Here is a 144,179-nt window from a genome sequence, read left to right on the forward strand (position 1 = left end):
CTGCAAAAATGCCCCATTACAAGTAGGTGCACGAACATATAACTTAACCTTAGCTGATATTGAGAGTTTTTTATTTAGTCTAAGAAGCATGATGAAAAGGATGTTGCTGTGCCTGTAGTGTGCAGCATAGTTTAATGTCCTGAGCTTCCTGTTAAATATTAATTTATCCCCAGGTTCCGAATCTATACCCCAGGTACCAACTTGTCCATTTGAAATCACAGCTTTAACTGGCACTAGTTGCAAGTCACTCAGAAGTGGTGGATTTTTCTCTTTCCTCAGTTTACTTTCCTGCAAGAAAAATAGTGAAGCTCTGGCTAGTGTTAAAGATGGGGGATGTCTTTACGTGATTCTAAAAGTCCTCTCCAGGCTCTCCAAAGCAGCTCCTTGGGAAAGAGCCCTTGTTACCGGTGATGACAAGATTATATTACATACTTGGTAATGTATGTAATACAAACGTGTGTAACGTATGTCTGCTTCTCTTGCTGCAGAAAGGAAGGCTTGGGAGGAGGGGCAGAGAGCTGGGAGCAGTGGGTTTGGGTTCCAGGTGCACATGGACCTGGGACATATCCAAGGTGCACTTCTGGAGCTGAGGAAGAGGGATGTGTTGCTGGTTTGCAGAAGAGATGTCACTGCTCAGACCTTTTAGTCTTCATTTCTTTTACCTTTTCAACCTTTTGCTGCCTTGGACTCTCCTGCTGGTAGCAACTTTCCTGGTAGCCTCCCATGGTCCTGTCTTTCCACACACACTCAGGGCCATTTGGCTCCTGTGCCTAGATCCTGCCAGCCACTATTGCTTGCACAACTTTAAAGTGAAAGTCTAGGAAAATATCAAAGTAGTAAATGTTAAGTTTCCTCTACAAAATCCTCATTCTTTTGTTTTGAATTATAATGCCAATGTAACTCCTAAATGTTTTCAGGCTGAGTTTTTCCAGCTTTCCTGTTGTTCCAGGAGAGGATTGTGACATACAGTACTCAAACCTGATTCGAGGGCTGGGGTATAATTTAGGAATGCTGGTATCTCTCAGTTCACTGATATTAATGAGACACTTTCAGAGAGCTTCCTGGCAGCACCCAGTTTTTACCCAGCAGCAAGACTTGTGGATGTATATTTAAGACATTCCCTTCTGGGACTTATGTCACTGCCTTTTATTTTTGCTGCTTCTCCAGCTTCTTTTCTATTTTCCTCTCCTGTTTCTCTTCTGCTCTTCATTTTTTTTTTTTAATTTTCCTTTTTAGAGAGGAAATCCTCTGACCACTCACACTCCTCTTCCCCACCATATTCAACCCTCAGATTGCTGGTGTTGGCACTACAATGTTATAACTAAATCTGATTGTGATAAAACCAAATAAGCCAAATGAAATGCACTTTAGTTCACCATTTCAGGCTGCTTGTAAACTGTGGCAAAGTGAGCTTCCACTCACTTTCAAGATTTTCTTTAGGAGATCTTAGCCTCCACCGTGAAGTTGCATGTGCTGTAAGCCCAGGAGCAGAAGAACTCCAAAGAATCAAATAATTTCTGTGATATCTGTGGCAGGGGGAGCCCTACAGTTTCTAGCTGAGCCTTACAAGTCACAAAGCCAAAATTGAAGCTTTTGTGGACAGGTGATAGCCAAAACACAATGTCAGGAAAATAATAATGTTGTTAAAGATTCAATTGAAAAAATACTAACAGAAAATACTGTATCTTTTTGGGAGCTATGCTAATGCAAAAATGGTAAACAAGTTTTCAGTGTTCTCCATTTCTGTGGGGGTTTTATTTAGATCTACTTTGAAAACACAAAGTTTTCGATATGTGAAAACATGATACATGATCAAGTTTTGAGATTTTTATGTAGTGCACTACAGATTTTATGCAAGTATGTTTTGAATAGACATACCTGTGTACTTTGTGGAATACTCTCCAAAAGAGATGCAGAAGGCTCAGTATAGAAAGTATGACATTTTCTATTGTGTGAATAATTCAAAAAGTTATGTACTGAACACTACATAAATGTTAATTTTAGTGATTTGCATCTGATTAGGGAAGGTTTAAATGTCCTGCAGAGGAGCGGTGGGTTTTTCATCATCATTTTTAAAGTGAGTGTTTGTATTTTTTTTCTTTTCTGTCAGGAAAGGCAAATTCAGTGGTAACTAATGAAAATACAATTGCTATAGGCATGATTCATCCTTGCAAAAAGGATATGAAGAAGGGAAGGAATGTTTGGATCCCTGGAGAACCGAGTAGATGTATGTACTTCATATTACCTACCAAGTCTGTGACTCCGCCTTTCATATAATGTGTGTTGCATACTTTGCTGGAGCACCACCTTGTTCCTGGGAAACAAGGATAAACTGGGAATATGGCTTTCCAGAGCTCTGAATTTTCTACAGTTTTTGTGACTGCAGTGATAGCAGAAGAGAAAATGTTTCTTACAGTCATTTTTGCTTTTTTTTTTTCTTCTTCTTCTTCCTTTTATTTTATTTTATTTTATTTTATTTTATTTATTTATTTTTTTTTACCCTTTGGCATCTCTGAGGTTTTGTTTTACTTATTTAGGTACAAATGAAAGCACAACAAATTTTGTGGAAGCCCTTGGGAGCAACCTTCATCTCATCTTGGTCTGCTGTTCGAGATCTGATTAACCATGAAGAGTTACTGCAGGAGTCACCTCTAGTTTGTGAAAAAAACAATCTCTGTTGGAATGTTTCTTTGCATCAGTTTTTAAATTAAAGATCTGAACAGGGGTGGAGAATATCTAGAGGCAGCACCTGCTTTAATTCACCTTTTTAATTCAGTCATGCCCCTGGTGCCCCCAGCACGCTGTCAGACAGGGGTGGCACAGCCCTATTTATCCATTTCTAATGGTGAAGTTCAGCTCTAAAAGGGAACAGGGTGAAATCCTGTGTGAAAGCATAACACTTTCACTGAGTTCGAATAGCCTGGTATTTATTCTCTCCTGAGCATCAAAATTTATAAAGAAACAATGACTTCCCCCCCCCCCCAAATTGTGTCTTGCAGATTCGTTTCCATATCCTGTAGCTGAGATGCAAATGCTGTGAGATAGATACACAGAGTTGACAAATATGAGCACATTATACAGCCATAATGAAATCTGAAGTAGTTGGTCAGGTATACTTTGTTTGTCTATTCTTTAAAAAAATTATTTATTAGGTTTTTTTTTTTTTTTTTTCTATAATCAGTGTGCTCCACTATTATTCTCAATTAACTCTAGGTAGAGCTTCTGTCTTTTTTCCCTTGAAATGGGTGCTCAGTCATTCATGTAATTGGATATGTCCTGTGAAGCCTCTTGCTCATACCATAACCAAAGAGAATAGGAGAAAACAATCTGCAAGACAGAAATATATAGAAGGTAGAAACAGAAAAGTTCACATAGATTAAGCTTATGTGAGGAAAATGTTTGTTCTCAGAAAAGTGATCAAGATGAAGATGAACCTGTGCTGTGTTATTTCAGTTCTTTTCCAGAAGATGTACTTAACAACTCATATCGAGGGCTGGATTGCTGTCCTGGTCCAGTTTCAATGCATTTCTATAAATGCTGGACAAACTGCAGGTTGTGTGGGGACAGAGGGATGCTGATACCTCAGTCTGGACCCAGAAATAGTTATGAGTTGTTGTGAACACAGAGAAATGCAGATTTACCCTATGTAATATTTTTGCAACGGTCCAAAGCTGTGATACAGAAGTCAATGGATTTGATGGTCCTAATGAGAAAAATGATTCACAGATTCACAGATTCACAGATTTCTCTAGGTTGGAAGAGACCTCAAGATCATCGAGTCCAACCTCCGACCTAACACTAAGTACTCCACTAAACCATATCCCTAAGCTCTACATCTAAACGTCTTTTAAAGACCTCCAGGGATGGTGACTCCACCACCTCCCTGGGCAGCCCGTTCCAATGCTTAATAACCCTTTCGGTAAAGAAGTACTTCCTAACATCCAACCTAAAACTCCCCTGTCGCAACTTTAGCCCATTCCCCCTCGTCCTGTCACTAGGCACGTGGGAGAATAGACCAACCCCCACCTCTCTACAGCCTCCTTTCAGGTAACTGTAGAGAGCGATGAGGTCGCCCCTGAGCCTCCTCTTCTCCAGGCTGAACAACCCCAGCTCCCTCAGCCGCTCCTCGTAAGACTTGTTCTCCAGACCCCTCACAAGCTTGGTCGCCCTTCTCTGGACTCGCTCGAGCACGTCCATGTCCTTCCTGTAGCGAGGGGCCCAAAACTGAACACAGTACTCGAGGTGCGGCCTCACCAGAGCCGAGTACAGGGGCACAATCACTTCCCTCGACCTGCTGGCCACACTGCTTCTTATACAGGCCAGGATGCTGTTGGCCTTCTTGGCCACCTGAGCACACTGCTGGCTCATATTCAGCCGACTATCCACCAATACTCCCAGGTCCTTCTCGGCCAGGCAGCTTTCCAGCCACTCATCTCCCAGCCTGTAGCTCTGCTTGGGGTTGTTGCAGCCCAGGTGCAGGACCCGGCACTTGGCCTTGTTGAACTTCATGCAGTTGACCTCAGCCCATCGCTCCAGCCTATCCAGATCCTCCTGCAGAGCCTTCCTGCCCTCGAGCAGATCGACACACGCACTTAGCTTGGTGTCATCTGCAAACTTACTGAGGGTGCACTGGACTCCCTCATCCAGATCATCAATAAAGATATTAAAGAGGACCGGCCCCAGTACCGAGCCCTGGGGGACTCCACTAGTGACCGGCCTCCAACCAGATTTGACTCCATTCACCACAACTCTCTGGGCCCGGCCATCCAGCCAGTTTCTAACCCAGCGAAGCGTACGCCAGTCCAAGCCCCGAGCAGCCAGTTTCTTGAGGAGAATGTTGTGGGGAACGGTGTCAAAAGCCTTACTGAGGTCAAGGTAGACCACGTCCACAGCCTTTCCCTCATCCACCAAGCGCGTCACTTGGTCATAGAAGGAGATCAGGTTCGTCAAGCAGGACCTGCCCTTCATAAACCCATGCTGACTGGGCCTGATCGCCTGCTTGCCCTGCAAGTGCCGCGTGATGACCCTCAAGATAATCTGCTCCATGAGCTTCCCCGGCACTGAGGTCAAACTGACAGGCCTATAGTTCCCCGGGTCTGCCCTCCGGCCCTTCTTATAGATGGGCGTCACATTGGCTAGCCGCCAGTCAACCGGGACCTCCCCCGATAGCCAGGACTGCCGATAAATGATGGAAAGCGGCTCGGCCAGCTCCTCCGCCAGTTCTCTCAGTACCCTTGGGTGGATCCCATCCGGCCCCATCGACTTGCGCACATCCAAGCTCCGTAGTAGGTCGCCAACCATTTCCTCATGGATAGCGAAGGCCACATCCTGCTCCCCATCCCCTTCCACCAGCTCAGGGCACTGGGTGTCCGGAGAACAACCGGTATTGCCGCTAAAGACTGAGGCAAAGGCGGCATTAAGCACCTCAGCCTTTTCCTCATCCTTAGTAACTAGGTTTCCCCTCGCATCCAGTAAAGGATGGAGATTCTCCCTAGTCCTCCGTTTCACGTTGATGTATTTGTAAAAGGATTTTTTGTTGTCTTTAACGGCAGTAGCCAGATTGAGCTCCAGATGAGCTTTGGCCTTTCTAATTTTCTCCCTGCACAGCCTCGCTACATCCTTGTAGTCCTCCTCAGTGGCCCGCCCTTTTTTCCAAAGATTATAAACCCTCTTTTTTCTGCTAAGCTCCAGCCGCAACTCTCTGTTGAGCCAGGCCGGTCTTCTTCCACGCCGGCTCATCTTTGGGCACGTGGGGACGGACCGCTCCTGTGCCATCACGATTTCCTTCTTGAGGAGCGCCCAGCCTTCCTGGACTCCTCTGCCCTTCAGAACCGCCTCCCAAGGGACTCGGCCAACCAGCGTCCTGAGCAGCTCAAAGTCAGCCCTCCGGAAGTCCAAGACAGCAGTTTTACTGGTCCCCTTCCTGGCCTCGCCAAGAATAGAGAACTCTACCATTTCGTGGTCACTCTGCCCCAGACAGCTTCCGACCACCACATCTCCCACCAGTCCTTCTCTGTTTGTGAAGAGAAGGTCTAGCGGGGCACCACCCCTGGTAGGTTCACTGACCAGCTGCGTCAGGAAGCTATCTCCCACGCTCTCCAGAAACCTCCTAGACTGCTTTCTCTGTGCCGTGTTGTGTTTCCAGGATATGTCCGGGAAGTTGAAGTCCCCCACGAGGACAAGCGCCGACGATTTTGCAACTTCTGTAAGTTGCCTATAAAACTCCTCATCCGTCTCCTCATCCTGGTTCGGCGGTCTATAACAGACCCCCACCAGGATGCTAGCCTTGCCGGCCTGCCCGCGGATCCTAACCCACAGGGATTCAACCTTATCATTCCCAGCCTGGAGTTCCACAACATCAAAAGATTCTCTAATGTAGAGAGCCACGCCACCACCCCTTCTGTGCTGCCTGTCCCTCCTGAAGAGCCGATAGCCAGGCATTGCAGCACTCCAGTCGTGGGAGCGGTCCCACCACGTCTCCGTGATGGCAACCAAGTCGTAGCCTGCCTGCTGCACAATGGCTTCCAGCTCCTCCTGTTTGTTACCCATGCTGCGTGCATTAGTGTAGATGCACTTCAGCTGGGCCATCGCCTTCTTCCCCGGCCTAGCCATTGTTTCCCCCGGCACAGCTCCAACAAGCCTTGTTTGAGCCCCGTCCCCCTTCTTACCTAGTTTAAAGCTCTCTCTATGAGCCCCGCCAGCTCCTGGCCTAGGATCCGTTTTCCCCTTGGAGATAGAGACCCATCTGGGGCCATCAGGCCGGGTGCCGAGTAAAGCTCCCCATGGTGAAAAAACCCAAAATTTCTATGCTGGCACCAGCCTCTGAGCCACCTATTAACCACGCGAGCTTTCCATGTCCTCTCCGTGCCTCTCCCTTCCCCCGTAGGGATAGACGAAAACACCACCTGCACTCCCGCTCCCTCCACCAATCGTCCCAGCCCCCTATAGTCCTGTTTGATGGCCCTGAGGCTTCTCTTTTCAACATCATCGCTGCCAGCCTGGACTATCAAAAGCGGGTAATAGAAGATAATAGAAGATAATAGAAGATGAAGATTATTGATTTTAATGAGTTCTTACAGGAGACGTTGGCTTGGTTTCCACTGTTTGTTCACATATTTTAGAGAACAGGGGAAACCCAGGAAAAAGATCTCGTTTTACTGCCCCTGTGAAATGCAGCAGAGCGGTGAGGCACGTGTCCTTACCGGCCCATCACTCTGCATGGCGCCTTCAGGAGCACTTGCCTGCCTGGCTTTTGGGGGCTCTTGATTTGTTTAAAAAAGGCAGAGAGGTCACCCTGGTGCTCCTGGTAATCACTATTTCTCCACAAGCTTTGCTGAGACTTGGGGATGTCCTCAGCTGGGCTCTGAGAGCAGCTTAGATATCTGAACCATCCCATGGGGTTTCACTTTTCATGTGACTCCAAAGGCAGAACTCCAGCCCTGGGAGGGCATCAGGGCTCTTTCTGTTGGTGACAGTGAGAGCTGAACCAGGCCTGGGAGCTGTATTGATCTATTTTTTTTTTTCCTATTATATGCAAATTGTTCTAGCAGCTGAAAATGAAGTGTTGGCTTTTCTGAAACACACAGCTGATGTAATGATCCAGCTCTGGCAGGAGACCTGGGGTATGGTAATATTGATTATCAACTGCTTTATTAGTTGTCAGGCCATTTTGTGGTTTGAGGGAGAAATGCATGGATTGCTTTTTCTCAGAAGCACCTCAGGTTTGAACACCTGTTTCTCCTTGACTGAAACAGGTTAACTGCTTGCAACTCAGTCATGGGATACGTCCCCACTTTTTAAGTTTGTGCTTTCAGCAAGCTCAGGTACGGCTGGCAAGGTGCATGCCAGCAAGGAGCTCAGCACAGACTGCAAATCAGGGCAGGTATTTATGCAAGCTCTCAGAGTCCCAGCAACTCTCCTGTTAGTGTTATCCAGGTTAACTGGCTTAAAACTGAGCTGCCTGGATGTTTTGCTGCTCTGAAATCTTCCATTGCCATCAAAGGGGGGCAAGATCAGCCTGCCAGGTGGTGGTGGTGCCTATTAAGTGGTGGGGTTTGGGTCTGCACCACTTACTGGAAGGGTATAAAAGGAGATAATTTCCTTACGTCTTTTTGAATTTAGCACTGGGGATACACCATCTTCTGGAGTGGTGACCTCCTCTACATCTCATTTCTAGGGCCTGGCTTGGGGAAAAACATTTTGACCCAGACCATAAATGCTCCTGTTCAGCTGGGGCAAGTACAATGTGCTCTCCTTACTCTTTCTTTCAAAGGACTATCCAGAAAAAAACAAGGCGCTGTTGACTATGGTTTTCTTATTTGAAGAAGGCTTTTTTTTTTTTTTTTTTTTGTCCTAAAAGTCCTTGCTGCTGCTGAATCTGCTTGCCTGGACCCTTTCCTAGAGTCTTGTTGTCTATTCTGTTGTAACTAGCTGTCAGCACGAGCTGTTGACGTAGTATTTACAATAACAGTGCTTAATGGGTTTGACAGCTAACTGGAACTGCGACACGAACAACTCTTGCAGGTTAGATAAGCCTGCGAGACTAATTGTTATCCTGCATTCCATTAGCGGAGTTTAGCTTGGATGCTCTTTAGTCACCTTCTGGTACAAGACTCTGAAGCCAGTGTCAACAATTTAAAGTATATTCAATTCGTGACTCGTCAGGTATAAGAATAGCCCCATTATGCTTGACCAAAGGCCCAGCGAGCTCAGTATCCTGTCTCTGACAGTAGCTGGTAATTAGGGAAAGGGTGTAACGGCAAGGAAAATACTGAGTGACATTTCCCCAGTATGCTTTCCCACCCCACAGCAGTTTATGGCTTAAAGATTTCCTGATTTTTGTGTTTGATAACTCTTTGTGGACTTTTCTTCTGTTAATTTGTCAAATTCTACTTAGGCTTTCAGCATCTGCAGCTTTCCGTGGTAATGAGTTTGGCAATTTGATGATTCACGCTGTCAGGAAGTCCTCCCTTTTGTCTGTTTTAAAGCTCTGGCTGGAGATTTTATATGATGTCCCCTCGTTCTTGTATTTTGAGGTACAAAACTCCTTATTCATCCCTTTCATTCCACTCAGGACTTTACAGAACTCTAATGAGAACCTGAGCTGAATGAGTTTCAGCGTACGATTTGAGGCTCTGTATTATGGTTTGTGCTTTTATATTGGCTGTTTATATTCCACTTGCTTTTTCTTTATGTTTATTTCATCTTTATTTTGCTAATTTAATCAGTTTGAGAAGATTATTTGGTCTAATTAAGGTAGAATTAATCCAGGGACAGCGATAATTTGAGAGCCAGGATTTCAAGGTAGTTTATTTAATCTATGTGTCTTCAAATCCTTTGGATTCAATTTGCCCAGCTTTCATACTGATGGATGCTGTATTAAATTATTTAAATAGATGAATTAAATTTGGAGCAAACAGAGGCTAATGCATTTCACCCTCAAATAACATGCTGCTGTAGCCAGAGAGCTTTTCTAGAAGAGCTGAGGAGACCTTTGGGAGCTGGAAGCTCTGCGTGCAAAACAGGGGGCAAGGGCCACACGAAAACCCCTTTGATTTCTCCTCTCGAACTAATTTGCTGGTTCCTTGTGGCCAGATTAGCAAAGCCAAGAAAGAAACCTCAGAGATATCGACCACACAGGATGGAATAATAAGAGAACGCTTGCATTAGCCTTGCAGAAACCTTGCAATTAGCGATGCCCTGGCTGAGAACTTGCCCAGTGATGGGCAGTGGAAATTTTCGGTCTCTCCTTGAGTGAGCAGCAAAATTCACCAGCTTCCTTCCCGCTAAGAATCGGGGTGGCTGGGAGGACTGGAAGAGATGGAAAATTGCACAATATGCTCTTTAGCACGCAGGGACGCTAGATGGGGGTATTTGCTCGCTTTGCAACTCCTTGTACCCCGTGCAGCTTCGGTGTGGTGGCGGTGTTACTGGGACGTGAAGGAGAGGAGCACACGGGGAGGCGGTGTGAGCTGCGGCTGGCAGCCCTCCCGAGGAGGGACGGCGGCATCCCAAGGAAGAGTTGGTCAGAGAGGGTCGGGGCTCACTGCGAGCAGGGGACTCACAGGGCTGCCTAGGGCTTTTGTTGCTATTTCTTGCTCTCTGGTCTCTGTCTGAGACAAGCCTGCCTCAGGACAGGCTTGTGCAGCTCAGGGCACGCTGAGGTCTCTCCTGTGGCCGTGAGACACAGCTCAGCATCATGGGGGAGAGGATGACCATTGCTCTCCTCTGCAGCTGGAGGAAGAAGGGAAGAATTTTGCCTGTGGAAGAGGGGGAGCCAAGACCATGGCACATTCCCTTTGTGTACCTGGCGGAAGCCTTTCTGCTGCAGGTGTCATTGCTGTATTTTGGGGGGCAGGGAAGGGACCTGAAGCAATTCTATGTACTCCTTTCCTTTCCACGTGTTTGACTTGCCAAGGGGACATTGTTCAAAGGAGCAGGCTCCTTCCCTGCCTCTGAGGTCTTGGCTGCCCATGACCCAGTGTGAAGCCGAGCTGCTGAGAAAGCTGGCTCGCAGGGACAGCCCTTGTAGGGATGCTGGGTTAGGGTAGGGCTTGGGATATCCCAGGGGAGAGCACAGGCACCAGCACAGGGGACCCACAAGTCAGTGGTACCTAGGGCAGGTTTCAAAGGTGACCATGGGTTGCATGATAGATCTGACAAGTTCTGGCTCTGCGGGCTGCCAGCGACAGCATTAGTTAGTGCTGCCGTGCATGCGTTGGGCACGGGGTCAGGCTGTGAGAGGGCTTCTAGAGAGAATAAGAAAGCTGTGATTTCTCTTGTTAGCTTGATAAGCAGAAAATGAGCAAAAAAAGGTATGTTACTGGTAACCTTCACAATCCAGAGATGACACGCCATGGGACAGGTGTAGTAGAAATAACATTTAGTGAATTAGAAAGCTCTTTTTTTTTTTTTTTTTTTTTTTTTTTGTGTGTGTTTTCTTGTTTTAATACCTGCTTTATGTAATATAGTGGAAATCCCAGAGGATTAAGTCCATGGGACTAGTCCAGGGAACCTTAATACCTTATGACTTTCCACAGACTTCGGGAGGCTTGTATGAGAAATTAAGTTAGCACAAAAGTTATCTGCTCATATACAAAACTGAGAGTTTCTTCAAGTTCATTTTGTATTCTAGAGGTTGTAGAAAATTTAAACTTTGGTGTAGTAAAACGTATAGCAGCTTTTCAAAAGCAAGAGAAATTCTTTTTTTTTTTCCCTCCAGGTAAGAGTATGAGCTTCGTTCTACTTCTCTTAAAGTTTACTTTCTGTACCTTTTGTACACTGCCTAACAGCTCAGCATTTGAATCCCTTTTGTGTAAAATCAACAGCTGATATGAAGCCCTTGGCTGAGCTAGTGGAGATTTTGGCATTCCTCTTCTCTCAGGATGAGAAGGCTGCTTGAGCTAGATTATTTTCTTGGTTTAGTTTCTGACTCTCTGATTGTTTGCTCGTCTGTTTTGGCTTTGAGAGCACATGTGTAGATGAAAAAAGGGCGATGGAGGTTTGAGTGGCTCTTTTGATGAGGGTTAGTGATGTGAGACATTAATTGAAATGTATGTGTGCAGAGTTAAGCAACTACTATTATTAAAATAGGATCTATATCCTTTTTGGGTAAGGGCTTATATTTCTGAAATGGATGGATTTCTGAAGCTTATTTGGTTTGGATTTTTTTTTTAAGTGGAAATAGAGTTTTCTCTTCAGCAAACTGCAGCCTCCAATCCCTGACTTTGGGCTTGCCTGCGTTTGGAAATGTACCAAAATAGCTATTCCAGAATAAGCTCCCAGGAGGATATTTTAGAACTAGATTAAATTAAATTGGAAACAGGAACTCTCATTTTGGAGTAAGAGGTCCCGCTTTGGGATTTATATTGAAATAAACCATCTCGGAATAACTGTAGCTATTCTGGTAAATTTCCAAGTGCAGACAAGAGCTTAGCAATGTTCTGAAATAATTATATTAAAATCTCACTGATGTGATAGCTAATGGGGAAAATGTCAATACTGAGTTAGAACAAATTGGAATGAGTGTGTTTGATGGTGTCATACACTTGTTCTGTGCATTTTTTTCTTGGTTAAAAAGAAGGTCCCACCCTTTAGGCTATGCATATAGTTTGTTATTGCTGTTGTAGGAGCAATCCCACTGGGCTAGGCACAGTCCTTCAGACACAGGTCCACCTCTGAAGAACCTGGCAATTTAGGAAGAATCCAATTACTTTGTAATGCTGTAGATGTCAGCAAGTCTGTTTTGGAGATAAAATATAGCTTCTTGACTCCTTGTTTATAACACCCCTTACTCGGTCAAAACTACTGCTTATGATTTTTCGCTTGAAGGAGAGCAGAACAGGATAGTTACAAGAAGACAGAAATTATAAAAACCACGCATTTTTTCTGTATTTGTAGCTATTGTGCCTCCCCTCTCTGCTTAGTTTAATATAGATAGGACATGAGTCATTATTTACAATAGAAAATGTAATGTGCTTCAGCACAGCCTGTGGCAAGGAACTAGTACAGATGTGAAATGGATATGTCACCAATATTTACATATACATAATATGTATAGAGAACTGGCTTAAAATAACCATTTCTAATTTGATAAGGAGTGTTCACTGCTGAGAAAGTTTTGCTATCTCTCTGAGTACGCTTTTTCTCTCCTCCCTCTAGGCACTTTCATTTGTGCCTTGACTCCCAATGAACAGAGGTGACAGGGGCTTTTTCTGCCCAAAGAAAAGGTCACGCTCTTTATTTACCAGCATTGTTTCTCACTTTAATCTTCCGCATACTTTCAACACTATTTTGGTCCCATCTTGGAGATCTAAAAAAAGAAGTAGGAATTCAGTGGCACAATTTCAAGGTTATCCCACAGGCCAGCAAATCCATAATGTAATTTTTTTTTCCTTTATGGTACATCATAATAAAAGAAGTTGATATCATATGAAAGGGAAAAGCAAGTTCTGCTTATCAAATTATCATATCTAGCATCCAGCTTGTGTTTGAAGGTAGTGTTGGCTAATCCTTTGTAGAAGTAAATATCTATTACCTTTATCACATTGAATTTGTTTCCTCTTCACTTAATCCAATTACCTTTTCTACAGCTGGGAAATATTTCAGAGTGGTGTCAACACATTTTTTTATAGATGTTACTTCACTATTCTCTTCCTGATCTTTTGTCATGATGTGTTTTAATTAAAGTGTTCATGTAATTTGTCCAGGTTTATTCTTCAGTACCAGATAATTGTTACATTTGCTCTTTAAAGTGGAATACAGCAGTCCCAAGAGCTGGGCTGGAATTGAAATTCTGTGGGCATGAAAACTTCTGCATGGGTTGCTATAATGGTACAGTTTAGGATGCTACAGTCAGCATTTCAATTATAGATGTCTTTATCTAGAAGTTTGCTGCTTGGCTATTAAAATTTGCATAGAAGAGACGGATATAAATAGCCCCAAGCAGATAATCTTTTTAAATTAATAAGGAATGTGTTTACAGAGTATAAAAATGCACTTGGTGCTGTTCACCAGATAGGTAGCTACCACTCAGTAGCTCCACATATGTGAGTGACACCATACCAGCTTCCTGGAGAAAACAGATTTTCCCAATGTTTTTTTTTATTTGCAGCGCTGGAGCTGTAGGTTCCCCACATGATGGAGTCTCAGGGGTTCCCCTTTCCAAAGGGAGCACCTTCGTGTGTGGGGCTGGTCCTGCTTCTTATCAACTATATTTTATGGTTCTTGCCATTTGTTGTCCCCAAACAAGTGCAAACTATGACATTATAGTAAGATGTGTTGGTTGTTTAAATACGTTGTTCGTACCCACTATGTGCATTTTCAGATGGGGTGATGTGGATCCAGACGATGGATGAAGACAGAATGAACTGAATGGTTCAGAAATTTGCGGTCAGTAGAGTTAAATGGAGGAGATTTTATTGAATTCTGCCACCTCAGCTGCCTTCCTCCAAACTATTCACCAAGCCTAGAGGTAAAAAATAAGGTAAAAATTTTGGTGATAGAACTTGTAAATATTTTGAAGACTTCCCCATGCTAAATATGGACAAAGAGAGGGCTGCTGGACAGAGCTATCTGAACTACTTGGCTGTTCCTCCACCACATGTAGATGAAGATGTACCAAAGCACATTAGAGTAAGGAAAGAAAGGACTGGGGGGCTCTTTTAGCCAAGGAATCCTGAAAGAAATATCTATAGGATCTTGCTCTTCCTTAGCAGAATGTGAGGAGATGTCAGAATGTCCAACTGTCAAACGATTTTCAGCCACCAATAGAAAATTTCTCTCTTCCTTAGGACTAGTCTGAGAAAGCAAGAAAAGGAACATAGGAAAAAGGGCTAATTTGTTTGAACCTCCTTATTGACTCCTTCCTGTTGTATTTCCTTTGAAGGAGTTGATACAGGAGAACAATTACTGAGGTTAATGTCCTGAAATACTTCCTTGCTCAAGTCTGTTGTGTGTGGTTGAGGAGACATTTAATATCTGCAATCAGTCAGCAATGCATAGGGGAAGATCCAGACCTGTTGAAGGCTATGGGACTTTAGTCCCTCACTTCAGCAGGGTCAGGATTTGCCTTGAAATCCTTGTTTTTTATCTTAACCGTCACGGAAATCTCTAAGTCTGTCTCAGAGGGGTTGATCACAACAAAACGTTTGCAATATGAATGCAGAAGAACATAAGCCTTGAATAGAAAAGGATGCCTCTCTGCATTCAGTCTGATGTTTGTTTAGAAATGTTGTGGTTTTAGGCAGGTACTGGCAGCTCCCTTCAGTGGGGAGGGCTCCAGGTGGCTCCTGCTCCACACGGGGCTCATTGAGGGCCCCAGGCCGCAGAGCAGCTCTGCTGGGGAAGGACAACCACCTCCGACACGCTCACAGCTCACCAGCAAGAGGGAAGACCTGGCACATACCCAAAATGTCTATTCTCTTCTGCTCTCCCCATGCTCTGCTGATCATGTCTATCGTGATCCCCACTGTGGGGAAAAATATTCGGAGTGCTCCAGATTCCTCCCACCCTGGCCGAGCAGTTTGTTACTGGACCGAAAAGCCCTTCCAGAGATACCAGCTCCTTGGCTTGGCAGCACCCACCTGGGACAACACAGGCCCACTATGGACAGTCTGTGAAACTGCAGTTTATGCTGATACATTTTACCCAGGAAGATAAGTGTGGATATGTTAGTCTGCGTTATCCTGGTCACATCGGTTAGAGAGAAGGGCAAAAAGCAACCACAATAATCTCATTTCAATATATGCAGGTACCCAGACCTTCTCTGGCTGCGGGGTGGCTGTGTGCTTTGCAGCTGTGAAAACCAGGCTCCGTGAGAGCAGGTGGGACTCCTGCGGCTCCAGTCACACACGGCTGCCACGAGCTGTTGCTCAAACAAGAAACAAGACCTGCATTCTTGATACTAAAAGCCAGAAAAAAACAAACAGCCTGGCCTCCCAGCTTTTGAGGCGTTCTTTTATACACCAAGAAGTAGCAAGAAAAGGGTACAAACATCCTTTTTTCTATTTTTTTTTAAATTTTTTTTCTCCTTCACAGGCCATGTTTAACCATTTTGAGGCACTTAGAGGCACCAGTAGAGGAAAAGTGCCTAAAGCAGTCGAGAGCAAGCTAGGGCAATTCAATCTGCACCTTGTCTTCTTAAGCTTTCTTACCTCTAGAACATCACACCTCTGCAACCTGAAGTGTCTGAGCCGAATATGTGACTATTTCAGCTTCAGCATCCTTCACCTTAAAGCCACTGAACTGAACATCTTCACAGTATCACAGTATCACAGTATCACAGATTTCTAGGTTGGAAGAGACCTCAAGATCATCGAGTCCAACCTCCGACCTAACACTAAGTACTCCACTAAACCATATTGCTAAGCTCTACATCTAAACGTCTTTTAAAGACCTCCAGGGATGGTGACTCCACCACCTCCCTGGGCAGCCCCTTCCAATGCTTAATAACCCTTTCGGTAAAGAAGTACTTCCTAACATCCAACCTAAAACTCCCCTGTCGCAACTTTATCCCATTCCCCCTCGTCCTGTCACCAGGCACGTAGGAGAACAGACCAACCCCCACCTCTTTACAGCCTCCTTTAAGGTACCTGTAGAGAGCGATGAGGTCTCCCCTGAGCCTCCTCTTCTCCAGGCTGAACAACCCCAGCTCCCTCAGCCGCTCCTCGTAAGACTTGTTCTCCAGACCCCTCACCAGCTTGGTCGCCCTTCTCTGGACTCTCTCGAGCACGTCCATGTCCTTCCTGTAGCGAGGGGCCCAAAACTGAACACAGTACTCGAGGTGCGGCCTCACCAGAGCCGAGTACAGGGGCACAATCACTTCCCTAGACCTGCTGGCCACACTGCTTCTTATGCAGGCCAGGATGCTGTTGGCCTTCTTGGCCACCTGGGCACACTTCAAATGGGAAACTAATTTTCTTCCTTGGAGAGACCTATACCACAAACTTACTTTGATGTTAGGACACTCGACCATTTTTTTTCTGTTACATAAATGGAAGATTTTACTTGGAATATACGGGAAATAGCATTTTCATCTTTTCATATTTTTCATAAAAATAATATTAGATAAGCTACCGCTTGTCTGAGGCCAAATGTAGATCATTAATCATTTTGAAACATTTCAAATATCAGAAATGTGTAAAATGAAAATTGTGTTCAAAGCTTGTTTCCACCCTTTTACCCCCCAAAAGGCCTGAGCAAGGGAATAAGCATAGCTTCAAACAGGAACTCTAGAATTCAATTTTAAATTCAGCACTCAGTAATGTTATTATATCCTTTCTGTGGTAAAGCTGAAATATCTGGTGGTCTCCCCATGATTCCCTGGCTGTAGGCAGAATCACCATGTGCTTTTCCAGAGATTAGAGACATGGGCTTCCATGATACTGACCTGGTACATCTTCCTTGACGGCAAAAAACAGATTATCTTGTTCTGAGGACATCTGACAGTGACTACTCCGTGTCTGGCAGTCACTACAATCTAATTCCGCTGGACTTAATTACCATAATTTATTCCCTGTAGGTGGTTTCCAAAAATAGAAATAGGTATGATCCTTGGTCTACAAGGCTCACACAAAAGACAGAGAATTAAAAAGACTGGCAGATAGGGGAGAAAAAGTAAAAGGAGCAATAGCTATGGAAAGCACAGAGAGAGACACGTAAATTAAATCCAAATTACTCCTTTGGTGTGATAGCAAGACTTAATAAGCAAGTTTATTAAAGGGGAAAAAAATTATTCAACTAACAGATAGAGATGCATGAACAGTCCTCAGACTAACAGGCAGAATGGCAGCATCCTAATGGTATAAACCCTTACACACAATTGAAAAGGCTTTCTTTGCCGTTCAAATCACTTTTCTCTGGCGTCATCCCATCTGTGCGACGCAGCAAGTAACTCTGTCCTTCCTTAGTCGCCCTGCCTCTTTCCTACCACTTCCCAGTGCATCGTCTCATTCCCTGGCCACAGCCCAGGTCATGTTTGGACACCGTCCTGCCCTCCACGAACCATGATAAGCCCCGAGCGTGTGCCCTGGAGCCCAGACCCCCTCAGCAGTCCTCGTGGGACCTGCCCACCAGAGCCACACTTCACCCACCAGCCTTGATGCCGGCGATGTTTGAGGTTTTCCCCGTAGTAAGGTAGCCCTCGTGCAAGGCAGGGATGCAAACCACAAACCCTCCGATTCTTTCAAGCTTTTAATATCACCGAGTACCTGCTGCTTCAGACTCATCTCTGTTCCTGTGTATTTGTCTTCATCTCACGTCTGTGATGTGAGGCCCTGCTGCTGTCTTTCTCTGACAGATGACTGAAAACCTTGCTTGAGGTTTTCAGAGGAAACCTGTAATGGAGCAGGCCACTACGGGGTCAGTGGCTCCACGAACCAGCCTTTAACTCAGCATGAATTGCCTGGAGAGGCTCTGCTGATGAAGACTCACTCACCAGGCTGTACACAACCAGCCCTCTTCCACAACAGCCCCGTGTGTGAGGGGGTGGCGAGATGGAGCCGGTTGCTGCTGCTGCCATCCTGAGACCGTCTCTGCCCCAAAGAGCTTTTCTTTCCAGGGGTGAACAGGCCCCGCTTGGGGAGGGTGCTGCGTTAGGAAGGAGGTGTTATCAAATCAGAGACTGTATCACCTCACGGTGACCAGGCTGGAGAGGAGATGGTGCCAGGCTGACGCAGCCAGGTGGATGGAAGGGGGCAGCACAGGTGGGCGTGCGCTCCCATGCCGCCTGTCAGAGGTGGGGGCCATCCCCTGGGCTTTGCTGGTCGCTCGTGTTGTGCATCTCTACATCCCAGGAGCTTTCTGCTGTTGAGGGGACTTCAAGTTTTACTCATCTTGCTGTTTTCTGTGGCTCTGTGGGTGGTGGTGGTGGCCTGCCCATGTCACACACAGCACTTTCCACCCGCTGGGAAGCCTGGTGTCATCAGCACAGGGAGTCTTGCAGCCTTTCTTTGGCCTCTGGAACAGGCTGATTTTGGGGGAAAAGTCCAAACTGTAAGCAAGTCCCCATGGATGGGGAAAAGATACCAGTAAAAGAATTTATTGCTCCAGTTCTGAAATCCCCTGCATCCTTTGCCCTAATATATCACTCTGCTTGCAAGTATGTCTGTGTTTGTCTCATCCCATAAAGCCCTGGACTCTGCACGTGGGAATTTCTCAATAATTTGGGGACAGGAAAAGGGCCAGGACTGGTTTTGCTCTTGCATTGAATCACTTGATTTATTTAGTGCTGTCTCTCGCGTACCAATTTCAGGAAGTCTCCAGGCCTCCACATTAAAATGCTGCTCCCAGTGTTTTTGTATTTTGTAGCTTAGTGTCTTCCAGGCCGGTGAAAGATATGGCCCAAAGGTATGAGCTGCTACTCAGCAGCGAGCATACAAATGAGGGACAGATGGAAACGTGCCACCTTGTAGTTTTCCCCGCGTCCCCCCTGCGTGCTGAGGGATGCCACGTGCATTGCAGCCGCAGCACCTTTCCCGGCCCGGAGCAGGGGGACGCGAGGCCCTGCGCTCGTCTTCCCATGGAAAAGGGAGCTGAGGGCACCGCGTCCCGCGTGCGGCTGCCTCGCCGGCGCCAGGCAACCAAAAATCATGCATTCAGCAAATGCGTGCCTTCCCCGGCAGCTGACTTAGCATGTGTGTGGGTGTATATCCTGTAGGTGTCTCGGGCTTGTTAATGAAGCTGAGGATGTGAATAATACTTAGCTGCTATCGCATGGTGCTTCTGCCAGCGCGGTGCATTTGCGCGAGGAGTTAGGTGAGGGAGGGGATGCTGGGGATGCGCAAAGCCTTCATCCTCCCTCCTTACCTTTTACTTCCCTCCCGCTGGGAGTCAATTATAGTGTTTCAAGCAGAGGATATTTGTACTAATGTCTTCCTCAAGAAACTAAGTGAAACTGTGATTAAGTAGACACAATTACGAAATTGAAATATAAAATGGCTTTTTTGGGTAAGTTCCATTGATGACAGTGCTGTTCATTATTCATTTCAATATTATGTCTTTCTTAATGTCACACATACTTTCTTACAGCTTTTATATGCAGGAAGAATGTACTTTTATTTATCTTTTAGATACATATTTATCTTCTCGATAAATAAAGGAAGATACTATTTACATTTGTAATTTCTCATTGTATGTTTGCCACAGTAGAAGACTATAAAATAGCTGTCTGGAGAGAGGAAGAGGGTGACCAAAAAATAGCTTTCGAGAAAAATTAAATAGCCAGGGAAAAGGATGCAGTGAGCTAAGACTGCACCAAAAAAAATCACCAGAGAGACCGCCCTGGCTAGGAGTGGAAGGCACAGAGAGCAGCCTGATTAATCAACTAGTCTGCTTCTTAGGTTTATTAAACATGACAAGAAATTTAATAGAGAAGAAAATCAAGATATTTGTAAAACAGTAACGGTGAAACCGTTTACCTGTTATAACGCAAAATTTGTATGCTGGATTTCATAAAGGCTGCCTGTGCCCACAGCAGAACCCAAAAAGCACAGAATAAATACGAAATGGTGCATTGTGATCACAATCCGAGGCTGTTTATACGTATGCTTCAAATTAAGGGTTTGGTGTCATGGAAACAGCTTCTTCATTTGGAAAGCTCTGCAGCGTGGTGGGAAGTAAAAGAGTGGTGAGAGGGTGAGGGAGAGAGGCAGCGTGCGAGCGCGCCGCGGTCCCTGCTAGCACCCTTGCTGCCCTTGCACCAGCGAGCCCAGGGCCTCACGGGGGGCAGTGCTCCTCCCCTGCTCATCTTGCCTCCCTCTCTGCCCCTCCTCAGCTGCCCCTGAGGAGGAGGCTTGTTTTGTAACTAACTTCAAGCACTGTTCTCAATAATTTTTATGGGTGTTTGCTCCGCTGAAGGAATGTATACATGGGTACGTCGTGTGTTTTTGTGTACGGTCTTTCCCTAAAAACCACAGTGTTTATCCAGCATCTGTATCTTGTTGTGCTTGTGTACCTGCAGAGTACGCTCTGTACAATTTTAGTGCTAAAAAGACATTTCCTGGTGTTCTGCATCCAAGGAAAGCAGCCATTAGTGTAAAGAACTTTTAAAATTTACCGGGAGGGCAATCCCTCAGACGAATACTGGATTACAATACATGGCTGGGAATTAACAACACCAGTTGCATTGTCCTAACTTTGATGCCAATTTATGCTCATTTTGTGGGCACAGTTTAGATTACTCAGTAATATATTACATTAAGCACTAACACAAGAGCTTTACAGAGACTAAATAAAGGGCATGTACTATATTTCTGCTGTGGTGCTGTCACGCATGTCACTAAGTAGCAGAAACAGACCAGTTTGCCATTTTCTAAAATGGAAAATTTTTAAAAGCACAGAAAAGCTGGATCTAAGATCCAGCAGCAAACAGAGGATCATTCAGCAGCTCACCACCAGAAAATATTGACCGAAGATGTTTTGGCCGCAAGCAGAGGATGCGGGGAGCTTCAGGATACTCAGGGCCGTGGGGTCCAGCACCCCCTAGGATGCAAAGCCCAGGCTGCAGGGAAAAACTGTGGTGGAGGAAGCCCAAGTGAAGAGGGGTGCCTGGGATCCTGCTGCCAGGAGCCGGGAGCACCAGTGAGAGACCAGAGCCAAAGGCTGAAGTTGTGACCGAACGACCCGGGAAAAAGCAGAAGTTTTGTTGTGCTTGTTCCCACCCATGCACTCACCCAGCAGCTGGCAGAAAGAAAGAAAAGAAAACAAATTTACTTGCTTGAAACAGGATTGCTTTGATTGAAAGCTGTCAGAAATGCTGCTGCTGTGAGTATTGGGATGGGGAAAAGAAAAGTAGTCATTTATGTATTTAGCCATTTATTTAAAAATTCCCAGCTTCAGAAAGGTGCACAAGGAAGGACTGGAAACCCCTGCTCTCACAACCAACCCAGCGGACGCAGAGACTGCAGTTCTGCCCACCTTGCTGTGGTTCTTGCCCTAGGGCAGGGCTCCCTCCTGCTCTTGTCTGCACAGCTGCAGGAAGGATGCCTCGGGAGCATTAATTCTGTTGCATCAAAATCAATGCATGACTTTGGCACTGAGGGTCTGAGAAGGAGAGTTTGGTATTGCTGTGAAAGGTGCTTACCTCTGCAGCTGCGGCAGCTACTAGAGGTCTGCTGCTGAGCAAAAAGCAGCTCATTTTCCTCTGCTGTGCAGAAATAGGTGGTAAGGAAACTAGAAGAGGAATGGTTATCTCCAGAAAACTGCTGAATTCTCAGAGACAAATAAAATGAAAAATATCTCATTAATGCAGGGGGGAAGTTAAATAAACCTTTGAAATTATACAAAATTTTACAACTCAATAGGCAAAGTAGAAAAGCTTGGAATTTCTTTCCTCACAACAAGGCAGCGGAGTGTGGTTTAGCTGAATAGCTCTGCCTCAGACTTTCCCTCTCTTTATTATCAAAGCAACATGAAAAGTGTACGAGCTTGGTCAAAAGAGAAATGACTGTGCAGCCTTTCTTCTCCTTGAGTTGTGCCTTTGTGCATGACTTATTTCAGTGTTCTCAACGGTATTGAGGAACAGGATGCTAGACAGGATGAAAAAGTGCATTTCAGTAGTGGTTTTGTTCAGATCAGGAATGCATCTTGAAGCATTTTCTTCCAGCTGTCTGTGCTGACATGGTCGGTTTGCATTGCAGAGTGGTCTCAGAGTTAATGAACGCAGCTCTTGGAAGAAATGAGAGGAGTGCTCCCACTGCCAATGGGCATTCAGGCCGTCAGACAAGGCTGGAGTAAATCTCCCCCAGTTTCTGAATAATGTGGGCATTAGGTCCTCAGCACCAACTGTTTCTCTCCATATGTATCTTCTAATTGCAGTGCAGACGCAGCTCTAGGCTATGGAAATGTCTTCAGTTGCCATCCCACAGCTCCCTGCCTGCCTCTTTGGAAGATCTGTAACCTTCCCTCATTGTGAGGATTGATAGTAGGTGCCTGTTAAGTTCTTTGCAGAAGAAAACAGCTGCTTAAAAAGCAATTATTATTGGTAAGTGCACATGGTACAACCTATTGCTGTCTTTCTCCTGAATAAGTGATGCACAGAAATCCCCTGAGAGGCAGAGTCATTAAGGAGCTATCTAGATACATATGCTTTTGCAAGTCTTTCATCTAGCTCAGAGGTGGGAATGCAAATTCTGAAACTTGGGGACATCCTGTGGCTCTGTAACACTCCCTGCGAGAGACGTGCTCACCAACAGATGAATAGATCCCGCTCATTCATATTCCTCATTTACTCATGTAACATTTATGATATGGATAATGTTCCCCCATCAATAAGTAATTAATAATAGCTCAGCGTGAGGTGCAGCTAGAACTCACAATTATCCTTGCTTGTACTTAACCCTTTCAGTGCAACTGGGCCTTGCAAATGGGGCAAGGGGCAGAGGGAGGCAGCCCTGGGCGCTGTGTGTCTTTTGTCACGCACACCGCGGTCACACCGGCCCCTGCTCTCACCCTCTCCACAAGCTCTGTCTTGCTCTGGGAGCAGAAACTCTGTAAGGTCAGGAGCCTTGAAAGTCCATGCTTTCAAGGAAGGACTCATGCTCTGCCCTGTTTCTCTCTCAAAGGTCTGTGCCACCATCCACCGCCGCCCTGAAGACGTCAATACCAATAACACTGGTCCTAGTTAATTTTATGCAGTCCTTGGAGCTTCTTCTTTGTTGGGATGTGAACTCTGCTTCAAGGCGGTGTTTTCCACATTATATTTTTTTCTTCTCATTATTTCTTTTTACCAGGTTGATTTGTCTCAATGTGTTTTTTTCTCTGTCTGATCATCACATTTTGGGGGAAGATCATATCTGCTTCCTGGAATTGAAGCCTGTGTAAAGATTTCCTAGCAAGTCTTTTTTAGATATAACAATTTTAATAAGCACTTTTCAGATCCATTTTGAGACTCCTGCTTGCTTCAATAGCTCTGCTACAAAGACTCGTGGAAGATTTATCTGAATAGATGCAGTCATAAAAATAGTTTTTTAAACTGTAGAATGAGTTTTCTTAAATTACAGTGTGATGTCAGGAATGAAAATGGTTGCTGCTGGTGCCAGAGACAGGGAGGGAAGGGGGAGAGAAAAGAAAGAAAGCACCAGTGATGAAGCCCAGCGGGTTTGGTGCAGAAGTATCACACCTTGCAGCAGCTTGTGCCAGTCGTCTCTAGGAAAACCCACACTGGGCACATAAAAAGGATCTGCAAAAAAAAAAAAAAAAATCCTGCCTTGTTCTTCTGAAAACAAAAGGGAAAGGTCTGGATGGCTTCATTGTCAGGCCAGTAAATATGAGGATGGAAGTGTGGAGAGCACTTTGAGTGATGGCCTGGGGTGAGGGAGGAGCGAGGATCTTGGGACAGGAGTGGAGCAGTGCTGTGGCTTGGGGAAGGGGCTTTGCACGCACCAGCACGCTGCATTACAAGGATGCACATGGGGTGTGCTTCTGAGGGGACTGATTGCAGCACTGGGACCCCTGGCCCTGGCCTTTGCTGTAGCAGAAGTACAGGAGCCTTCTCTATTCTGACCCCAGCCCTTAGAGAAATGAGACCAGTCTTTCTTTCCACATACTTGGAAAAGAGTTAGGTTGGACCCTAAAAATGTTAAATGGCATTGTGCTGAAGTTGAGCACAAGCTTGGTCAAAATTAAAACATTTAACTCAGAAAGAGAAAAGGGAGCATGGGTGTGGGTATATATGACAACTGGGAAAAATGCCTGTCAACAAGTTATTATGCTCATTTTCCCTAGCAGTCTTCATTTACTCATCACCTCGTACCTAGGAGAGATCAGTTTGCTGTTGGGAGCTGCAGGCATCACCTCACACCAAAGACAAATAATTAGGAAATGCAAAAGTCCTCTAGTGTGTGGGTTTAAGATCTTGCTGTAGCCACAGTGTTCATATTTCTGAAAGTGACTTGGATAATGGCACTGCTGTCAAGGTCTCAAGGTCTGTAGACTACAGTAAATAAAGAGAAGGATGATGCAGGCAACTGTAGACATTCAGATGATCTACATTTTACCAACTTATCTCAAAAAACATTCAAGGAAGATGTTTCAGCAAAACAACAACAACAACACAATGCAACAAAATACATCTTTCAAAGAACACAACTCAATATTTCAGAAGATGAGATGTTTTCTAGGCTAAACAGGCAGTGATTAGCCTGCACTACAGTGAAATTGCCAGGCCCAGTCTCAGTTAGTAAGGATAACTCACATTGCTCCCCCCAGATTATAAAACCGTATTTGGAAAGTGTAAAGAACTGTTGATCTAATAATATTAAATATTTTGCTCAATTCCAATTTCAGTTGCTCCAATTCAAATGCAAAAAGCAATTTAAGTCAATATATGCATATGAAAAGAGAAGGAAGTAGTTTAGAGTAATTATGTTGGAGAAACTCAGATTTGGCTTGATTATAGATGTTAAAAAAGAGTAGTCCTACTGTAAGTTGAATGAATAGGAAACTTACTGAGAGAAGGACTTAACATGATGTCCATATTTCAGATTAAATTGAACAGATGAGAAAGCAATGAAATAATTTTACTCTACTATGGTAGATTTTTCTAAAAATTGACATTACTTGCTTTTTAAAAATTAATCTATTGTTTTAATTTTGGGGATGCTCTGTTGGACTGAGAGTGTGCATGCAAATAACAGAAAGAAGGAACTTGCAGATCTTAGATTCAGCAAGTTTAAGTTCAGTTTCTTAAAAATATGAGTGCTGATGGCAACGGTAGCAGCTCTTTTTCTGTGTACTCCTTCTGACGTGATTCATTTATTTGTGATTAAAAATTTAAAAAGCCACTCCAGGCATCCTGGGAGGATTTTCTGCAGGTCCCAGTGTTTGTGTCAATGGGCCCATATGCCCATTTAGCTCATAAAAGACCTTTGTAAATCTGCCTTCTGGCACAGAGGACATTAAAGAAAGAGAAGGTCATGTCCAAACTTTGTTCCTCCATCACTGCTGCTGTAAATGTGAGACTAACTTGTACTTTCAAAGCAGAATTTGGCCTTTAATTAGTGTTGGCTCATCCTGTTTGATTATGAAACATTTGAATAACACATGGTTTTTCATTGTAATTCCTTTGCAATGCACATGCCTTCATGCTTTTTTTTTTTCTTCCTTACTTGTAGACTTCTGCTTACCAACTCTGTCCAAAGGAATATGCCACTTTTTCTATAATTATATCTCTTTCTCTAGTCTGATTAGTGGATGCATCAAGATATACTAGCTCATGTTTATCTCGTCTGAAGGTTATTTGCTGAAACAGGAGAAGTACTTTTGCTAAAACCAGCCCCCCTCTCCATGTTGTTTGTTGGCTCTCACTCCATAGGAATCTGAGATTTTTTATGAATTATAAAGGTTTTCATTAAATCTTTTCCTTATAACACTTCTAATCCAAAGCTGAATTGCACTTCTCAGCCATTTATGCTTGTGGCATTGCTCCTATCTTTTGAAGGATGTGGAGATCTGAAAACGTGGCCTTAGTCAGCTTCTTTTCTGTGGGACTCTGCAGAGGTTTTTTTTGGTTGGTATTTCAGACTTCCGAGAGAGTTAAAAACGAGCCGGTGTATTTGCAGTATGAAGGAAAATTAATTGATCTTTTAGGGAGGCTGAAGGAAAGGCTGAGAAGTCAGAGGGGATAAGCAGATGGTTTGATAGAAAATTCTGTCTGCCTCTCGTCTGTGGTTATGTGGTCTCTTATATTTAATTTCTCATCCAAGTCTGGTTTTGGACTCTGAGATGAAAAGGCAGTTCTCGAGTGAAAGTGTTTAAGAATGGATTCCTCTCATTTTTTATTTTGTTCATTGCACTGGGATGGGTGTGTGTGTTAATTTAGGACGAAGATTGTGCTAGCATGACTATGCTGAATTTTCTCAAGGGTAAGCTGCTGCATATCCTCCACCTGAAGCAACACTAAAAATCAACGTGGAAATCAAAGTCAGGACAAGGCAATTTGCTTTATGAGCAGGGTGATTCACCAGGAGAAAATGAAAGATCTGGGGGAATCAGTCTGATGCCAGCAGAACATTAGTAACACATGAGGATTTCTCATAAAAATCCAGTTCTGACTAAATATTTTTGTTGTAAACAACTGCTGCTGAAATGATCCATGAGAAGAAATACCCTACTTCATAGCAATGTTTGGAGTCTTTCTCTTTTCACAGTATAAAGGCACCATTTTTTCTTTGGCTTTTATAGCTCTAGCAGATAAAACATAGAGGGTAGCTTGAAGGATCATCTAGTTTAACCTCTATTAGCACATGAATGTACAAAACAATATTAAAGAGAAAATAGAAACACCTCAGCATCATATCAAGTGCTCAGTTTGTATTTACAGGTCGGATTGTAATTTGTGAAGATGCTCAATGACAGGTCTTTGTTTCCCTGACTGCTAAATAAAAGAGGCAGAGATTCTGGTGGTAATAAAGTCAAAAAATCCTTTATTTCATTATTATGTTTTCTTTTATATATATATATATATTTCTTTTTAATAATTGTATGTAACTGTTTCTCTCTCTTCTTGGATAAAAATTTGTAAATTCTGAATGCGTCATTTGGCTTTTATGATGTTTTCCTCAGTGGCAGAATTTGAAAATGCCGATTTGTTTTTATCCATCGACATGATAAATATGAAGCTATGGAGTGTGAACTATTTTCTAGAGAACATGTTGAATTTAAACCATTCTCTAGTTTTCCTTAAAATGGGAAGTTTAATTAGACGCAAGATGAACATGCAACAAATCTGCATATTGTTTCGTTCATATCTTGTGTATTTTTGGGCTTTTGAAATCAACCTGTTGGGTTGTGTACATGCCCTTTACACTGAGAATTTAGCTGGTGCAAGCAGTTTCTATAGCGAGGACGTTCACATGAACAAAGTCCAGCCATTTTGTGAAATGCCCAGTTAGGCTCTGTCCTTCCCCTCACAACTCTCGAAGACAGACGTACAGTGGTAGAAAACGCTCCCCTGTCAGACAAAGATTACCAGTCTGTAACTCATGCATAATGGAGAGGTGCTAAACAGAAGATCCCTGCCTTAGACACCAGGAAGTCATTTTCCATGGGACGTTAGGAGGCATTTTCCCTTTCAACCCGAATCCCATTTGCTGCAACAAATTTAGCCCTCAGCACTTCATAATTGTGCATAAAAAATGAAAGTAATGTCTATAAATAAACTTTACTGGAAGCTACAAGCAGGGTGGCCAAAGATAACTTTGCAGAGGCAATAGCTGTGGGTGAGTTCCCACACCAAACCAGGTTCAATCACTTTTAATAACAGGTCATATAGTGAATCTATATTCTTTTGTAATTTAATATCCACATATCTTTAGTTCTATTGAAGTGGGTACATTCATCACCCCAGCTTTTTTTCCTTGTGTTTGAGCTTCCCAGAAAGGTTGCATGTGGAAGGATGCATTTTGCTGGGTCTGCTTTCTGGAGGTGGGCACTGGGGTGAAGCGAAGGGGATGGCGGCAGCCAGCGCTTGGGTAGATATTGTGACCCATGGGACTTTGCCCTCCATAAGCCGAGTTCTCCATCCTCTTGAGACTGCTCAGATGAAAAATGATTTAGTGGGAACTTGACCTTTTCTTCCCTGGTCATCAGGAATCAGAGAAAAACACTACTCCTTTATCAAAATAGTTATTTTCTCAGAAAAAGGTCACTATTGTTTAAAAAAGGTGTTTTTTTTTTTCTTGTTTTCAATGGCTAGTTTTATTTTTTGTTATTTATTTATTTATTTATTTATTTATTTATTCCCAGGGTGGGAGTGCAGAGTACCTCACATTTTCAAGGCAGGGTTTGAGGAGCTATAAATCAAGGGGATATCCGTGGGTGGGCTGGATACCCTGCAGGATGTGTGAGCTTTGATAAATGAACAGACTTCTTGGCTTCCATAAAGCCAGTTGTTGTTAGTCAGTTCAGGACTTCCACCTTGGAAGAGGGGCTCCATCTGCAACAAACCAGCAGTGAATGTCCAGAAAATATTTTATGATATCATAAAAGGGCTGAGCAAAGGTTATTTTTGTCTCCTTGGCTTTGGAGGCAGAGAGCCTCAGTGAAGGTCTTGTGAGCAAGTCTCATTGTATTTCTCTCTTGACCTGGTTTATTTGGTTTCTTGCATTGTGTTGAAGAATGGGTGAAACTGGGAAATTTTATTTTCTGTTGGCTGACTACTGAACATCTGAATTTTGAAGGCTAACATCAGTGAACAAAATAAACACAGAACCTCCCAGAAGCCACCAGACATTGACTACTTGCATGTTTTCTGTTCCTCTGTTTTGTTGTCAACGTAGAAGGGCTTCAAAGATTCACAAGGCTCCAAACATGGGCTTTTTTTGGAGTAATTTTTAATTACTTAGTGCTTTGAGCCTAAATTACTGTTTTTCTTGAAATGCTTCATAAATGTCAAGTTTTAAAAAGAGTATATGCTAAACATTTGAGGGTGAAACTGCATTTTGCATGTTAAACAACATCATAAAACATGATGCAGCTTAACTATGAAGTGGCAACAGGTCTTCTGTAATTAACTGCGCCAGTTACAAATGAGTCTCACTGATGTATTTCAAAATAGGCTGGAGCTTGAGTGTTTCTAAACCAAAGCCCAGAGACAAGAAGGACCTTTACATGAATAATAAATAGGCAGGAAAAAATATGGGATGATAGGAGTGATTTTTTAAACATTTTTTAAACCTTTTTCACAATATATCTTCTCTCAAATCGTCTCTTAACAAACATGAGGCTACTTAGATGAGCATTTGGTCCAATCAAAGGAATCTTTACCAACACAAATGCCAGTTTGCAAGCAGTACCAAATAGCTCAAGAACACTGCCATTATTCAAACATTTATAAAAATGTCCTGGTTTTATTTGTGAATAGAGTGAAGCCTGTAGATGAAGAATGAATTAGAGAATGACTAAGCAAATTCAAAGTCAGATGGATCCTTTCAGTGCAGAGCCATCTGATATTACTCACGGCTCTTATTTAGATGAACTCTTCTCTGCTTATGGACTAATGCTCTGTGGTGGAAGGGCTGCAATAATAATAGTACTTCCATGGGGATGAGTAGCACCATCAGACCAAAACCTTTAATGCCATCAGTGCTATAAGTTAAAATGTGGATTTTATTGACAGGAAATGGCTAATTTGTCTCAAGGCATCTGGCTCTCAATTTTATTAACCTGCAGGATGCCTAAACAAATAATTCTATATATACAGTTATGTCAAGAACATAATTATTTCCAGAAAGACATCACTTCCATATGAAACATTCTAGTGTTTCCTAATGTTTCATACAACAAGCAGTGGAATAATTGTACCTAATCAGAAAGTAACTATATCAGAAGGGGATAAAAGCAGTTGATTTTTCATTGGCTTCCTGAGGAAAAATATTATATGTATATGTTTATGTAATACGTGTACGCACTTCAACTTCCCTTAAGTGCTGTTGGTGCATTTGATGATAACATTCCCTATTCTGTCAACTTTCACCCAAGCGGTTAACAGTCATTAATTGGGAACTGTGGACTCACACCCTCTGCTTGGATGAGGGTTGTGGAATGGCAACGGGAGGCATGGGCGACCCTGGTGGGCAACATGCCGCCGCTGCTGCTGCTGCCAGCCCTTCCCAAAGCTTTCCTTATGCTGCTGGACATTGCCTGAAGCTGCAGGTGCACGTGGTCCATCTTGAGAGCCACCTCCGGTGCTGGTGGGTGCTGCCGCAGCCATCTCCACCCATTAGTTTGGCTGTTGCAGCTGAGGGGTAACCTCAGGAGCCTTGCCAGGCTTGCTTCTGCTCCCAGACCTCAGGCTTGGATAAAACAGTTATGTGGACTTGCTGCAGAAAGCTGGGTCTGCCTGCGTGTGGGGGGTGATACTGCAGCCTGGTCAGCCTGGTGGGCTGGAACTGTGACCAGGCAGCGTGGCTACCCAGCAGTTTGTACCCAGCTGCAGCAGTGAAGTCTCTTGGAATTGGTGTCAAATCTTTTCCTTGTTTGACAGATTTGACTAAAATTCTTCTAAAAATACATGGAGCACACCCACACGATCCTCCTCCTCTCCCCACAGCTATCTGTGATCTCCGTAGCACCCGTGATATCAGTACCTACGGCAGCAGGTACCAGGTATCCTACAGTCGCCCTCTACTTTTAAATACACCTAAATCTGCAGTTGGGCTAGCAGGTTCTTAATAAAAATTGTTTGCCTTTCAGCCCTTAATGGCTTTTAGGTGTGGATAGCATGTATGAGGTTTGCAGAGCAGGTGCTGGCTGTGCTGATGGATGCAGTCCTGAAGTCCCTGTGCGGTGCAGATGGGCACCACGGTCTGATCCAGGTGGGGCGAGGGCAGTGTAATTCAGTGGTGGGGAAGAGGAGAAGATTTTGAAGATGGCACTACCTGCAAGGCGAAAGGGTAAATAGGAGGTGCTGGTGAAAAGCTTTTGGATACAGAGAAGGAAAGTAACCCTGCAGTCTCAGGGCCTGCCTGAGGACATGACACTAAACACTGCATTCATCCAGCTACTGCCGGCTGAGGTTATCCGGTTATCCACAGCCCACATGCACGTTCTGTCTGTTTGTAAAAGCTTTGCTAAAGTAATGTAGCCTGGTAATCCATCCATTCTCCAGGACAGAGCAATATTCATATAAATGTTTTTCTGTTTTATAACTTTGCTGAAATGTGTTTATATTTAAACTTTCAGTCAAAATGTGTACATATATATATATATATTTCTCTAAAACAATGTGTCTGTTTGCAAGAAAGAGATGACTGCCTTGTTTGAGTGCAAATGCTCCAAACATTTTAGCACAGGAAGAGCTTTGGAGCTGGACTGGAAAGCTGGGTGAAGAGCTGAGCTGATGTCAGGGTCTGTGTCCTGCTCTCCCTGTGAGATTACCTCTGTGAGACTGCAGTTTCTGCTTGCTTCATTCTGCATGCAGAGGGCTAGGGTAAAGGACGGAGCAGAAGGAAAGCAGACAGCAGAAGGCAAACTTGAAAATGGTTCAGAAGATGACTGCTACATGGGCCAGGGGTATGTGTCAAGGCTATGGGGAAAAAATGTCTGTTGCCTCTAGGACTTCCTTGCATTTCTTGCTGCAGAAACTGGGAAAGTGTACAATGAATAAGATGCAGCAAGGTCAGACTCCTGGGATGGGCTGTTAAATACTATGCTGGAGAACTTGATTTTTTTTTCCCTGACACTGTTTGAATCCCACAGGGATTTAAATCACATCACTTTGCTGACATTTTTCACAGGTGATGCCTGTGTGCTCTTCAATTTCTGGTTTTCTTATCTGAGGCCATTGGTCTAACTTGAAATGAAATGAAAAACACTTGGAGTTTCCAATGGAGACCAGGAGAGCTCTGCTTTGCTCCAGAGAAATGTGGTATGATAAAATGCCATGTACCCTAAAAAAGTCCTACTCTAAATGTTTCAAATGAGCTGACCTTGCTGACAGTTATATATTCATGTCTCAACCCTCTATTTGTAAAATGGATGTAAGGAAGTCTCACCTCACAGGACATTCAGGAGAACAAAGTCATTGTTTTGGGGAAAATGGTCATATGTCAAGGGTCGCACAGTGAAGTAGGTAATTCTGTCGTACAGCAGAATTCGAATGGCATGTGGTATGGGAGGCACTGGTGAAGCACTGAACAAAGATGGAAAGCAATACAAGGAAATGACCCCAACAGTGCTGGCTAGCCTCTTGCCACTCTGGCAGGAGGCATATCACTGCCCAGATGTGTCCCACTGGCTCCCTGAGCGGACAGCAGGGACAGGATTGAGGAGGAGATGACAGCACATGGCCAGGCATGCAGAGGGTAATGCACGATGCACACGAGGGGGCTGAGCTACCTTTGCAGAGGCAGCCTTGCCTCAGGAGCATTGCGCTTGTCACTGCTGGCTGCAGCCGAGGTTGTGGGGTGCTGCCGAGTTGCAGGCAAGGAAGGAGGCTGATGAAATGCTGTGTAGCAGTGCTAAGTTGCTCCTGCAGAGCAATGCCCAGCATCCTTGCCCATGGGTGCTTGGTGCTGAAACGCACCTGCCAAAGGTGCTGGCACACCGTGGAGAGCTTGGGGTACCGGTAGGTATGCATGTATGCGGCAGGGCTGAGTCTGAGAATTGATTTGCAATTCAAATGTAGTTACTGAGGTAGATAAATTTAATTATTTAGAGACATTCAAGCCAGGTTTCTGAGTGCAACACTCATGTGTATTTGTCAAAAACGATCATTTGCTTCATTTACTCTGCAATGATTTTCATATTTTGAATTGTCACCTCAGCTCTTAATGTTGTGATGTATGGCTGGCACCGAAATATCTGAGGAACTCCAGACAACGAATGAATACTCGGGAACGCAGCCGGTGTGCTCCTGATCCAGTATGACGACAAGCAGGTATTATTGCTTAGTGCTCATCCTCAGAGCTGACACACACTGCTGTCTGGCAGGTGTGCACAAAGAGAAAGCAGCACATCAGAAAGCCAGGTTATCATCACGGCTAGGGGTGTGACCATGTGGAGAAGGCCAGGAGCAGAAGCTGTATGTTTCAGAGAATGAAGCCTCAGCAGATTAATTCCTCATGAAGTAATGGGGAAATCTGGCTCACCTTGTTGACCTCAGTAATTTCACTGAGGGGAACTTGCACGAGAAAATGCATGTAGCTCTGGCGAGTGATGCTGGAGGAACATGTTGAAGATAGAGGTCAACATTACAAGGGGTCGGTAGGGCAGAAATGGAAAGAAATTGAGAGTAGACAAGCAGCAATTCTTCCAAGAGTTCACTGTCATACAACTAACTTCACTCTTTTCAGATGCAACATGATGAATAGTACCTGATTTTCAGCCTAAGTAAATCTGGCAATAGTGTATTTTAGAGGTCTCTTATGTGGAGTGCCACCCTACAACTCCAGGCTTACTGTGGTTCCTCATGATTAACACGTTCTGCTTTCCATGGTGAGAGCAGGAATACCAGCAAGATGCACAGGCACATATGGACATGTAAATGAGAAAAATTCAGAAAGGCTTTTCTCCCAGCCCCAGTGACTGAAAAATCCAGAGAATTTTTTTTATTCATTTCACCTGACCTTGTAGCTTTGGTGAACTGTGTACCTTTCTAAATAAGAAACCTGCTCATTCTGCTTCTTGATGGATGGCGCTGCTTTACTGCCCAGCATTTTACAACTCGTGCAGTATTTCTGGAAAGGCTCATATACTGCAAATCAAATATATGATTTTGCATCCTAACAAAAAATATTGTGGGACAGCGTCTTTAAAAATAATCCTTATTCACTATTTTTACTCTATCAAATTTGTCTTCTTTCCCTTCCCACTGTACATCATTGTGACACCTTTTGCTAAAAGACTTCTAAAGAGAAATAGTAAGTTTTCTTTCTTTCAATATTTTGTGTTTGGAGACCTTGATTTTGTAAAGGGAGACAAATCCTACTCCTGTGTTAGGGCCTAGATATAGATATGTTTTATTGCATAGGCAACTCAGGAATATATCTGAGTTTGTCCCCTTGCTTAACTGTGGTCAGAATTCAAAGCACACAGTACAGGAGACTGTAAGTCACTCTCTCTGGCTAATTAACATGATTGTATATTATCTGTCTTCCCATCCCCAATGAGACATATTGAGAAGCCTACAAGCCTGATGGTTCCCTGTGGATTTTCATGGCTCCAGTATCTGGACTATGTTAAAATGAAGAGTCATTAGGCTTTTGCAATGACAAAATAGGCTTGAAGACCCAGGCCTACTGCATTTTAGCGTGTGCTTTCAAATATCAGAGTATCCTACTCATGCTGATGCATGGGGTGTGATGAGCTGATCTCCTCGTGTGCCACCACACACGCAGGCGAGGCACTTGGGCTGCCCACCTGTAGAAGTGCCTGTGGTGCCCCTGCCCATCCCCTGCTCGGCATGGGGAGCCTGAGCCGATTTGATGGAAACCATACACCTGGGAGGAAGCCCCCCCTCACCAAAACCTGAGTTTCACTGCCATCTGAGGGGAGAGCTGCTCACTCATCTGCTCCTACAAAAGCGACGTTCAGTTTTTGTCTAAACTGCCAGGAAATCTTTGGACCAGTGCCACCATCAGTGAAGCATCTCTCCAATTTGTGTGTGACACTATTGCTACCTCATCCGGCCCTTGTTTGCAGGTTGTCGTATCAGGCCCATCAGGCAAAAGGACTGGGAACTTCAGTGGTCCAAGAAACATCTCGGTGTGATGATTCGGTAGCTTGAACACACTCTGTATGTGGTGAGATGTAAGTCTGAAGAGAGTGAAATGATTGAGTAAGTTTTGGCTACTCATAAATTTTTCAGTTTGTGTTGCAGAAGGAGGGAAGGGGGGAGGCAAGCCAGGCCTGGGGAGCTGTTAAAAGAAAGAACAAAAGAAGAAGTATTGACGGGCAGTGAGGAGGTGTCAGTTTACTCATTTATTTGTTTTTCCTGTACCACTTCCCGGCTAGTTTGCATTAGGCCCAGTATGAATTCATGAAATTTGAATGAGTTTGCAATACTTTTCAGATAAGAGTAGTCCTTGCACAGAAAAAAAAGGTAAGATGTAGTATTCAATTATGCAAGAATAGGGAGAAAGTACAGAGGAGCTGGCTCGAGGCAAATAGACTAAGTGCTGGAGAAAGCAGCGGTGCTATTGACGTGTCTTTTAATGATTATTTATTAAGAACAGATGATATGTGCACTCTCCCTTTCTGTCTTCTCTTCAGCTAGATGCCATCAATAGAGGAAGGCTAACAACAGTGGTTTTGGGATAGACATATATTAGGAGAGTGTTGGAGGCTACAAAGAGACAGAAGTGCAGATATGGAAAGAGTATTGTGTTTACATTTTCTGTGATGAAAACAACATAGATTTTAATGCTGCTGTTCCTATTGATTCTTGTTGACTTCAGTAAGAAATACTTTCAGTCAGAGACCTGGAGTTTGATTTTGTGTGGCTGAACATTGAAGCGAAACTGTCATTGGCTTTTCAAGGTGAAAAATTCAATTACTGGAGTTTTGACATCACTTACTATTTTCTCTGAGGTATTTTAAGATGTGGTATCATCATTGCATTTTCCAAATATCTTTTTTTTTTTCTTCACTGTTTTTTCCTTTCTACTGAGGGTGTCACAAAAGTATATTTTTCCCTCTTTTTTTGACCTTTTTTTTTTCCAACCCATTTATTTATTTACTTCTCTTTTTCCTCTGTTCTTTTAATCTCCCTTCTCTCCTTGCATGCTTTCTATTCTTTCATTTGCTCCACCCTCTCCTCCCTCCCCCCTTTTTATCTCCACCATGCAAGCTCTCCCACTTCTACACTAATAGGTCAGCAACAAATAGTCAGCAGTTTTAGATGGCCTATCATTTGTAGTAAAGAAGATGAGCCTTTTCATTTGTGAATAAAATTCTTGATAACTTTGAATGACTTTTTCTAGCAGTTTGAAGTGGTGAGAGAGAAAGTCTGAGGTGTGCTTATAAGGAAGATGATTCTGCAAAGACAAACTATTCATATGATTTTCTCTACTGAAAAAGTTAAAGACGACGTGGTTAGGGAAGATATTTGATGGAGAGGGATACATTATATCTAATACAGCAAAATGTCTTGCTATCAAGTCCTCCTTGCCACCCAAATATTTCATAGCGTGCAGTTAATGTAGCCCTTAATTTTCTCCACTGCAAGCCACTGTAATAGAACTGCCTCCATGTAATGCAATCATCAAAAGATTTAGAAAAGCACATCTGGAAAAAAAATGTAATCCTGTTTAAGCTTTCCTTTCTCTTTTCAAAATTTGCCTGCTGAGGGACCTTGCTAATTCTCTGCCATTTTCTGGCATCCTTGGTGTGTTACATGACAGAAACAACACCTGCTGTGGTAGCTGATCAGTCTGGCATTCCCAAATTTCATGACAGAGTTGAACTGAAAGTTCTCCACACAAGCGTTTATTCTTTGTTCCTAGTAGCAGAAGAGCTCCCTCTGTTTGTCCATGTACTGTACCCTACCACCCTCACTGACCACAAATCAGGGTGACTCTCAGTATGGTGATAGTTTCCTTCAGGCAGGGACTATTATGATGAGACTTGAGACTAAAGTCATAATCCTTTCCCTACCACTGAGGTGCAAACCAAGTGTAAGCATATACATAATGGTGAATTATATCAGGTCAGCCAAAAATATGGAAGATACAGAGGGACTAAATAGGAGAGATAGAACACCTGGAAGACTGCTGCTTCTGTTTCCCTGGTAAATATTGCTTCTCTTCACCCAGCTAATTCAGAAAGCAGGAGCCCAGGAGGGTCCATAGGTTGGTGCCTGCTGTCCATCTTAATACAGACACCTCCATCCCGTCCAGATGTTCAGGTTCGGAGGTTAGAAAGAGAGATCCTGCAGAGGCTGATTGAAAGCAGGACCTAATGCAGCCTAAAGGAATCTCTGTGTGGAAAACAGAAGGTGGGGTACTTGCCTCAGGCTGGTGGTATCAATACGCGACAGTAGAGCAAAGCCACTGCGGTGGAAACGCGCTCACAGAAAGATGTACTAACATAATTTTGAGTAATAGGTATGTGAGAAGAAACCAATTTGCCTTTAGATGTCCCACAAACAGAAGAAAAAAAAAGTCAGATAAATTATTCATTGTGAATTATTTGCATAGGCCGATAGGAACTCATTAAACACCCAAAGATTGATTTGCAGGAAAGAAATGGGGAAAGTCTTCAGAGTGGTATTTCTCTTCTCCTTAACTTCCAATAATTGTCTTTCCGGTGAATGAATTTGCCTCTTTCTTCTGCTGTTTTTCTGTACTTCCTGGACTATTTTACAGAGTGTTTTACAGCAGAATTTTTCTGTGAGCCAAAGACCCTGGATTTTATAGCTACATATTAAAGTGCATCAGAAAACAGTAGAAGACATCACATTTTCTCCACTTACTTGTGGCTGAATTGCTACAAATTTTTAAATTGCCATACTTAAAAGTATTAGATACAGATACATAAATCTCCCATTTTTTTAAGCACATCTCAGCCTCTACAGGCCAAGAATCCAGCTTTTACATTAAGTAATATGACAAGCCATTCTAGGTGTCTCTGTTTCTGAATACCCAAGCTGAGCCAATTTAAAGGGACACAGCCTGGGGCAACCTAAATTGTTTTTATCGTACTCTGGTTTGAAAATACTGGATTATATATTTATGCTTGTAGAAAAGGGACTGAATCAGTATCCAGGATTCTCAAGCCATTTTTTTGTGTAACCTGTTCTTGAAACCCTGCAAAAGATGGTTCCACAACCAGCCTAGGCAGCATATTCCCAGTGCATGCCTATTCTTGGAATCAGGATACGGAAATTAAATTAAGTTTGCTGCAAATTAAGCTGATTTTGTCTTGTTCCACCTTCAGGGGACATGGGAAACATTTGATACCTGTCCTTCCTGTACATCCTATTCACAGAGCAGATTGTTACTGTGGTTCTCTTCAATTTCATCTCTGCAAGGCTAACTAGGTTTTTCCACAGAAAGTATATTTTCCTGACTCCATATTCTCATTCACCTCTGTACTCTTTCTAAGAGTTACCCCCACAGTGTGCAGCTGAAGACTCACTGGCTCCAAGGAGAACAGAAAATAAAATTGTCTTCCATGTCTTCTATATGTCATTCTTTCAATAAATGGGGTAAAGATTATGTTTGGTGGTTTTCTACCTAGATTTTACTCAGTGAAGCAGCACCTAAATGCAGCTTCAGATCCTCTTCTGCAGAACTGTTGTTTAGCCAATTTTTTCCACATATTGAGTTTGTGTCACTCTTTCTCTTTGCCTATGGATTTGTCTTTTTTGAATTTCTTGTTTTTGATATCATATCATTTTTTTCCAATATATCAAGTTCTATGTTCAACCTTTGAAATCCTGCAGTCTTCCCTAACTTAGTACTTTAGTAATGTAGCACAGACAAGCCCTCTCCCTTCCACTGGCCATGCTAGTAGTAGTGAAAATACTGAATATAGTTGGGCTTGGACTGCCCATGTGGAATCTCCCTTTCATGTGCCTGCTAAGTATACCATTGAGTGCATAACATGTATGTGTACACACACATACAGTGCAAATGCATAGCAAGAAAGTTCAGAGATGAGGTTTAAATTTCACACAATAATTTGTACTGTGCAATGATAACTCTGGGATGTGAACAAAGTTAAATTTTATGCTCTTTTTTTTTTTTTTTTTCCCCCAGATAGTGCCTTTTGACACTGTAATTGCTTTGTATTCAAAGCACAGATCAAAAATTCTACCACAAAAAGACATTGTGATTCAGTAACCATTGCAAAAAATGATGTGGCCTCTCTACAAATGAGGTACTTCTAGTACTTGTACTTTTACTAGACTAACAGCACATTGTTTGTAAAAATTAATAGCTTGCTTGCCCCTTGCTCCCTCTGCAGTATTTTGGACACCAGCCTTTAGATCACCTTTCTTTGTTTCTGAGGCTTAGTGAGGAAAGAAAGATGTTCATTCTGCCAGAATCACGGATTACTTTACTTTGCCAATGGAAGTTGCATTGGCTTAAGTTGGAAGGGAATGGACTGAGATCACCTTTTTGCCTTGGAATATCTGATGTGCGTGTGAGATAAATGAGAACGAGCATAAATGAGAATGGGAGAGGGAGGGAGGATGGCAGAGCAGGAGGGCAAAGTGCCAGGAAAACCTTCTAAAGACACACAGAACTCTCTGGAAATGTGTGCCGTCACTCCCAGAGGAGAGGGGGACAATCCTGCCAGAGGCCTGCGAGGCAGTGCCTTCACATCCCACAGAGGCTTTGTAGGACAAGCCACGGATCCTAGGGCAAACTGGCAGGAGCTTGGCTTGCTGCGGAGTGGCAGGTCACCTGCCTGCTTTTTCGGGTGTGCTGGAGAATTGCCTGTCCTCTAGCCGTGTGTGGAAGAGTTAGCACAGGGGCTTTTGCCCAGGGGAGGAGCACTGGCCCTGCTCTGGAAGGGGCCATGACGCATGGGGCCTGTTTCTGGAAGCCAGGCAGCTCCCAGAAACCCCTGGCTCATCTGCCATTTGTGTGACTTCTCCATTTCACTCTGTTAGTGACACTGGGCTTTTTCCTTTGCTTTCCCCCTGAGCTTTGTGGCCAAAGAGGGAGCCCAGGCGTCAGAAACTCTCCAGTGTTTCATTACTGGTGCAATGGGCCGTGAACACACGGCTTCTGAGCTGCGACCTAGTTCCTGTCCCTGTCTCTGCAGAAATTTGGTTTTCCCAGCTCGGCACTTCCCAGCTAGCCCCTGTTTTCCCTCCCACTCCCTCTGGAAGCCCCCAGCTGTCTTGTTGCAGGTGTAACTCGGTCCAATAGTGGCTGCACACTCCTGGCTGGTCATCGCCCAGTCCCTCAGGCATTGGCCCAGCCATTGCCTGCCCATCGGCCTCTCCAGGGAGTTGCATAATGCTGCAGAGATGCAATGGAAAAAGGGATATTTTTAAATGTGTGCTTTATTTTTTTATTATTTTTTTTTATTTTAAACCTGTATAAATAAATACAAAATGACAAAGAGGTTCATGTTTACTAAACATTGCATTTGATTGTATGACATTACACAGTGTGTGTCACAATAGTTCACCTTGTCATTGTGTCCTTTTAGCTGTTGGTGCATAATTCTATAACGCACAGGATACAATTAGTCCTGAAGCTGCATCCAGCCACCCTTTTAGTGGAACCCCTGAGTGCTTACAATTGCAAGAGTGTGGTAGGGGAGCGCTTGAGCCAGTTGGCTGAAAGTGGGGAATATCGTCAGAGAGGTCTGACATAGCAAAAGAAGAAGCTAATGGGAGGGGTGGGGTAGGTTCTTGAGAAAAGAAAAAGTATTAAAGCTTTGGAGCATTTTTATTTTGGATTTTCTTTCCCTTAGTGGTTAACAGAAATATATCTGAAGTAATCAAAGTCAGCAGAAATCACAGGTTAATTTAGGAACATGATGTTTTTCATGCTCACTGAGAGCAGGCAAATGGACAAACCTTGCTTGATCAGCTTTTACCTGAAGAGCTGGTTCGTATTTTGATAGGGGTAAAAATATACTCAACCACTTGGTGAAGTGCTGGTTCTCCAAACCACTTACCATCCTCACCCAGTGAAGGTCAACTGCCAAGGTTTTATAGACATACTCTGGTCACAATTTGCTTGCTTGCTTCTTTAAATTGCACTCCACATTTGTTCTCCCTAATTCTCTTCAGAAGGCTTGAATGGAGATACTTTACTGTCACATTTAAAGCTTATAAAAGTTTTATCTGGAAAACATTTTTAACTTCTGTTTGGCCAATTTGATGCAAACTGTTGTTTTCAGGTAGACTTGAATTTTGTTCAGATTTTCCCAATATTTTGTGAAATGTATGTATTTCCTATATGTTTTAGTAATAGGTGTAGCTGTAAAGGATCACCACATAATTCCCTACTTGAGATCTCTGAATGTGTGCTTGTATTTATTTGTTGGCTGATTTAATGTATATTAAAAGGAACTAAGTCTAAAGAAATGGAATAGAATGGTTGCGTGAGCACCAGGGAACTGCTGAGCAAGGCATAGCAAGGAGTTAAGATCTGTAGAAAGGGTTTGGGCTTCAGCGATCTTTCTCTGACTTTTTTTTTTTTTTTCTGGATCAGAGAATTTTTTGTAATATTTAGCAGATTCTGCATTCAGATCTGTTTCCTCATGCCTACTGTTTGCTATTGTTTGCATTTGCTATTGCCTTCCTGATCAGCACTGCTTGCCTGCAGCTCATCTGCACTGCTTTGCCCTGCTGGTGGAGTCAGACCTCGAGACCTTCCTTCCCTTCAGCAGCATTTTGAAATAAGCTTGGTGGGTGCCTTCCTTACCAGGGAACTATTTACCACTTTGCTGTTCCATAAATGATTGTATCAAAACACAGACACCCTCCTGCTCTAGTGCTGGGCACGCTGCTGTTAGCTGGGTCCATGACAAGGCTGAGACATGATAGGAGACATGTCAGAAAAGACAGATCTTTTCTCAGCTCACCTTCTACCACTTCCCTCCTGCACAGCAGCCTCTTATTCACTGCAACTCCTGCAGGCTCGTCAAAAACATTGCCTAATTCAGACAGAATTTTTGTAAATGACTTTATATGCTTCAAATTTGTCACCCAGTAGGATTTTCCCATCAGAACAAAAGCAAAAATGTGAACCTTTTATTAAAGAAATGCCAATATTTTATGCCGAAAATCTCAGAAACTGCAATTCTGTCTTCCTCTCCTCCCCTTTCTGATTTTTTTTTCTACTGGACATGTTTTGAAGCCAGCTGTTGTACTCTGCCATATCAGTATACTGAAAATCCAGAGTCTTCCCGGCTTAGGAGCAGAATATTAAGCACCCTTTGAAAATTTGGTAGTGGAAATCAACCCTCACAAAATCACTGGCAATTGAGCCGTACAATCAGCTGCCACTTAGCAAAAATAATTGGACTTTTACTTGCTCTACAATCGTATTTTTCCTGCTGTCGCCACCTTCATTTCCAAACATGCTAACAGAGGACAGAGATGGCAGGTGCGAAACACCTTCAGGGGCGAATAAAACAGCCCATATATATGAAGATGTGTTTGATCTAAACAAAATCTCTTTCACCAAGCAGTTATCTCCATAAAACCTAAAATGTGAACCTCAGATGGGCTGCATGGCACAAAGCCAAAGGCTGAGGGTTACCAAGCACAGAAGAAGCACAAGCATAAGTATGCCTGGATGGCATCCATAGCACGTCTACGTCTTAGCGCATCTACAGAGCACCACAGAGGCCAATTTGTCTTATAAGCTTTTAAAGAACATTAGAAATATGAATGCAAGTCTCTCTGCTGAAGGAGTAATAAGGCTTTGCCCGGCAGTGGTTCAGACATGGGCTGTTCCTCATTAAAACTGTGCTGGTCCAGGCTTGGCTCTATGCCCCAGGTCCTCGGGCACTCAGGCAGTGTCAGAGGGACCGTCTGCCTTGGAAAGTGGACAGGCAAAGTGAAACTCAGCCTTTGGCTGCTAGGGGAAGAGGAAAACAGTCATCTGGAGCATGATGGGCCATGCTTTAACCAAGTATTATTAGATACAGCTCCTGTGAAATCCTTAGAGAGATGCTGATGTACACCAAAAGTTTGCTATTAAAGTCTTTTTCCCAACATTTTTTCAATTTCTCCCTTACCCAGGCTCCAGAGTTTAAAGCTCTATTGGTTGTAAGTGTAATAATTTAAAACTCTTACCTTGTTTTCATCCTGGTGCTGGAACAGACCACCTGAAGAGTTCTTCAGGCCTGTGAGTACATCTGAGAGTTTTTCTGTGTAGGTTTTTACGGAGTTCTCTACAGTAAATTTAGGCATTTCTGATCTAAGTCGACTTTTTGTCTCCCTTGTCTATCCAATCTCCAATATGTATTTGTCAGTTCTACCTGTGAAACATTCTCCATACATTTATTACTCACTTCTCACTTCAAATATTTTGTACTCTGAGAACTTGCCTTTTGAAACACACACTGGGAAAAGAAAAGGAACTCACAGATGTTAGCAAGCCTTTCCGTAATTCTGAAGTCATGTACCTCAACTCCAAATTTCCCCTTCCTAAGTCCAATTCTTTTAACCTTTCCTTGTAAATTAGATTCTTCAGGCTTGGTGTCACTCCTGACTCTGAGGCAATAACCATTCCTTTGATGGAGAGATTTGGAGAGTGCCAAATGAGTCGTTTGGATGGTATTTTCTCTCTCTGCCTCTCTCTTTACTCTTCCCATTTCTGCAACATCCATATTATAAATCTGTTGTATAACATCCACACAGATGGGGACATTAAATATAATATGGTGTTCTGACATTGGGTTTTGAATGTTTCTTCTTTCTAGACCTAATAATATATGTCACATCACTCCCGTTTATCAGAGGTATGTCAGTGCAGCAAAACATTTTTGGCTTTCCTGCCATAGCTGCTGTAGCGACCCTTCCAGTCAGATCTGAACCACGGGCAGAAATGGCTCCCGTCAGAGGGGCTAATAAACAGGAATATCCTGAAATCATACCGTGACTACAGCCTCTGGAGCCAACACCGGTAGAGACTCTGCAGAAGCCCACCTCCCCTGCTGCCAGGGATGTGGTGTAGTGATTTATACATGACTGTGAATAGGCAAGTCCGGAACAGTTTGCAATTGCACGCTGAGAGGAAAGAAAAGAGAAAAATTCAATTGCAGATGTTCTTGACTCAGGAATCACCTTAAGAGAGCTGGTATTTCCCACTTCCCGCTGCAGGTAATGTGCCTTAGGGCTCCTTTTGTCCGGAAAGAAAATTGATCACATCTTCAAAAGAGAAAGAAAATCCCTCCAACAGATGAGTATTTTATCAGGAAGGTATGCCTGTTTCAGAAACATTAAAAGTCAGCAGCTTTTCTGTAAGAATTTTGTTCAAAGAGATGGAGAGGCCGTTTGTTATTTTGCAGTAAGTTATGAGCCAGAGTGCATCTGACTGATCTCTGTCTCTGTATGATATTGCGTATATATCATGCTTAAGTCTCCAGCTCTGGGCTCCAGACTCAACTATGGATGTTATCCACCTTTTATTCCAAAGCAGTGAGGTAGTGAATCTATATTTGAATCCATATAATTAGGCAGCTGTGAAATTACATTTTCTGCATGCAGACAGACCCTGTCTTTTGTTAGGCAGCCTTAGTATATGTTAGACCTGCAAATCTTATATATGCTCGCATATTTTTCTCTCTCCTTGTTCTCATTAGACCTTCCTTCCTTTTTCAACCCAGATTTTTTTATTCCATCTCTCCTATCCACCTGGTACAATAACACCCAAGGATTTTCCTTTCTCAATACCTCTGCATTTGTGCAGCTAGCTGCTTTGTTCCTACACTCTTCAGTAACTTCTCTATTGCTCCACCCCCTTACATTACTAATTCCAGGACAGTTAAAACATTCTTACTGACAGCTTTCAACTACATTTCTGGGTCAGTTTTTCCTCCTGTTTTTTTATGGAGCCAACTTTAGCTGGGCATATATAAAATACATAATTGGTATGGGATTGTCTGCACTATATGTATTTTAGTGGGGCATATAGTTTCCTAAATATAGCTGACAAATATAAAAGCATTTTTACTTGTAGCATCAGTGAACAGATTGCTAATTATGAGATACAATCAGTATATGAAGGCATATTTTTTTTGCACATTGTGTTTTCTGGCATCAGTCTGTTTGCATACATTTAAAATTTTGTTTCCAGCAAACTTCACCTGTGCAACTTGGTAATTTCTAGGAACACAAATGTCAGTCTTGCTCAGAACTATGCCTGTTCACAGGATAGATTTCAGGGGATTGAATGTGGCAGAAGAATCAGAATAGAATATTCTGCATGCTCTGGCTATCCAGCTATCAAGGTCTTTAACACGATTCTTACATTTCCTGTATCTCTAACAGGATGAATGTAAATATGAGCATACTCCAGTGCTTTGAGTCCTTAATCCTGCCCAGTTTATGTCTGTAAAGTAGTTGTACAAATAACGAAATGTGCCAATTTGGACTTACAGTATTCTGATTCACGTGTAGCAGTGTAAGAATTGCACATGTAACTTAGAGACTTGTGAACATTTGCTGGGCTCAGTTGTATTCCTGATGACCTAAAGATCAGACTTTGCATGCTGGTGTTCTGAAGGTATACATACAGGTGAATTTTTAGAATAAAATGTACCGATTGCGTGTTTGATTTTTGTAAGATGTGTCTATGGAGAATTGCATGAACAGCTCTTGCTAATGTAGACAGAAAAGGCACACTAGCCTCGGTCAGGAGTGCTGCTCTTGGAGGTCCTGTGTGGCGTTTACATATAGCCTCTCTTGCATTAGATTATCAATTGGAAAAAGAATATAATTTGATTTTCTGGTTTAGCCAGAATTTCTGCCGTCAGTGCTTGTGGATCATGAATTTAAGGTGATGTGAAGCTGGCAGGGACTAGGTCAGGAGCAGGTGACAGAAGCCACCTTTGAACAGCAGTCTCAAACTCCCCATCAAACTGAAGTGGCCAAAAGCCCTGGCAATGCTGCTGCAGCCAAACCCCACCCCCTGCTCTCAGTCCTGCTGCTGTTTGCAGTGACTTTCGGGTCTGGCTCCCTTGCTCTTGAGAGGAAACTGATTTTTACCTCCTTGCTCCAAACAGCTGCAATAGAGCAGCTGTGGCTGTTACCCTTGTCGCTTGTCGCAGCAGTTTGCACCTGGGTGGGTCTATAGGGGTGCTGCTCGCCTTCCCAAAAACACTGGGGAAAGGTGTAACTGGGTGGCCTGCCCAGGCATGGGGGAAGGCTGATGGGCTGCAGGGATGGGGAGATCGCGGGGCTGCGACCACAGCTTGAGAGGTGTAGTGGTGACGGGATCTCCCAACTTTGTGGATGCTGAGGTGTCGGGGAGAGCATTTTTAATAGTAACAAATCTGCTCAGGAGTAGTGCTTCGCATCCACCTACCAGCTCTGGGTAAGTCTATTCCTTGTGTGAGCAGAGAGCAGGTGCCACAAACTGCTCAGCTGTCCCTCTCTGGTGGCAGCTGGAGAGGACACACTGCCTGGCTGCTTGGGTGAGGACGGGTAAATCTGGCCAGGTGATGGCACGGGACTTCTTCAGCAGTGTGGGAGCACAGGAAGCAAAGAGAGAGACAGCCGTTTTATTTTAGGCTTATGCTATACATTGAGATTCATTATACAATTTTTTTTCCTAAATTAATACAAAAATAGTAAAAATAGGTTAAAAAAAGCCCAAACGAAAACCCCTGACATCTTGCAAGCCATTTATGTGATGCACAGATTAAGACTTGGAGCTTAAATAACCTAGAATTATTTATACTGACTTGTCTTTTTTTTCCCCCAGACTGAAAAAGGTGATGACTTGCAGAACAGCAGCTACACCAGACCAACCCATGCTGGAGAAGCAGCTGCCCCAGGCAGCCGCAGGTGATGCTGAGGTGCCCTCCTCCGGGCAGGGAGCTGCATCCCGACTGCCACGGGGCGAGCGGTGGCACCTCTGCAGAGACCACATCCCTCCACCCCAATCTGTGCACATCGAGCAGGAATACGTCTTCAGATCCTCTCATGAGCCCATGCCTTTGCCATGCCTTTCTCAAAAATAAAAACAACAACAAACAAACAAACAGGTTTTCCCTTGCACTATCCTGGCAGAAGATGGGTTTCACAAGGGCTCCTTGTGTGCCCATTTCTGACAAAATTTGGAGCTAAATCTCCCCCTTCTCTAATGAGATTGGGAACGGGGAGAGGGGGAGTAAGGTTCCCTTTATGCCTGCCCTGGGGTCCCTGGGGGTATCCCTATGATGGAGGTGAGGTGCCCAGGCACAGGTGGAGGATGCTGCCTGCCTATGCTGCCTTCTCATCGGAGCTGCAAGAAGAAATACTTTGCCCCTACGTAGATGCCCCAAATCGTACAATTTGCTTTATATGGATCAGAGTTTTAATATCCACAAATGCAAGGGAGGAAAGGGCTCTTGGTAACACTTTCTGTTCATGGTCTTCCAGAAAGTGGCTTCCCATGGGCTTGTGAGCTCTGATTCAGAAATCTGCGAGGCACTGCTGTAACATCAGGCATGCCAGCAGCTTGCTGTGTGTGCTCAGGCCCTTGTGCATGCTTGGGGCTAAAAGCACCCTGCATGAGTTGTGGGGTCAGGCTGGGGCACAGACCTGGTGCCCTGGATGGTGCCCTGGGAGGTGCCCTTGCCCCTGGCTGTGGTGTGCCCAGCGTGCATCTTGTTTCCTTCCTGTGCTCCCATTCTGCCTTCAGCTCCCGTCCACGCAAGGGTAACTGCAGTAGCTCAGGGCGCATAGCAAACCAAAGTCCAGCTCCTACGCCCTTCTCCCTTTCCCCAGATCTCCAAGACTGCTCTATTTACAAAGCTGAGAAATAGGAAAAGCACCCCTTTGCTAACTTCTGCAACAACCATTATTTCTCCCACAAAAACCACATGTTAAAGAGCTCTTTCTGATGTTCTCCCTGTTTAAAAGAGAAGTCACGTCTGACTCTTCTGAATTTTGCCCAGGTGTGCAGCCGCTCTGTTTTGTTTCCTCTTTTAATAAAAATAAACGAGGTGTTGGCTGTGGTGGGATTTGGTGGCTCACCAGAGGACAGTTAGCTGAGAGAAAAGCCTTTAAAAGTACACCTTTCAATTTACAGTACACATGTTACCTGACTTCAGCACTGGCTCAGAAAGCTTCTGAGAGCAGATGCGAATCCTCACATGGCTCAATGCAACCTCAGGCCACTTCGGTGTTGTTTTCCCTCCAGGTTCATGCAGTTGTCCATGCTAAATGTATTTTCTTGTCTTTGGAAAAGAAGTTCCCTTTCTTTGCTAGACAGGCTTTTCTCAGCCTTCCCAGCTCTAATTTTAATCTAAGCAGAACATTTTCACATAAAGATTTGGGCAGAAAATTCTGGCTTCATCAATTAATTTTTATGCTGAAGTTATTCCAGCTATACCAACTTTTCTCTCTTCATTTTTTTTCCTCCAATTAGAGAACTTGTAAATTGAAAATGGACTTGTGCTAAGCCAACATTAGGAATTACGTTGTAAGAAAAATGGGCTGGTCATATGCACTCACATTGGTTCTTTTTCCCCATGCTTACCCTGTAGTAAAAATATACTATACACCATACCATACTGTATGGAAATTTCAATGTTTGTAGAAGATGTATGCTTTCAGTGAGCCAACGTCCTATATATTCTCGTTAGCCATAGTTAAAATTTTTGCTGTTCAATTTTAGTCAGCGCCTGACAGTGTGTAATAGTTTGTTACTCACTAAATTTATACAAAAATTGGGTTGTCTATATTGCAAACAAAACCACAGTGAAACCTGGGCTAGAAAGACACTTAAGAATGTGACAAAACTGCTTAAGCCCAGGTAGTTTTCCAAAATGGAGGTTCACCAGTGAGGGTAAAATCTTATGTACAGTTAGCCATTTGGAGTGCTTTGGGCTGAGAACAGAGCACAATATCTGCACCTGTTAATCAGCTGATGCAGCAAGTACCAACTGACTTTGGTGAAGATAATTGCTCCAGAGGAAAAAGTCAAAGGGAAGGAAGGCCAAAGTGGGTTAGCATAGTCTGAGAAGTCTTGAGAAGGTGCCGTTTCTGGTTCATGCTGAGGTATTCAAGCTACCTGTAGAGAAGGAGCATGTGGTGTCTCTCTGAGACACATCAGGATTCAGGCAGGAATCTCATGGACCTTGGCCGAGGACACCCTAAGCATTTTCATGGCTTTATGTCACCAAGCCTGCAAATGGGGAACAGAGTGGCAACTTGATGTGAAACACGGTGAGACATGTAGGTAAGTTGGTTTTAGCTCTGCTTTGGGTTTCTGAGGGGTGCGGAGGCTTCAGAAGCTGTCCCTTGTCTGGCCTGGCCTGGCCTCGTCTTCTCTGTGTGGAGAGGGACATGGCTCCTCTTCTCCCTCCCGGTTGTGGACAGCCAGGATGAGTTACTGGTGGGGTAAGATGGCACAGGGGGAACCTGGTAGGGGAGGAATCTGTCTTTAAAAAGATCATTAAGAATGGGCTGTAACAAATATCCCTCAGAAACGACTTCAATATCGTTGGCTCTTCCTTGGGGCAAAGGTGTGGGCTTCATGATTTCTCACCCTGTCTTCTGCAGATGCCTAAGTGCATACTGTGGTGTTTTGCCATTGCAGTGCCTCTGTGTTCTTTTTGCAATGGTTTTGGAGACAGAAGAGGGATTTTATCACTGGTTTTGTCACCTTCCTTGAAGACCTCTGAAGGCCTCACATGCCGAGACTTAATGAGATATCTATGAAACTACAAGCTTGTCTTTGGACATCTCTTTAAAGACACTCCTACCTATGCATTTCAATTTGATGTGGGAGGTTTATGGCAGCCATCCTTGCGTCCTGCATTTGCAAGTGATAGCATCAGGGACAGCAGAGTTGTCAAATCAGTGCTTGCTATGTATTTATTCCTCTCTGCCATGTACAAACCACCTCTTTCACACATCTCCTGTTTCCAGGTGTCCCACAAGCCAGTAGATTGCCGCTGTCAAAAATGGTTTGCAATTTCTCTGTAGCTCTCAACTGATTTGTTAATGCCCTCTGAATTTAAAAGTCACTGCAGCTGCCTCTTGAGCAGCCAGAATGTAGGGAAATTGTTATTTAAATGACATAATGGCCGTCACAGAAAATCTACACTGAAAGTACATTGGAGGAATGATTTCTGTCTGGAAAACATAGCCCCACGCCTGAGTCTAAAGAAAAGAGAGGAAACAGGTCTTTCCCCTCACCTCACATTCATTTGGCTGTCTTCAAGGTGTCCGCCTGACTTCTGCCAAGGCTGAAGTTATTGTTACTGTTGCTACTACAGCAAATGGTGTTTGTTCAAGCAAAGAGCCTGTGCATTCCTGGACTCTGCTTCCTTCCCTTCTGGTCAGAGAAGAGAGTTATCCAGGGGAAAGCAAACGTTGCCAGCTGCACTGCCAACTTGTTTTGCTAGTCAGTAACGTTTTGCTCAGGGAAGGCAAAATATCTGGTTATCTTTTCTTCCAGGAAGGAAGCTCTAGAAGTATCTCTTTGCTTGAAAATTCATATTCACACAGCGGCATTGGCGAATTTTTGCGCAGGGCAGCTGGGGGTCACTGGGACTTGATGCTTTAGAGAATTTTCACGCAATGAAGCATACCCCGGGGCTGCAGCCACAGATGAGATAATCGGTCTGTGTAACACAGGCAGCCTCCGAGACACAGTGCTCTCAGCAGCACAAGCCCCTGCAATACCCATCCCACCTCCAGATACCACGGCTAAGGCAAGCACGGTGCCAGCTGCTGAAAACTTTTACAGCACTCTTGGGCCCATACATTCATGAGATCACCCGACACACAGGCCAACTTCCTGCAGCCGGGTGTTCGCAGTCCATTTATAGCTGGAGCACTCCCAGCAAAACCTACAGAACTGGCTTGCATAACCCCACGGGGGTCCAACCCCATAATAAACCCTTACAGTAATAAACTTGTAGTTCTGAAGGGTGGAGGGGGTGGAGGAGGGAAGAGATGCTTCTTTATCTGCATTACTCCACATCACAGATGCTGACAGAATTATTGATTTAGAACTCACAGCTCCAAAAAGACTTGGTAATGTAATCTTTATAAGTTTTTCTTTTCTTTCTTTCCTTTCTTTCTTTCTCTTTCTTTCTTTCTTTCTTTCTTTCTTTCTTTCTTTCTTTCTTTCTTTCTTTCTTTCTTTCTTTCTTTCTTTCTTTCTTTCTTTCTTTCTTTTTCTTTCTTTCTTTCTTTCTTTCTTTCTTTCTTTCTTTCTTTCTTTCTTTCTTTCTTTCTTTCTTTCTTTTTCTTTCTTTCTTTCTCTTTCTTTCTTTCTTTCTTTCTTTCTCTCTCTCTCTCTTTCTCTCTCTCTCTCTTTCTCTCTTTCTTTCTCTCTTTCTTTCTCTCTTTCTTTCTCTCTTTCTTTCTTTTTCTTTTCTTTCTTTCTTTCTCTCTCTCTCTTTCTCTCTCTCTCTCTTTCTCTCTCTCTCTTTCTCTCTCTCTTTCTTTCTTCCTTCCTTCCTTCCTTTCTTTCTTTCTTTCTTTCTTTCTTTCTTTCTTTCTTTCTTTCTTTCTTTCTTTCTTTCTTTCTTTCTTTCTTTCTTTCTTTCTTTCTTTCTTTCTTTCTCTCTCTCAGATGTGATGTTTCCAATAGGCCCCTTTGATATGGGCTCTTTGGGGACATTGTTAAACTTCCTACTGCTAAACTGCAGTCCCAGCCTTCAGTTTGTTATGTACAACTCTCATGGTATGCATCTCTTGGAAGAGCCCATAGCTGTAAGGTCTATTGCTTTACCAGTACTCTAGGAAGATCGAGGGATTAAGTTATACATTACGTAAAACTACCCACTAATCCTCTTAGTATGCATTACCAGTGAATGGCCTGAAATAGGCTCTCAGTAAAAGAGCCCTAACATTCACTTTCTTGATGATATATTAATACGTGAGGTTTGTGTCATGGATTTTGGTGCTGAAATATTCAGTACACCGTCTTCTGTCTGCTGCTAGATCCATTCGCACGTGTTAGTAGACTGCTAACAAAATTACAGTTGGTAAAGCAGGTTACGTGTTTACCTAGTAGCGAGACATTTATAAAATAGATTTATATATTTTCTAGAGTGACAGAGTCACTGGGATTTTTTTTTCTTTTTTTGTTTTTATAAGAAACAGAAACAGCTATAAAACCATGATTAAAAATGTTACATGGGATGATTTACATTTTAAAATAAGGATATTTTTAGGAAAAAAAGAAGATTTATAACACAAAAGGGTTTGGAAATTGTTTGGTTGCTGTGTACTGCTTTTTTTTTCCAGTACAGTTTGCTATCTGTTATACAGTCTTGCATAAATGTTTAGATTAGGGGAGGAAAGAAAAATTAAATGTGATGGCTAAGACCTATAAGAGCTGACTCACTGACTTGAGTTATTGCTGTGCAGAAAGTTTGTAAAGCCTTTACATCCAGCGAACACTTAGTGCTACTTCAGCCTTGACAGTTGACCTTTCAATCTGATGGGGTTTAGCAACAATAATTGCAGTATCTGCAGTACAGGCAATGCAGAAGACTGCTTAGGAACCCAACCTCTCTCATTAGGTCTTACTTCATGTTCTGAAACTCAACCCCTCGTTGCATGGGTGTGCAAATTCTCTTGTAATACCTGTTATAGGAGCTGATCAAGGTACAATCCCTCTGCTCTTTTTTTTTTTTTTTTTTTTAAATTTCTCCCATTGTTTTGAATATTCCTGGATTTAGCTTAGAGAGGGGAGGAGAAACCTCCAAACCCCTTTCTCTCCCCAGATACTGAGTCAGCACTGGTTTCTTTTTTTTTTTCTTTTTTTTTTTTTCTAAGTAAGACCTAGTGTAAAAAAGCAACAAACAAACAAGTTAGACTGTTGTAATTTGGTCAACCACTCGGGTGCTATCCATATCCACCATTTCGACACACTCTATTTCCTCACGGTTTTCAGGATTCTTCTTCTCTTTCCTCTTCTTCTTGGACGGTGGCAGGAAAGTCAATATCACAGGTAAAATGGCAAAGCAGTGAAAGAAGGTGACTAATGCTATTAAAAACAAGCACCTGAACAGTGTACGGGTCAGATTTGAAGGCACAGCTGCAAGAGGAATCAGACCAACAATATAGCAGAGGTAGCTCTGCAAAATAGCTACCCCATGCACTTCCAGGGCATTTTTCACCCATTTAGTTCTTGTGAACTCTTTGCCCAGGACAAAGGTTGATAACAGTGGAGCACAGTTGTCAATTGTGTAATTAATTCCGTAAATTAAGCACAACACAGAAATACAATCTAGTTCCACTTTCCACAAGGTCATAAAACCTATAACTCCAAACTCAACTGAGGCAACAGTTAGAGTGAGCCAGACATTGATCAGAGAGTCTGCCACCAGGAATGCAGAGAAGAAGAGCAGAAATAAAGCACTAATGCAGGAGTTTTGTAAGGGGGCTCCCACTGAAGAGGCATAACGATCCATGTACACAAATGATGGGTTGAAAACGATGAATTTCACCTTGGAGGTGAGAGAGAGCTTCCTCAGGGTCTCCAGGAGGTCGTAGAGTTCTTCCCTCTTGGTTTCCATTGTCTTGGCCACCAGGAACATCCTGGAGGCCACAACATCGACTTCGTTGTTGTATTTCTTGGAAAAGATGATATCCTCTGAAAAATGGGCAAACTGAGGGGCCTTCAAGAAGGAGTTCCTCAACATATCAGTGAAATTTTTCTTGGGCAATCCGGTAGATATGTTGAGTTTCCTAAGGTAATTTAAGTAGCTCTCAAACCAAGATATCCTCACAAAGCCCTTGGTATACTCCAGCACATCCTCCTGGACACTGGTATTCCAGTACTCTATCGACTCATAGATGTAGAACCCAATCACCGGGCTGTAGTTACTGAAATACTTCTGCTGGGCAGTAGTATACTCAATGGTCCGTGTGGCGGTCGCTACGATGTTGCTCAGGTCTGACCCTTCACTGACCTGCAGGTAGCCCATTAAGGCAAAGGAAATATAAACAAGGTAAAAGAGAACTACAAAAGGCTTGACATAAGTGTTTGTTATCCAGTCACAATAATAACGTTTAAGGAACCACACCAAAAGATGACTCTCGTAGGTGTTCGTTTCCTCTGAATCTGTTGTGTCCTCGCTGAATCTGGCTGTCAGAAGAAACCTATACCATGCAGGCTTCTCTTGCAATACCTCTGGCTTTGGTACCTTTCTACAGAAGATACTATGCTGGTAGTTGTTTTCTATGTAGCCAGTAAACACCAGGCTGGAACCATAAAAGGAGAGTACATAGAGGTAGTTGAAGAAAATTGCAATACAGGAATTGCAGCAGAAAATCCTGGCTGCTTCAATGTTAGTGAAGGGACTGGCACCTATTCCAAAAGTGACCAGGTACATGGCAGTGGTGAGAGAAAACGAGAGCATAGAGTCTGCAAATACGGCTGCAGTCCTCTCTTTAACATGTTGGTCTTCTCTAGTTTTTCTCCAGGAGGACAACATTTCAAATGTCCCATATAACCCATGACCTACAATAGAGAACAAAGCAAGTGTTTAAAGTACTCAAATCAACATGTGGAATAACGTAACGTGGACATGTTAAAGGCTCAGAGTAGACGCATCTGTCTTTTAACAACTCTTGAAGTAAACATCCTGCAGGAGAGAGAAAATATTATGGAGGTCTAAGCCACCGAAGCGCATTTGCTACCTGACTAGCAAACCTGCCAGAGCTGGAGGAGAGTTCTGCTTCACTGACGCAGGGTTGATGGGTTAAAGAAAAAGTATTTTCTCTGGGTGGCTGTTTCATTTCAATATCTTGGAGTGCCTGTGATGGAAGATGCTTTGAAATTAGTTTTTCCTGGTGATGGGATCTGACCTGTGGTGGAAACAAAGAAATATGACCTTGAAGTGCCTATGTTGGAAGCAGAGCTTTAGTTGGCTGCTTTGTAGAAAGACTGCAAAAGAATGAAACCTTCATGTAAGCTGAACACTGTCAAGTAACTCAGTCACTGACTTCTGCACTTCCTATGCATTTTTTTTTTCAGGAAAAAGAAATCCTAGAAATGAAACAAGCAAAAAAGCACAAATAACTTTTAGAGACGCAGAATGGTAGAACTGATATGAAACTGCTTAAGGCATTGATTTTCTTACTTTAGCATGTTTAAGGGTACGTAAAACCAAATGCAGCTCTATTTCTCTTGGCGTTTCCTATATTTTGTAATTTATTTAATTAACTCTTAAAATGAACATAACATTCATGAAAGGAAGTAATGACCAGCAGACCTGAAATCCTGTGTGTAACCCGAAAGTGCAGGTAAACTGGGAAAAGTGCATGGTTTTATTTTAATCTCTGGTTGGCCATCCTCCTCTTTTGGCTTCTATTTTATGATCAATAACAAAGATGCATTCTGGGGATACAGACCTCTGCTCTCTCTTAGCGGACCTGAGCTGGGAATACAGTCATCAGGCAAGGTATCAAATGAGAGTGGATGAGATGAAAGTAGGTTGAACTTCTACACAGAGGTGAAAGGAAAAATACAGTCTTTGTATCACAACCAGAATGTAAGGCTTTGATATTTTTTTCGTGATACTTCACATCATGTTCATCTTTACTTAATAGATCCTTTCTGTCTAATCCCATCCTCTTCTCTGCCTTTTAATTTCTCTTCCTCCTTATTCTTTTGCTGTTTCTCCTGTCCTCCCCTCCTTACCTCTCCTGTCAGCTCTTGCATTATCTTCAGAAGTTCTCAAAAGCCAGTCCACGGTGTTTTGCTCTTACCCACTCCCTGATAACATTAGATGAAATGATCAGAGCGGAATTACTTGACGATGACACTGAAGTGCAGTCACTGGACTGCTGAAGTTGGTGGTCCAGTCAGCCAGGGCAAAGTAATTCACAGATCTCCATTAGGATTTCAGGCTCTCTGCAGACTACCAAAATTGCTCTATTAGCTATGTTCTCTTCACAATAGATGATTATCACTTTTGCCACAAGGGCTACAAATACCGGTCAAGAACCACCCAAATAAATGAAGTATTCTCAAGAACATACCTTGTTTACTCTTAAGTTCCTCACATGGGCTAAATGTTTAATTCACTTGACAAAATAACCCTTTTGTGGTCAGTACCTTTTGTCTCCAATTCACTCCACCCTTCTTGCAAAGAATATCCTACCTACATTTTAACAGATGGCAGGCATGGTCACTCTTTTAATGCTGAAAAGAATGGGAATTGGGTATTTTATAAGGAGTCCAAAATATAGAGCTCATACGATGAGATAATAGCACAGCTGGTGTACCTCCTTATCACGGTCATCTAGTATTTAGAGCAAGCAAGTCTGTACCCTCATGCCTGGCAGATGTCATACCCGCACTGTTATTTGGAGTCATGGCACAGAACATGAGTGTCCAATTTGTAGCAGTGTCATGGTTCTGGTCTTGGTATGGCATTTGGCATTCATCTGAATTGTCCCAAACAATGTTTTACAGGGCCAGGTCAAGACTGTCAATTTGATAACTAGCACTGTGACCCCTCTTAAAACTAACGGGGAATACTGGAACTCCCCAGATGTAAAACAAAGCAAAAAGCACAATCAGTGACTGGCACCCCGTTGTTAATTATACTTCAAATAGTTATGTTCTAGGCTCCGAAGGGAAAGCTATTAAGCTTGCTTCCAGTGTGTTCTTTGTAAAGACAGACTGACCTTTATTTAAATGTAACTGATCACTTGCCAAAGCAGGGAGTGAGAGGTTTAATCCATTTATGGCTCCCATAAGTCCTGCAGACAGGCTTGTCTGAGAGTTTCACATGGCATCATATGCATTAGCTTCTCGTGAGCAAAACAGTATAAAATGAGGTCATTGAATATTACAAATTACTTCCATCATGAGCTTTAGTTATAACATGTTTTTGCAAAACAACATTTCAGCATTAACAGGCTCCTGCCTAAAAATATTCAGATCGCTGCATTAATTTGGAAAGCCTTTGACTTTGCAATGAAAAAAAAAATATTAGAGCTAATTAAATCAGATGCTGAGCAGGACTTTTTAAGTCATAAGATTTTGCATAATGTCTGATAAGAGTGACCCCTGATACAACATGTTGTCTTTAAGGAGGAAACAAAGAACACTCTGGGACACCACTTCATCTTACATCGTCTTCGGGACTAACCTAAAATGGAATCTGATTTGGAGAACGTTTCAAGCAAAGGCACAAAGAGGCGTCCCCGCATGTGCTCCACAAAGCCAACGGAAAAACAGTGAGATACCGTTCTATTTTAGGATCGGTCCCTTTTGTTGCTCCCTACATGGTCTGTGTGCTGGGAATTGGTATTTTCCTTCGATTGTACAATCTCTGACTTGTCTGCCCATGTGTATAACAGCTACAGAATTGTAATTTACCTTTAGGAAGGCATGCCTGCATGACAAGCAAACCTGCATGCTTTTTGCATCAGCAGCACTACTGACCCAATCTAGTATGATAGGAGAAAAAAATGAAACCTGAACTTGTACACAAATTAGGCATGGCAGTCCAAAGATTAGCCTTGTTTAACTAGAAGGGGATTTACCTAACTTAATTTACTCCTCTAGCTACTGATCACAAGCACAGCTTGGGGTGCCTATCTCCAGCATTGTCTAACTTGCCGATGCTTGTACAGGTCTCAGTCACTGAGATTAGGGCAGATAGGTCCATTGAGGCATTTTGCAAGAATTTGTTTCACTCTCCTGTCATTTCCTTTTCTATTTTTTTGTGTCCTTAACTGATTTGCACCAATTACTTTTATTCCTCTTGCTAGTGCTGTGTCTAACCTATATAATATTAACGAGAACAAAGCAATTTTTTCCTTGCAAATACATTATGTAATTACTTTAACCGATTTTCCCTTTTTACTAGTGACTTAGCCACAAATCTGTAATGATTTACAGCAATTTGTTCATTATTCACCGTCACTCAGTAAATAACAAATATGAACTCAAACAGCTAATGGGCTATTGGAGATCTTTTCCTGTTGACATTTGCTATTATGATTCACTCATCGTCCCCTACAGTCAGGCTGTACAACTATGCACTGAGAACAAGGAGTACAAGGAAAGACTTTTTTTTTTTTTTAAATTTATTTATTTTTAAATTAAAAGAGGTTCTGAATGGGCAAATGAAAATGTTAGGGGAATATGAGAAGGGTATTGGAGAAGAGGGGGACCAAATTCTTTTCTTCCTTACTGGTATTTTCTACTACTTTGCATTGTAGAAGATACCCCTGCCACGTGTCTTGAATGACTGAGGACAGAAATTCTGGCTTTTGCAGACAAAGAAAACACAGAACATAGCTATTGCTATCTGTTATTTTGGAGGAGCTTAATTATTGCACATGCTGAAGTAGGCTATCTTTAATTTTAGAAACTAATAACAATACCAGTAATAAAAACAATAAATGATTCCTAGCTTAAATACTGTGCTTTTATGAGTAACCTGAAAGTGCTATAAAAAGTTTCATTAGCCTCCTTCAGGATCAAGTCTTGCAATTACACATGCTCTTCAAAATCAATGGAGAGCATGCATAAGAGAAAAAAAAAACTTATAGGGAGTTGTGAAAGCTAAGGCAAAAATTTCTGTTGCTTAGTATTATCATTGCTTATCTAATTTTAAACAGTACTTATGTGCAGGCACTGTGACCATTCCTTTTAGTACCATTTTAAAATATCGAAAAAAGAGATGCATCCTTTCACCTGCTAAGTGGTTGTTCAAGCAAGTGGCATCAGCAGCTGGGGCTTGAGGCTGGCTCGGCTCCTGCCTGCTGAATGGCAATACCGAAGCACCGAGGGGAGATGGGATTTACAGCATCCCAGAGCCCGTGGCAGAGCAGTGAAGCCACTTCCCCACCACTGCAGCCACAGTCCAGCTCTGTTCGCTTGCCTTAATTGCTTCCCTGAAACCCAGGCTGCTGCTAGCTTTCCTTCTGTTTCAAGGACATGTTCAGTTTTGCACTAAAAGTAAGTGAGGTTTTGGGGTTTTGATCTTATCACAGTCAGAGGAAGGCTATGTATTCAAATAGACTTTTTCAGTAAAAGAAAGTAAGGGGAATGACTGAGAATGAAGTTTTGGTTCCTTTTCTTACAGTTTTACGCATCCACAAAGGAACAGAATAACAGCACACTGTGGGTCTCATCATTTGTTCTTAATCTTTGGAAGGTTGCGTGCCTGTGTGTGCGTGTGTTTGATACCTGAGCAAAACCTCCCCATCAACATCTCCCTTAAAGGCTCTGAAGTTGCATTCTTCCACGCTTCCTTTGGAAGGTGGCGTTTTATGGACAATTAATTTCATTCATCTCATTGTAAGGCACTTGCACACAAAGCATGAATACTGATCGATCTCCGCCTTGGTTGGGCTGAATGCTGCACCAGTATGGACGATGCCCACCACCTGCCAAATTCAGACTCACACAGCACTGGTGCAGGCAAACTGTCCTCCTGATGCTGCAGGCTGCTCCTTCCCCCTGCCCAGGCTCTTCTGCTCCTCACCACCCAAAGTCACTACTACCATGTCACCTGCTTCTTCAACGTCCCTACTAAAGGGACAATAAGGATTAGAAGCATCCACAACTTTATTTATTTATTTATTTTTTAATCTGAGCTGTTTTCCTGACACTGATGGCATGAAAGGCAGGCTGAAAATGGGAAGGAGCCATGGTAGGATGCATGTCTGTGTCCTCGTGAACTGGATCAGCAAAACCTGACGTAGAAGCAGGGGTGTTGCTGGGGTTAAGTCTGGATTTTGATCTAAGGTTTTTGCCCATATTGTAATGGCTCCATCCTTGCAACACAATCGGTTCAGCTGGACGAATGAGGTCTCACAGGTTGATTTAAGTCTCAAATCACCCCAGTGAATGGGAGCACTTGTCTGCAAGAGGAATTTAGTGTGCGGTGAGGAAGTGTGTGAATTTACAGAGCACGAGCTATTTTACACCAGCTTTCTTTGTGGAAAGAAAGCACAAGGAAACCTGTGAAGGATAACTCGATTCACATTCAAAGTGGAGTGAAATAACACCCATGGAGACAAACACTGGGTGAATTAACATGGAATAGCTAGGATGCTATAAATTCATATCCTGGCTTACTGCGGGCGTAGACAAGCTCTCAGGAACTGCACTTGTGCAAAATTAGTAGACAGGAGATCAGCATCATACCGCAGGAATTGCCCTTTCCAAAATGATATCTGTAATAACATATGATATAATGAAGGTGCAATGAATTTTCCTAGCTGACAGTATTAAAAATAACAATGCACACCGCTCAGCTATGTGATTGCTTTCCACAGTAATGTCAACAAAGAGGCTGAGACAATTTCCCTCTGCTGACTTATTTTTTTCCAGCTAGACCAGTGAGCTCATCAGCTCCCATTTTACAAAAAGCCAGGTGAAACTGCTAATCCGGACTCCCTGTGTCACAGGAGCTGTAACCAACCAGTTGCTGAGTAGATGGGTGACCTGCCTCATGCGGCCTCTCCCGGCAGGCACAACGTTAACTGGGAACACGCAGCAGCTTCCGAGTGCTGCTGAATATGCAGGCAGACCAAGAGCATTTGCATCCAGCTGAAGCCAACATCTGGCTTCATACCACTAAAATAACCACCAAATCCACACCCTTCAGCATGCAAAGAGAATCAGAAGCAAGACTAGTTCGCACTACATGTCTCACCAAGTTTATCACAATTTCTGGCATGGGTTGAGCTGACCAGCTGAATTGTCAGCATGCTGCTGCAACAAACAGGAGTTATTCCAACCAAGGCATAACTTGGTGGTCCCTGAATGGCACATTTCACATCTGGGCATCCCAAAGCATGCAGACACGGCTGTCCCGAGCAGTACTGCTGAGCAAAGAAAACACCCTGCGTGTCCCACTTGCTTGTCCTTTGCTTGCCTGCATGTTTCTGGGGGCCCACTTCAGTGTAGAGTAACATCCTATAGACCACTAATATCCCATAGGATACTAACACACTATATGGGGCTCCTGTGATAACCATGTCCCCTGGCAGCACGCAGTGTGTGTCTCAGGACACTTGTATTTGCAATTATTTTCTTAACGACTACTGCTTTTTACACCTATATCAATAAGGTGTGCTACGCCTGCAGATGTTAACATCTGATTTGGGGTCTTCCCCAAAAGAGAAGCATTCTTTCCGAGATTAGATATGTCAGTCTGCTGGGCATTTAGGCGTGATACCAGCAGACCGATCTCTGGGATCACTTTACATCTGCATATTAGCCATTCCCCCTCAGTTGCTGGGGCTGATCTCCCCAGACACGCTTACAGCAGTACCACTCATCCCAGCCAGAAAGCCCCAGGCAGGTCCATGTATCCCTTGGCTTACTACCGGGACCACAAACGCGAGCATCTTGGTGTATTCACAGCAGACAAAAACCTGCCTCAGACCCCTGAGAGATTGCCTATCCGTTCTGCTTTGTGCTGTATCTACTTGGCAGGAAACAAAGAGAAATGTTTAATACTAAGCTGGAAGTATCTGCTGTGTTTCACAGCTGTGGGTGGCTGTGCCCACGGGAGCACAGCAATGCAGAGATGTCCCCGCACACCATGCAGCACGGGCTGCTGCACGCAGAGATGAAATCTTCAGCTGGTGCTCAGCACTTTATGCTAGGAGACCACAGCGTTATTTTTAGTTTTAGATCCTGCAGAAAGACTCTCTGGGCTGCTAAGCCTGCGCTCAGCTTGCTCGATGCGTAGGCAGTAGAGCAGTGTGCATCTTGCAGCCCAGCACAAGGTTTCTGCCTCGTTCGGGTCTCGCGCAGTGCCTCCAAGCACAGAGTAAAAGGGGCTAGCTTGCTCATGACACCCACACAGATCTGCGGCCCCACCTTCGTTCTGATCCCAGCTTTCTGGCAGCGAATGTCTGACATAATATCCCACCTTCTCTCTGTTTCTAAACATAACTCTTGGAAATGCAGCACAGGATTAGCTCTCTCTGCTCTTTTGTGAAACAGCCTGTTTTGGTCAGGCTTCACCCTTTCTGAGTCACGCTTTCTCACTATGTGCACATTTGCACAAAGGATACCCTGATGGAAAGAAAGCACCCTCACGCTCTCTGTCTCGCTGTAAATACTCACAACCAGTGATCCCTGGGGTACGTGACGTGTCCCACTTACAAACTCCCCAACATCACCTTTCATCTTGGCAAACAAGCAGTGACGGGTACATGTTTTAGAAACCAGTGCAATTCACAAGCTAATTTTAAGAGCATGCTCTGTATAATACAAGTGAAACTAAAATCATTCTAGATAGAAGTCCTTAGCTCTGAAGAAACACACATACACACAAGACAGATGTAGTTATTCCCATCATTTTTCTACCTATTAAGGGGAAGATAAACAAAGAACAAAAGAATTTTTAATGACTAGAACTAAACAATGCCTCAGTATTCATAGTCCTCTTCTTGCCATGATCCCTGATCAGCAATGGCAGTAAGATCATTAGCCACTTTTTATTTTTGGACTGTGTGCATTTTAAAGCTATTCATTATAAAAAGCAATCTTCTCACTTAATATTGCATTTTCAAATTATTTTTTTTAACCCCATCAAATTCAGCTCCAATCAATGATCTCCTGTTATAATGATTATATGGGTAATTCAGAAAGTACATGGTTAATCTTGAATCGTACCATTGATCTCAATAGAGTTAAAAATACTGATTTAGGCTTTGGGAAAGTGCTGTTTTTTTTTGCTTGAATCATCCTTTTTTAGTATTGAAAGAGTGTAATATTTGAGTTTTTGTTTTTACAGTTGTAGCAAGAATGTCAGATAAGCACTTTTTAGAAACAGAAATACATTTGAGAGAAAACTTGAGTGGCTTTTTTATTTTGAGAAAGATAAGCAAAGCAAGTTATGGTTCAAAATCTACTTTTAGATATAAAGTGAATATTTAATTCCACTTAAGAAAGGGTAAAGGCTTGTTTTGGCGTTTAAATAACAGGCTGTCAAGTCTGTTTAGACGTGCGACTTGCTTTCCTGCGTTTTCGTAAAAGACCTGGCAAAAGTTAAAAGTCATATTTCACTCACTGCGATGGAAGGAGCTGAGTGTCAGTGAAATCTGATGTTAGCTGTTGGAATATTTACGTCTGTGTGGCACGCTCATCTATGAAGTGCTTCGTTTGGCTGGGTGGAGGACGGCACAGGGAGGTGGGCACAGGACCCCGGGGCACGCATGGGATGCCAGGACCACCCTCTGCACCGGGGCATCTGCTTGGAAGGGGGAAATCTGGCACTGGGGTAGCAAAGAAAGGACAGATGTGGCTGGTGAGATGGGCTTCCCCAAGATGCACGGACCTCGAGCCTCGCTGGCCACGGGGGTTGTCAGATGTGGAGTTAGGTGTTACGTGTTACTGGGCTTGTCTCGTGTCTGACATGCTTTGAGTCATATCAGCAGGCAAAACTGCAACCTGATTTTCCCCATGAAGTGAGTTTTTGACAGATTTCACGTGCACCGTTTAAAAAACAAAACAAAACAAAACAAAAAACCCCCACAAAAACCAATTACTTGAAGGTAAATGAAAGCTACCTGCAATCAGTGAAAGGTTTACACTTACTGCGTTACAGAATAGCCAAGTGACATGCCATAGCTAGCAGCTACTGAAGGCAGAGTAAGATACAGTCAGTATATGTGGGGCAAAATCAGATTTTAAATCTGTTTTACATTTCTAAGCCCACAAACCAGAATATCATTTGCTTCTAGGAGATCTTTCTTAGTGGAACTTAGCCCAGTGGAATTTGGATTAGTTGACTGCAATTCAAATTACCTTTTTCTGGTGAGAAAGCTGAAACCAAAACTCAGGCATAGTCTTAAATTCTCCTCTTTCGGCAGTGTTTGCCATTACTCTTACTCATAAGATACAGATCAACCACATGTGAAACTCAATGCTCAAAAACTTGCAGAACTTCAGTTAGAGCACATATGAAGTATTATTTCTACTGGTCAAAAAAGAAAAAAGTGGGGGGGGGTGTCAGAAAGAAAAACAATTACAAGTTTAGAACTCAGCCTGGACCTTCCACCAAGCACCCAGATACAACTTATTCCAATTTAACTTAACTTAATCCATTTCCACCAGTGTCCTGCTCCAGCACGCAGAGGTCTCACCACCCAGAAATGACAGCCCCCTGCCACATGTGCCTCTTGGCTATTGCCTCCCTGGGAGTGTTGTTAATGAGAGGCACTAAATGGGCACCACCTCCCTCACAACAAAGACCTAAAATGAAAAATCATATCAACTCCTCCTGACCTTCCCCAGGTCTTCAGGGACCAGCTGAGTCTGGTATGAAAAATATACCACAAACTTTCCTAGTAAAAGGTTAATTTTTTATTTATTTATTTTTAACTGGGGAACTTCAAATATATTGTCATATATGAGGAAGGTTCTCTTGAGGGACTTCACGACTTGAAGCAGTGAAAGTCTCAGGATGTCAAAGCCAGGCAAATTCACAGTATCTCTGACTGACAGGCCCTTCCATTAAACAAACACTGACTTCTCTCTAATTAAAAGAATACGGACAGCAACAGTATAACATCTTTCTGCTACTCTCTGCCTAAATAAATGCTCATTAAATGCACTCATCCCCTGCAACACATTTCTCATATGAAAGAAATGCATGTTGGAGCACCACCAGTCCATAGGAAACACCTGATCTCATTCCACGCTTGCACAGTACTTGGTTTCAGCATTAAACTGTTCTCTGGACTGACTTGGTATAAATACAGCTCCTCTTTTCCAAAAAGCATTGTATTTCCTGAGTCACCGATACTCTCCTGAAACCAAGGAGCACATACGTGCGTGAGAATGTCACTGAGGTTTGAGGTGGTGAGGGGGGAACATGGATGCAGGGGGCTGTGCCACCAAGGCTTTGCTGGCCTCACGTGCAGTTCTTGCACCGCAGGGGGAAGTATTGGTGTGACGGTGTTTTTAGACACCCCACCACCAGGTGTATCTTAAGCCTATTTCCCTCCTGTGCCTTAGTGGCTTCTTGGTGTTCGGGTTCCTCGGTGGATTTGGGGCGACAGATCCGTCAGGAGGAGAACTGGAGCAAGGGAGGCCGGCAGGTGGAGGAGGTGGTTGATCAGCTCGCCTCGGGCGGAAGGTGGTGACTTTGGTGAGAGGACTGTGGTAGGCTGAGGAGCAGGGTGACCTGGTGGCCTACTTCTGCTCTTCCCCTCCAGGGACAGAAACGGCAGGTGGTGTCTGAGGGTCTGCAGGAGATGCGTGACTGCTTAGAGAAGTGAGGCGGGGACCGAGGAGAGGAGAGCAAAAGCAGAGGAGAGAGGAACAGCTAGGAAAACTGCATGCCTGGGAATCTACTCAGAGTAGATAAAACCAGATAATTCTGTTGGTTTATTTATTCAAGGGGAATAAAAGGAGGAAAACACAAATTGATTAGGTGTAAAATTGAGCTGCGCAGGATTGAATTGGGAAAGCTGAGCAGATGGAGTGACAAAAAAAAACCACAACAATACACTTCCAGGGCACTCCTGGGGAACTGTTTGAGAGCCAAGGATGCTACTGAAGAATATCAGGAAAAGGGTCAGGGCAATGGGCACAGCTGTGGCTGAGGAGAAAAAGGTGAAGCTTGGGGGGACCAAAACACCCTGAGAGTTGTGCAGGGATGAGGGAGGAGATGCTATGCCTGGAACAAGGAGATGGGAGAGATTTACTGGAGGGAGCCGCCCCAAAATGCAATGGGACAAACAGGAGGAGAAAGGGACGGGGGGCAGTGCGGGGTGATGCTCCTAGCTGAGGAACACGTCTCTCCCGGCAGGCAGGGACAGGAAAGGCAGGCTGACAAGGGGAGCGAGAGAGCTCAGTGTGGGGAATAAAGACAAGAGAGGCTCGGTACGCTTCACATTTTTATTAGCTGGCAACAGAAAAATTGGTGGAAAAGTGCTATACAAAGTCAAACATCTGTGTGTCTGTTACCTTTACGCGTGGACTGAAGGGCACCTGGGAGACCTGTGCAGGAGCTGTTTCTTTCTCTTTGTAACCCTCTGTATGTAACCGATGTTGACACTTTGGTTTTATCGAATATAGCAAACACTTGGGTGCTTGATAGGGGAGATAATGAATGCTTTTAGGGCTTCCAACCTGGCACGTCTCAGTTCCCTACTAGCACGTTCTTCCCTAAATCTGAAGGAGTGGGGCTGGCACTTTACAAGCTGCACAGGGGGCTTGAGCCCTGCTGTCCTGAGCACCCTCATCCCCCTGGGGTCTCCACACTGGCTGTCGGCTGCTTGGTTCAGCGGCTTGCTGCCTTCACGGTTCTAACCCCGCAGCCCTCGCACCTCCCTAGCGCTCCATGTCGCTCCCATCATCAAGCATGGGGAACTATCGGGTACCTCCCAAAGCATCAGGCACCACTGGCCTCTTCCTCCTGCCCCTGGGCACCCTCCCACCGAATATCGATGTGCTGCTGCCACTCTGCAAGAGCTGCCGCAGGTGCCGCGACGCGGCAGCGTGGGACGAGGGACGCGGTAAGCATCCGTGCCTATTTTGTCGGGTTTCGCACCAGGCTCGCTACCCTTCTTTCAGTTTACAGCAAGCTGCAAGCTCAAGCTGCTCTCCTAGCTGCTAACTGCGTTTCCTGTGCCAGCGTAACCAGCAGCGCGCTTTCCGACCCCAGGCTAAATATAAGCGTATGGAGCTGGCCCCGCGTCCCTGCCCGTATCTGGCAGCGCCTGGCAGCCACCGTCACCCTACAGAGCCCGTCCCTGCCACCGACTTGGCAGCCGGCAAGAGCCGTGTCTCCCCCAGCGAGCTGCAGGAGCGTCTGAAGGGACAGGGAACAGATTGCGAGCTCTCTCCTAAGGACAGAGGGCAGCGCTGGGATTTGCTCCTCAACACCTTCATCGAAGGCTGCACCCCGCCTGCAGGAGGTGAAAAAGTCACGCCAAAACCTTATTCGGCCAGCACCGCTGGTTGTTCAGTGGCTTATTTTGTTACATTTTTTTTTTTTGAGGAAACTGATATTTTTGAAGGATTGGCAGTTAAACAGCATTTAATGCATAAGGGAAACTTATGATGAATACATCAGCATCTGTGCCAGACCAAACATCTGTAGATTTCAGTGGAGCAGGCAATTGGAAATCAGGATTTTGATTCTGCTTTTCAGCTGACATGATAACTCAGCTATTTTAAATTCAGCTGAATTACGAAAAATTTTTTTTTTTTGATATATAATTCTTAGGGTCAAAAATGGATAGACTTATTGCAGCAAAGAATTCGACGTTAACTCGGCTTGTGAGTACCCCTGCCCTTAAATGACTCGTTTACACGCTGCTAAATGCAGATGCTGATAGTTTTAAGGAACCGCCGAGGCACATGCTAATTCTAAATATGCCCACATGAACGGCGGGAGCCTGCCAAGTTTCACAGGCTGCGGGCTTCGCTCTCACACTAGAAGCACCTGTATAAACCCAGGGCTTGCGACGAAAGGTTCCCCGCTGGACTTCAGGAGACTTCCCCGGAGAAGAGGGAGGCGGCAGGCAGCGTGCCCTCTGCCCGCTGGCCTCCGTGGAGCTGGAAACCTGCCGCAGCACAAACATCACCCCTGCAGAGGCACCTGCTGGGCACATGCAGGCAGGCACCAGTGACTGAGCTACCGCGACTTAATGAGTTACCTTTCATCGGCTGAGCTACGGCAACCCGCCTTAATTAAAGAGGAAAAGAAATTAGGAGAAACTCGCCATGAAGGTGATTAAACCCAAAGCACGGGAGGTTTAAGCTAGTATGTCATATTTAACAGGTGGTGTAGGCAAAAGATGTTCCTGTCTGCACTTACTCTGAGCTTGGGAGTGCAGCTTGGTAAGCCGTGCTAATTTAATTGCTTGTAATTGTCCCAGTGGCGCAAAAGCTAAGGAGGCAACACATACAGAGGCTGGCACCCTTCACTACAGATTGCTTATTTTTGGAAATGGCTGGTGCTGAAGGGCTGTACAAGGTGGATAAAATTGAGTAGTACAGAGCACACTGAACTGAGTATTTTGCAGACATATTGCCTAAATTATTAGAACAGGCTTGTAACTGGACAAACTACTTAAGCTATTCAGAAAGTAATTCCTGAAAATACGAAAAAATAGGCAATTGCAAAACATTGCTGACCGGCTTCAGTTAATGTATTTTGGAAGGGCAGTGATGGTATCAGGATGAACTTAATGAACAGGAGAAATGGTGTGACATAAAAGTGCTGTTGATTCAGCAAGGACAAAGGTAAACTTCAAAATGTTGGAATAATCAGTCGTGCAAACAGGGTAGAAAGTCACACGAATGGTCTGTGAATTACCACACGCCACAAACCAATCGTCAACCATTTCATACTGCTGAGAAAAACGAATGTCATATGGGGATATATGAACAGGAGTGCCATATGCGAGATGTGTGAAATAATCCTCCTACTCTACTCGGTGCTTGAAGCCTCAGCCCGAATCCCGCGCCCAGTTTTAGGCACTGCGCTCCGCGGAGGGTGCCGAGCAGCCAAGAGCAAGAAGACCGCTGCAAGGCCAGTAAGCACCGCCTGAGGAAACCTGGGATGAAATGGAGGAGGACTGCACGAGTGAAAGTGGTCCCAAATACGCAAAGAAAATAAATTGCTTTCCAGATGCAGGGAATGAATAATGGCAGCTGAGCTGCAAAAGGGGAATTCGGGTTAGACATGATGTATGCTGTAGCGGTAGCACAGTGAACCACGGCAGGAAGCGACCCAAGGAGAAGGCAAAGTTCGGGGCGAGAAGGATCTGCCGGGGAAGACGTAATCTTTGTCCTGTGGCAGAGGTCAGACGATGTCTGGAGAGCCCCCCCTGCTTCGTGCTGCTGACGAGGAGCTGAAAATCCTCAGCTGCTATAAACCGGGGGAACTTCATTAATGATTTATACTAGCATAGGGGCCTTGCCTGAAATGTGTCCAGCGTAAGCATTTTTTCTGTGTAATTTTTGCTGTTAGGCATGAGATTATGAGTAATAGCTATTGGGCTACACTGGTAGCCAGAAATCCTTTAGCTTTCTAAAGGTCAATTAATCTATGATCTAATCTGATGGTCACTGAAATTAAGAGGAAGTATTTCAGCTGGCTGTAAGGGAAAGTGGTTTGTGTCTCTAGCCTTCAGTTACCTTGAGCTAAACCGTCCTTTACAATCGAAGCGATGTATAGGAATGAAACGTTTTGAAATGCATGATGAATCGTTCTGTTGTACTGCAGGATAAAAAAAGAAAAGCCCTGCCTTTCCAGCTAGTTGCTGGTTTAAAGCAGCTCTCCTAAAAAACTCCCAAACATCTTTAGTGCCTTCTGTTCACCTCTTGATGCTCCCACCCCCTGGGAGACTCAATGCAGCCGGGGATATTCCCTTATATATGGGAGACCCCCATGAACATGGCTGCTCTGCCCTGGCTTGCTCGCCGTGAGAGCTGAGCTGTGTACCTGAAAATCACTTATTTAAGAGTGGAATACTTCAAGTAAGCATGACCAAAACCAACAGGAAAAAAAAAAAGGAAAAAAGCAGAGTGAGCTATACAGTTCAGTAGTTAAAGGAGCACTAAAATAGAAGTGTGAAATTCTTCATAGTTATCCGTAAGTCTTTAAGGATTTCAAGTCTCAGCATAGCCGTTACTAGTGAATTGACAATTTGGAAGGTTATCTCAGGAAGCAGATGCCTTGATCCCTAAAAAGAGCTAATATTTCATATTTCTAAGTCACTTTCCCCAGGTACTTTCCTGTCTGCAGCTGGACTTTAGGCTGTTTTTCTACTATGACTACTCTTCTGTAACACATCTGGAAATCTCCCCCGCGTGCTTATATAAACTACTTAGTTTGAGGAAGAGATTTTTGTAACACAGGCGTAAGCATAAAAACCCACAAAAGAAAACAAAGAGTTGGGTCAGAATGCTAGCCTTCCTTCGACTCGGACTTCTTGTGCTGTTTCTTCTCTAGATTACGAGGCAGTTTAATTTTCATGGATGTCACCGGAAAACAAGAGTGACACGGTGCAGCCGATGCAGTGTAGCTGAACTCTCTTTGTCACTGAATATATTCTGCACGTTAGCTGGTAGTGTGATGCACTGAAGCATAGTCTTTAATTAAAGTGCAACAATACCGCAGACATAGTACGGGCATGGAATAGGAACCTGGCGCTCGATATAAAAATAGCTGTGCCAAAACGTGTCGTATCACTACACAACGTGACTAAGTCAGTGGAGACACTCTTACACTTGAAATCTGAAGTATTACTGAGCACTGATTTTCAGCCGGGAAAGCTGTGATCAAATCAATGCATGTATTATTCTCCGCAAATGAATAACGCTGAGAACGAGGGCGCATTAAACACCTACAGCGCGCAGAGCTTTTCACGCTGTTTATGAACCAAACACAAACAGAGAGGCTGTGAGCTCCCCAGAGCTCCCTCTGCCTCCCGCGAAGCCCTCCTGCCTATCTGGCTACGACGCCGGGGTTCCCCACAGACGCCCCGAACCACCTCCACCGGTGCCTGCCCTCCTCTCCTCCTCCTCGCCGCCCTCAGGACAAACACCCCACAGCACAGTCGGGCCACGGCACGAGGCACGGGGACTGAGCAGGTGCCACCAACCCTGCGGCCGGGGCCCAGCCCGAGTGGGGCCAGCGAGGCTCTCACGCCAGGGCTGGAAGTGCTCCCTGCCCCGACTCAGCTGCCGGGGACGTTTCATGAGCAACGCAACCCAGAACCCAGCACTGCACTCGTCCCGTGGGCAGGCGCCGGCCAAGCAGGGAGCAAAGCACCGCCCTGCTCTGCAAAGGAGCCAGCTCTCCAAAGGCCCGTTTGCCTGCTGGGGCAGCCGATACAACCCGTCCAGCAGGAGACCTGTGCAGAGGTCTCCTTCTACCGCTGGCCACCAAACCAAGGATCAAGCGTCCGCGGAACAGCAGCAGCAGGGCTCCTCCCTTGCACTACGTGTGGCACCTGCGGGTACTTGGTGCTCACCCCCACGTGGGCATTGTATCACACAGCAGGGCACTGCGCACCACCAGGAACCCAGAAATAATCATAACGTCCAGGCACGGTACAAGCTGCTTAGGAAATGAGCTGGCACAGCGCAGCGTTACAGGGAGCAGACACCGGGAGTCATGCAGTGATGCTTCTCCGCTGGCTGGGAAAGGCGTCAGGGAGGCACAAACACACAAAAGAGAGAGTAGGAGATAGTTACCTAACATGACGAAGGGGATCCCCAGGAAGGTGGAATTGTATTTCCCACCAGTGAGATTGATGATCCCAGCTGCAGTCAGGGTGGCAAGGGTCACGGTCAGCAATCCCAGCAGGCCAAGCCAGGGTTTGCTGCGGACACAATCCTGCATGGAGCAGCAGAGAATGGCCAAGGTGACCACAAGGACCAAGCTTGTGATCAGGTAGCGTTCTGACACCCTGCTCGTCTTCTGGAAATCCTCCTTCAGCGAAGAAGAAGTGAAAGGGTACATTTTGACTTTCCTGTTGGATTTCTGGAAAAGTTCAACAGTGTCACAAAAAATGGATTCCCACTTTTCTGCCACCATGTCATTCAAGGAGTTGATTGCCTGCAAGTAGTAGGTGAGCTGAATGGCTTCTGCAGACTTCACCCGGTCTTTGCTGTGCACAGTAACCCCACCAAGCTGATGCCCGTTATACACTTCCCTGCCATCCTTTAAGTGAGTAATCGGATAAGTGATTGCAAAATTAGTTCGATTAGAAGAACGAGCAGCCTTTAATTCCTCCAGCACATGCACTATGTCGTCCACTATGCATGTCTTGTCATTGTTCAGGATACATATATGGGCAAACGTGTAATTGAAACCAGGTCTTTGCACTTGGATCCTGGTCACAGCAGAGTGCAACTACAAGGGAAAGAGAAATCACAGACGTTATTCATCAGTCCATCCCGCCCAGCAGCAGCCAGAACAACAGCGGCTCGCGGCCTCCGTCCCTCTGCTATTCCATCTAGGCAACGGCAGCGAAAGTTCTGGTGCCTGCGGTATTAACGGCACGCTCAGCGCACAAAAAAAAAAAAAAAGGAAGCATGCATTAAGGTAGCAGCCCGGCCGTTCTCCCACGTCCCTTGCAGGTAGGTGAGATGACAGGGGTGGCGGCAGCCCGGCCAGGTCAGGGGACGCCGTCGCGCTGGTGACCCCCAGGCTGCCTCTCCTCGTGCTCTGAGTGCCAGGACCGTCGGCACAGCTGGAGCATAGGTGCCAGTGTTGGTTAATTTGCCTGCTTTTTGCCTCCCTCCCTCCCCCATCAAACCCTCCACCCGCTGTAGAGCGAGGAGTCATGGAGGAGGCACCAGTTTTCTCCTCTCTCTGTTAATCAGAGGCCCTCGTTTCAGGGCCTGCAGGTTATCCCCGCTTATTGTTTGCTGTAGCAGCTTTTAGTGCAGACTCCTTTTTAAGTTGCTTTGTATCCTGATGAAATTTTCTATGAGCTCTGACCCACAGCACATTCAGTTATTTCTGAGCATCAGAAGGGCAGAAAAATTACACTCTCTCTTCAAAAAAGTACAGAAAAATCTTGCAACCCCTTCTCAATCCATTTTAGTTAAAGCTGAAGAAACAAGACGTCTAAAAGACAGTAAAGCAATAACCCTAACAGGCAGGATTGCAATATTTTTCAGAAGTAGAGTATTGAGTTTGCTAATGTCTTAGCAAAGTACAAACTGATTTTGGGGTATCCCCTTGTGAAACATACAGTCCTCATCCACCACTGCCACTGTTTAACTCCTGCTGTGCCACGCTCGCTGTGCAAGGAGCACCACGACCTCCTGTACAGGTGCTCTGCAGGCCAAGACCACATCACCCACCACAAGTCTGACCCTCAGCAGCTGTATAACCTCCTCTATGCCCCTCTAGCAGGCATGGGGACACCCGAAAACCCCAGCGTGGGTGCCCCAGCATGCCACTGCTTCTGCTGCCTGGTGCCAGCATCGTGTGAGGCTGGCAGCCCACACTCAGCACCATGCGTCCCCTGGGCTGGCTGAAGGGACCGGGCTCCAGGGGAGCTTGTGACTGGACTGGGAACAGAGGTACGGGACCAGTCCATCCTCACACCTGGACGGCAGGAACCACAGGAGGAACACCTCTGACTGCTCTTCCTTAGAGGGGGAATAGTAATTTTCTGCCTTCATAGTTCGAGCAAGACAAAGCGGACGGGCTACAGGGACATGAATCCCTTTTTTGTATTTGCATGTGCTGTTTCCCAGGGAGGACAGGAGGTTGTTGTACCAAGTCGAGAGGCTGGGATTAGGTGACATTTACTGGAATTAGCTCCTTCTGAAGAGAAACACTGGTTATAAAGCAGGAGATGGTGCACACCACAGCAGCACAGCTCATATACTCGTCTGGTGACAACGGATGACATGTCTAATACTCATGGCTCAGATCCTGCATCTGTTGAAGTTAAACAGTCGTGGTGACGCTTGTGTGCTATTTCAGACCTATCTGCAGAAAAAAAAAGAACCACCATTTAGATGATACTATGAATCTGATTATTTTGTGATTACATTGCCTAATCTGTGATGGGTATAAATTTAATTAAGCTGCCTCCACTCCTCAGGATGATATGATGTCATATATGCAAAAAATGCAAACTTCCTATATTCTCAACATGTTTTTCTAGCAGCTTGGAGGTGTGTTTTTCCACATTTGAGCAGTTTTCATTTTCTACAGAAGAACAGCTCAGTATTAATAGTAGAAAGATTTGAGAAATGAAATGAACTAATAAACCTTTTCCCAGCACTGGGAGAACACAATACCTTGCCATGGTGAGAAGGAAATTCTCCATCTTGCTGGGAGAACAAATAACTTCCTGTGCAACAGATTAAGGGCTCTTGCACAACTTTCTTCTAAAACAGAACATTAAAAGGTTTGCAAGAACATGCCAGAGAAATGAGCCTGTATGGGGAATTCATCCCATCTTTCCAGTTTGTTCCTGCCGAGCTCTGCAAGAGCTGTTTTGTGGTATGAATACAAAGGTATGTTGGTACAGGTTGGGGAAAATGCCCTGGCTTACGGAATCAAAGACAGATATCTGATTTTACGCTTTCTTTTTTTTTTTTTTTTTTTTTTTACAATGGCAGCTGCTGTATGTATTTCATTGACAACGGCTGTAAAACCAGATGTCATATAAAGTACAGCTGAGGACAACTAGGAGCAATAGAAGGAATTTACTGCCTGTGTTGTATTAACAATACAACAACTTCTGAAAGGATCCATCCGGTGACACAAAGCAGGAGAAGGGAAACTGTTGCATGAGTTTCATCAAACAGCGTGTTGCTATTTATCTGCTCTGCCTCGCCACTGCATTTGCTTCTTTCTACATCTGAAGCACTTTCTGTTAATATTTAGGTTATAAAATAACCTCGTCTGTCACAGCTGCTACTTCATCTTTAGCAGAAGGCTAGAAGCTAAATGCCATCCCTAAAGTACTAATCACTTCTTGGAAACGATGATTTCAAGCTCAGGGTCCCGAGGTGCCGTGGTGGCCCTACAGCCTGCTGCACGCCCGTGCCTCTCTCCCCCCGCTCAGCCCCTGCACCCCATTGCCTCGCTGCTGCCTCCCCCCTGCCAAACTGCATCCCCACGGCCCCCAGCTCTCCTGTGTCCTGGCCTGGAACCTGGGAAGCCCCAGGAACCTGGGGCTTGCTAGCAGGAGGTGGCACAGCCTGCTGTCTGATGGGGACCGTGTCAGCACAGTAGGTTTTGAGTGGCAGGTGACTCTATTCTAACTGAATCCAGCAGATTCTCATTCACCCAACTGTTTTCTTCTCCTTACTGATCCTATTAGTAGAGAAGGGGAACTAAAAGAACATCAAAAGCTGCCTGAATAGTTTTCTTGAAGGGAGACACGTACTGCCTGCTCCTCGCTCGCAGCCTTTTGGGTTAGCTAGCAGTGCAAGTAACCATGAGGCAGCTCACGGCTCAAATGCCAGAGCACTGCAGCACGAGAGCTGAACAGCATGCCTAAGCTCACTGGTCACGGTGGCACGCACTGTTTTTGGCTGAAAGTGCTCAGTCACGAAAGAACAACTTACACCTCTGCCTCTCCACCTTTGTTTCAACAGCGCCCATCCCTTGCGATTCCCCTCTCCCTTCCGAAAGCGGTGTTTGGGTGTGCCGCACACCGTGGCAGAGATTTCTGGAACAGCATTTTTCTCTCTCTTCAGCTGTTTGCATTCAGTAACACCTTGGCCCTGCTCTTTAAGTCCCATGCTTGCTGATCTGTTTACTTCAGACAGTGACGGTGGCTTCAACGGGGAGACGAACCCCCTCCTGCTGCTTGTGGGTACGGGAAGCCTGGCGTGAAGGCCTTCCATTTCACCTGGGAGAAACCATTTGCTCCACAGCCTCGGCGCGCCGCGGCCGCGAAGGTTTCCTCAAGCTGTTTTTGGCTGCCGGTCCTGCTGGCTCTGCTGTACGGGCAGGGAGGCAGGCGCCGAGGCGCAGAGCTGCCCGCTGGGCTCGGCTTCGCTCTCCCGGGAGGGCTTGGCCCAGCGTGGGGCCTGGCACGTCCTGCAGCAGGGACAGCAGAGCTGAGCCTGGAGGCGAGGGGCTGTACGGAGAGACGGACGCTCAGGACGACAAAGAAAGCTTGCTTTTACTCCTAAGTCCGTGCAGGAGATCCAGGGAGCCACAGGAAGGGGAGAGGAATGCCTCTAGCTCCGTCGCCTTGCTTAGAAGTCCGTCCTTTAACGCCAATGCGAGCACCCGCTGTCAGAATTTGGTCGGCTCCATCAGGTGACGAGGAAGCCTGCAGCCTTCCCGCGAGGCAAACAGATCCCATCCCAGCAGGGAGGGGGCAGAAACTGCTGATTCATTTGCAAAACGCTCTGATCCCAGAAATCCTCTAAGGCCACGTTATGCAATCTGCTGCCCTGATCAGAGCCCGCCAGGGTCCCACTCCTCTCCTGGCAGGACGACAATGGAGGGACCAGCAGTGGCCAGCAGTGTCCCACACAGCCCCTAGCCAAGGAAGGTACGGGACACGTCGGCTTTCCCAAGCTCCTATTTCTCATTTGTGGAAAGACAGACATCTTGACCTCCCAGGAGCCGGGTCAGCCATGGGTTTTGATGTTAAGGGTGTGCACAGCTAGCTTGTGCTTATCATACAGGCTGCGGAAACGTGTTCGGTTTTGCTGCGAAGCAGTGATGTGCGGTGTTTTATAGGTGACATTACTCATCATAAGGACCTGACTACACTTTGTTGCTTGACATATAGTCGATGAATGGCCAACTAGATAAAACTAGCTAGGTATATGTATGTCTTCCCCTATCGCAAATGAGCTGGCACATAGAGACGTGTTTCACTCATGGGAATAAGATCTTTACCACGCCACATTACATTGCCTTTGCTAATATTTGACTCAATTTAGTCTTTCAGTCTATGTCTGATGGTTCAAATTAAAGATGAGATTCCCTTTAGCCAGTGTTGTCAACTCTTATTATTTTTTTATTGTCATTTTCACTAAGTCTGGTGTTTCTCTGAGCCCTGAAGCCTGAAGTGGTGTGATTTTTTTTGGAGAATCTCAGCTTTCATTACATGAAGAAAAGTCTGATCTCACGGTTACGGAGAGCCTGAGAAGGCTCAAAAATAAAGCAAGGAGTGAACTCATTATGTATCACTGCTTCAAGTCTCATCACTGCTTTAGGCTCTGTATTGCTTTCTAGTTTTTCAGTCTTTAGAATGATTTTGAATACAGGCTTCACTCTCACGTGAAGCTGGTTTATTCTTTGGGTAATTTTTACAGGTAACTTGTGCCAAAGGAAATGAAGAGAAGAAAAAGCCTTTATTGGATTGCTGTAAATTTCTCCACTTTTTCTATGATCTCAGTAATGTTTGCCATGTTCTATCTTTGCGGAGTGCTTTTTTTATGCACTTTGAGAGACAGCCTCAGTGAAAAAGTAAAAGGGTTATGGGAGAGAAAAAGACTTAACAGAGCTCCCGGCCTAATTCACAAAAGAAAACACTGTGGGCTCCACAGACATGGGCAGAATTAAACCAACATAAATTTATTTTAACCAGAAGAAGGTGTGGAGAAGGACGACAACGGAGCCTCTGAGCAGGACCAGGCCCTGAGGCCAGCCTGGGTACCTGGGTTCAGGACAGCGCTTCAAGGGAGGCTGGGGGGGAGCAGCCTCCTGCCCAAGCCGTTCTGGTGAGGGATGGCAGTTGCGTGCACTGACAAGTCAGGAAGCCAGCAGATCCTAGCAGCTCGGAAAACACATGGAAATTGTAGCTGGACTCTTTTACCAGCAGTCCTACAACCAGTTTTCCTGAAAAGATGCTAAAATACTAGTTTATGGAAGCTATGTATTTTTACAACTATTTTTTCAGCTGTCCAAAACATGGTGAATAGTATTTTCTCTAAACAATTTTCAGGTAATTAAAATCTAAAAATTGTTCAAAACACAACTCATCAACCGAGGGACAACAACTACTGCTCAAACATATATGCTGGCAGCTATGTGTGCATTTACTTTTCCATCTACCTTACTGGTAGCTACAGATAATTGCTAGCTAAGATTTTTCTTTTCTAATCTTAAGTGGAGAACCTTTCCTAACCAATGTGGTCTTAATTTTGACCAGCACCCTGGCAAATCCATCTGGATTTGTTTCAATGAGAGGAACACACTCTGGTTCGGACTGTGACTTTTCAGGCTGACTGCTCCTGGAGGAGACATGATGCGTGGGCTGCGCAAGTCCAGTATGTGAAGCACAGCCAAGGACTCCGAGATCCATTTCTCATGACAGGTATGGAGACTTCACTCTTGCTGCTGATATCACATTAGATCCACCGGTGTCCTCCACAGAGCTACCCTTCTCCATGAAGACCCTTCAGTCCTCACAGCACCTCTCGAGGGGACTGGGGATGCAGTGCAAGCTCGTATGAAGGGCTCCTCCAGCAGCGGTGTGATGGGTGGCCCCTACCTCGTTGCAGAAAACCTCACGAGCTACAAGCACACAGCCCATCAAGTTCATCAGCGACTTAGCCCCTTGTCCTCTCTCCCAGCAGGAATGAGGGGGTTCTCCCATACACCCCAACTTCAGGGCTTTTCTTCAACTCACAGCTTTCGGGAAGCCCCAGCTTGGTTGCTCTAGCCGACTGCACCCCTGCAGCACTGCCTGGTCCCTGGTGGCCGTGACGCATGGTGTCCCCTGAGCTCTGGTCCCTCCTCTGGAGGGGTGACAACCCCTCAAGGGAACCTGTACCTCACACACTGTGCTGCAGGAGGCAGGACCTGAAGCGACTGGGGGCTGCTGCACATGCCTCCCCGCGGCATGCCACTGGCCATCCCTCTTCCCTGGCTGTGCCCGGATCTCACCTGCGTATCTTAATTCTCATCTGTTTTCGCATAAGATACGTTTTAGCCCTGCAGCATTGTGCTGCTATGACAACAGGCTTGCACTTCTGCTGCTTTCACGCCCTTGTTTTTCTTGTATTAGGACTCTTCCCCTCGTCTTACAGCCTTGCTCTGAAGACATGACTTCATCCTTTTTTTTTTTTTTCCTAGCAAAATGCACTATTTGTTTTGCTGACAATTTCTCTAGAAGCACTGTTAGTGCTGAAGCTATGCAGAGAAGGTGAAGACTACTATATACATTGCTAGATCCACAGCTGGCTGGCTGCCTCCAGGCCTTCTGAAGTACCTTAAGTTTTAAAATGCAGGGTTGGGTGCCTTACGCTAGTCAGAGCTGCACCAGCCCCAGCCTTCAGCTCTGCTACGGCCAGCACTGACTTCTACCAGCTTTGAAAACAATGGCTTCAGCGTGCCATGTTACTACAGCAAAGCAATTAGAAATACCACAAACACAGGAACATAAATATAGCTGGTTCCTCCACGAGTTTCCTCACACGTAGAAAATAAATGAGGAAATCTGGAAGGCCTGCGGACAGAGCATGCAGGCACACACATGGGCAGACATAGTAATTAGGGAGCAGAGAGAGGAAAAGAAACCCAAACAAGTATGAGGTCTGCAAAAATTTGAAGTTTGACTGTCTTGCTTTGCAATAATCAGAAGTTATACAGTGCTTAAATAAATGTGTGCTTATACATGAATATTTTAGTATTTGCTTGCACGTGCAAATAGGTATTTAATCAGTGAACTAGACACATTGATGGCCAGTTCATAGGAGAGAGGCAATGTGTAAGCACTGTCTGAAAATATGTAGTTAGGACAGTTTCTTTCAAAGAAATAAGCCTTCAACTACACATTTTTGTCTAGGCAAACTGTAAATAAAATCCCTTTTAGGAAGGCATGTCACATTTCATTCCCTTTTCATCTGTGCATCATAAGTAGAGTTATTGCTAAAAAATATTAGTACTGTGTTAATGTTATAAACACAATAATATAAGTAGAAGAGAGTCTACCCTGCAAAAAAAGAAAGCTTTCATTACGAAAAAAAAAAGTCTATTGTAGTACAATGCAGTTAAATGGCTCTAATTATGGAGGAACAAACAGGCTCAAAATGTCTCAAATCCTGGCTAAGTCAGAATATGTTTTCAGGGCTTCAAAACATCTGGCTAGGTCCATATTTCCAGCCAGTCTTTGTGCCTTCAACCTCCCAAGTTTCTAGCTGCAAGTGGAAATATCGCAATGAACTGGCAGGGGGCTGCTCTTACGCTATTTTTAGGCTGGATTCTAGGCTTAGATGAGCTGTACAGAATTTACATTAGCATTTGAACTTTTGCGCAATGGTTCACACCAAATATCCAAAATTATTTTTGTTTCTCCAAGCACTTCTTGGAAATACAAGGGTAACAGCAGACTTTCTTCAGCTGAGTGTTCATACTTCCTCTCTCTCTTTCTCTTGGCAGAGTGAAATCTTGAGGAAGAAAGAGGTCCTGCACTTGGACAGCAGTGGATGCAGCTGCCCTGTGCGCAGCTGTAGAGCAGGTGGAGCAGCGAGCACGATGTCACCACTGCCCTCCAGCACATCCCAGCCCCAGGATGCATCTCTTGCATATTCGAGACTCTCTAGAGGCTTCTCTTGGACCATCCATTCCAGGACATGTTTAGGTTTCTCCCCTTCCTCTCTTCTGCAGATGGCTAGGACAGTTGGAAACGCAACGGATGGCAGGCACAGAAACACTATAAGCATTTACGGGGAGTTATGAGAACTACGGATGGAGATTTACTTTTATACAAACAAAAACGGTACTCAGCATTGCCTCCAAGCCAGAACTATGCTAGCAGGCAGCCACATGCCTCCCTGCTAATTAGCAGGAGAGACCTTCCATGGAGCAGCTTGCGTGTCCAGCAAGATGCGCCGTTGCCGGGTGGGCAGCCAATGCCACACTGGCACAGGCATCCTGTGCCCCACGACTGCTCTTGCCTGGGGAGTGCTGCCTGGGGTCTGGGCCCTTTCCTAAATCTCTACCTGGCCAGCCAGTGGGGTGCTGCACAGCTGTGGCAGCTGACAGCTTCTTGGGCTGACAGCCAGTCCATTAGGAACTGCACTAAGCCAACCAGGGTATTTTGAAGAAGCCACCACAGAAGTTATTATAATAACCAATTCATTAATTAGGATACTAGATTGATTAACTTTTGACAGTGCCACTAAGCTCTAACTGCTCAGACCCCAAAACTGCATAACCCGCATAACCCTTTACCGGGGGGGATGATAATGGAAGCTCACTTCTTCCTCTGCCGTAGCCAGAGAAAATCTCCTTCTCTTCCCCTTCCATGCGACCAGGGTAGCAGTAACGGTGAAGGCTCGTTCCCTCCCCTCCGTGGCTGGTGATGTAGGATATGGCCAGCAAGGGAACCTAGAAAGGGTGCTGCAAGAGCAGCCGGTGCCTGCCTGAGGCTACCTTGGGTCTCCCGTCCACCTGCGAGCGGGTGGAGATGCAGCAAGAGCCCTACGGGAGGAGCCGAGGCCTCTTCTACAGCAAAAGCTCTTCCCTGGGGAGGTCATCCTTCCCCTGAAGGGGAAAGGTAAGTAAATGCTGCCTGGGGGGTTCTCTGCCCTGACTGCACCCCCATGGCAGCATTCAGAGGCGTGCAGGTGGGATCACCCCCGGTCCATCTGTGGAGCAGCACTGGCTGGCTTTGGGCTGGGGGCAGGGGGCACGCTGCAGATGCCTTCGCTCCTCTCTGCCCTCCGTGCAGCCGGATACGCATAGGAAAACCTTGATGGACACCTTTTCCCTTCCTCCTTCTCTCGGTGAGTCCTGCTGACACAGAATGATGTAGCCCTGCATCACCACCAGCATAACAATACTGGGAGCTGGGAGCTCTCCCTCCTGTTTCGCTGGGTTTCGACCCCGCTGGGCCATCCACGAGGTTGGACGGGCAGCTGCCTGAGCCCGGCTCTGCCCGCAAACAGAAAAACATTCAGGACAAAGGCCATAATCTGTTCTGCACGAGGCACACTGGAATTAATTAGATAAGTAAAGAGTTGGAAATAATGCATCAAATACGCCTGACAATGTCAGATTAACAGTATGAGTAAACAGTCAAATGGCAATGCCGTTCATTATCTCACTAAATGAAAAATAATCATTTTGTTGGCAAATTCTGTCTGTTAAAAATGAGGCAGCATTAAACACTGACAGAACTTTCTAAGTTATAGCTCTTCCGCCGATATGATAAATCTTATGCAGAAGTTTGCTTGTGGAGGGATTCAGAGCAACATTTATTTGTGTGTCACTGTGCTATCGATAAAACTACAGATCTCTGGAGAAAGCAGTACAGAGAAAAAAATCCATTATCATTACTGTCCTGTGACTGAGTAAATGTGCATACACTGGATGCGAATGCAATCCGCGGTACAGGAAAACGAAGGAATGAAAACCGTTTCTCTGGAGTTTTCTCGTTCACCGGTACCGTTTCTGTGCCTGTGCTCAGCCAGCCTGTGCTCGTTAGATCTGTCTGCTGATTACCGTTGGGTAACACGTTAACAGCAAGAAAAGAGAAGCGGAAAACAGCGAGTGGCTCTGTGCTACAGTCCTGCATGTGGCTACGGTGGAAATAGAAGAGAAATAAATCCACTCTAACAGTTATTTCCTTGTTTAGTAAAGAGCGACATCTCCCCAAAGTCTCTCACAAGCGGTATGTGCACCTTTTTTTCTTTTTTTTGGTCATTTGAGAGGAGACACTCCCTGAAGCTATTAAGAAGAATTAGCGTTGGCTTTTGCAGGGTCTGACAGCCTGACATTCAAGGAAAAAGGGGAAAAAAAAAAAAGCCATGCCGAGCCTCTGGGGTTTCCGTAAAGCAACAGGGAAAACGTGCCGGGCTGAGCCAGCCACACCTCTGCCTCTCTGTGTGTGTTCGGTCGTTCGGCACCCTTTCCCTCCGTGCACCCGACCCTCTTAACACCCGGTTTTTGCATCCGTCCTCCTCGCTTCTCCTTCCCAACCCCTTCCAAACTACTCCGGCGCAAGCTGGCATGCCAGCTCGGGCACACGCAGGTTGCCGACATGTTATGGCACACGGTGCGGCGAGCCGTCCTGCCAGGTACTCGCACGCCCAGAGCCCTCAAAGTGACACGGGGGGACGCCGCCGGGGGAATTGGGGTGGCCGTGGCGCTCCTCACCTCCCCGAGCCACCCGCAGCGCCACGGGGGGCCGGGAGCGAGGAGTGGGGCGTCTCCTTTGGGCGCTTTGCTCCGGGGCACCGTGCGATGGGGAGGGATGGGAAGGGGATGAGGAGGGATGGGAAGGGATGGGAAAGGATGGGAAGGGATGAGAAGGGATGGGAAGGGATGGGAAGGGAATGGGGAGGGATAGGAAGGGAGGGGAAGGGGATGCCCGCATGCAGCACCCCCAGAGCATCCCCGGTGCCCAAGTGCTCGGCAAGTTGGAGCGGGGCAGCGGTGCTGGTGGGCAGCATCACCCGGGGCGAGGCGAGGCGAGGCGAGGCAGGGCGCAGGAAGGAGGCAGCGGCCCCCGCTCCGCTCCGCTCCGCTCCGCTCGGCTCCGAGCCGGGCCGGGCGTCCCAACTGTTGCGGGGGGCGGCTCGGAGGTGCGGGCACGGCGGGGGCCGGGGCCGGGGCGCCGGCGCGGTTACCTTGAGGATGAGATCGGTGTGGTGCTGGTCCAGCATGTTGGCCTTGCGGAAGGAGGTGATGATCACCCTGCCGTACCTCCCCGGCGTCTGCAGGTCGGAGTAGAGCCGGTGCTTGGAGCGGTTCACCGGGAAGAGGCTGTCCACCAGGTTCCTCTCGATCTTGGCCAGGCTGTGCGTGGGGGCCAGGAGGTGCTCCACGCTCTCCTCCACCTGGTAGCGGCTGAAGCTGGCGCCCAGCAGGATGGAGATGAGCACGGGCGCCGAGGCGAAGAACACCGGGTGGCTGGCGACGAAGTGGCCGAGCCGGGAGAAGGACGTCCCCAGCCCCCTGTGCAAGACCTGCCGCAACATCCTAGTGCGGAGGGCGCGCAGGAGGGCGAGCGCCGCGCCGGGGCCCCCGCGGCTCCCCCACGGCCCCCGCAAGACCATGGGGCAGCCCCGCCGGGCGCCGCCTCCCCGCCGGCCGCGGCTGCGGGGGGCCGGGGGCCGCCGCCGCCGCCGCCGCCGCGCGGGTGCGTGCGAGCGGGGCGCGGGGGCGTGCGCGGGGCGCGGGGGCGTGCGCGGGGCGCGGGGGCGCGCCCGCCTGCCGCCTGCGCGCGCGGGCCCCCGCCCCGCCCCGCCCCGCCCTGCCCCGCACGGCGCTGCCGGAGCCCCGCGGCCCCGAGCGGCGGCGCGGACCGCCGGGGGCACCAGCCCCGCCGCCGCCGCCGCCCCCCCGCCGCCCTCAAGGGGGAAGGCGACGGCGACGAAGGGGCCGGCGCCGCTCGCCGCTCCCCGCCCCCGCCGCGGAGTTTGCGCGGGGCCGCCCGCAGACTGCTGACTAATCCCCCCGCCGCCGCCGCCGCCGCCGCCGCCGCCGCCGCAGGCGGGCCGGGCGCCCGCAGCCCTCCGCCGAGGGGCCGCGCCGGGCGGCGCCTCCCGCCGGGGCCGCGCTCGGGACGCCCCGCCCCGCCCCGCCCCGCCCCGGCACCGGCACCGGCACCGGCACCGGCACGGGCACGTCCCCGCGGCGGGGGCTCCCCCGACGGCCGCGCCGGCCCGCGGCCCCCGGGCTGCGGAGGGCAGGGCTGCCCCTGGAGGCCGGGCCCCGCGTTTGTTGGAGCCCAGCCGGGGCGGGCCGGGGGTTCCACGACCCGGCCGGAGGGAAGTTTTGCGGCCCGGCAGCCGGTACACCTGTTGCTGCCTGAAGCGGCGGCGGCTCCCGGCTTGGGCTGCCCCCGGGCCGGCATTGCCCGCAGACCGACAGCCCCTTGCGTTTCGGTGGCGTCTGACCCGAGCTAACGCGCGGTCACGGGCGCTTCGCCTCCTTGACACCGTTCCCGTCTCCTCGCTCGCAGCTGGGTCGCGCAGCCTGAATGCCAAACTCTGCCCGTGTTTCGGTGCCTCTGACGCTCGGCGGAAAAGCGCCGAGTTATGGCCACTCGTGCCCCCGCTTCCCCCGATGCTCCTGGCTCGCCGTGCCCAAGGCCGGCACGCACTCGGGAGGCTGCCCGCAGTGCCAGCCCGGCTGCTTCTTGCCTGCCGAGGCCAGGGATGCGGGTGTTTGTGCTGCGGGCCCGCGCCTGCTCGGCTCTGCTCCCCGCTGCACCAGCCCCAGATCAATCGAAGGAGAACAGTTCATTTGAATAAAATCAGAAGAAAACATCAAAGATGGAAACAGCAGCCGAAGCACAGACAAAGGAGACGATTTGTCTCAAGTCTCCGCAAAGTTCAGCAGCAGATCAGGACACGGAGCCCAGGTCTCTCGTCTCCCCACAGAGCTGCAGGCAGATCGAGCAGAGGTTGGCTTGTGTTACTGTTAGGGTGAAGCATCGGGATGTGCCTGGTGCCTTTTGTCATCAGCAACGAGCAAAGAGCTTTTGTCATTGCTACTGGCAGTGTCATTTGTGCTGGTATTTTTTTTTTTAGGCTCCATTAAGTGATTTTTATTTTATCATTATTAAGAATGAAGGGGACTATTAATTATTTCAGTAACCAGCCAGTGGCTGATTCACGAGTCTTGCAGCGTACCTCAGTGAAACCAGTATGAGGACCTGACATCGGGCCCAGTTCTCAGCACGTTACGGTGGGGGAGCTGCAAGGAGAGGAGTAGCTGGGTCTCAGGTGCTACTCTGCGAGGAGCAAAGCCTGGCCGAGCAAAGTGCCACCCTCGCTTGTAGGGGAAATCCCCAGTAACTGGAGCTCCTGGCAGCAGCCTACAGGGCAGCGCGCATTCACCGGCTGAGCAACACCCAGCTCTGCGTGTCCTGTGGAGGAAATGGAAGGGAGGGCAGGATTTCTGTCACGTATGTGTGCTACTCTGCTACAGCCTTGAATGGCCCTTTGCAAAATAGATAACGATGTCTCATTGCTCTAGAGTGTTTCCAAAGTGAATTAAGGCGAGAACGATGGGAAGAGATGACCATACGATGAGGTGCAGATACTGGGAAGAGGGATAATGAGGGGGAGGACAATATGATTATGTCCTTTCAAAGCGAACGCCTCAGGGCAGCTACTTTTGGGGACAGAGTGTAAAAGGGAGATGGGGAAGACATGACTCAGAGAGACGGCACCTGTGCAGGGTTCAAGTCTGCTCTCAAGAGCAGACCTGTCCCCTGTGAAGCACTGTTATCGCTCAGACCTGTGCAGACAGCCTCGACCGACGCTCGGGAGCTGTCAGGAAAAGAGAAGGCCAGACGGGTCCTGTTGGTTTAGCACGAGGCCAAGCTCTCTCTGCTGGGGCTGAAAGGCTTGGGTAGGCTCCCCACAGCCCAGGCCGCAGGGCTTTAGGTCTTTGCAAGCGCCAGAAGGATGCTTTGAACAGCCAGGAACGAGCATCTCTCTATGCATCTGCTCCAATCTTGTCACAATAGCAAATTTGAAAACTAACTCGAGAGGAAGGAGTTGGCAAGGCTTTCTTTAAAATAACCCCTTCCTCCTACCTCCCCAAAAGGGGTCCTGGGAAAGCAAAAGCTGAGAAGCGATGGAGGGGGAGGGTTTCTGGTGAGTGACTTCAGATGAGTGAAGAGGGCCTAGGGGAAAGGAAAGGTGGCAGGAGCATCTGGGATGGCTGTGGGAGGTATGCAGAAAGTCAGGATTTTGCGTTGTTTAGTTAGGCATGAGGAACCGGAGAAGATATTTTAGGAGTGTCTGCATGGGATTTAGTGCTGTGAACGGGGAATGATTTTTGCAAGAGAGCACTGAGCAACGTGTGATGCAGGTTCCAGCTGGAGTTTGGAGAGAATGAGGTTACCCACAGTGAGGAGATGGGTAGCAAAGACTTTTTTTTGTTTTTGGAAAGGAACTATAAAAAGACTTGCAAGGAGAGTTTAATAATTATGGCCAGATTCTTAAGGGATGCAAAACATTTTTCACTGAAGTTCTCCATGTTAAGTTCATTTGTACCTGCTGAAAGCCTGGCTGGTGACGTGCAAAGCTGTTCTGCTTTGTGCCGAGGGATCAAAGCGACATGTGGCCAGCCCAAGGTGGCTGGGGAAAGCAGTAGTTGTCATTGCATCACCCAGCCGTGCTCTGCTCTGTATTGCTTGGCCTTAGGCCTGGGACCTGGGCCAATGCCAATTAAGTTGGTGAGGGCACAGACAAGGTTAATGATAAAGTTAATCTCCCATTGCTGATTGGTGAGAGAACCTCAGAACTGGTAGCTTGAGTTTGCAGTGAACAGAAGAGCGGAGCAGAAGCTCTCCTCCTTATTTCCATGCTGGGTCCCATGGCAGTAGGAGGATTATCCAAAAGAATCAATCTTTTCACTGATAAATGCTGCACTTCTACCGCAAAGATGGCAATTTGCTTATATCTAACAGGGCATTACAGAAGCAACCATGGGAAATTGTAAATTGGTCTTAGTGCAATTAATAGTTTGCATTTAATCACATTAACCTGTACCGTGACTTGCCTACAGCTGCAAGCAGGCAGCAAGGGAGAGCCCTGGACTGGGAGACAAGAGACCTGTGCTCTGTTCCTGATCTGCTACTGAACTTCACAGTCTGAGGACCTCAAAACCAAGGTGATTTTTTAACTCTGCAGCCAGAGAAAGACGAAATGATCACATCAGAATTTTTGGCATGTGTGTTCCCCCTCAGAACAAGTTTGCTGGGGCTATCCAGGCAATGGCTGCCTTGTTAACCCAATGTACAAACAACAAAGCCAAGGCATGGCCACGCATTTTGCCCCCTGCACCCACGGATTTCATTGCCAGGATTCAAGATGGCTGATCTCTTGCCTCCTGAAACAGGCTACTGGCAAAACCAGCCCTGCTGAAATTCTTTCTTTCGCATCCCTAAGCCCCTAGCGTTCACCAAATGGAAGGGAAAAAGGTGAAGATGAAGTAAAGCTACGGCTGTGCGCGCACTTTGCATTGCACTCCCCAGTGCCCTGACGTTCTGCCACCCGTGACAGGGCGTACCTGTGCTAATTGGGCTTGCTATTGCAGATCTTGGGAGAAGTCACAGGAACTGGGGGATCTTCTCGCATCAGCTAAAAGGAAAGAGATCCTCCCTTCTGGTGCTGCATGACAACATTTCCTTTTTGCAGCCTGTCCTGTAGAATGCAAATAGGTAAATGCTCTTTGCTGGCCTGTTCCTCCTACTAGACACAGAGACATATAAAAAGAATGTAAATCACCAAGAAATACTTTGACAGCTGGCACCTGATTCTTCCCTGAGTGCCCTGACGGTCACTCTTCGGCAGCTCTTTGCTGATTCATGAAGACTGCTAAGAGAAAGCGCGTGTGACTTATCTTTTATAGAGAGTAATAAAAGAGGGAAGTGCCCTGTGTGGCTGGAACTGCAGCTCTGTGGTCTGTCTCTGAGATGCTCCATTAGCCTGCTGCTGGCAGCGATGACGCAAAAATTGGAGATTCCCGGTTGTACCATTAGCATGAACGGACTGAAAAGCACAAACGGGAATGTCACAGGGAGCCCGTGCTTTTTCTTTGCTTGTATGAAAACTCAGTAGAGGGGAAGGATGATTCTGTTCCCTCGCACGTTGGCGCAGGCTGCACAAAAACACAGCTCTGCTTTTGTTTTGCTATTCTCCCATATTCTGTTAGATCTAGACTCACTTCTTAAGCTGAAGCCTTTGGACTGTCATTCTCTGGCTATATTTTTGGCCAGGCTCTCTGATTTTTGTGAATGACCGGATTGTTAATCATGGCCTCTCACCTGTTTATTTTAAAACAGTGACTGCTGTTGCCTCTCTCAGCATTACCTCTGGCCTTAAGGAAGGGTCTTTGCTTTGCCGTAAACAATAATGGCCTGGAAAAAAGTCCTTCATTGCAGGAAGGTGGATTAAGTTCTTATTTTGAAATGCAGTCTAAATGGTCCTGATGTACTGCAATGTAACAGCTAATATAAGCAGACGAGTCAATTTACAGCTTTCATACTACATTTTAAGAAACAAAACAAGCAGACAAGACAGCACAATAAATCTGCCTAGTGTCCCAGCCTGGTTGATGTTAATTGAATGCAGTTGTATCAGATAACTGGATGACGCAGTTTCCTAAAAATAGGAAACGCACCTATTTTGTCAAGAACATAAATTTGTCCAAGGAAATACAGGACAGACTTAAACAAGATATTCGTTGGGATAAAAGTCTGTGAACCAATGAAGGAGCATAGATGTTTATGTACTATCCTGCGTATAAAATACAAAGTTCATATTAGAATAACCCTGATGATACTAGAAAACCAATTATATTATTCAGGATTCAAGGGACAGAAAAAAAAAAAAGAAGTATCATTTATGGATAAAATTTCCAGGAAAGTAGGAATTTAAAATTTAATCATCACCATTAAGTGTGTAAAATTATGGCTTCTTTGCTTTAACAGTAAAAGCACTGCTTTAAGAGACAAGTTTTAGTATAAAACAAAACATTAGCTAGGAGTTTAGTAAATATGTCTGGAGACACTGAGATTTTGGCAGAGTGTATCTCCTAGAGTAGTGTGAATGTTTTTTTTTCTGTTTATGTGTCTTCACAAAAAACTGGGCAAAACAAGTAGGTTGCAAGTGAAAGCAAAAGAAAACACATGGAGCTATTGAAATAGGATTGCATTTGATTTCAAATTCAGGAATAAATGTATACATATACACATGTATACACACATATACATGTATGCAAACACGCATATACACCATATATATGTGCTTGTATATATGTGTATATAAATACTTATGTATATATATTTACACACAGGTTTAAGTGAAAGCAAGGGACATTTAAGTCATATGCTAGCCAAGCTTTTTAACAGCAATGTCTTTCTAATAGCAATGCAGAGTACTAGGGTCACCTAATAAGGGTGTAGACTTTTCCATTGCAGGATTTTAAAGGCAAGCTGGATAAAGTTGTAAGGTGCGACATAAGCATTGCTAATCCCACCTTGGGGTAGAAGAATGGACTAGGTGTCCTTCTGATGTGTCTGTCAGCCAGCACTATTTCCTGTGACTCTAGGATATAGCTGAAGAGTGGGTTAGATGTCTCACACACCTTTGATGAAGTATAATGTAAGAAAAATAGTCTGTGATTTGTGGATGCAGAAACACTTATTACCGAGATGGAGAACAGCTCTGTAGCTCACCTACAGGAACAGAAAACATGGGCTAGTTGGTAGTCCCTGGCACGGCAGCCAAGCTGTAAAGGCAGGGCTGGTCACCCTATTTCTCCCCCACTTACTGCTTCGCATTCTGACTTCTATCCCCTTTATAGCCTTTGGCTAGGCTTTGTGTCTCTAAAGCTGTTAGTAAAGAGAATTATCTAAATATAAATTACAGATATACAGCTTTGGGACAGCACACTCTGACTCAGAATTTTCTTCATACTGCTCTGTCACGTTCTTCCACCTGCATTTAGATTGCATATTGAGTCATATTGACAGTGTAGTTGGCTCTAAAGTAAGAGACCTTCAGTAAAGGACATTTAAAAAAACCTCTTATATTTTTCCCCAGCCTTTCAGAGTGTGCATGTGAACTGGTATCAGGTTGACTAGGTTTTAGACTATCACAGAGTTTTTGCATCATTTACAGGAGCAGCAGCGACTGTTGGTGGAAGGATAGACCAAGGACTGAAAGCTCCAGGAATCAGGTTCTACCACTTCGCACTGTCAATCTCCCCATGCCTTGGTTTATTTCAGATCAGGATGAGAAAAGCTGCCTCTCACAGGGAGTGGAGTGAGTGTAATCAGTGATTTAAGAGCATCTAGGAAATACAATGCGATACAGCAATATTGAGTTGTATTTAGACCAGAGAAGCCTTATTCATAAAATCATTCTTAATGTTCCCTTTGTTATGCTTTATCAATTGTTATTAAGTGCTAAAATGAGCCAAGTAATACAATGAAAATAAAGAAGTGAGTTTTAATTACTCTGTCCTCAGTCCATTTCTAGCTTCCCACAAAAATATGGATCCCTTATGACCGCTGTCACAGCACTGCCCCAGCTCTCCTTTCTCAACATATGCCAGGCAATTGTACCAGGTACATGTTTGTAAGAGTTTGGATGTGCCTCCATGCTGTTTCTCTGGTGTGCCTTGAGCTGCTACTGTCCTTTCCGTCTGTCACAAACATGCCGTTCTCTTGCATTGCTCTAAGTGCTTGTGAATGAAGTCAGGGACTGCCTACAGTCAGGAGAACATAGAGGAAAAGCAATTAGGATTTTTAAGGAGCAAAGCAAACAAGCAAAACAAAATAGCCTCCTTGTTTTAAAGCAGGGGAATGCCATTCACGCAGCCCTTATGTTAAATGTGATCACTAAAAATGTATCACAGCCCTTAAACAGTGCTTAAAAATGTCATTACTTGCTTACTCCATGTTGCCGTGTGGACAGCATGCAGGGCAGTAGCTGAAGATTTCTGGGCACTGTGTTAGGGTAAGCCAACAGTCTGTCTGGCTTTCTTTTTAAGCAATAAAGAGCTCCCCTGACAAAACAAGGAATGTACAGTACTGAAAGAAACCCACTGCAGTAAGTCACAGGTGTACATCTCGTGAACAGGTGAAATGCACGGAGCATTTGATGGAGAGCACTTACTGTTATGGAGCACATTTTCAGTGCAGAAGCCTTAGACATTTAAGCAGGCGGGTATGCAAAGTAAAGGAAACAGCTTCCTATTTATCTTACATGCTTTCATAGGAGTGGCTTGATTTTCTGATTGTTCCTGATGTTCCTGAGATAAAAACAGAAGCAGGGAGTTCTCCGACTGTACGACATACATTTGATCTTTACTGGGTTTTTGGTTGTGCTTTCTATGAAAGCTGCATTCCAAACAGCACTTTCCACCCATGAATACGAAATTATATTATTACTGTGAATGTAACGTGCTATTTCACATTTTAATCAAGGAGTTGGTGGTCTAGCCGGTTAAGTGCCCATCAGCATTAGATGACAATTAAAACAGAGTGTCAAAACGTAATTTTCTAAGGCAAATGTTTAAAATGGCACATGTGCCTATTTTTAGATCAAAAACCCTTATCAATCCGTACACTGGCTTTCTTAGCAAATACGAACGTGCAGACCATGGCAGTATGAATCATCAGCTTGCCTCTGATCAGAATTCAGGGTATGTTCTGGTTTGTGTATAATACTAATTGAGTTTGGCTTTGCACCTGAAAGCACACACTTTATTTTGACTGCATGGGAATATCATATGAGGAAAGACTGCTTTATATTTCAATGAAATTTACTGTAAGTTTTGAGGAAATTATTAAGATTATTATTTTTTTTTCAAGGCTGCTGCAAGCATACATTTTAGTTCATAGGAGACGAATGTTATTCCTAATACTAAAAACAGTATTTCATTATTCTGTAATATTTATGTCATCTTAGTACTTAGAGCCTCCTCTTGCTGTTCCTGTAAAGTTTTTCCAAATTCACTAAATCATAATAATCTCAAAAGTCACTATTTGCACATGCTTAGCAGATGGTTCCTAGGAGATGACTGCTAAAACCACGCTGCATTTAGCATGCTCAGTTTGGGGCTTTGCAATTGCTTTTTTTGGAAGCCAGGGGCTGCTCTGGTCCCTGTCAATTCTGCTAAGTTCAGGGAGATTGTTCTCCTACATACATTTTTATGCATCCTCCGATGATATCATGGAAGGTGAATTGGTCTGACTGGAATGGAGAGGAACAGGGGTGCATGGAAATACAGAAATCTTAGGAAGCTGATGGGGAATAATGGTGCAGAGGGGAACTGGGACCAGCAGGTGGGATATATCAGTTAGAGAGTGAATCCCAGGCTTGGGGTGCACATTGCTTACAGGACTAGAAAATGAACAGAGAGATGTGCCTGTAACCACCAACAAACCTTCCTCCTCCTCCCTGCCTTGTATTCCTGGGTCTCCTCTGCTGCCAGAGAAGAGTACCAACAATCACAGCAAAGGGAGTGCTTCATCCTCCCGTGGAGTTTCCCTCTTAGCTAGCAAAGTCCGTATATTAGGAGTTCAGATCTGCCAATGGTCCCTCTGAGACAATACTGTACATGGGAATTCACACGTGGGATGGGAAGCCATCTGCTTTAACACCACGCCCTTCCACTATATACAGATGTATGTTTAAAAACATTCAGGTTGCAGACTCAAGCACTGAAACATTCAGAAACACATGATTGGAGATTTCGATACAACCTTAATTTGGCCTCAGTGTGCACACACATTGTACTTGCATGGTTACACATTTGCTTTTTTTTAGGATTGACCCCTTCCATACCAGGTGTCCAGGATCAATGGAAATCACGGAAATAGAGTTGCATGTGGAATGAGTCTGTTCCCTGGAGGCTAGACCCTGTGTCATTTGCCATAGATGATGGAAGGAAACTGTGACTGAGCAAAGCAGAAGCTATCAGGAAAAGAAGAGGAGGGATTCGTGAGTTACGTAGCTGTCTATCCTCTTGCAAATTAGATTTTGTCCTTGCCTTTTCCTGCTATGTCTGACTGCCTGGGGACTTTGACACTTGAGAGCTGGGAAGCACGATTTTGTCTGGGTGAAAACACAGGAGGAAAGTGCTTGACTGGGGAAGAGCTGAAGTAGAGTGGGTGAACTCAGCCTCAGCTCTTGAAATTTGTTAGCTGTCATCTTGTCAGGGCAGGGAGAGCCTCTAAGTGAAAGAGAAAATGAAGATAAGTAATGCTAATCCCTGGGTCGCTGATCTGCAGTCAGAGGTCCAGGAGGCTCAGAACGGCCTGGACAAAGGTGAATCTGGCTGCAGCCTGAGGGGGGAAGAACGGGGGCAGGATGTGAAGAGTAGCCAGGGTTTGGCACAATCAAGCTTACAGATGTGAGGAAAAAGGTAATTAGAAAGGGAAGCCTTCAGCAAGATGGAATTTGGGGTCAAGAGAGATTGCTAAGCTTCACTGTCTCATGGTAAAGCTTCATCATTTCTTCTCATTTACCACTGCTGAAGCTCTGCTGCTTTTAGCAGTCATTGGGGATGCCACCAGCTCGTCAATGCATCAGCAGCCGAAGGCTGTAAACACAGAGGATTACGTGGAAAAAAAAGTCGATTAGTTCTTGTAAAGAAAACAGGGCCTGCCATTTACACTGCCTGCAGTGTTGTGGATTTCCCTCACCTTAAGTTCCTGGAAAAAACCTGCAGAGAAAATCACTGGCGCAGGAGCACCGACTCCAGCCACCTCCTGAGTGGCGGCAAGTTAAGCATCCCCACTTTCGCATGGCTCTTGGCAGCCGTCGAAGTCCAACACCACCACACAAAACGTTACTGCATCCTGATTTTGTCGTAATGCTCATATCAAATCCTGAATTTTCACCCCTTCCACGTTCTCCATTATTCTGGCCTCAGTTTCCCTCTGCTCCCTCCCCCTGCAGACCATCCCTGTGGCTCACACCACCACTGCCCCCACCACCCAGAGCCACGCAGGAGGGCCGCGCATTTCCCTTTTTGCGGGGAGATAAAGACGACAAGCCCCAAATAAAATAAAATATAAAGGTGGAGGAGGGGGAAAAGAGGCCGCGGGCAGCACCGGGCCCGCGGGGGCGGCCGGGCGGCGGCGGCCACGGGGCGGCGGTGTTGCGCAGCACTCCGGGGCCGGGGCCGTGAGGGGCCGGGGCCGGGCCCCGCTGTGCCCTGAGCGCCTCGGCCCTGCCGGGGGGCAGCGCCGCCATTTCGTGGCCGGGGGGCTGGGTGGCGTCCCTGGCCGGGCCCGTCCCAGCCGGGGTCCCCCCTCGCTTCCCCGGGCGGCTTCCCTAAGGTGCGGGGAGTTGCTGTGTGCACGCTGAGGGGGGCCGGACAGCACGGTGCCTCGGTGTCATTGTGTGAGAACGGGTGAAAAGCCGTGGGTCGGCCACTTCAGCTGCCGAGTTGGAAAAGCGGCTGGTGTTACTGAGTTAGGCTGCCTTAAGCGCGTGGGTGTTACCCAGCCAGCGTATCAAATACAAAGTATTTTTGCCCAAGAGAAATGGCCAGGCTGGATTTATTTATTTATGTATTTCCCCCCCACACACCTCGCAGGTGGACAGGCGGATGCAGTTGCAGAGCAGGAAGGCAAATCCAAAGCCACGGAAAAGCAGGGCAGAAGGCTGAAGCAGCCGGGGATGGCTCTGGTGCAGCACTGAAGTGTAGGAAGTCGAAGCATTTCTGAACAGCAGCAGCAGCAGCAGACGAGTGTCTCTGAGCAAGTGTCAGAGTGTCTTGGCAACAGTACAAGATGTCTGCAACTTTCCTTCACTTATGCAGAAAACACGTCATGTAGGCAGTGCAGTGGTGCGTGAACACAGCAGTGTAGGCTTGGTTTCGAAATTTTTGCATCAAGAGCAAAGGCTTGTTTGGTCAGTGTAGGGAGACTGAAAATTTTGTGACAGAGGCTATGGCATTTCTCTCTCTGACCATTAATTGGTTGTTACAAATCTGCAGTGCAGTCATGGTGTTCTTTTTTATTTTTTTTTTAGCTCCTTTCCTCTCCTTCAAATTATTTATTCTAATAGCAATATTAGTTTTAACTGGTGTAGAAAATGAACTAGTTTCTTTGGTAACCAAGTCAGTTAAACACCCACACAAAGTTAGAATGTGTTAGGTGCAGACATTTTCCCTTTTGGAAAAAGATGTGGGTTTTGAAAACCTCAGCAGTAGGGCAGCAGTATATGTTCTCAGCGAGTCGTTCCAGAAAAAGTTCCGTGTACCATATGCAGATTTATATCTAAGTCCTGATCTTTTGTTTATACACACATATGGAACTTGAATATATTACCTATAAATTGATTTCTCCAGTGACTTCACGATTATATACTTCTTTCTCTTCGCAGTATTTCATCCTTTCCACTTTCCCTCTTACTCTTCCCCATTTGTAGGGAATAGGTGGCTGTGAAACAGCATACAGTAGGAATACAGCACAGGTGAATAAGCTTGCAGATACATGCTGCATTACTTCCCACTTTGTGTGGTGCGGGTAAAAATGTGCACTATTGCTTTGTCTGCCCCCTGAAATTGTAGAGGTGAACCACAATGGCTTTTGTAGGTAGCTTCTTTTTAGGGACTTAAATATAAATGTGGCCTTCGTGTTCTTGGTAGTTTTTTGAAAGCAAATAGGTACATGCAGGATTAAAATTAATTTGTGAATATGAATTGTAACAATATGTCTAATAATCCCTGTCATACTGTTTTGATCACAATGAGTAGTTTAGTCTATAGCAGAAGCAGAAGCTTGGAGACTTTTATTGCACTTTCTCTAGAGAGACAATAAATCCCCCCAAATTAAAATGTACATTTTTAAACATACTTGTTCCCGTGTATGAGGCAGGATTGTACTAGTACCTGAGAACTGACAGGTAGTCATAAACAGAGGCTGAGCCTGACAAGGCCATTTCATTGTTCTTGTCTGAATGAGGTGTTAAAATGGAAACAAACAATGAAGAGTGAATTGGAAGGTTTTACATTCTTTGTTTTCCTCTTCTGAATCATCTGTCATAAAACAGAAAAGTAGGTATGTTTTTAGGTAAATATGTTTTTATGCTAATGCTATGACTTCTAATTGCAGTTCTTCTAGAGGGGGAAAAGCCTGACACAAATACAGAGAGCACCTGAAAGTACTCTTATGCAGTACTTGTTATTTCATAACACCCCTTTCTGCACTAAAACAAAGTACATAACACATTGTGCAATTCTGCACTAGAGAGCTGGAAAGGATGCATTTCCTACTTTACTGGAGACTGATGAAGATAAAACTGAGTGATAATGTAATAAACACTTTTTATAGTACTGCATATTTAAAAATTAATCCATTATGAATAAAAGGTAATGAAAACATTAGTTGTAAGGAAAGCTTGACTTGAAGAAAACAGAAACATATTGCTTATCCTCCTCTGGGTCACTTATGTCATCCTATGGCCACACCACTTTCTTAAGCCTGCAGGGAACATTTCCCTCCAGGCTTCTGCACATTCTGCTGTCTCCTCCTGGTGCCAGACAGTGTTTTCTGCAGCATCTTTCTCAGGCGCTTCCCGTCTCTCATTGCCATAGAGACAGTGTGTGCCTATTAGAGACAACCGCAGAGATGTGCTCACTCGAAACCAGGGATGGCTGGAGAAGGCAGACCACGAGCAGACCCGTAGGCTTCAGGTGCCGGGGAGAAGATTTTGTGGCAAAGTCCTGAACTGCATAGTTGTTTCAGTACAGAAGGGCAACAGGCTTCAGGAATCCTCAGCAGGCAAAGTGACCTCGTGAAATGCAATCAAAAAGCTTAGGGAACCCATTCCAATGCTCTGGGAACCATATCTGTACCATGTCCTATTAAGAGACTATTAAGAGTATAAAGAACTATTTGTATTAAAGATGACGCACAGCATGATTTCATATTTTTAGTAATAACCAAAGTGCTGTACATAGCAGGAAGCTAGGGCTTTTTAGAGAAGAGCTAGGCAAGAACTCAGGACAGCCTCCATCTGGCCCACGGCTTCTGTGCGGTCCTGACCAAATTGTCTCCCTCAGTTTCTTCTCCTCAGTTTATTGGTATTATTTTCTTTTTCCCTTTTGTAGGCCAAGTAGGATCCTATGGCTAGTGTCCAAGCTGATCTCCATGTGCATGCACACTGTGCAGTCACTTTCACATTTGCTCCAGAAAAGGCCTATGAAGCAAGCTTGAGCAGCCTTGGTGAGCCGCCGTGTTTGGAGAGACAGGCTCCATGCAAGGTGCCTCAAAGCACAGCCCACCACGAAGTATCTTAAATCCTAATACACAGTGACAGACAGTATCTGTAGTGTGTAAGCCTTTGCTTAGACCCAAACTTGAGCTAGCACAGCTACTGTAGTTGGGGTGTGTATGGTTACTCGTATGGTGAGTAGCAGCTATAGGGTAGAACATTGCTGAGCTGGTGGATGCCCTCTCCCGTGCTTGCAGGTAGAGAGCAGCAGGGAAGAAGTGGGTAGCAGAGTAGATCATGTCCCTACTTTCCCCACCTGGCCACTGCACTAGGGCAGCTGGGGTGGCACACTGCATCAGGAGCAGACCCAGGACACGCAGCACCCCTACGTGCAGGTGCCTGGTGGCAGGACCCGCGGCCCTGTGCTGGCTAAGCTGGTGTCCCCCAGTGCAAAGGCCAGGTTCACAAACGTGCACTCAAGCTGATGAAGCCTGAGTCTCAGTGGGGCCAATTATCTTCAGTACAGCAACACGTGGCAAAACGAGCTGCAGCTCTGCAGCCACCTTACTGGGTAGTCTGCTCGGGTGAATCTGTTGTGGTAAAACCACAAGGACAAGGGATGCAGCTGCCAGGAAGGAGTTGAGGTACAAAGGTGGTATCCATCATTGCTGTTGTTTCTGTAATGATAGCTAAAAATAGCAAAGGCCAGCATTTACAGATACAGTTTCTTATAGATATTGCAGCTCTTTTAGCTCCAGTTAGCTCCATTTTCCCACTCTTCCTTCTTTTCTCTCTTTATATGACGCGCATCTTAGACCACAGCAGCCCTCAAAAATGCATAAGAATATGTTAGCATGTCGGGCTGCAGTAACACTACTTTTATTGACTGTGAAGAGAAACCAGCTTGCAAGAAAACTTAGTGTAAACTGTACAAAGAAGCACAAGCAAACCTATGCCTACAAGGTGAATGAGCATGTAAAATGCCCAGGTGTAGCTGGAGAGGGAAGCATGTGCTCAGAGAAGGAGGTGATGGGGCACTATTCCCCAGCTTTTCTGCTCCAATCCCACTGTTGTGAATTAACAACTGAAACCCTTTATACTTCCCTCATTTAGGGAGGCCCTAGTGTGAGCATTTATTACTTTAGGGTTTGTGTTCATGTGCTTACATTTGTGTATTTACTCAAGACACAGCTGATGTTCCCACCTGGTATGAAGGTGAGGGAGGATGTGGTCACCTGCAGCACGTGTAAGCCCTTCTGCACATTTAGTGCCTGGGTCAGGCTTGGGCTTCCTCTTATTTGGAGTCTTGCAGCGTTTAGCTTGCCAAACAACACCAGCTCCAAAGTAAAAGTGTCTAATGTAGCAAAGGCTGCGTAAGAGCTTTACAGTGCTTTCATCAAAACTTGGATTAAGCTCATAATAATGGCCTTCGTGTGCTGCAAATACATTAACACACTTCTCGGAGACAGAGCCTGCTTCCATTACGCTGGTTCCTGTGGCACACAGAAATTACTGCCTACCAGAGAAGTGTTAAGTGAAATGTCGCCAGGGGATTATCGCCTCCCTTGCCTGCATGGCTTCGCTGAACTGAGCAGAAGAGGAGCTCCTGCCACCCTGCTAGGAAGCCTTGAGGAGGATACCTGGCTTGTGCTTTGCTTTAATTTAATTTAATTTTATTTTATTTTCAATAAGGAGGGAAGAACTGTTGTTTTACTCCATGTTTATTTCTGCTATTCTCATTCTCAACACTTCTAGCTGCCTTTGGAAAGCCTTGGGAGTTTTCATGCTGCTACGGCTCTCCATCTTCCCCTTCCCCTGCATGCTCCAAACACATTTCCAGCAGAGGTTCACTGTATGTACATTGCTTGCAACAGCCAACTGTAGGGTCATCGCTCGTATTTTTTGAGTTCATCGTATTCCTCATCTGGTTTTTTGCTGCCAGCACCAGCCAAGGTTTCTTGACCCTACGGCCTGGTCACTCTCACCTCCCCTGAGATTAATGTGCTGTGCTGTGAACTCTGCTCATTATTCACTGTGATCATTGCCTAATGGCGACTTACGCAAACCGGTGTCACCTCAGAAGAGGCGTGCGTGCTCCTCAGCTTGTGTACGCACACAGCTGATGGCAAGATGAAAATGGCTTGACAAGCTGGTATTTTAAGATGTTAGGTGGGTACAGCCTGGAGTGTATTTTGGCTGTGTAATGCTGTAGTAGCAGGGGATCATAAGACATTTTCTATAGAAAATAAAACACCTGGGAGAAAGATGCACAGATTTATGCAGAGATAGATTAAAACCTAATTGTGGTGCAGTGCTGATGCCAGTTTAAAAGGTTAAACATTTAAAATAACATTTGAGGCTTGCAAGCTTCTGTCATAGCAATACTATCTTGGCCAAGCTGAAGGTCTCGCCTCCTCTTTATTTTGCATTTTCCCACATGCTCCCAAGCAGAGAGGGCACCTGACGTACAGGAGCAAAGGGACAGCCCCTGCACAGGAGGGCAGGCTGTGAGCAGACACTGCCTGGGGCTGGGAAGAGGCTGCCGAAGAGCACAGTGGCAGGGAGCTTGTGAGGGCTGCAGGCCACTGCGCCATGCACGCCTGCCAGGTAGGCTCCCTCTTCCGGCCCTGGTAAAGTGTCATCTAATCTCTGTGAGGGAAATGAAGATCATAAGCAGGCAAATAGATGCGAGGGAGCAGAGAAAGGGAGGTGGGGAAAGCAGGGATGACATCATTTCCCACGGTAGCATGTACGTATCGCAGGGTCCATTTAATTGCAGCCGTCCTCCTCCCTGTCTTTACCCTGCCACCCCCTCTCCAGACAGCTTGTGTGGGAACTGGAGTGAGGCAAGGGAGATGCTCTGGGAGTGAACTGAATGTAAAGAAGTGCGTGGAGCAGAACACGAGAGCTTGGGAAGAGCACCAGATGCAGGGACACAAACAAGCAGATGTCCTGAGGTGGGTCAGCGGCTGAAGGTGACTTTTGAGTAAGCACCATTAATCCTCAACCAAGAACCTTTTCAAAATTGTAGTCAGGCTTCCTCTATTTAGAGAAATTAGGGCTGGTTAAGTTGGTGGTGCTGGCAAAGCAGTGATGGTGGGGGCTGCAGAAAAAGTCCATGTCACAGAGGAGGCAAGGAGGTGTGTGGGACCATGTTACTGCAGGCACAGCTGAGGAGTCTGAACTGGGCAGCCGCAGCACGGAGGAGATGCCTGCCCGTCCAGTTGCACAGCCAACACCTAGACAGCTTTGGCCTCCTGTAAGGCCTCCTGTGAGAGACTTCATTTTCTGTGACCCAGCTTCCATACCTGCTCACAAACAGCAGTGTGTTTGTCAGCGCCGTGGGAGTTGGAGCATCAGCGCTGCTAAATTGCTGTGAGCTCTTCGGGGGGACAGTGCTATGAAAAGCACTTTAGTCAAAGTATCTTTGTAAAAACCCTTAGCTTCGTACCCTACCAAGATTAGTTTGTCCTTCTCCCTCCCCCCCCCCAACTTTAATTTTTATCCAGCCAAGAAGAAAACATTAAATTATCAAAATTTTTAAAAATAAATTCTGATAGGGAAATGATAAACTGGCCATAAACAATATTTTCTGAATAACAGTTTTTCTAACTTTTGTAGTCTATTGAAAATGTTACTGTCATTATTTTGCCCCAGTTGGAGCCAAATGGAGAAGGCTGTTTTGTCGTAGGGGAGATGAGTCTCTTCAGGAAAACTGACCCAAGCAAAGGAAGAGCATTGAGCTATATACCTCACATCAGGGAAATGCACTATTACAGTGAAATCCAAACAAAGTGCTTTGAAACATAAGCATTTGTTGTCAAAATAACTTATTTACATTTTAATGGGACTACCTAAAATGACATACTTTTAAAAGTTTTAATGGTTAGTGAAGAGAAAAATCAATATCAGATACCTCCCCTCACCTTACCACCAGTATCTTATTATGTGGTAGATATTATTTGCTGGAAGATCTTTCCAACGTATAGTTTCTGGTCCAATTCCACAAAGTATTAACCCAAAATATAGTGGGTGTCATCATTCCCTCTTAACTCCTCCTGTACCTTAGAGTATTTTTTATTTGCTACAGAAATGAAGCATGTTCTAAAGTGTTGGCTGTCAGATAAAAGGGAAGGATAATGCTGTGAGCAGCGTTTTGCTAAGTCACTAACTTTGTATTTAAGTGAGAAGTATTTTAATATGTTACCTTACTCTTTCTATAATTTGTTCAAGTTAAGTTGGATTTAATACAAATCTGCATGATACAACTATCCAGTTAGGCATGTACAACATAACACGAGAGCTCATATTCACATACATATGTGATATATTTCTATTTATAAGAGAATTCTGTTAAATTCATGAGGGTGGTGAGGCACTGGCACAGGTTGCCCAGGGAAGCTGTGGATGCCCCATCCCTGGAGGTGTTCAAGGCCAGGCTGGATGGGGCCTTGGGCAACCTGGTCTGGTGGGAGGTGTCCCTGCCCATGGCAGGGGGGTTGGAACTGGATGGGCTTTAAGATCCCTCCCAACCCAAACCATTCTGTGATTCTATGAAATTTAAGAGCTAGAATTTAGCCACCAGATGTGACTAAAAAAATGGATTTCTAACTCTACCTACATGCCATTGCTGAGAAAGCAGAAGAAAAAGGTGTACACATAGAGTACGTGTCTAATGATTCCATTTGTTGCAAAGTCATCCATCAGCAAAATGATAACTAACCAAGCTTTTTGTCAACAGAGCACTATTAAATTTATCATTTAAGTTGGTAGGTAAACAAGAGAGTTAATGAACCAGAGACAAGCTGGTCATGATGGACAAGAAATAAAGGGATTCTGCATTGCCTTCTCCCTTGTTCATCCTTTCATACCTGTGCTGTTTTGATTTGACACTGATTTCACTCCCATTTTACACTTGTCTTGCACTGCAGTAAATAATTACACAAAGATGCAGACAATTGCAAATCAGGCTTGACATATTTCAGAGAGCAAATTGCAGGAAGTGTAGTTAGGACTCCTTAGGTGCTTGCTCTGGTTCTGCAAATCGCTTGCTAAGTGACCTTGGACAATTAACCTTTCTGTGTTTCTGTTTATCTAACTGTACTACCTCCCAGGGGTGTTATTAGGCTTAATTTATCAATCACTCAATACACTCTTATAAAGTATTTTGAACTGCCTGCTGAAAGAGACCATCTAGGTGCAGAATGGTATTTGGAAGGATACTTCACCTGTTAAAGTTGGTTTGTAGCTAGTTCAATTTTCTTGGTTTTATCAACAGAATTTGATCCAAAATATTTAGCAAGTAGAGACTGGAGAAAACTTAGGAAAAGGTTATCACGGTCATGGGTATTTAAAAAGATGAAAAATTTCAAGGAGTGGCTAATGGGTGGGTCTCTTAGGCACAATATATGGCACTGAGTCTTTCAAACAAGGTTAAATAAATCAATAGTTGCATTAGTATGCATTACTCAGCAAAGCATTCTCAACATTTTTAGCTTGCAAGCCAACCCTGAAAAAGCAGGAAGATTAAAAAAAAATCTGTAAATAAGGCTGGTCAGAAAAGACAATTTCCAGGTTTTGTTCTTATCTTTTAAATGAAAGTTTCAGTCACCTCAGAGAGAAACACAATTTACAAGGTACTTTTCTGAGCTCCTGCATTTCTGTCACTGCAAGGTTTAAAGTTGCAAGTCCACCTGTGAAGTAGGTAGAAAAAAACTTTCACCAGAAATTCCTTCTTGGTTATAGGAAATTGCCTTCATTGACTCAAATTTCCTAAGGAGATGGTTATTTTTGGTGAGAAAAGATTCCTGTGTAGACTACCCCATAGACTCTGTGTGAAGCTTTAACTGCTGGAGACAATCCTTTACTTGCCCTACCCCTGTGCAAACCAGGAGTGTTTTGCAGCAGCTGCTTCAAGACTCACACCAGAGGCCCTGAGAGCATCCCAAAAACTGAAGTCAACCATCCGGGTGCCAAGGGGGAGCACAGCAGAAACTGGAGCCACAATGAATGCATGAAGCAAGGTGCTGGCGTAAAAGGCAATTCTTCTGCTGACAGCTAGAATACTTCAGCATCACTGGGGAGGAGAACAGCAGAGCACTTTGCAGATAGCCTGTTGGACATGTTACGTTGTAAACAGATAAAAAGGAAGGAAAAATGAATATGCAGCCACCAGGGAAAGTGGCAGTAGAGCTTGAAGGAACTTTTATTTTATAATGAAGAAAGGTTTGGAGATGTATGCATTGTACAAAATGACTTGAGATACGATGTTAAGCTTGTGTATCATTTCATTTAGAAATCAATCCTGCATGCTAAATAGCTGTGGTAACATCATTTCTTTCCTGATTAACAGGGCATTTTTCCCTCTTCTGAAGACACAGCACTGAAAAAAAATAATAAAATAAAAATCTCCCTTATTCTGCTTATTGCTGAATGTGTTTTCTAGGATTTGGAGAACTTGTTTCTCTGCCCAGGGAGAATAGCCGGGAGCCCAGCTCGGTGCCAGGCTCAGGCTGCTGACTTAGCTTTTCTTCAGTGAGCACTGCAGCCCTTTTGCCTCCTACTCCCATCCCAAGCTGCAAACTAATCAGGCTTTTTCTCCTGCTGGCTGTGAAGAAAGAAAGCAATTGAAAGAGTGTCGTATCTATGCTGAAGTACTTGGGAACGGTTGACATATTATGGGATGGGAGGGCCATAAGAGTGCAGAGATATAAGAGGATAATTAAATCGATGTGAGAGTGATTTCTGCAGTTTGCTTGTTCTGAAGCTGAAAGCACACCTTTATTTTTACATCTGCTGGAAGCTCCGTGGATTGTCTTTGGTGTGAGTTGAATTCTGCCTGGTTTCAAGTGACTGCTCTCAAGCCCAGCAGATGAAGTGACATGACAGCTCTGGCTCTCCACTGCCCCACACTTGGAGCAATCATTCACATTTGCAGAAAGCACCTATCTGTGCTGCCAAATCAGACCGTGCCATTCACATTAGCAGCAGCATTTCTGGCTGGAATTTGGCACCACCTTGTTTTCCATTTTGTAGGGGAAAGGAGGCTCAGACACAGGAGTCACAGCTGGGCTGCTGCTCCATCCTCACTCAGCATGGCATATCATTATGTTTGTCATCTCCTTGCTCTGGGCTGGGTGAGAAGGGCTTCAACTCTGTGTGACCTTCTGTTTAACTATCAGCACGCCTGGCTTAGGGGTTATGAGTTAGAGTCCCTCCTGCTTTTTTGGGGGGTGCAAGCTCTGTAGGCAGGCGCTGGTAAAGAGTTGTGACTCTCCTTACAAGTTAGCAACTTCTGAGGCTTCGTGCTACCGGGCTGTTGTGCTCACCTGCTTACAGTGCCTGGTACGCTCGTAGCTCAGTGATCAATTGCTGTATCTTGAGTGGTTGAACATAGGCAGTTTATTTTATTGTATGACCACCTGATCTAGGAGACAGTGGAGGCCTGAATTTTCATAAATGCACTTTTGTCTCATTCTGAGTTTGCTGATAGAGGTAGCTTTGCCAGCAGAAGCACGGTGAGGGGGAGCATAGCGTTAGGCATGATGTGGCACCCTGCTCTAGCGAGGTGGTTTGGACGTGCTGTGTCAGGGTCCCTTGCCCAGGTTTAACAGCACCATCCCAGAGGAAGGTGCTCCCTCACCAGCTAACACTCCAATTTCTGTGCAGTACTCAGCTCAGCATTATGCCCGTTTTCATCAGCCAAGAAGGCGTATGGAGCAAAACCCTTTGAAAAACAAAATTTATTCATCAATAGTTTATACATTGCCGGTGAATAAATTATTTGTGAGCACCACTGCACTGCTCCCTGCAGAAGAGTTATAAACCCCAGGCTTTACTTACCAAGCCCTGGCCAAGCCTTCCTTGCTTGTATCCACTCTCTCTGGTGTTTCCTTTTTCCGTTGCTTTATTCATAAGGTGGTGATTTTTATCGCTCTCTGCTCAGCAATAATGTGGTTCCTATCCTTCCTGCAAGAAGAAATTTCTTATTCTTTTTATTACGTATAATCATTCTTTCCTTAATTTATAGCATGTCATGTATTATTCAGTGACATCTCTTGGCTCTGATTACAGGTTCTATATAATCTTACACATTTCAAAAATGATTGTTTAAATTACAATAAAATAATATCCAGCTCATTTATCTGGTGAATTTGTCTTTCATTTGCAGTTATCGGGGCCAACGTTTTACAGAAAAAAACTTTCTTCAAGAGCTTTGCAGAGAGGTGGAGCTGATGTGCTGGGATTCCTTGGGAAGGAAATCGGAGCAGCCCTGGGGAGCCCTACCTGCCTCAGGGAGAGATGTTGAGGTTGTGTGACCTGTACCAGGGACAGCCAAGTGTGGTGTGGTTTGATTTCGGGTGGGAGGAAGGCTCCCACCTTCCTCCTTGATTTTCGGGAAGGAGGTAGGGCCAATGGAAGTGAAGAAATGAGGAGAGGCTCAAAAAGATGTTCTTCCTTGACTCCGATGAAATTAATTTTCACACTATTTCACAAGATCAGTGAAGTCCTCTGTGGTGGGGTATTTTTCCATCAATCCAGATACAAATTGCTTCTATTAATAGTTAAGTTTTGTGGTGTTGTTATGCAAGGCCTGTTGGAAATGGAGCTTCTGTTGTTTTTAGCAGTGGACACACACACAGCACAGTGTACCTTCTCCTTTTGATTCTAAACAACCTCCTGCAAGTTTCAGCCAAAATTTTCTGATCCTTATATTTATCCTTTTCCCATGTATTTAGAACGTCTCTGGTTCTCTACACAATCCGTTACCTGCTTTCTGTCTGAGAGAGAGAATTTCCTGCTGTACTCTTGTACAAACGGCAAGTCATAATGTGTTCATGCCTGGGCTAAACCCTGGAGTAAAGCTACTAGAAGTATGCAGGGTTTTCCCTTGCTTTGAGAAGACCCCCTGACTCAAGGGAGAAGGCCTTTGAATGTTTGTTCAGAGTGCTGTAGGACTGAGTGCAGCTGATGGATGCTATGGGTCTAATCTGCCTACCCTTTCAGCTCCCTGGTCCTTATGGAATAATGCAAGAAGTTCATATAAACTCACCTTATTTCCCCCAAAAGGTCTATTTTTTTCGTACTCCTTCAGTCTGCCTCCTGTTTTGAAGAGCCTGTTGGTTGCTCCTGTAGCTGGTGCAACTCTTCTGCCCACCTTTGTGTTTGGCAGGAGCCATTTCATAGGGAAATCACTCCTTCATGCCTCAATCCTTCCCACCATCCCCAGGAATTATTTTGTCTTCTCAAGCTAATGGTACATCTAGGTCCTGACCCAGTGGACAGGACAAACTGAGATCAAAATCTTGTATCTTGGGCCTATTTCGAACCCCTTTCTGTAGAAGTCTTTGTAAAAACAGAGTGGTGCTTAGCATTCTTTTCCAGGGTTACTTCCACCTGTTACTGCTGCTGTGCAATTTCTGTCTGGATGTCCAGATTTCAGCTTCAGCTGTCTCACTTCTGAGGGATTGGGAAGGTGCTGGGTAGCCACATCTAATCCAGAGCCCTTGGCTCATCCTTTTTGCACTCATCTGGGTTAGGTGCGGGGTCAGCTGCAGTGAATGACTCTTCCCCAGCTGTCATTCCCAGCATGGACCAGAAACAACTTCTAACAGGAAATCAGTCCCTATTAGCCAAACTGCCTACTGGAAGCTCTCATCTGCACTCCCAATGCCAGAAAAAAAAGAAACACTCCCTACCCCCCTCACACAGATGGCTTTTTACAAGTTCTTTAATCAAATGAAGGTGAGGGAGTTCTTTGTTGTTGTTTTTTGAGGGTTCTTGATTGAAAACCTGCAGTACCTCCTTTTCTCTGGTTAGGATCCAGCACTGCAGAAACTCATTTTCACTATAGTTCAGCTGAAAACTTTAAAGGCTGCAGACAGGAGTTGGAGCAGTCTCTGGGTGCTGATTCCTGTCAGGTTTATAGATGTATTCCTAAGCAAGTCGTTTCTGTTCTCTGCAGGATGTTGCTTCTATCTCTAAGGGCTAGGTTATGTAAAAATAATGGCAGAAGCCTGCCTTAACCTGGCAAAAGCTAGGAATCCTGATTGTTCAATGAAATGCTGCCTTTTCAATCAATCCTCCTCCCTAATTAGTGCTGCACGGTGGAGCTATCTTTTAATAATAGTAATAAAAAGAGTAATTTAGTTGATGATTGATTGGAGAAAACCTGAATATGTTATTAAAAGCACCAATCAGCTGTGTCGGAGGGGTGGGGGAGTGGGTAATAAAAATGGTATTTGTCAAAAATCATGAGATAGATTTATCGATATCAATCATTGGAGTGGCTCCCCCATGTAGGCATCGTACGTGATGCGGTCTGGTGTGACTGACATAGAGAGGCTGGCTTCAGGCTTCATACACAAGGAGAAGTTATCATGGACCTCAGCAGGCCTCATTGGAAAAAAAAAATGCATTTCAGTGGGATAATCTGAGTGTGCACAAGAACAAACTTGGCCAAGTAAGCCCTGAGGAGTGGAATGAATGCAAAGCTGAGTTGGTGGGGATATCATAGATATGCCTTAATGCAAAGATTGGTTGTTTGAAAAATTACTGCTTTTTGGCCTGACACAATTCTTTTTTCCACAAATTCCAGTTTGAGGATTGGTACTAACGAGTCTCAAATTGTAGCCCTGCGATGTCATACTATCTTGACATTGGAAGTGCTTCCTGGGTTAAAATTTACTTTGCTGCAATATTAACTTGAACAAATAGTGTGAAGGGATATGGTCTTTTGCTACTAACCTGCATTCAAGGAAACAGCTAATAAGACTCCTCCACTTATATCCCACAGGCTTCAGTATGGAAATACACAAGAAGCCAGAAAAATTAATTCCTTTCATCCAGAAGAAAAAGGTAAGGAGAATCAGAGAAACTTGTCTTAGATGGTTAGATTGCCTCAGTCATGTAATGTCTCAGAAAACACAATATAATTAAAAATACCCTACAAAGGTGTATGCTTATACTCTCTTGTATCTCCTCCTAGCGTAACCTATTAGGAGGTATTAGGGGTTCCCTGAAACTCCCCAAACCAAGCCTGTGAGGTCTCATACCCTGCTCTATTGCTGTGGTATGGCCTGGCTGGTTTGTGGTGTGAACTGCTGTAAATCACTGAGATGAGGAGTGAGGATCAACAGGAAACGTATCTGAATGGTGCTGTGGGGAATAGGATTTTGTTAAAGGCAGGAATGTCTGTATGCTCTTTTTCAGACACAAAGGGCTGGGGGCTGCTGGTTGCTGTCCTTCGGCACTGCTGTGGGAGAGTATGGAGGTACTGGCTCCATCCAGCTGTAATATCTTAACACAAGTGGCTCAGTGAGGAGCTCCATCTCCCTGCTGAGGATAGACTCTTTCGGTGGGCGATCCAGCATGCTGAAATTAAACCCTGAGTTACCCTCTGGGGAAGCTTACATCTTTCCACGGACAATATAAAGAGGCTAGTCTCCCATTTTGGGTAGCTAATTCGGTTGTTGCAAATACCCCCATAGTGCCGGATAAATAATCTCACATCACAGCCTTGGTTCCTATCAGTGTGAGCCAGGGCAGAGACTAACTGATTGCAACAAGGCTTTAAAAGGAAATGCAATTAGATGAAAGTCACCATTTCAGAGCGGTTGTGCTGACAGCTAGGGGATTAATTCTGCTCTCACTTATTAAGCATATGCTCCAGATTTTTGATATAATTTAAGTTGAAGAGAATATTACATGACAGGCATCCCTTTAAACTTTTACAACTTCTTGGATCTCCCTCCAATGTTAACTGTAATCCCATGCGACGAGGCTGCCCATTTCATACCAACTCACTTGCGTGCTCTGCCTCTGGTGCAGCGTGGCGGAGTTCTGCTGCTCCTCTCCAGGCCTGCGACGGGGTGGGTTAAAGGACTCCTGCCTGCACTGGTTGCCCTAAGTAATTCAGTCACAAGGAAAACAAAACTCCCATCTTGTAAACTGGCATTCCCCTTGGTTATTCTCTGCTCTCCCTGCCTCTTCTCCTCCTCTGCTTATTGCGGAAGGAATGTTGGTGTACTGACGGCCATAGATATGGGCTTTCAAAGGCCTGGACAAGACGGGAAGACCCAGAAAACTCATGCAAGCAGCTACAAAGAATGCCCTGTCGGACCAGAACAAGCCAGGCTAGAGAGAGGTCATCAAAACGGTGATCTCACTGGGCGTTTTGGAGCTGGAGCCTTTGTTTCCCTTGAAGGCAGAACAACATAGGTGCTAGTGGTTCCCAGGCTGTGTCCTTCAGTGGACTGGACTGTGAGTGTGAGTGATGCTGGTGGTGTTGGTGTGAGGCTGGGTGAGCAGTCAGCCTTCTGCAAGCAGGGCGGCCTCTCCAGGGAGAGAGTCACGCTGCTGGTGAGGTGCACGTACTGGGGAGCTTGGAGAACTGGCACTAGGAAAGGGAGCCTTGGCTTTTTCCCTCAGCAAAATGCTCAGCTACCTAATGCTCATGTAGCTGTGTCAGCCACCCTGGTATTGTGTTATTAATGCTGTAACACCAGTGCTGCTATTCCCATGGTACCGTGGGCAGGGGTTTTAACTGTTTCATGAGGCTGGTGGGAATGGTGTGCGGAAAGGGTTTGATCCTGTAGGATTATACCGAGTCACAGTACTCAGAGGAGCACATTCCAGGATGGCAGAACCAGTTTGGACACCACCAGCCTCCTCACAGCGCAGACTCCAGCGAAGATCTCTGACTAAAATATGCAGCTAAGGCACAGCTGAACGTGACTCACAGGCAATAGCATGCTGACCTGAATACACATGCCGAGTACGTGCTGTGGGTGGGCAGCTTAAACACTTCGTAAAGCCATTTTTCTTAGCCCTGTTTTTCCCCTGTCCTGGTCTATGATGAAAATCAGGCTTGAAGAATCTGAGTTTCCCCTTTGCCCTGCAAAAGAAAGAAATGCGTGGTCCCCACCCTGCCAACATCAGGGGCTCCTCCGTCAGGCGTGCGTGTGCCCGAGCTTCTGGCAGGCCTGCTGCGAGGTGTGGGAGGTGAGGGTGAGATGGGGAGAGGCAGTGGGTTTGTGTGAACTGGTGGGTTGTTGGAGGGGTCTGCAGGGACCGCTACAGCTGGAGGAGGTGCGGGCACAGGCGTGCTGTGTTTGCTGGATGGTGGTGTTCGGAGTGTTGTCTATGGCAGGTACAGGCTGCTCAAGGAAGGCATGAGGCAGCGCAAAAATACAAACGCTGATAGGATTATTATGCCTGTTGGTTTACAATGGAAAAAAGTTCACAATCCCTAATCCCTACCTTGAGCAAACAGGGATGAAACTTCTTTTCTTCATCCCCTCTGCCTTTAAGCAGAGGCAGTGGTTAGGCAGCCGGGTTGCTGACAGCCCTGATGCAGCAATTCCCATTGACTGGGTTCAGGCACACGCTCTGTTACAGGCAAAACCTGCCTCTGTAAGGCAAATTCAGGAGAAAAACAGGAGCTTATGCTTTCTTGACGTTAATGAGAAGGATCTGGCATTAACTGAAAGTAATTGACAGCATTAGGGTAATGATAAAGGGCTGGCCTTGTTGCCAGAAGGACAGATTAGGGAGAGAGAGATTTTTTGAGTCCCCGAATTATTCCAGAGGCAAGGAAGTGCATCCTCTCTAAATCCATAGGGATATATAATGGATCTACTTAAATTTTCATGTTGCAGCACAAAAACTTTCAGTCTCTGAAACAGGGAAAACATTTTTTTCTCTACTGTGGAATAATACAGATCAGTATTATATGTCTGTGGAAATGGTGTAGCTCATCTGAAGGCATCATGTTCACAACTTCTCTTTCTTACAAATAAGAGTGAGACAATTCAGTAGCTTTGAAATATAAGATGCTTTTTACCTAGCTAAACTTCTAACTTTTGAGTCACAAAAAGTGCTTGAAAGATTTTGACAAAGTGGATTAGAACAAATTAAGGAAAAAGTGCAACATTCTGTAACACAGAATATTTGATCCAGCCCTAGTTTTTTTGGCATCAGCATTAAAACCCACACCGACTTCAGTGCAAGTTGAATTTGGATGAGTGCTGTTGAGTTTTGTAGCAAGACGGTGTGCCAGTGACTGGTCTCTGCACGTAGCTGCAGGAGATCTGGTCGATGTGATCTACATGAACTTCCAAGTCTTTTGGCAATGTTCTCTCAACAAAGGCCTCTTTAGGACCCTAGACAGCCATGCAATAAGAGGGAGGGCCTTGTAAATGTAAATAGTTGTGTAAAAGATAGGGAACAGAGGGTAAAAACAGTCAGTTCTCCCAGTGGAGAGAGGTTACTAATAAATGTCAAGAATGCTTTGTGCTGAGACATGTGCAATTCAGCACATGAATTGATGAACTCTTGAATACCAATATGAATTTATGGGAATTTATATGATTTAGGAATTCATTTACGAATACTGCTCTGTAAAACTGGGTGAATATGGATTACTGACAAACTTGTACTGATGATACTACATTCCTCAGAGCAGCGAGGATAAGAGCTGATTGTGCAGAACTGCACAAAGAAATTACATTGGCTGAGGGACAATAAAATAGGAAAAACAGAAACTTTATTTGAAGTGGCGCATATCATACAACAATCCTGACTTCACACAACAAAACGATGGACTGAGCTGGCCGTTAGCACGCAAGAGAGGGGCCATGGGGTTATGCTGAGGGCTGGTATGGACCCCTGGGAAGGCTGGAGAGAGTCATGGAAGTAAAATCTATGGAGATTACTGTCTGTGTGGAAAGCACCATGGAAAGCTGGAGCTCAGAAAGTCCTTGAGCTGCAAATTGGTGGGGGCTGGAGGGTAAGTAACTTAAATGCCTCCCTGTTGCATTCTGCTTTGGATGTCTGCTTCTGGCTGCTGTTGAAGGCAGGATGCTAGCACAGCTGGACTGTCACCCAGAGACAGGACTGCTTTTCTTACTGTCTGATGCTTTCAAAACATCTCTCTTTATAGTGTTTACTGTCTGAGCCAGAAATACTTCTCACTTTGGACAGAGAGTGCATAGGAAACAGAATAAAATATATCTCCAAATGTATTGGCTAAATCCAAAATGTGTAATGTGTGTGTTTAAAGTAAAAGAGAAATGAGATATACTGAACCTGTGATGCTCAGAAACGTACCATTGTGCTCAGCAGGTTAATGCATCCTTGGGTCAAGATACATGAAACTTAGTTATGCTTATATTACAGTCTGACAGTAGAAACAGAAGGATTTATTTTTAATTACATTTTTGAATCGTCCAGTGTAATGCTTGCTTGTATTTGTCTCATCTTTAATTGCAGAGAGATATTCATGTACAAACATATATTCAGACTCAGTGGTTTTGGAGGAAAATATATTCTTATTTTAAGAGAAAATATCATTCTGTGCCTCGGCGTCAATAAAAGGAAATGTTTTTTTGCCTGCTATTATTTCTCATTTTGATGATAGAAAACACAGTTAAAACATGAAAAGGAAATTTTAGAACCCACTTACTGCTTAAGACCTTGGGATTTCTGTGTATGCAAATGAGAACATCCATAGGCAAATGTCATCAGAAAATGCTTTGATAAAGTCTGCTAAAAATTTATGTGCATGTAAATCCTCTCTGTACAGAGAGAATCCTTCAATCAAGGAATTATATACCTGACTTGTGGAAATTGGTGTCACCACCCTGCTCAAAAAGGGCCAAATTCAAAGTAAGACCAGGTTGTTTGTGGCCTTGCCCAGATGAGTTTTGGATATTTCCAAGGCTGGAGATGCCACAACCTTCCTGGGCACTGGTTCCAGTGCCTGGCCACCCTGTCCTCAAATGTGCTGTGGTGCGACCACTGACCATTGTGGTGGCCCTCTGCTGGACGTGACCCAGTATGTATCAGGGAGCCCCAGAATACATCCCTCCCCACCTGCAAACCCACTGGTATGAAAAGCTTTGCATTAGCCAAAATAGGTGTTTCGTGTCAATTTAAAGAGTAACAATCTACGGTAGCCATCCCTGAAGCATTTGACCTGTCTACCTGGCCACGTGCAATTTTTAGCTATTATGTACCAGCTGGAAAGTGGACACAGACCATATCTGTGAATGTAGTTTAAACATAAGAACACATGAATATTATGAGAAGAATATTTGGTTACCTAAAGATATTAGCCAAACCTTGTGCACCGATACTGCATGTTTTCAAACCAGTTTGGCTTCCATGTGGCCATGTTGTCAGAAATGTTTGTGAGAATGCTTTAAGCATTGCAATAAGGAGCTGGCTTCTAAGTCCTTTTGAAAAATGAGTCCTCTTTCAAACCCTGAGCTGGGAGACAACCAGTCTTTAGCCCCCAAATCTAGAAACTTTAGGGATTTCTTTGAACTTTTATTTCCCAAATCCTTTTCATAGTCATTTGCTTGTGTGATGAAGTTGTTTGAAAAGTCAAGCCTTGTGCTTACTGAGGTGCTTAAACATATTCCTAACATAGAAGGAACCCTACTGAAGGCATCTACTTAAAGTTAGGAATGTGGTCTTTGTCCTTCATATTTAATGTGACAAGGGATATGTACAAGGAAGACAGCCCCTTTAAAAATATTTGGGCTTTTTGTCCCTTGGTATAACCATTTTCTCAGCCTTAGCAAGACATTCCCTTCCAGAAGTAAATTGTGGCATATTTTTGCACAAATATTCAGGCAAGATTTCTTGTTTTAAATGTCATTTAATTTGTCAACTTTATTGCAGATTGGGGAAATGGTGCTGAATGCAGCTGTCACCCTCACTGCTTGGCCTTGGCAGGTTTTCTAGCAAGAATGAATCTTACAGCTTGTCTACCCTCCAGCCTTTAGTTAGCTGGAACTGTTTTTTGCCATTATAGCTGCTCAGCTGCAATTAAGAGGGCATCTGAGTATTTGGGAATTCCTTGGACCATTAGTTTGAGCAACTCTAATTATGCTAGGGAAGGTTTTTTATTTATTTATTTATTTTATTTTTTTTTATTCCATCCTTTTAATTACCTAGAAGCAGTTTATTTGAGAGGAAACTATCTAGATTGGTGAGCAATTTGCTATTTTGTAAACCCCGTATTTCAGTGATGAAACTGTAGCCTTTAGCTAGGGCTGTGCGAAACCCATCAGTTTAATTTCAGTGGACCATTACTGAGAATTTTCACTGTTTCACTCAACTGAACGTTTCCCAGTTTTGTTCCATTTACAGTTAGCACAAAACACCAGTATTCACAGCAGAAGAGTCCTGCCGTTGGCCTCCGCAGCGTCTGGCTTTTGCTCATGTGCATCCAGCCCAGAGATGCATTGCTGGCCGCAGACTCCACCTCTCCTCACCTGTCTAAGGCTGCACAAGTTAGAAGAAAGTTCCTGCTGTTCAGGAAAGGCCACCTTGCTTTTGATTTTACTCCACATCTTTTGTGTTCTGCCAAGCTGCTTCTGTCTAAAGGCAAGACTTTCTCTTTGATTCTGGTGATTGCAAAGGGTTACTGAGCCTCCAAAAGACTACTTAGAGGAGTCTTCCCATGGACATCAAATACCTTTAAACCCAAGGAGGCTCCTTCTGAAGACACAGAACAATTCTGATTTATTTATTTTTTTTAAGCTCTACATTGTAATATAGATATTTGCAACTTACCTGCTCCTTCCAGACTGTTTTTTCCTAGTTGAATTTAAAAGTACCAAATTCTTCAGCTATAATACACACACATATATGTAATCATAGAATTATAAAATCACTTACGGGAACATTTTGTCTCAATATGCTTATAGAGGTAAATATTGTCAATAAAATTTATTGTAGATAAACATACCAAGACCATTTAGCTTGCATTTATCTTGAATACTATTTATTATCAGTCCTGAATCTTAAAATCATAGGTATTTCTTAGAAGTCATCAACCACCTTTTTGTAGAGTGGCTTTTTTTTGGACAGCAGAATTTCCTGCAAGTCTTGAGTATTTTGTCACCATCTTGGTGATAGTGAAATTTACAAGAACAGTGTTGTTTTTTATTTTTGTTTTGTTTTGTTTTGTTTTCGGTGTATAGGTGTCAGCCAGATGCCATCCAGAAAAAGTGCTAAATAAGCAGTATTACAAAAAAGAAAAAAAAAAGAAAAAGAAGAAAGAAAACTTTGACAGCAAGGCAAGCAGCCTGTGCTTATCAGTTTGGTTGTAGCAGGGCAGTCTGCATCCACAGCTGCTGTCTGTCGCTGAATAACCACACCAGAGGAAAATGCTGGGCATGGGAAAAAAAAGGCCAGACATGCTTTTCTCACCATACCCAGAGCAGCTTTTCATCAGTCCTGTTCTTGGTCTGTCTTCCTTGACTAGTGTAACCTCTGTGGCAGTGCATGAGTGGAGATGAAGATTTCTAGCTTGGCTGTTGTGTGATGATTTATGAGGGATGGTTGCTTGTTCTTGGGTGACTGCAGAGTCAACAGAACGATCCTGCAAAAAGATAGTTCTGCTCTCCCTACTCCAGAATGAATGTATGAAATATTGCTATAAATTATTGGGATACATGTGTCTGGATAGTCAGCTGTGGCTGGCAATGTGGACTGTGCAGCAGCAAGAACAGAGAATACAGAGGAGGATCTGCAGCTTTGCTATAAGGACAGCCCTAGCACTTAGCAGTGATGGAAGATGTGAGGAGCACACAGCCATTTATCCGTATATTCACACCTACAGTGCTGGTATTGGTGTTACGGAAACTCATGTTATGGACACATCTCAGAGAGAAGAGAAGGGAATTGGCTCCCCTTTCTACCCAATGGGCAAGTCAGAAGATATACAGAAATTTGGCGTATTGAATGTCAGTGACAGGTTGGTTGGACTTGTTCCCCAAAGGAGTGAATGACTGACTGGTGATATTACAACTGCCCTTTTTATTAGACTGTCATGCACTGCTGTTTGTGACTTTGCACTAATTTTGAACAGAAAACAGTCCTGCTTGGATCTTAATGACTTTGTTATTAGTTGCATGAAGTAGCAAAACCACTTTGTCTCAGAAGATCTTGAAGCCTCATCCCTTAGCTTTTGAAGGGTAAAGAAGTCCTGAGCCATAGTTTTGTTGGGAAATTTGAGGCGCACCTTCTTTCCTAGAAGAGGGAGCTCATGTCTACCTGGTCATCACTGAAACAACATGCCATAACCAGAAGGTGATCTAGATATATCCACGATCCAAGCAGTGTCATCTCATGGACTACATCATTATGTGAACACTCGACATCCCTGGTAATAGAGTCACCCTAATGTGTGGTGCATACTGCTGCTCAAAGCATTGTCAGACTTCAAATAAAAATAGGTCTTCGCTTGGAAAATAATATATGTATTATATATATATATATATTTAAATTTTGTCACAGAAAATTCTTATTGCTAAATCTAAGCCATTGCAAAGCTAGAAGCGTATTGTAAAACAGGCATCTGGGGAGTTGTTTCATGTATTTCCATCATCTGTTTCAGGACAGAAAGTGATGCCCTCTGGAGTGTGCCCATCTATCTCAGTTGACTACACAGGGACAAAACCTGCTGAGTTTAGACTAGACTCGTAGACAGCTTCGTGTGATGAATCTTACCCTTAGTGTACTGGCTCTTGGTTTGAAGAAAATGGTGATACGGGAGGCAGGGGCAGGAAAACGTCTAATATCTTCTGAGCTCACGTGCAGCCTAACACATCAAAATAATTGTCCTTATGACCTTCTTCAGGACCTTATGTCCTTCTTCAGAAGGACTCAGGCATGCAGAGAGCTAACTTCTCTCTTGCTGAAAGCTTTTAGCAGTGGTGGGGGTTTCTGTGCAGCTCATGGGGAGTATGCAGCACTTCCCAGGATTAGGACTTTGGTGCTCCCATGCTGCTTCTGACAACTCAAAGCATCCCTTGTAATGAAAGGACAGAGAAGCCTGGATTTGATTTATGAGCAGGTGGAGCGTGTAGACACACTTCTGAGAGCAAGGCCTGTTGTTGTAGCTGTAAACTACCCGATTAAACATTAATCCTAACCATGTGGGACTTAGCTCACCAGAGGTGTAATTATTTAATCTGTAAATGTAGTGGCTTTGGATATACAAAGAACTGTTGTGCACTTCGTTACAGATGGATGACGCAAACTGCAGTCACAGATTTGCGCTTTGAACATACCCCATGAGTCCCATCATAGCAAACCAGTTCATTTCTACGTCTTGTGCTGTCCCAAGTAGATGGCTTGTGTGCTCTTAAAATTAAACAAAGGAAAATAGTAACACATATCTACCTGGCTAGTAATGTAGCCTCTAAATATCATCTGCAAGTTTGGGCTACTAAGGACTATTCAGTTAAGTACAATCAAAGTGTGGGAAAACATTTTGTGGAGAAAATGAGGCACTTTTTTATGTGAATAGGTAATTTTGCATTTAACAGCTAGATCTTCCAATTTCTGCTCACAAAGGTACCCTCTTCAGGCCTTCTATAACTAAGTTATGTAACTCATAACAATTCGTTTGCAGAAAGGAGAAATCAGCTGATGTTTTCTTCCTTACATTGTAGCTTAATTTCCCTTTCCTGGACTTAAAATTGGTACAGAATGAAATGGTCTGTTAATAGCAATAGGTTCTTTTCTTCTGTTGTGGTCAGGGCAATTTTTAAAAAAATCTTTCTCTCTTTTTCTTTCTCTCTTCCTTATAGTTTTAACTTTTAAGTTAATTGCCTGTCTAAACCAACTTCATGACAAGAGTATAAATCTACAAGAAAGTCTTGTTCTATCTAAGTCTGATTTTCTTTTTCCTGCATAGGGAAGGGAAACACAGCTAAAAATATCACACAGTTTGAATCATGAGGATAGAAGAGAAACTGGATGGGGAAGAGGGGGGCAGCAAACTTCAAACACACAAAAGGCTACAGCAGGAAGCAAAGGAGCAATCTCTTTTCCAAGCATATGGTAGCCACAACAAGAAGTAATGAACTTAACTTGTAGGAAGAGAGTAAGAAAAAATTTCTAAATATAGATGAAGTGAAGGTCTGGAATACATTGCCTGAAGGATGATCTTATTGGAAATCTGTAAGAAGAAATCAGGCAGGCACCTGTAAATAATGAAATAGGTGTGGTTAATTGGACACTGGGGGCTGAGGTCCCCTTCCAGCTCAATTCATTGGGCTCTGTGGTGTAGAGCTTCCTCCTTGCCATGAGATCATGACTAGGGGGATGGGGCCAAATGAAGGAAACCTATTGATAGGAGTCACCTTTGTGCTATAGTGGTTTGTTTGGGAACAGACAATATAAATGAGGTTGATGAAGATATGTGAGATAGCATGCTGGTGATGCAGGAGGACTTTGCTGAGTGTGTTCTCCCAGGCTGCAGCTGATCTTAGTCCCTACAGCACCTTCTCAGCCCAGTGTCCAAGTGCTGGAGGATGAGGAATTACTTGTTACTGTGCAGGTAAGTCCCCATTTATCAAGCAAAGCATTTACTGGCTATCAGTGAGCAGATCTTGACAATGTTTATTTTTCTGAGTTGGCCTGCTCCTGAATTTTATGCAGCTTAGATCTTATATTGCTCAATCAGCAGATCTGATAGAGGAAATCTGCACAATTAAGATGATTAATTTTCCATGCCACCTGTCTTAAAGTATATAAAGTATACCTGTTCTGCCATGAATGATTACTACAGATGATGAATCAGCAAGGATGGGCCTATGTTTAACATTTTGGTTTGTGATTTTGTTATAATCTCTGACATGACTGATTATGCCATGGCCTGGAGCAATTTATTGAATTAATGAATTACTTACTAATACATGAGTGTGATTAATTGAGATGCCTGTTTGGATCCTATTCTGTGTAATGAGGCTTGAGCACTGACAGGTGCAGTCTGTGGGCCTGATTCTGACTTCCAGGAAATGATGGGAAATCACTGGGATAACTCATGTCAACAGAGACCACAAGACTGTGTCAAGTGAACTCCCGTGGTGAGGGTAACTGATACCTCTTAGTTCAGCTACCTGGTAGATTTGCAACCATGCATTTCTCACAAGTGAAAATGTTGTCCCCCTCCTGCCACCTTCTCTTCCTTTTCCTTCTTCAGCTCTTACTTTTCTGTCTACTTACTCTAATTTACTGGCACCACCTGCAACGACAAGTGAAGAGTAGCAGAAGCTGGCCAGGCCCTGGAAGGCTGGTGTGAAATCAGGGCCTGCTTTCTTGAAATAAAGATGTTGAAAGGAAAGTCCTTGTAGTGCATGGTTTGGCCTGTCCTTAAATGTGTGTTTCAGGTTTGGTACATTAGTATTCTGCCTATAGCAGCACCTGTCCTTCTTTTGGATGATGACCCTTTCTGAGAGAAGTAAGCAGTGACCAGTGAAACCAAACAATTAAATATTCCATGCTATCCTTGCCTTTGACAGCAGGTAGGAGGGGGAAAAGAAGAAAATCTCAGTTGTGTCAGATAACAGTGTTTTTGTCCCCGACATCTCTCACTCTGCACGTGCAGCTGGACAGGCAGAGGGGCCAGCAAGGCGGTATGCCCTGGGATGGTCCCCATTGCACTCCTCCTCCTCAGCCTGCCCTGCATCACCACCACACTGGTGATGGGTAGCTGTGAATGAGAAACCTTTGCTCAGCTAAATTGTCCCCCCTCATTCAGATGAACCCAGAAGGAGCTAATCTGAGGAAGGTCAGCAAACCTTGCTATATGATAGGAAGATTGTAGGCTTGATACTTTCCCTCTCAGAGGGGTGATTTAGGCCTGCCTTAGTAGAAACAAATGGTGTAAAGCTGCTTGAAGAAGGAATTGGGTCTCTGCTTGCTTTGCTTGTGGGGCTTCTGGGAGCCGAAGAGTGAGAAAGGGGGACACAAGGCTCCATGGCCTGATTTTTGTGCTGCTGTGGAGGATGTGTCTATGGATCATTGCTATTTTGCTGAAGAGCTGAGTTGTTGATAATGGCTAGAAAGTCACAGAGCTTATTGCTCCACAGAGCAATACACCCTTTTCTACAAAATGGGCTATTAGCACTTGTGGCACAATGAAATGACTGTCTTTTCCAGTCCCTCATTACAATAGCTTAACTGTAGTTTTACTTTTGCTAACTCTTTTACAGAATTGAAGAAAAAAATGTTAGTAGGATGAATTCTGGTGGTAAAGCAGAAGTATTTGGGTGTAAGTAGTTTTGGTCTCCAGGTTAATGGGTTTCAATTTCAATTGAGAAAGCTTCTCTTCTACTGAGCACCTTTTCTTAGGGTGCTTCTGGTGATCCACTTCCATGGCAGAGCTTTTTTAAGTCTTCCAGATGCTCTGGTCTTTGTACTACAGTCGTAGATCCTGGGTGCCTGGGCTTGCAACACAGACCCACAAATACCTGTGTCATGCCTGAGCAGTGGGTCTGACTCCTTGTGACATTGCAGCTTATATGAAGTGGTTGTGGACTCCATGTGGTCCTTTCAGGCCAGGACCCCAGAGGAGAGTGTACTTCCCCATTAACTACACCAGGAGTTTCTGCTCAGCACCCCTTCCTCCTACTCTGGTGAATCTGAAGGCGCAGCTCTGTAAGACTGAATGGCCTCACAGTTCATCTGGCCTTGGAAGGAGAAGCAAGGTAAAATGGGACAGGCCATGTCAGAGGCAGTGTGTGGAATAGCTCAGTGAGGAGCCTTCCAAATAGCTCCCTTGGGCAGCTGGGATTCACTGAGGGTAATGAAAGTCTGACAAGTCCACGTGACTCACTGATGGCTGTTTGGGTTCCTGTCTGGAAATCAGGACCGAGGAATTCAGTCGGTGTAGCTGTTAATGACATGATCTCTTGAGAGCAGCTTTGCATGTGAGGGATGTTTATTTTTTGTGTATAATTTGTAAGGCCATCATTAGCTTTTTTCTTGACCCCTATTCCCAGGATGGTGGAAAACAATTTCATTTGCAAATAGTGTATTTCAAGGTCTATGATTTGAAAAATCTTCTTGAAACGGCAATGCAAATACTGAGCGCTGTCTCTATGGCCCAGAGCTTACATGGTAGCTTCCTTACTGTATTAGCACCTTAGAGCATTCTCCTCTTGTACAGGCTCTCTGCAATAGAGATATTGACAGAAAGATCCCTATGATTCTAAGTATAACTCTCTGTGAGAGAGTAGAGAAAGATATTTGGAGGAGAGTGGGAATAATTGTTTTTTTCCCCATTGATGCGACGTATTGAACAATGGATTTTTTTTTCACTCTTCTCCATATGAAACAGACATTCTGTGAATTTTGGGGCTGAACAAAAGATTCACCTAATCAGAGAAAAACAAATGCAAAGGGAATAATCTGGGGGGAAAGAACCAGAGAAGGATAACCAGAGGTGTAAAATGGAGTTAGCAGCTAACTGCTTGAAGCACCCGGCTGGCTGTGTTTGCAGGGGATTAAATGCCCTTTGGAAGGGATATGAGGCTAAGTGTAGTCACTTAGTCAGTGTGGGTGACCCAAAGGGGCTGGACAAAAAAGTTCAAAGTTCTAACAGCGCTAAGCTCAAATGAAATGCTCTGGTTCATTATTAAGACTTGTAAAGATTTGCAGTAAAAGAGAGTATCACTTTTAATAAAGTGTTTGGGCTCTGGGGCTCCTGTCTCCATGGCAGAGAGCCCGAAGTCCTGACCTGGATCATTACTCCAGAGCTGGAGAGCTTGGAAAGAAACACATCTCTTCTGGGGTTTGTCTCAGTTCCCTTTGGTGGGAACCCTGACTTTGGATTTGCCAAAAATTCACCCTCTGAAGATGTTGCAGCTACAAGACTTTGGTGCAGTGGGATGGTGTGTACATTTTGAAGCCTCTCTAGAGAGTGGTCTGTGTAAGTGCCATGATACAGGTTTCTGAAGGGCAGACACTAGCCTGGTTTTGGCTGAGATAGTTTTCTTTGTAGAGGATGGAATGATGCTGTGTTTTGGATTTAGGAGAAAAATAATGTTGATAATGCATAGATGTCATTGCAGAGAAGTGCTTATGTGCAAGCAAGGAGTTTTCTGCTTCTTGTGCTGGCCTGCCAGCAAGGAGGCTGGGGGTACACCAGGAGCTGGGGGGGACACAGCCAGGACAGCTGGCCAGAGGGATAGCCCATACCCTTTGGTGTTGTGTTGAACTAAAAAACTAGGGGGTGTTGGCTGGAGAGGCAGCTGCTGCTCAGGGGTGGGCTGGGTATTGGTTGGCTGGTTGTGAGCAATTGTGTTGTGCATCACTTGTTCTGTGTATTCTTCTATCATTATTATTATTTTTCCTTCCTTTTCTGTCCTATCTCAAACTATGAGTTTTACTTTTTCCCAAATCCTCTCTCCCATTCCCTCTGGGGGGGAAGTGAGCAAACGGCTGTGTGGTGCTGAGCTGCCTGCTGGGCTGAGCCCCAACACAGTGCTAGATAATAGTGTGAAGCCTGAGTGCCACAGAAGAGGTGCATGAGAACAACGCTTTCAATTTCCACTGCATGGCCATGGATAAAGACTTAAGTGCACAAACAAGAAGGTACAAGTCATGATTTCTGATGCAGTAACTTTCCTTCTGCTGTTTTTCTTGTATGTTAGGCACAGACTCAAGGCATGCATAGTGTTACAGTTTGCACTAGTACCCTCTGGATTCTCATCCCACTGAACAGCTGATAAATTGCAGAAAAATCACTGAAACACATGACTTGACCTGCCCTAGCAAACCCCAGCAAAAATAGCACAAAAGAGAGGGAGTGCTGGGTCCTCCCCAAAGGTGATGCCTTGGTTCTGCTTCTTCTGCTCTCCCGGGGCTTTTCCTGGCATCGTGCTTTTTCCAGGTGCTGCAGTACAATTATTCCTTAAAAGCCCTGCGACACCAGAGGCATTTTTTTCATTGCTTCTATTCATTTTACTTGATGTGCTGATGTTGCTTTGTGGAAAGAAGCCCTTTGTTGAAGCCTGTATTGGAAGGGAAGCAACAGCCAGCGCAAGCTGTGGCACCTGGACCGAGTGCTCAAAAATCAAATTCACTTTTCTTTCTCAAGCTATCCCGCTGTGCAGGCAAGCGGGATACATTACTCCTGATGGTCGTGGGTTACACACACTGGAGTAATGGCACTGAGAAACTGTGAAATAGCTTTCTCTATGATCAAATACTGTTAAAGATCAGAAAAAGCAATGAAAACCAGGGTGTTCAGGCTTACAGTCAGATTTCTCCTTTTCAACTGTGCCTGCCCCCTGTGGTGTTCAGAAGTTGGACCTCTGAGCAGCAAAGCACCTCCTCCTCTCTTTCCCTTTTACTCTGGTTGTGTTATCTGCAGCAGAGTGGGTTATGGGTGTCTTGCTCTGGAGGCTCCCTGCCCCGGCTTGGGGGTCAATCATGGACCTCCTCCCCTGTGAGAGGAACCTTCTGGGTCCAGGGGAGGACACCCGGCTGATGGAGTGACCCATATGTCTTCTGCACAGGGACATCTAATCACAGAGCTCAGGATGCCTGACAGAGAAAGCCAAGCCCAGGTGGGCAGATCTGCCTGCCCTGTTGGTTTTGCAGAGGGCTCTGAGACTCACTGTCCTCTCAAGTCACAGGAGCCCTGTCTGGTGAGAAAAGAGCCTCTCATCACAGTGCCTGATTGTGCTGGATAATTACAATATCCTCTGCTTCAGGGAACTCCCTTCTTCCTAAATTTCTGCAAAAATGACTTGAGGAACTAAAAGGGTTGCACTGCAATCAGCTGGGGATCACTGCCATTTGATAGCTCTGTAGCGTCTGCTCTGATTTTCTGTAGCACCCTTGATCTCTGCAAGTAAGCATGGAAAGGAAGAAACAGGCCTGGAGGAGAAGCAAGCTTAACAGAAGTACCTTTTTGTAATGACAGGTACAACCCAAATGTGAAGAGTTAGAAGGAGGTGGGAACTGAGACCTTTTATTTTCCCCTCTTAAGCATAATGTTTTTTCCAGGGGTGGGGTGAAATCCATGTGCCAAGGGAAGGTGCAAACCTGGCTGCATTAGCTGAAAATATGCTGCTTAATAACACAGCTGAGGAGCATCCTTGTGTGCTGGCTCACTGATTGTCAGTGATGCTTAAACACCGGGCATGATCCCTGACTGCTTTGGCTCATGCCTCTTAGTGCTGTCTGAGGTGCTGCCTAGCTGGTTTGTGAGGCAGCTTGTAGTAGTGGCCATGTACAAAAAGCATAAAGCTTTTCTCTTTGTGCTTTAAGCAGCCCTCTGCTGCTATTCACATAGGTGTTGCACCTCCAGACACCCTGCTGTGCCCTCTTGACATCCCCCAGGCATGCAGCGAGTGCTTTTGTCTTCACTGTATAGGAGAGACTGATTTCACAGCAAGTTATGTACTGTTTGCTCTGGCTTTAATTCCTCTCATTCCAGTAAACCTGAATCTCCTCTGTTTCCAGTCACAGTGGTACAATTCAGTTGTGTGTGTGCTCTCTTACGGATATGTAATTAGAGACTGGAAAAAGTGGAGCAGTTTTGAGCTGATGGATGGGAGTCCTCCTAGACTTGAATCCTTTCACCCCAGAGATCAGTCTTTCTGCCTTTACTGAGGTAAGCTAAACATTTATTTCTCCCACTGCCCCAGCCAGTGTCAAGCCAGCACAGTACCCCTTAGTGAACCTACAATCCATGCAAACAAAGGGGGGAAAAAAAAAGAATTTTAGCTTTTCTATTATTACTGGTATCCTTGCAGTGCTGTTTCTTCTGACTGTCTGTGTAATCCTTTACTCACATTTACACTGAAGATTTTCCTGGGGTCATCTTTCCAGTGCTATTACAGGTAGCAGGTAAGTAAATTACCACTGCAGAGCATAAGCCATAAGCACAGCACCAGCAAGTGATGAGTTTGTGTAGCTTCATCTTTCAGAGGTGCACACGCAGAACAACTCAGGAACACAAAGTATCCCCTGAAGTGTGGCTTAGTTTCATCTTTAAAGTCTTCATTTCCTATTGTCATAATTCCTGGCTCACAGGACAAGGCAAGAAAAGGGGGACCTTTCTCAATGGCCAGTTTACCTGTGAGAAGTTTTATTCTCTCAGTGCTGTAGAGAAGCATGTGGTACCCCAGGACCTTGTCTGAGCTACTGCTGTGTGTTACTGGTTCCACTGGTGGAAGGTACCGGTCCTTTGGGGCTCTGTGTGGTCCCATCCCTAATGGATCTGAGTCATGAATCTCCTTTCATAGTGTGTTATCATTGGATTGTCTTGTTCCTTTATACTTGCAGGTATAACTAATGAAGAAGGGACGGATGAGCTTTAGCAGATGATACATTTTACATAAATGACAGTTTTGTTGTTTTCTTCCCATTCTCTAAGAAGACCTCACAGGAAAGCTTCTGTGTGGCAGTGCCCCATGTGTCATTTCTCTTCTTCCAGAGACGAGCCTGTTTGTGGAAAGGTGTATCCACAAGGACTAATAAAACATTCCCGGATGTACCTGCTCCTTCAGTGATTAGCGCCAGCACCAGGACATCCTACAGCACCTCCAGCCGAAGCGTGCTGCCGAAGGTGGCTCAGCTGGTTACCGGCTCCTCCTTCCCTTGGAGTTATCAGTCTGCTTTGACCTTTCTGTCACCTTTACTAGCAGACACTTGGCTGCTTGCTGCTGACTCAGAAGCTGCTGTCTCAGCTGAGAATACCCTGCTTTGTGAGTCATGCACTGTCTCTACAGGCAAATGGCTTAAAGGGCATGGTTGAAAGTTGGCTCTTTCTGTGCTCCTTGAGCCTCATGCTGCCAAGTGGATTGGAAAGTGTAAGCAAGTGTTGAATTGTGTATAATTATCATTCTGGGTTTCCTTCTAAGGCCACTTCATATATCTACTAGTACAGATCTGTGATTGCAGTTCATGTATGTGGCTGATGAAGAGGTGGGCAAGTCTTCCTTCCTGGCTGACCTTGTGATGGGTACCGCTGATGTGTCAGACGGTGAGTCATCACAGTTTTTTCGATTTCATGAGGTTAGGCTGAATTTTCCCAAGTCCTCCAAGTGGCCATAGCTGCTTCCTTGAGTGGCTGACTTGGGAGAAATATCAAGATCCATAAGTAGGCATCGCAGATGAGTATGTGCCTGCCTATTCTGTGTGTTAACATCTCAGTTCTACTGCTCATCAGCAGTCAAAATGTAATAGTGTTTTGTAACGGGAAAGTCAAAATCTGTCAAACTGTTAATGGAAACACCTTTACCTAGAAATATATGCCTATGTATAAAATACATATGTATGTATTCACACGTACACATTCATATGAGTGCCTATATATGTGTGTGCGTGTTTCTGTTACGATAAACTGTTGTCCTGGGTGCATCAATCCTAAACATTCCTGGCAAGGATGGGTGTTGCAGCTACCAAGCTGGAATCAGAAATATTTTGGAAAGTCCTGTGAAACAAACAGCTTAAAACCTAGTGAGGCAATTTTCCAAAACTACGGAGAGAAAACAGTGAACGTCCGTATCATCAAAGAGCATGTGTGCTTCTTGGAGTTAGCTCTGGTAGAATGAGGTGCATATTTTTCGTGTAATTCTTGTAATTGCCAGGCACCTAATTTTTCAACACTTCATGTGTAATTATAAAAATTACTCTGCTATAACCTTTATGTACAAGCAAGATGATTAGCCTGCTGTCAGTCACAGTGGTCTTTGTATGACTGTGCATGGCAGATTTGATACCTAAAATGTTTTGTGTTTCTGCTAAAAAAACAAAACAAAACACTGGCTCTTCAGGATGTGTTTGCTCAATAAGATTTCAGTGATCTGGTCATGAACCTGGCTATGAATTCATTTCTGGTTTCATAAAACTTATATCTGTTAGGTTTTCTTTGGAGGGGATTTTTTTTTGGTTTTGTATTTCGCAAATGAGTCCAAAATTATGATTGTTCCTTACATTTCAAACAGAAATTGGCAACATCTGTTGGCAACAGCAAGTGTTAACAGCACAGAAGAAGGAAAATATTTTGTAAAGATCTGCAAAGAATTAGTTTTTCAAAAAACGTTGAGGTTTTGGGGGATGACTTATCACTGAAGACATGAGGTTACTTTCTCCAGTGGCACCTGGCAGAAGAAGGGAGAGATGACTTCTAAGTTTATTTGGGATCCAGTTGGTCCTTGCTATTTCACCAAAAATTCCTTGCAAGCTCTGCTATGGCATGAAATAAAGTTCTCTCTTCTGCAGCAGAAGCACCAAGAAAGTGGTAAGTTTTGTATAAATATACAACAGGCCACTAAAATGGTTGCTCTTCCCTGCCGGTGAGGGGAACCTGGACCAAAGCTGGGTGAGGAGCAGAGCTTGGGTTTGTTGGGACTCACCTGGTGATGCCCCAGCAAGTTGTGATCGGGCGTGAGCTCAGAGGGAGAGCGAGCAGAGGGGTGATGCTGCCACAGGGGCTCTCTGCCTCCCTCCCAGGAGGGCAGGGAAGGGAAGACTGTGCTTGTGGTGCTGCCCTGGGTGGTGCAGGAGTGGGAAGCGTGTGTTCCTGCAAATGGGATGTAGGGGTGCCTTGCCATTTTGGTAGTCATGAGCGGGTCTTCAGTTTGCTGGTGTTTAAATGTGCTTGGTTACAAATGGCTTTAGGAAAAGCTGTGCAAAGTGGTAATTCAGAGCACATTAATTTGGCCCCTGCTGTAAATTACCTTTTGGAGAAGCCTTGCTGCCTCCTTTCTCTGTAGAGAGAGCTAGACACAACTAAGGTCAGACAGTATGAATATCCTCCAGGGATATTTAAACCCTGATAATGCACTATGGCTGTTTAGCCTGCGTCATGCAGCAGGGGCAGAGCAAAAGGGCTTGGCCAATAATCCTGTGCTGGGCCTCTGACTCTTGTTTGGGACCTGGCAGGTCTTCTTTTAAAAAGAAATCCAGTATCTATTTAAAGACTGCAAGTGATGAAGAATACTCCATATCCCTGAGTAAGCTGTTTCAATGATTAATTATCCGCACTGTTAAAAATTCACACCTCATTTCTAATCTGATTCTGTCTAGCTTCAGCTTCCCAGTGTTGGCTCTTTAATAGCTGGGAGAAAAAAGACAGGAGATCTATCTGTGTCTCAGTGCAGCCCCTTGTAAATTGTGATCAAGTCACCTTTTAACCTTCTCGTAGATGAACTGCACATATAAAGATGACTTTCACTGCAAGGAAAGCTCTTTTTTTTTTATAGCTCCAGTCATTTTTGAGGTTCTCTCCTGGGTTATTATCTTCAGCAAGGTGACTTTTGGGTGCATGCAGTAGCTCTGCATGCTCAGGACTGGGAGAGACTCCCAGAAGCCTGGCTTAGATCTCGGACATCCCATGGGGATGGAAGCAAACCTTTTTTTCTCCTCTGCCATGCGTGGGAGGGGGGAGGGAATGAAAAATGTCCATAACTACCCCCCCCCTTTGATGGGTTTGCACAGATGTTTTCTCCACTCTACTCTTTGCTTACAGATGGGGGAAACCTCCCTAAACCTTTTTTTTTTTTTTTGGACAGTGGAAAAATATCCTTAATGTGTTCTCCAAAACTGCGTATGATGTGGAGGGACAGCTAGCTTTATGAATAACTGGGGAAAATGGGAACATCAATCCTTCTCACATCCAGGCTTGTCAAGTAATTTAACGTCCTCAAGCAGCAGACAACATCAATATAAAGATGCAAATTACCTTTGGTTTGGTCTGACTGATATTTAGGTGGGGATGATAGCTTCCCTGTTTTTTGGTGACCATGCTTTTGGTTGAAAAGAACTGGGTGACCATTTTGTCTAACATTTTGACTGAAGCATGCTAGCAGCTTGTAGGCAGTCCTGGGGGCTGCCCCATGTTATGGGACCGTGTGGATCTGGATGTTGGCACTGTGCCTGGGTTTGCACTGCTCTTTACTCAGGCTTTGCCAGCACTGGCCTGGAAGGAAGATCCTGTGCAGGCTTCAGCCATCACATGCTTATCCTGGGCTCTGTGTGGCTGTGCCAGGCTAAATTTTGAAGGCAGTTGCTACTTGAGCTCTGCAGCTCCAAGGTCTCCTCAGAGCTGTCTCCTGGGCAGGCAGGGCATGCAGTGGTGTTAGTGGTTCTTTGACTCCTGGGAGTAACTGGAGACAGTTACCACGTTACCCTCAGCTTCATGAAACTGTTTATACTCATTATGCCTGAGTTAGCTCACATTCGGCAAGTACTTTGTGCAGCTCGAGGAACTTCAGGTGAGAAACCCATGTGCTTCAGTGCAGGTAGAAAGCTGTCAACCTCACTGAAGGTCTTGATACAGCTGGAATGCTCCCAGGCTATGTTGCTTGGTGCCCCGACCTAAATGGCTGCTGTGCTTTGAGTAAGACCAGTGACACTTCATCCACCTCTTCCTCACTCCCAATGTCTTAGCCCTTGTAGTTTACCATGTGTTGCCAAGTGTCTTAATGGAAACAGGAAAGAGATGCATGCACTTAGGTTGATAAAACTTATTCCATATTAGCCTTGTAAACATACACCATTTGAAAGCAATGGGATTTAAATCACTGATTTGTAATTGTTATGCTGGTTAACTTGCTGGCAGGGTTCTGGTGTAAGAGGTGTTTAGCTCTGCTTGTAAACACTTTACATTTTTTTTTTGGTTTCGTTTTGTTTAAGCTGAGGTATCTAGCCTTCCAATAACTGCCACTCAAAATTGGATCATTTGCACAACTCATTTTGGGGCCCAGGAATAAGTAGCTGATGGGCAGAAGCAGCCACTGCTGACTGATCTGTTATTTGCTTTATCAGTGAGCTCCGTAGGACTTTTGAAGCCATGTTAGATATTGGCCTGATTTCTCTTGATTTGTTGAGCAGGCTGTGGGTGAAGCACTGCTTTTATATAGCTGAGGCTGGGTGCTTTTGCTCTGAAAGTCATTGTGACAGAGGACATTAGATTTGACCTGCTACAGTGAAGCCTCGACTTCTCTTCCCAGGCAGGTGTGAAAAGCCCTGTGGTAAAGCTTGCAAATTGCAAAATATCAAGAGCTGCCTGGGCCAGAGGTGAGTACTACAGTCGTGTTCTTCTGACTAGCAATTTGGTACCAAAGCCAAATGGCTTTCATTCCCTTGTCAGTGGCTGTGATTGTACCTCAGCCTCGAGGAGAGGTTATGTGCCTGTCATAAGCACAAATCACGGGAGAGATGTGAAGCCTGACAGCACTGCAAGGCCTCTGTGTTTGAGATGCTGGAGCTGACCACACCGTCAATGAATTCACCCTGGGCTGAGGGAGGAGGAACTGCTGGGGACACCTGGCCAGGGGCCCTCTGTAGATTGTTAACATCGTGTCCTAGTGTCAGTGCACAGCATGTGGCTGTCTTCTGTAAATCCCCTTGAATTTCCTTTGTGTGGGGTAAGTGTGAAATGAACAGGCTGGTCTTTTTGTAAGTTTGGCTCGACTGATTTTTTTTTTTTGTGTTGACTGCAAAATGGGTGATGCAAACAGCACATTTTGTGTGCTGTGATGAAATGTCTTTACCTATCTGTGTTCAGATGCATGTAGAAAGATGCTAAACTAAGTTTTGGAATACTTATCTAGAAACTAGTGTTTGTGCCTTGAGAAACAGTATCATAAATGGCAGTGGGAAGGCCGTGATAGATGAATAGCAAGGTGTTAGGGTATTCCTCTTTATGGACACTTCCAGAACTTGCCTTTTCACTCTCTCCCTACTCTTTTTCTCTGTGGCATGTCAAGCTTCCCTTTCTGCTCGGATCCATCAGTACACAGCAACAGGGTCAGACACTTCAAAAATGAGAGGGCTGAGTACGTGCTACAGGAGACTGACAGGCTTGAGACCCAGATGCACAGTACAGGCTCCTGGGCTGCTGAACATCAGTTTGCTGCTGGACACCTCAGACCTTGATGAAGGCACTGTGGGGTCATCTCAAGGGATGTCTTTACTCTGAAAAGACTGACTGTGAAGGTTGTGTTGTTGTGGGGCTCAGGCATGGCTTGAGTCCTTCAAAGCACTTCCTCAGCCTTGCTCTGCAGTGTGCAGGAGGGCACTGCTGCCAGTGCAGGTGAGGCAATTTGTTACTGCCAAAGGTAGCTTTCTGCTCACCAAATGCACCCTGTTCCTAGCTCCTCACAGTGGGTAAATCCCTGCTGCAGGTCTTGGGCTCGAAGCTTGCTGTTCTGCTTTAGGCACTCCTATCAACTTACCTCCAGTGTCTCCACTTGGCTCAGTGAGGTGTCTGTCGTGATGTGTGGTGGCATCTCAGTGCGTGAGAAGATACTATTGCCACCATCCCAAAGGCCTGGATGCCAGGAGGGTGTCTTGATTAATGGAGCCAAAATGCTGAGTTGTGAAAGAAGTTGTTCTTGTATGCTTCTTTGCTTTCTGTTGGCTGTGTGTTTGGACATCTTTTTTGTCTTGGAGCTGATCTCTAGAAGTAACATGTAGGGAAAAAAACAACGGCCACTTTTTTTTTTTATTCCTTTCTGTTAATCACGTAAAAGAAGGCAGGTGGTGTTGACAACAAGTAAGTTGCTGACTTGGCAAGAGTGAAGAGACTGAATGACTGAGGAGGAAATGTTAGCCGTGCTCGTTTCAAACCCTTCATTTTATATCCATTTCATCTTGGAGACCAGTGTCTGCTTCTGGCAGAAGACAAATGGGTTAAAGGCTCAGTGCTGCGACCTTCTTCCTTCTGGTGTGAAGTGTCTCCAATAACTCTCACCCTGAACTGCTCCAGCAGAACTAGGACAGGACATATTCCTCATCCCTTCTTCTCCTATTGCTCCTAAAATGCTTTCAGGCCTTCATTGGTCATCGTGAAGAAGGGCACATGCTCTTGGTGTTATGAGGCAAGAGGAAAAAAGGAAGGAAACACCTTTTCAAGCTGCCTGTAACAATAGCTGACAGTAGCAGCCAGCAACACAGAGGAGAGGACGTGTATTTTGGTCAGCTAAGACATTTTTCTGTGAATCACCTTCCCTTTTTCATTCAAACCCATTCTGCTCCAAGAAGCCATCAACAAACACAATAACTCAACAAAAACAAACCATATATTTGCTCAAGAACAGACCATTAAGTCTGTAACATCCTGCTTGCGAGCTGTATAGGTGTGGATCGGTTCCATGTAGTTAGGGATCCTGCCAAAGACTTCTCAGAAGTGACTAATGATTCTGTGTGCATCAGTTTTTTGGCACCTGAACACCCACCCCCTGAAAGTCTCATCCATTATACATGCTGTTATATAACAAGCAGCCTAGTCCTTCCTCATCGGGGCAGCGCCCTGGTTTCCAGGGGGAACAGATTAAGCCTTCAGGTTTCTCCCTCCTTGCATTCACTGAGAGCATTCCATAAATAGTGTCACCCCTACGTACAAACCCTCAAAACCCATCTGGATATCTGTGTAGTGCTTAGGGTAACTTCAGTGCTAGGATCACGCAGAATTAGAGCAGTTTTTTTTTTCTTCTCAGCAGAACTGGCAAAATATTATCTAAATGCCACTTCATTTTAAATATATCTCTTCATCTGAGTTGTTTGGTACATATTTCTCTGGGTTGTTTGCATAAATTTAGCTATTAAGAAAAAAGCAGAGTGGGTTGGAGAAAACCAAAACAGTGTTCCTTACGCATCCCTCTTTCACCAGCGAGCCAATGCTGTTTTGTACAGCCCTTCTAGGCGCTTGATGCATGTTTTTCTAGCAGAAGGAGCAAAACACCAGCAATTGCTGAAATGACTGGGAAATCCACCGCTCCATTTAGCAGAGCCAGGAACATACCTCAGGTGCTACGGAAGCACCCCGCAGATGCAGATATTCTGGCATGACGGCAATAAAGAAGAGTCTGAACCATCTTCCTCAGTTGCAGCTTTACTACAAAACCCAGATGTAGGTCTAGAAAGTGGGTTGTTTCAGTAGACCACTCCACATGCCAGGAAGTCCGTGGATTTGGGTTTCCTGCTGGCTATCCTGGCTGCTGTTGCTGCTATGGACAGGGCCCATGGGTGTGCAAGGGAAGATGTTACCTCCCAAATATCACCTGGATCAACACCAAGCACTGTTGTTCCCCCATCAGGCACAAACCCCAGGGCCCTCTGGCTGACTTACAGCCACACCATACCCCCAGAATTTTCTTGGCAGGAGTAAATTTGTGGCGTACCTCCAAGGGTAGGTGTAATGCAGCTCTGCCCATGCTGATGAGGTGTTGTGAGCCTGCTCTTCCTGGTGTGAAGCTGTGGAGCCTGGAAGTCACGGTCTATTTTGAGACAAAGTCAGTCTTGTGCTGCAAGAATGTTGTTACATTAAGCAAAAGATCATCAAACATTTCAGAATGGGCCTCACTAGTTATATCACTTACATAAATGTAATGAGGAATGGCCATTGTTTTTGCAAAGTCACTTGGTAATTATCAGCTGAGCTTGACATTTCTGCTAATGGATTAATACAACTGATTGTACAGGGACCTTCTGTGTAGAAGAAGCCAATTTCACTTTCAGTTCCAGGTGGGAGATAATGCCCAGTATTATTACTAGAGACATCTGCATTTAAAGTCAAAGATAATTTCAAATATAATTCAACTTCTTGCAAATCCCAGGTCTTTTTGGCCTGGCCAAAAATATAGTTATTTACTTTATTTAGTGATTAAGGTGAAAGCATCTCTTTTTTCCCTTTAGAATGGTTGTTACCCTTTAGGGAGATAAGACTTGAGTTCTGACTATCATTAATTCTTTCTATAAACACCCTCTGAAATACATTTGAAAAGCACACACAATGCACTTCTTTTCCCTAGCCACAAATCCTGCACACTCTGGTCTGCAGCTCCTGTCTGGTCTCTCATCTCCCTTATGGAGCTGTGGTGTTTGGCTGGTGGCTTAATTTTGATCCTCCTTTCAACCTCCAGTATTAGGAAGAGAAGGAAACTCTTCTAATAGGATAGATTGTTGCCATAAAATACTCTTATATTTTATATTTTTGTTATTGTTAACGACAGGAAGACCACAAACCTAATGTCTAGAAAGAAATTTTACAGTTCAACTTAAGCAAAATAAATGTTTCAGTAGGAGGAAAGTTTTAATTGAACGTAGGTGAAAAAAATAACTAATTAGGCTGTACTATGCTCTTGACAAACTGCTGTCTGTTTAATATCAATTGCTGAATTGCCCCTGCTGGAATCTTAAGGCTATTGAAAAGCAAAGTCCAAGGATTTGTAGCAATCAATAGGAATGTGGTTATTATTATATTTGCAATGAAAGTCTTAATGTTTTTAAAACAACTCTATTGACGTTTTATACTCCAAAATATTTTGACTAGACACTTAACAGTAAAAACATTTTTTCTTTGGGTAGTTATTTTTGCAAGAGTTTTCATTGCTGCTGTGTTCAAACACTACGGCTTTTTTTTTTTTTTTTTAATGCACTTATTTCCTTGAAATTCCTGCTGGCCCAAACTCTTATAAGCTTTGTTGCATGACATCTGTGTGTAAGGACAAATTTGATTTATGGTCTTTAAAGCAAAATAAGCTGTCCTTCCGTCTTCATATACTGGTTGTTATTGCCTCAATATGTCTACTAAATGGGCAGATTTACTTGATGTTCCATGAAACAAGGCAACTGGGCAGAAAATGGCATTATCAGCTCCATGTAGAAAAATAACATTCTTTTTCTTATGAAAAACCAACAAAGCCAAGACTTAAACCAAATCTTTTGCTTGTTTGAGTGTGAGGACACATCTTTGATGCTGTTTGGCTGTCCAGGTTCTACCCGTGAAGTTCTGTGAGGAAGCAGACTACACTGTCTCTCTTTGAATGTGAGTGTGAGGTACAGAATATGGTTGCACAACATTGGTGGAAGAGTTGGCCCAAAAGAATATGTCCATATCATTCAAATAAATGTTCTCATCCAGATGTGGCAGTTGGTTAGATCTCAGAATAGTTGCTGCTTTACCAAGAGAACTTCTTTCTTTCTCTCTCTTTTTATTTATTTTTTTTGCAAGACCTTTTGTCACAGAGCTGTACTGAATGTCTAACTTCCAGGAGTGTGATTTGATATTTCCGAGGTGACAGATGTATTTTTTTTTTCAGCAAAGAGGATTAGCTAGGGGAATCAATGACCAAGGGGGGAATGATGGATTCACTATCCCTTGATATCTTCATAGCCTGTCTGAATGTCTTTCTGAATAGTAATCAAAGAGGGGTTGGCTGGCTCTGTGCAGGGGTAACCGGGTGATGCTCTTTGGCTTGTGTGATGAGCTCAGCTGCACCATTGGCCTCTTCTGGCCAATCTTTCCTGAGATCTAGGAGCTGAGGACAAGGCTCCCTAGGGAGGTACGCATGGACCCACATCTGCTGCTTCACTTTCCTGGCATAATGACATTGATGCCTGGTGGTGCATGGAGGGGACAGTGCCAGTGAAGTCTGTTGTGTGAGGGGGGCAGTGCCCAGCTTTTGGGCACAGCACTGGAGGCCCTTGGGCTGGGGCAGTGAAACAAGTCAAAGGACTTGGTGCAGCTGTAACTGGGATGATTCTGCCCTATGCAGATCTGTTGGCTCCCTCCAAGTTTGAGAAACTGCCACCTCATCTTCATTCTAATCCTGCCCTTCTTACTGCCTCTGCTTCATGCTGTCCCTGTCAACACCCTCTTTTTTTCCTTCTCTCTCTTCAGTGTCTTATAGGTCTCCCCTAAATTGTCCCACTCTCCAATATGATATGCCTTTCCCTGCGTATCTCACCCTGCTTGTGTGCCTCGCCACCTCCTCTTCTTTTTCTCTCTTACCAACCCAGACTGTAAATTCCCCTGGGTCCTGCTACTTTGTGCATATTCGGTAGAGCTGGCTTTTTAGGTTAGTGCTGTAGGAATACACAGAAATATGCCTTATTTGACCTGTTCCAGAGTGGGCCATGAGGAGGTAAGCACTCAATGCAGAGGTAGGTAGATCGCCATTTATCTACATTAATGCTTGGCTACATCCTCATTAATCCTTGGTGCTTCAGTTCTACTGTAGAAAATGTGATTAATAGTAACAATAATAATTTGCAAAGATTTTTATTTAAGGGGGAAGGAGGAGAGAGAATTGAAAACTTATAAAAGTTATCCTTCAGATCATAAGGCTGAAAGTTGGACTGAAATTAAAAGTTGTGATTTTCTTTCTTTTTCTTTCAGTTCCATATTATTTAGTTTTGTATTCTGTCTTTGCCTTAGAAGAAAGGTTTGTTTTCAAGGTTCTGTTTTGCACCTGAAGCCACCACCAACAGAGGACCATTTTTCTCATCAGCTGGCCTATTCATCTAGAAATGAGGAAAGGAACGATTTTGAATATGGTGTTGTATCTTGCAGAATTTCCTTCCTGGAGCAGAAGGAGAGATGAAGTACTACAGTATTGCAAACAGGGGTCCAACACTCATTTTCTCTGCAGTGGCCTGACCATGCTCCAGTGCATCCAGTGGAAGAGGAAAGCAAAACAACGTCACCAGAGCTCAGCGATCTGGTCTTATCCCTGCCAGTCCTGGGACTGAGAGATCCTGAAATGTTTTCTGAAATATGTTGGTGTTTCCCAACCTTGGACTTCAACAAGAGAAGCAGCAAGGGGGACTCTGGTGTGCAGGACGTATATACATGAACCCTTGTTAGGAGGGAGGGGAGGGAGAGAGAGAAAACCATGTGCCAGCAACAGGGCTTACATCTCCTTTACCTGAATAAGTCCCTGAATAATTACAGTGTTTAAATATTAGCCATTCCTTTGGATTATTTTTTTCTCTTTCAAACTTAATATTTTTTTTTTTCAAGCTAATTAGGGCCAGAAGATTTCTTTTGTTTTGGAGCTGTGCCCCTCTGAAGCAACCAGGGTGAGTATTTCTGCTGGCCGGGGCAGCACCAGCCCCTTCCACCCCACTTACCTTGGTGCATACTGGCTGCACGTGTTGTCTCATGGTGGGAAAAAAGGACCTGTGCCAATCAGTTTGGAAAGATAATTGACTTCGGGCTGGTGACTGGTACTGTGGTGATTCTGTTTGGTGAGCAAAATATTGACTTTTCCTGGTAGGAAATGAACATTGTAGAAATGCCTTGGAAGTGTCTTTTTTTTTCTTTTTCTTTTCTTTTCTTTTTTTTTAAATAACTTTAAAATGAACTAGAGAGAGAGAAAGAAAAGGGATTGCAACAGAAAAAAAAAAAGAATGACTACCTTAAAAATATATCTGTTTTCACTTGTAATATTTGCAATATGCTTTGGAAGCTGGGAGATTAAATTTCTTTTCCTATTGCTGTTTGCCGGAATGACACAAACAGTGCCTGTCTTTTCTGTTGTGATTCAATGGCACAGGAGCCAATGTGGACTAGTTTTTCAGCATTTGCTGTGCGCGCAGCATCTTTGATAATATTAACAGTGATGTGTGCAACTCTGGGAATACTATTTAACTGCAGCAGGTAGGCAAGCATGTCATCTTCTGGGAGAGCCAGGCTGCTGTTTTCTTTCTATTTTTTGGAAATATTCTTATCTCAGTGTAGTGGTGTGTGTGTGTGTGTATGTGTGTATATATATATATATATTAATGGTAAAATTTTACAAGTGGGTTTGGTTCAGATTCCCAGACAAATACAGTTCTGACTCTGCAGATGTTTAAACCACATGTGTATCCTTTGTGAGCATAGTGCATACGACATTAAGAAACACTTTAATAGCTTGAAAAATGTTTTCAGACTGTGCTCCTGAAGTCAGTGGAACTCTCTATACACATGCAATTGCACAAGAATAAATTGGTTTTGATCCTCAGAAGATTTTTTTTGCACCCTATTTTTAAGCTTAAATGAAAGCAGCTAAATAAACTGTACAGGAAATAAGGCGTACACACCAGCTAGCTATAATCACCTATATTCAGAGACTTGTATCCCTAGGGTCTCTCTGTAGTCAGCAGAGATAGAGATATTACTCCAGAGATGATTCAAAGCTCTTAATTTAGACACCTCAGGAGACTAGTCTTCTAATTTAGGTACAAAAATTAGGTGGTGTGAATAGCCCTCCCTGTTTTAATTCCTGGATGCAAGTCATCCAGAAAATGGTTGTTGTCATGCAAATAAATAACGGGAACACAAACAGCACTGGTGGCTCTGACAAGGACTTCCCGCGCCCCCCGGCAGGCTAATTAACCTCCCCGTATGGCTCTGCGCCTCGAAGATGGGTGTGCAGCTCTGCAGGGCTTTCCTGAGCAGCGCTCATTAATATTGGCAGCGTACCCTCTGACCCTGGGAGGGAATCAGGGAAAGAAGAGGAAACGTTTTTACAGTAGGCAGCTGCTCGATGTCTTCCCTATCAAGGGAGGCGATGAACGTGATGCGGGAGTGCTCGCTGGGAGGAGGGATGTGCAAAAAGGGCTTCCCTTCTTGGCGAGTGGGTGGGGAGGAAGGGCAGGTGCAGGTGTGGGTACAGATGTGGCCTAATATCTCCCATGAAGGTTTGGAGGCAGCCGGGCACACTGTTGGAGTGAAGGACAAGGAGATTTTCCTCAGCCTGGTGGAGCACGTGGCAGCGCTGCTGATAACAGCTTCATGTAAAGGCACAGGATGAATGAAGGAGACTGGCTCTAAAAAGGCCCAAATTCCTTCAATCCACAGGTGTCCCTGTAAATAAAGGAGGAAAACACAGCTTAAGCACGCTGCCTTACCCTGGGAAGCCAGGCAAAGCCTACCCATGAATCCCTATGCAACCCTGCATGACCTGTGTCCCAGGGGTGTTCCTGAGTGCCAGGTGCCCGGCCAGGAGAGGACAGCTCCACAGCTGCATCTGTCATCAGCACAGGGGCAATGAGAATGAGTCTGGTGTCTCTGCTGCAGCCTCCAGCCTGATTTTGGCCCTTACAGAAAATGATGGTGGCTGCCTTCAAGCTGCAGAGGCAGCAGCACTGGAAACCAAAATGAGCCAGGTGGGGGGCACACAAATTCATCTCTAAGTGCTGCAGACTTGCAAATTAAGTCTTTTACTATGGGAAATCCCCCGAGCAAAACAAACTGGACTCTGTGCCCAGCAATCCTTGCTGCAGAGCAGAAGGTGAGTTGTGGTTTTTTCTCTTTTCTCCTGTTTTCAGCCTCCCCAACTTTCCTTTTTGTCAACTGACTGTGAAAGGTGTTGGTTGTCTCTGAAACAGCATGGGCAGACTCACGCTGAAAGACTTAGCTCTCCCATGAAAGGCTGAGTGGGAGGACTGGCACAGAGCTGGGCTTGATTAGTATTGAGCATAAGTTTTTCCTTGACAAGGCTTTGGAACATCTCTGATTACTTACCTTTCCTCTGTGCCAAGTCCTTGCAAGACATGTACCCAATGTCCAGTGCCAAACAATCTTTTTAAATATTAATCACTAAGAAAGCACATAAATTCTATGGCTCAAAAATTGTGTGTGTCATTTGATCTAAAACAAAAAACACTGGGCCACATTTGGTTTCAGTTTCTTGATTTGTGTTTTTTTTTCTTTTCTCCCTCGCTATTAGCTACTTGTACATGCAGACCAGATTAGGTCTATCCCTTGCTTTTGTGCAAACAGGTGCAATTCTGTCATTAACATTGGACTAAGGCCAGTTTAACTCCTGGTCCTGCTGCCAATGTGGGTGGCAAGAATGACCATGGCTGGAAAAGCCGCCTGGGCCAGGGCTGTCACAGGTCACAACCTCAGCCATGGTGTTTTCACCATGGGTAAATTCTTGCTCCTGCCCTACCCCAGGAAAAGATGACCCCAGGTTTATAAGGCTATTTCTTAGCAGTCACCTCTGAGCACAAGCAAGGGTGACAGGAATGCCAATAGTCTTTATTTTTATGTTGCTCTTCCTAGGGGTGAGGTTTGGATAGATACTGAAGGCTAAAAAAAGGTTTGTGGGTGGCAATGGAGAAAGGACCTCTTTTGTCCTTTCTTTTCTCAGACATGTAGCCTTCCTACTTCACCTGCCCTGGCTCTGACTCCCATCTGAACTGCTGGTGAATTGGTCTATACTGGCTCATCAAAAAAAGAAAATGACGCTTTCTGCTGGTTTTATGTGCGAAGGAAGAGCCATCTTGTGAAATCTCACCTTAAACACTGCAGCCAAATAGGGTTTATTCTGGTCAGGTTGCACCATATGTTCCTCAAGTCAAGTCTAGGGAAACAATCCAGAGAGGATTTCAGCTCTGTGCGGATTGTGTAGACCTTGTTTGAGGAAAAGACCTTGTTTAAGGAAAAGATAGATAAAAATTGATTAAAAACCCTCTGAGATAAAAGGTTGAAATGGGTAAGATGGTGTTTCCTTCACTGGCAGGGAAAATGTCACTGGACATAGCTGGTAAGTAGGAGACACCAACATTTTTACTTTCTCCTTTTTTTTCACTCATATCAGTATGCTTTGGATCTGTAATACTCCTCAGTGATGAGCTCTGGAGGCAGAAGATCCACCTGACTTGTGCTCAATCACATTTCAGTTCATGCTGGCAATGTAGAAGAAACTACTGCTTTCAGGGAAAACACCTTGTTATCAACCTTCAAAATGTGTGCATTTTGAAATTCATTTTTGTTTGGCTTCAGAACAAAATTCAGAATTTTCAAGATGTCACCTTTCCAAAAGTTGTTGGGTGGGGTAAAGTTTCTAAAATCTTAATTTCAAAGCCTGGAAATGTGTTTTTCTGTTTCATACTTTCACTTGTATTTTGACTGTCTGTGGACTGCTGATAGTGATAGTGGTGTCATATGTCCTGATCCTGTTGATTTATTTTATTGTAAAAGTAAAAATATTATATTCTTTTCATGTTTTTGCCTAGGGATAACATATCACAGGGGTAGCCATATGAGACTGAAGATGTATCATAAACTTTTCAATTAAAATTTGAAATCAGTGTTCCATTTAAAATTTTTGCATATGAATACAAATCAAAGTGAACTTATTTTATGTAATATCAATTTTTAAACAATGTATTTTTGACCAGAAAATGTAAAAATTTAAAATTTTGTTGAAGCTTTTACACCTTGGTTTCTCTTTAGAAGATGCAGTTCAAAGCCATAGGGAAGGCCCATGATATTTTTACAATTTGGTATAGTTTTTTTTTTTTGTCTAACACTTGTCAGTTTTTCTTAAAAATTGCTGATGCAGCCAAAGAAAGGGGCAAGTAAGTGGTGATAATGCACATCTATTTTGAGCGGGATTTGTTGGTCTCTTTCCAGCTCAGCCCCTCGAAATAAGTGACTGCATACATTTTATTTAGCCCTGTGCCATTAGCAAAGCTGCTGTAACAGTAAGGTAGTTCTTTTGAAATGCAGAAGTTACAGTGATGTGATGAGAGTCCCAAAACCATTTGTTGTGGAAATGCAGCCATCCTATTTATTTCCAAGAAACCTCTCCCAACTTCTGTGTCCAAGCGAAGCGAGGTTAGCTCACTTTCAGGTTGTAAAGTAAACTCAGGCTGTTGAGGGTGATTGAGATAACTAACCCTGTGGTCCAGCTGTGGGACAGAGCTGTTCACTTTAAGTGTAACCCCAGGAGCATATCACATCATATCATATTTAAGTCTGCAGACTTATGGTTTCACTGGGAATAACTCCAACACAGTGTGTGAATGGAAAATCATTAAAAAAAAAACCTTCAGAGAGAATTGCTGAGAAAAAGGAGCATGACTTCCTTGCCCAAATTAGCCATGTTTGAGGAGATGAAGGAGGGATGGGGGACAAAGGAGTGGAATTAGTCATGGTAATGCCAGCTCTGGGTTAGATCGAAGTGAAATCAAGTGAAGCATTTCTGTAACTTTGTGTTTTCCAAGGCCTATACGTTGCTATTTGGACAAATGATGTACTGCAGTTCTTTCACATCCACAAGATCCCCAATTATGTTTAAAGGATCCAGCATCCACTCCTCTCTGCTGCCCAGTTGAAGACATTTCCCTCTCGGACACTTCCAGCTGCTTGACCCTGCACCTCCAGAGCAGATCAAGTCACTTACCAAAGGAGAAGAGGTGGCATTTCAAGCCCCTGGCAGGAGGAGAGGAGCTGGAAGACTTGGGAGTGATTCTCAGTCTCTGCCTTCATGCCAAGTGTTGGGGCTGGCCATGGCTTTCAGAGAGCTGAGGGCACACTGGCTGATGCTCAGCCAGAGCCGTTTGTAGGGCATCCTGGTGTTAAACACCCCAAAGCTATAGGGAAAGCTCCAGAAGGATGTCCTATCGTTCCCTTCCCCCAACTTCTCACTTCACCTAGGAACATGATGCTATGGAAAAAAATAAAAAAAAAATCTACTCTCCGCCCCCTCCAAGTAGGCTAAGTGCTGATCTCCTTCATGTCTCTGATGTCTTATCACATTTCAGATGCTGTCACTACACCCAGCTGGGATATTTGCAGTGGAAATACCTCAGGAGAAATTAGAACAGTTTTGGTAAAAGTAAATATCCAGATCTCAGCCTCCTCTGCATTGCGATGTGATGGGATTTGGAAAGAGTAAAGAGATGTGTGAAGGAAAGAACTTGTTTATGCGGGAAGCTGCTGCGAAGCAGGACAAACCAGGCTTCACATCTCTGTGTTGCTCTGCCCAAGCTGTTTCCAGCGCGGGAGTTAGGCATTTGAAAACCACCTGCAGTGTAAAAAGCCATCCGTCCTCCTGGGGCTTTCTCTGCAAGCCTCTCACCAATGCTGTCATGAGGCAGTGCCCTAGCCCCTCTGTGTCCCTGTATGTCAGGGTGCAGGCATTCTCACCCCTTTAGCCAATTTCTACTTCAGTCAATCAAAAATGTTGTGCCTCGTTGTACTACATGGTTGGCATGCATGTGTGCATGTACTTTGCAAGTCATTTGCAGCTGATAATACCTCACAAGTTGAGGATGTTGCTGTATAGCCTCAAAACAGGAATATAACCTCAGATAAACAAGGGAGAGGGAGCTGGGGCTTGGACAGAGGAAGCTTTTTTTTTTTTCTTTTTTTTTCTGTCTTTCAGACCCAGAATATTGAGTTATTGCTTTCAGATGTGTTAACTTGGAGATTGCTTGACCAGAGAGCTTGCACACATTGGTGGGATCAAGGATGTTCTTGCTGGAAAGGTTGAGCTGCTGAATAAGTAATATATGGTTTTTTTAGAAAATTGCTTTCCTTCTCCAGGTGGTTGAGTGTTTGTCTTTCAGGGTCCAAACTGGTGTGTCTTTGGCCTTTGACTAAACCCTGGAAGCCTGGTAAAGAAACATAACGAAGTACTGAAACAAGTACTCCAGAAACAAAGCAGCAGCAGCAACAATAGCCTCTCCTACTGCAGCGTTTTCATTATAAAGCTAAATAATATTTACAAGATTTGTACATATGTCTCTAAGGAATTCAGAAAACACTTAGAAATACCTGTCCCTCTTTCAATTATCTCCTTTCAGCAAGTAGCACTATTGCTGCTCAGTGGGGTCTGAAACATTAATGACATTTCCCAGCAGGGGCCCAGATGGATGAGGCAAAGTAGAAAAAAATGGTTTAGGCATGGAAAAAAGCATTGAAATCAGAAATCTCAAAGTTATGCTAAGTTTTGTAATTTTACTAGTTAATTTAACAGTTCATTTAACAACTGTTAATCAGTTTTTTAAAAAAAATTCTAATTAGAAGCACTTAATATTATTTTGGTATTCTTATTTAAACCTCATGGTTATCTTTCACTTGTGAAAACTATAAATTTAACCCTTTATATTGAAAACAGATCCTCACCATTTTGAATATAACTTTACAACATGGATATTAGAAGTTCTGTGTAATTAATATTTTTAAATTATCATGACCTTTTATCTATGAACCGATAGAAGAAAAATAAATTAAACTTTCTATAAATCCATTCTTTGTGAAGATCTTTCAGATATGTTTACTTGAGACAAATTATTCATCCTTTATTTTTCTGAACTTGAGTGAACTCTCTAATAAACTTTCCCAAGCTTCAGATAATGTTAATAATTTAAAACTTCAGAAGGGAAGAGAACTATTTGTTTTCTCAAAAGGAAATTATCCTATCCTATCCCTTTTCCTGGTTTCAGGTAGTGATAATGGAATGTTTTCCAGAATTATCTCAAATATATTCTGTTTACTAATGCTGAACTAACACTTGTTATTAGAATTTTATTCTTGCTCTTCTCCTCTCTCCCCAAGGGCAGGATTGTTTGAGCAGTTCAGTTTTTAAATTGCAGTAGACTTTTCCCCCTTCTATTCTAAATGTACCTGTCACTTGGTGTTATGTAGGGAAAGAAAAAGTGATGGTTGCAGTATTGCACCTTGCAGTAGGAGCCTAATTTGGTGAGGTCCGCAAGGGCCGAAGGTCTTTGTGTTCTTCCTTGCACATCAAGCCAAAAAAGAGAAACCTTTGTTTCCTGCATAGACAGTCTTTGTCCTTGTGCAGTAAACTTCTGCTGCATCTTGGACTTGAATTCCCCATCCTAACAGGAAGCAAGCATGTCTTTAAGAACCTGAGTATTCAAAATGCTGATTGACCCAAGCTTCTGGAGAAGGGGAGAGTCGTAGATGCTCGGTGTTTAACAGGGTGAATTTTTACTGCCTTTAATGCACCTGCCCTCCCCAATATTTTTGTTTTGTTTTGTTTTTCTTTGGCTTTGGCAGTTTTAAAGACTTTCTATTTCAGTATAGGTCAGGTGCAGTCTCATCACTGAATTCTCCTGAATTGTTGTGCAGTATGAAATCTGCAGCTTTGGTGCTGCAGCATAGAGCTGAAGGCCTGGAGCCATTTGATCCTATCAGGTTGTAAACCTTGCTAGGGTTGCTTGCAAAGAGATAAG

General features: G+C 44.6%; 1 protein-coding gene across 2 annotated transcripts; it reads right to left on the reverse strand.

Moving 5' to 3' along the window:
* Window positions 1-46,121: 46,121 nt before the first annotated feature.
* PTCHD1 (patched domain containing 1) lies at window positions 46,122-83,143 on the reverse strand. Of its 2 annotated transcripts, XM_066980824.1 has the most exons (4): window positions 82,572-82,710; window positions 72,820-73,002; window positions 70,746-71,406; window positions 46,122-54,056 (listed from the first exon to the last, which is right to left on the reverse strand). In XM_066980824.1, the coding sequence occupies exons 2-4, from the start codon at window positions 72,892-72,894 to the stop codon at window positions 52,402-52,404; spliced, it is 2,391 nt and encodes a 796-aa protein (XP_066836925.1). In that variant the 5' UTR covers window positions 72,895-73,002; window positions 82,572-82,710; the 3' UTR covers window positions 46,122-52,401. The 2 variants fall into 2 exon arrangements, with proteins under 2 accessions (XP_066836925.1, XP_047901961.2); XM_048046004.2 differs by lacking the exon at window positions 72,820-73,002 and having other exon boundaries at window positions 82,572-83,143.
* Window positions 83,144-144,179: the final 61,036 nt, after the last annotated feature.

The sequence above is a fragment of the Anser cygnoides genome, chromosome 1, assembly GCF_040182565.1.
Source record: "Anser cygnoides isolate HZ-2024a breed goose chromosome 1, Taihu_goose_T2T_genome, whole genome shotgun sequence".
NCBI lineage: Eukaryota > Metazoa > Chordata > Aves > Anseriformes > Anatidae > Anser > Anser cygnoides.

Coding starts and splice junctions, on each gene's coding strand:
- PTCHD1 (XM_048046004.2), bottom strand. CDS start 83,000: ATGGTCTTGCGGGGGCCGTGGGGGAGCCGCGGGGGCCCCGGCGCGGCG. Junction 71,407..82,571: donor ACACCGATCTCATCCTCAAG/GTAACCGCGCCG, acceptor TTTCCCTTGTAG/TTGCACTCTGCTGTGACCAG. Junction 54,057..70,745: donor GATCCCCTTCGTCATGTTAG/GTAACTATCTCC, acceptor TCTCTATTGTAG/GTCATGGGTTATATGGGACA.